This window comes from Chiloscyllium plagiosum, unplaced genomic scaffold (genome assembly GCF_037043375.1).
Source record: "Chiloscyllium plagiosum isolate Xiang-an unplaced genomic scaffold, Cpla_swu_hap1 HiC_scaffold_4, whole genome shotgun sequence".
Taxonomy (NCBI): Eukaryota; Metazoa; Chordata; class Chondrichthyes; order Orectolobiformes; family Hemiscylliidae; genus Chiloscyllium; species Chiloscyllium plagiosum.
In genome coordinates, this window is record NW_028270142.1 from 108,937,688 (window position 1) to 109,081,866 (window position 144,179).

The following is a 144,179-nucleotide window of genomic DNA, read 5'->3' on the forward strand; positions in this document are numbered from 1 at the left end:
CAAATTTTCAGTGGGGAAGCATTTTGGGAACAGTAACCTTAATGTTGTAATTTTTGAGTTACTTTTTGTTATGAAGTTTAAGGCATGTATTGTATCTTTAAGAAAGTGTGAATGCTGTCCTGAACTGAAAGCTTACAAACACTGGTAGATATGACTAGTTAGCAATCCCAGAGTGTACTGGAAAATTGAAAATATGTAATAATTGGCTGCAAAATGGATACCTGAGTTTTGGTTACTGTTTTGACAACAATTCAAATTTATCCAATCAGTTTAAATTATGACCAAGGATACTAAAACCCAATTGAGTTGGAATTTATTGTTTTGCCAGCATCAAACCAATGAGACGATCCGATGTTGGGTACATAAAAATGCGGACATTTTGAAAATTAGAGAGAGAGCAACTGCCATTGAGATAGATCCAAGAAATTAGGAAATACTCTCTATCAAAGATACCTTTTCATATGAAACATACTCGCAGTAAAAAGAATGAAGACGACCCAAGGAATTCAGCAGCCAGAAGAGTGAAGTCAAAGAAGAGGACAGCGGCTGTGTGGTTTTGAAATTAAGTTGATGAAATTTTAATAAGAGTCTTATTGGAACAGCATATGAATAGTTGCTGTTTAATGTTCACTTTTAGAGTTAAAAAATAAATTGATGTTATTTTCTTTAAATAGTGGAATTTGGAAGTTCTCTGTCACTCACACTTTAGATTAGATTAGATTACAATGTGGAAACAGGCCCTTCGGGCCAACAAGTCCACACCGACTGGCCGAGGTGAAACCCACCCCTTACCTAACACTACAGGCAATTTAGCATGGCCCATTCACCTGACCCTGCACATCTTTTTGGATGGTGGGAGGAAACCGGAGCACCCGGAGGAAACCCACGCAGACACGGGGCGAACGTGCAAACTCCACACAGTCAGTCGCCTGAGGCGGGAATTGAACCCGGGTCTCTGGCTCTGTGAGGCAGCAGTGCTAACCACTGTGCCACCATGCCGCCCACGGTGGCACAGATTACAAGACGAGATGAGCTTTTCTGGGTGTTTAGTTTGATTCGCAGAGGGGTTCACTGCTCTGTCATAACACTTATGGATACGGAGAAGAGTAGTCCTCAGTTGAAAGTATTTAATTAGAGGAAGGGTAACAATCACCGTATAAGGCAGGAACTGAGGAATGTAGACTGCAGGCTGCTGTTTGAAGGTAAATCTACATCTCGCATAAAGGGATCTTTTAAAGGCCAGTTGATTAGAGTCAGGATCAGCTTGTTCCTGTGAGAATGAAGGATAAAGATGGCAAGATAGGGGAGCCTTGGATGATGGAAAATTCAGAGCTGAGTCAAAAAGAGAAAGGAAGCCAATGTAAGGTTTAGTAAACTGAAGACAAGACTTGAAGAATACAAAGATATCATGAAAGAATTCAAACAAGGAATTAGGAGGGATAAAGGGAGCCATTAAATGTCTTTGGCAAAAATGTTGAAGGAAAATCCCAAGGTGTTTTACACATATATAAGGAGCAAGTTAGTGGTCAGAGAAAAACTAGGACCACTCAAGGACAAAAGAGGGAATTTCTGCATGGAGCTGGAGGAAGTGGGTGAGGCCGTTAACAAATACTTTGTATTGGTATTCACAAAGGAGAATGATATGGTGGATGATGATTCTCAGGAAGGTATGTTGATATTCTGCGGCATGTCAACATAAAAAGGTGTTGAATGTTTTAAAAAGCATTAAGGTATACAAATCCCCAGGATCTGATGGGATTTATCTAGAATGCTGAGGGAGGCAGGCGAGGAACTTGCTAGGGTCTTGTATGAAATCTTTGTATTGTCTTTAGTCACAGGAAAGATCCCAGAAGACTGAAGAATAGCCAAAATTAATCTTTTGTTTAAGAAGGGCAATAGGAATAATCTGGAAATTACAGGCCAAATCTTTGGAGAAAATTCTTAAGGATAAGATTTACCTGCATTTAGAAAATTGTGGACTAATTAGTGATAGGCAAACTGGCTTTATGCAGGAAAGGTTATGTCTCACAAAGTTAATGGCGTTTTTAAGGAAGTAACAAAAATGATTGATGAAGGCAGGGACGTAGATGTTGTCCATCTAGAGTTTAGCAAGGCTTTTGACAAGGCAGGCTGATACAAAAGGTGAAGGTACATAGGATCCACAGTGAGCTGGTAAGATAGATACAGAACTGGCTTAGCCACAGAAGACAGAAAGTAGCAATGGAATGGTGTTTTTCAGATTGGAGATCTGTGACCAGAACACTTATGTTCTGCAAGAATGTTCTGCAGTGGGTGTTGGGCCACTGCTGTTTATAATAAACAGTATATAACTGATTTGAAAGAGATTGTAGCTGCAGATAGTGAGGAGGATTGCTAGAGAATATAGATAGTCTAGATACTTGGACAGAAAAATGGCAGATGGAGTTTAATCTGGGCAATGTGAGGTGATGCATTATGGAAAAACCTAATGTGGGAGGGATGTATGCAATAAATGGCAGAACCCTGAACAGCATCAACATACTGAGGTATCTAGGTGGAAAGGCCCAAAGATCCGTGAAAATTGCAACACAAGTGGATAAGGTGTTCAAGAAAGCATACGCATGCTTAACTTCATTGGTCAGGGCATAGACTTTAAAAATTGGCAGATCATGATGCGATTCTATAGAACTTCATAGTCAATGAGTCAAAAAGCATGGAAACAGGTATGTATCCAAAGATGTGCGGGTTAGGTGATTTGCCCATGCTAAGTTGCCTGTAGTGTTCAGGGATGTGTAGGTTAGGTACATTAGTTTGGGGTAAGTGTAGAGTAATAGGGTAGGGGAATGGGCTTAGGTGACCTAGTCTTCAGAGGGTCCATGTGGACTTTTTGGGTCAAATGGCCTATTTCCACACTGTAGGGATTCTATAATTTTCCAAAATAAGCCAGTCCATTTGCTTCATTTGGCCCAGATCCCTTTAAACCTTTCCTATTCATGTAACTGTCCAAATGCCTTTTAAATGGTGGAACTATATCTGCATCTACAAATTCCTCTGGCAATTCATTCCACATGTGAACCACCATCTGTGTGAAAAAGTTGCCCCTCAGGTCCCTTTTAAATCCTTCTGCTCTCACCTTAAGTTTATGCCCGGTAGGTCAGGATTCCCTATACAGTAGTGGGAAAAAGACATTTGCTATCACCTTATTTATTCCTCTCATGATAATATAAACCTCTATGAGGTCACCTCTCAATCTGTTAGGTCAGATTTGGAATATTGTGTACAGTTCTGATGATCACATGACCACAAGGTGGAAGCTTCGGAGAGGGTATCAAAACAATTTACCAAGATGTTGCCTAGTTTGAAGGACAGTTGCTATGAGGAGAGATTGGACAAACATGTTTTCACTTGAACATCAAAGAATGAGCTGCGACCTGATGGAAAATTATGTGAGGCATGGAGTCATTGGATAGTCAGTCTTTTTCCAAGGGTAGGAATGTCAATTAGTAGGGAACATAGATTTAAGGTAATGGGATAAGTTTAAAGGAAATGAAAGAAGCAGGGTTTTTTGCACAGAGGGTGATAAGTACCTGGAATGCACTGCTTGAGAAGGTGGTAGAGGCAGATACAATAGCAATGTTTAAGAGGTAATAGGTCAGAGAGGAGGGTGGGGGAAGGTCGCAAAGTGTACAATGGGTGAATGAGGGTGGGGATGAAGGTGATAGGTCAGAGAGGAGGGTGGAGTGGATAGGTGGAAAGGAAGATAGGCAGGTAGGACAGGTCATGGGGACAGTGCTGAGCTGGAAGGTTGGAACTGGGGTGAGGTGGGAGAAGGGGAAATAAGGAACATGGATGACGTCACCGTTTTCTGCTCGGATCTGTTGTCCGTGCGCAGACACATGTGTATATGTGAGCAGTTTGAACGGTCCTCAGGGGCCAAGGTCAACCGAAGCAAGAGTGAAGCCATGGTCTTCGGGAACTGGGCTGACCAATCCTCCATCCCCTTCACTGACAACCTGAAGGTTCTGGGTATTTGGTTCGGAGGGGCTGGGGCGTGCGCCAAGTTTTGGGAGGAGCGTATCAGCAAAGTGAGGCAGAAACTGGGCAGATGGAAGCTATGATTGCTCTCCATCACGGGAAAAAACCTGGTCATCAGGTGTGAGGCACTGTCAGTGTTGTTATATGTGGCACAGGTCTGGCCTATTCCCAGAACCTGTGCTGTCGCAGTCACCCGGGCCATCTTCCATTTTATATGGAGATCAAAGGTGTACCGGGTCCGAAGGGACAGCATGTATAAAGATCTGGGCAATGGGGGAAAAAACACACCCAATGCCACCCTCACCCTGATGGCCACCTTTGTGTGTGGCTGCATCAAGCTGTGCGTGGATCCCCGGTACGCAAACACCAAGTGTCACTACGTACTGAGGTTCTACCTGTCCCCGGTGTTGTGAAGGATGGGCCTTGCCTTGCTACCGCGGAACGCTCCGAGTAGTTGGACTGTTCCGTATCACCTGTCCGTTGTGGAGAAATTTATGTAGAAAAATACCTTTAACCACAAGTCCATCAGGAAGTGGTCAGCACGTAGTGTCCTTGAGATCCTTCGGGAAAAGGAGAGAGCGGATCCTGTCGAGCAGTTCCCTGGGCAGATTGTCAAAGCCATTTGGCAGAATGCCTCATCGCCAGAACTTTCCAACAAGCACCAAGACATGGCTTGGCTGGTGGTGAGAAGGGCTCTGCCTTTGAGATCCTTTATGCACGCCCGGACTCTCTCGCGCACCGCACACTGCCCTTGAAGCAGCTGTGGGTGGGACGAGACTGTCACACACCTCCTTCTGGAATGTGCCTATAAAAAGGAAGTCTGGAGAAGAATGCAGTGGTGTTTGTTGAGATTCGTCCCAAGCTGCTCCGTGACGCGAGACTCCGTGTTCTATGGTCTGTTCCCGGGATGCATAGAGACGAACATCAACTGTGCCTGGAGGATCATCAACTCGGAGAAAGACGCTCTTTGGTCTGTCTGAAACCTGTTGATCTTCCAGCTGAAGGAGCTGACCCCGACTGAGTGCTGCAGACTGGCACATTCCAAGGTCCAGGACTATGTTTTGAGGGACGTGCTGAAGCTTGGGGCAGCTGCCGCCAAGGCACGGTGGGGAAAGACCACCGTGTAAGGCTCTGCTGACGCCTCAGCTAAATATGTGGATGGTAAATGTATAGACCTGTATATACGAATGATTAATTTTGATCTCTGTATGTAAAGAAATGGAATGTATATGTATGTATGATATCACCAATTGTATAGATACCAAAATAATTTTATGAATAAAGTATATTTTTGAAATTAAAAAAATGTCGATTTTCCTGCTCCTTGGATGCTGCCTGACCTGCTGTGGTTTTCCAGCACCACTCTAATCGAGACATTGAATATGTACAGCAAAGAGGCAAAAGATGTTTAGAAAAACATCAAGTTTTTGTAGGGTTGGTGGGCCGAAGGGCCTGTTCTTGTGCCGTACTGTTGTGTTTTTGTTATAAAAATGGAATTTAACATGGAGCAATGGGCAGGAGTACAGGGAGAAGGCAAGGTGATTGCATTACGTGAGGGCCTGACAGACACAGTGGACTGAGGAGTTTCCTTCTGTGTTCGAACAATTCTATGAAATTATTTTTATGCCTTTAAATGATGGAAAGATTCAGACACCGAGTGACACTCCTTCAATTCTCAGAACCACTTTAATGGCAACAAATAGGATGTATAACACCCTATCAATAGCAGTAGAATTTACAAGGGCTCTCACATTCCTGCCACATTAACCACAGGTTAGTACTTGATTCTGCCGCCAGGGCCTACGCTGTGCTCAATGTCGGAGTTCTTAGTTTGTTTTCATTGGTCCATCTTGCCCAATGTCCGTTGTCTCTCTCCGCGAAGTTCTGGAGCCGGCGTGAGGAGCAGCATTCGTTTTCAAGATGGCGGCGTCTGCAGGTGGGAGGTCGCGAGCGCTGTGCTTCTTAATGAGCAGGCTGTGCCCGCCAAGGCAGCCCAGTACTGGAGCCTGGGGACCGTCTGCACCTTTAACCTGGCACTCGGAGTGGGACTGCGGCCACACAGCAGTAATGAGGCGGTTCAGGCACACAACGAGTCGGCAGCAGCAGGTCAACCTCGGGGGAGAGGAGGAAGCACCGGATCGGCCGCTGGCAACAGGAACGGGCAGTCAGCAAGGTGCGAGATACCGATCGGGGGCACACCTCAGCGTTTCATGTATTTATTATGCATATAAGCACAAGCATATTACAAAATACATCGTAATGCTGTAATAAAAGATCAACGACAACATAAAAATACTGAAAGCTACTCGTCTTACCTATTAAGATATAGAAACAAAATGCAATTAAATTAAATAGTGTACTGAATCAGAGATTGAAGTGATTCATTTTGGTGGAAAGAAATGAGGAGAGTGCATACCGCTGGCAAGTTTTAATTGGAGTGGTGAGGAATAGAGATCGATTGTGGTTGTGCACACAACTGTGAAGGTGGCAGAACCAGTTCAGTTTAACACTTACGCCAATAAGTTGAGGCATTGAAAATAAAACTTGGGAATGCATGTAAAACGTTCATAAATCGCTACTTTGGCTGAAGTTGAAGTGTATCTTGTGTACAGTATTGCACTTTGACCTTAAAAAGCACAGAAGCTGACAATATCTGAACTTGGAATGAGCTATCCCCAAAAATAATTTTGGCAGCTACTGACTTGCTCAGTCACATCCTTGCTTTCACCTTTCCTACTGTCATCCCTGATAAAAGTATTGGTTTGTCTAACCCTGGATGTTTCCCTGGCAACATGGCCCATCTGTACTGAGTCCAAGGAACGCAGACTTGAAAGACTGTAGTGGCTTTGTATTTAGCTATTCTCTATCAGATCTGGCTAAACCACCTCTAACTTCAAAGAGTCTTGCTCATATAGTCCTAGAGATGTACAACACTGAAACAAACCGTTTGGTCCAACTTGTCCATGCCAACAGATATCTTAACCTCATCTAGTCCCATTTGCCAGCACTTGGCCCATATCCCTCTAAACTCTTCTTATTCAGATGCCTTTTAAATGCTGTAATTGTACCAACCTCAACCATTTTCTCTTGCAGCTCATCCCATATGCACACCACCCTCTGTGTGGAAAATGTTGCCCCTTAGGTCCCTTTTATATCTTTCCCCTCTCATCCTAAACCTATGCCCTCTAGTTCTGGACTCCCAACACCAGGGAAAACACCTTGTTTACTTATCCTATTCATGTCCCTCATGATGATATAAACCTCTGTAAGGTCACCCCTCAACCTCCGACGCTCAGGGAAAACAGCTCCATCCTCTTCAACCTCTCCCTAAACCTCAAATCCCCTAACCCTGGCAACATCCTTGTAAGTCTTTTCTGAACCCTTTCAAGTTTCACAACATTCTTCCAATAGGAAGGAGACCAGAATTGCATGTAATATTCCAAAAGTGGCCTAACCAATGTCCTGTACAGCCTCAACATCACCTCCCAACTCCTAAACTCAATACTCTGACCAATAAAGGAAAGCATACTAAATGCATTCTTCACTATCCTATCTACCTGCAACTCTACTTTCATGGAATTATGAACCTGCACTCCAAGGTCTCTTTGTCCAGCAAAATGCCCCAGGACCTTACCGTTAGGCTTGTAATTACCTGAATTACTCCTTAATGAAGGACAACATTGGCTGTTTTCTGGAACCTCGCCAGAGGCCAAAGAGGATGCAAGGACTTGTTTAATTCCCCAGCTATTTCATGCCTTGCCTCCCACGGCATCCTGGGATGGCTCCCATCTGGCCCTGGGACTTGTCTACCTTCCATGTATCTCAAGGCACCCAACACTTCCTCCTGTGTGTTACCTGCCCTAGAGTATTTATCTGTCAAAATTTGCTTGCTTTGCTGGATCATCTTAGAATGGAAAGATAACACTTAGCTTCTCTACTGGAAATTGTCTTGCACTCCTCAGTTATTTTCACCACTGTCAGGTGGAGGAGTTCGTGGTCTCCTTTGTTACAACCACTGATGATTGCAACTTTAGTCACATCAGATCTAAGATCTGGAATTCCCTTCTTGAACCTGTTCCACGTTTCTTACTCACATTTTTGCTTAAGGAAGCTATTTACGATCTCCCTCTTTACCAATGTTACAGTGTGCCTCAGTGTCTAATTTTGCTTTGTGGTGTTCCTGTGAAGTGCTCTGGTATGTTTTAAATGTTAAAGCTGCTCATGTAACCATAAGTTGATTCTGTAATCATTAAGATTTGATACTGTTAAATTAATTGAAATTATTTTTTCAGGATGTTAAAAGATATCAGTAAAGGGACCCCTGAAGCTGATGAACTTCCTCAATAGTTAATTAGTTCACTAATGTCTTTAAGAGAAGAGCATGTTTTGTCTTTACCCAGTCTTTTATGTCAACTTAGTTGACCCTTCATTGTTCCCTGAAGTGGCCGAACAGGCTACTCAGTTCAATGAAGAAGGCAGACCAGGGAATTGGGCTGGATTTGTGAAAGCTGGCTGAGTAAGTGATGCTCACATTCTGAGAATTAACGTATTTAAAAATTAAGTTTATGGTAACAGTGGACGAGCTGAATTAATAACTTGCTTAGACAAGTTGGACCAAAGGGTCTGATTTCCTGCTACATGATTCTTTGACTGTTTAAAAAAAGTTAATGGATCAATAACGAATGAATTATTGCATAATTTCTGCAATGTTACTAAGAGCTGTCAATGCCAGAAAGTGCTAGAGTGTGTAAATGCAAGAATTGGAAATGTATTGTGAACTTGTATTTGATTTCCCATGTTCTGCATTCTTTGCTGAACCAACCAATCTCGACTGTGATCATTCAGATTGTAGTTGGCTGACTTGTGGTTGGAGTGGAATCTTGAGGAGGGGAGAAAGTCTACAATTGCTCTGCAACCGCTTGGAATCTGTGATCACAACTTGTATAATAGTCCTTGAATGATGGTATCTGATGATTTCTAACACCGCAATCTGCTATCTTGTAGAAAAGAAGCAAAGAATTGATTTTCCAATTTTTTTGGACTTTGATGATGGCTGGCATACTGAATTCAACTAAAGATTTTGTTTAGATTTACAGGCCCTTCTTCAAGAGTTTCCACAGCCTAAGAACCTGCTGGTTCAAGTCATGCAACGAGCTCTGAAGGTTTCTAATGTAAATGATTGCATCGTCTACAAATCATTTGATGGGCGCATCAAAGTAAGTGGTTATCAATGTTTATTTTCAATATAATTTGATGAAATTACTTGTGGCCAGTTTGGTCTTTATGTGGAGAGGACAATTAGGCTCCTTGATTCCACACTCCCAGTTGTGCAACCATATCACCTGCAAAAAAGTATTGGATTAGTGACCTTCAAATCTTCAGTAATCCAGAGAAAGTGAGTTCAAATCCCACTATGGCAGGTTTAGAATTTGCATTCAGTCAAAACAAAATCTGGAATTGAAAAGCTAATGTCAACAAAAAGTGACCATGGAGCTAATAGAGTGCCATAAAAGTGCAACTGGTTCATCTTAATATTCTTTTACAAAGGAAACCTGCTACCTTACCTGTTTTAGTGTTTGTGTGATTGCAGTTCAACACTAGCAGGCCTGCCTTTTAACTTTGATGTGGCCAAGCAAAGTAGCCAGTTCTATTTCTTGGGATGGCCAATGAGTGTTGCCTCGACAGTGGGCTGCCCACATCCTGATACTGAATAATTTAAAGACAAAAGGACCAAAGTGATTCTTTCATGTGACTATCTATAAAGAATCTGACTGTATCCTTAAAGGAGGCTATTCAGTCTAGGGTGCCCCAGCCAACTGTTTGACAGAACTCTAATTAATCCCACTTTCTTGCTCTTTTTCCCAGAGCCCTGCAAAGTATATTTCCAGTATGTATTCAACTTTCTTTTGAAAACTAATGAATCTAATTTCTTTATCCTCCCAAGAGAACTCTTTCATCAATTCTCAGGTGGCAGGACTCAATCTGAAGATTGAGTGATGTGTATTGTATTGATTTCTTTAGTGTGCTGTACTATTGGATACATCGCTGCTTTTGACCCCTTTCCTCAAATTGCTGGTTGAATGAACAATGTTCTACTAGAAGCCTCTAACCAATGCTGACAATTGTTTATGATATTGAAATGAGGTTAGGGACAAGTTAACCTGTTCTATGTGTCAGTTCTACAAAAATGCAAATTATAACTGTTTCTGACTTGCTAATGTCTGCAATTTGACATGAATTGTTGAGTGGGTTCTAATCACCTTGGTTGACCTCGCCTAATTTTGTTTTGGTATGTTTCAACCTCTCTTGAAGCTTGACCTTTTCTAGAAACAGTTCATAGATATACGGCACACTTGGTTGTCTAGACCAAGTGATTGGTCCGCCTATGTGAACCAAAATGTTGGCATTATGTGTCTCATTGTTTCTGTGCTACAAATACAGTCTCAGCAGATCCACAGCAGTGTTTATGCTCTGTATAAAATTTTCCCATCCTGCTTTCTATAACCTCGTTGAAGTTAATCACACATTAAATTCTGCAAATTTCATTAACTTGCGTTATTTTGCTGCAGCCCCATTTTCTAAATTAACTGCATCTCTGATGTTGGCTATAAAGTTTGAAGTTGTACTTAAAATTCCTGAGTCTAAATCTTTAAACGGTGAACAGCTGTAGCCATGGCTGTGATCCGTGTGATCTCTGAAACCAGTTTTGGTCACGTTTTCACCCCTAATGATTTGGAACTGTTCCTGGGAGCAGGAGATGATTTTTCCCTTGAGCTGGACTTGCCTTGTCAACAGGGTCTAGGCTTGCTCTGAGCAGTTATAACCTTCTGGCCTGTTTTATTCTTAATATATTTCAGTACATGTCTGATTTTACAGTATGCAATGCCAACTGTTATTTCTAGCTGTACCTTATGGCTTGTTGGCAATTTGTAACAGTCTTCTTTCTTTTACAAAGAAAACAGTTCTGTACATTGGCTGGCCAAGAAAACTAAAAGTGGAAGGTTTTGGCAATAAGAAAGTCGTTGCAGAGAAACATGCTGCTGCAGCTGCCTGCAAGATATTCAAGGTATGATAACGCGACATTGGTTGCTGAGAATGTTTGCACTTGCGATCATGTGGCACAGAGATTCCATTTGTTTTCTGTGTGTCCCCATATGTACTTTACACAGGGCCTTTTGCAAGTTTCCCGATGGACTGAGGGTATTGATGAGGCTCATGGTTAGACTTGTTAGATGAGAACATAAGAACGAGGAGCAGGAGTAGGTAATTCGGCCCCTCAAACCTGCTTTAGCATATAATGTGATTATCGCTGATCTCATCTTAGCTTCAACTCCGCTTATCTGCCTATTCTCCATAACCTTTCAATCCATTAATAATTAAAAATCTGTCTATCTTAAACTTATTCAATGTCTTGGTAACCATCTCATTCTGGGGTAGCAAATTCCACAGATTCACAACCCTTTGAGAGAAGTAATTTCTGTTTGTGTCTGATTTAAGTCTGCTCCCCCTTAACATAAAACTATGACATCTCATTCTAGATTGCTCCACATGAAGAAATGTCCTGTAACTACCTTATCAGTCCCCTTTGGTATCTTGTATGCATTAATTTGATCTCTTCTTTGGTTAGCCAATCCTATATCATTCTTCTAAATTCAAGAGAATGTAGTCTAAGACTGGTCAATCTCTCTTCATAAAACAAACCTCTCCTCTCTGGAATCAATCTAGTGAACTTTCGGTGAACTACCTCCAATTCTGGTATGGGCATGGATCATTTCAGTATCTGAACTACATCCCTCATCAAGTAAAGGGATCAAAACTGTGTGCATTATTCCAGGTGACAGTTGCAACAACACTTCCCTACTTTTATACTCCGTTCCTTTAGCAATAAATACCAAATTTCCATTTGATTTCTTTGTTATCTGTTGTACCTGCTTAGTAGTTTTCTGTGATTTATGCATGAGGAAACCCAGATGTCTCTGAATCAAAGCACTCTGATGCTTTTTCACTTAGATAATAAGCTTCCGACAAAAATAAGTAACCTCGCACTTATCCATGTTAAACTTCACCTGCCAAATTTTGGCCCATTCATTGAACCTATCCTGATACATTTATAAATTTCTTACACCTTCTTTGCATTTACTTTCCCACTTATTTTAGTGTCTCCTGCAAATGTGGCCAATGTACTTTCTATCCCTGCTCCCAGGTCATTAATAGAGATTGTAAATACTTTAGCCAGGCAACCGAACCTTGTGGTACCCCACTATTTCCAACGAGAAAAACACTCATTTATCCCAATTCTCTACTTTTCTTTGGTTAGCCAATCCTATATCCAACCTGGTAACTGACCCCGACCCCATGCTGCTCTTCAGAAATTAAGGATCTGGTGCAGTGTAGTGTGTGATTACGTGCTAATAAAACTGGGGTTTTGCAGGCATATTACAACTTATTTATTAGTACCAAAACCAGGAGAGGAGTCAACCACAATAATTAGTTGGGCTCAGTTGTGATATCAATGGTTTTCAAATATCCTTGCCATCTTTTCTAGTGGGTAATTAATACCTGTGAGGGTCATCAGTTCTCATTCAATGATTAACAAAGAGGCAGTAAAGATGAAGTTCTCGCCTTTGATATGCCCTGATGCTTCTGATCTTATGTTGGAAGGAAAGTCATTTTTGGAGCATCTGAAGATGGTTTAGCCCAGGCGGAGCTTAAGGGCTTTTGTGGTAGTGCTCCTACCTCTGGGCTAGGATCCCCAGGTTCACGTTCGCCTGCTCCTGGGATGTGTCATAACATCTGTGAACAATTTGATTAAAAATATATACCCTGAGCAGCTTAAGGACTTTTGTGGTTCAGTAGTAGTATCTCTACCTCTGGCACAGGAAACCTGGGTTGTAACCCCACCTACTCCAGAGGTGTAATGATATCTCTGAACAGGTAGATTAGAAAACATACGCATGCTCCGACTGTGATGTTCTGGAACTAAAACAAATGTCTTTTCACACCTGTAACTATTTACCTACCATAAAGGAAGATGGTGGGGGTCAACCATCTCACCCATAGGACGTCAGTGCAGGAGCACCTTAAGATAGTTTTCTCGGTCCACCCATCTCCAACTGCTTCAGCAGTGGCCCTCACTCCATCATATGATTAAAAAGTGAGAATGTTGCTGCTGACAGTACTATTCACTGCTATTTGTGACTCTTCAGATACTGAAATGATCCATGCCTACATCAATAAGACCTAGATGGCAGACAGATTTGGGCAGACAAGTGGCAAGTAGCATTTGCATCATAGAAGTACCAGACAATGCCCACCAACAGAGAACCCAATCATTGCCCTTGTAATTTCAGTTGCATGAGCATCATTGAATCCCCATTGTCAGCATCTTGGGGTTACCATTGACCAAAAGCAGACCTGGCCATGTAAATACTGTATCTAGTAGCTGCATAAATACCATGGTCGCAAGTGTAGGCTATAGGCTGGGAATTCTGAGACGAGTGACTCCTTTCCTGAGGCCACTAAGCTTGTCCACCATCTACAAGGCACAGTTCAGGAGTTTGATGGAATGTTCACCACTTTGTTGCTGAGTAGGACTTCACTAACATTCATGAGGCTCAACATCATTAAGGACAATGTAGCCTCTTTGCTCAGCACTCCATCTATTACCTCTGAAATTCATTCCATCCACTACTGACACAATTGAAGCCATGTGTTCCATCTACAAGATGCACTGCAGCAACTCAAAAGCTAGCAGCATCTTTCACATGGTGGTCCCAATCCTTCCCCACCCCGCCAAAAGTTTTCACTGTCACCGGGTCATCGTTCTGGAACTCCCCAGTCGTACTATGCGAACATGTATCTCTTATGGACTTCAACTGGTCAAGAAGGTAGTTTACTGCCAATTTCTCAAGGACAGTTAGGGATGGGCATTATATGCTGGCCTAACTGGCAATAGCCACAATTTGTGGGTAAAATAGGAAAAAATATTTCTAATCTGGTACTGTATAAGTGGTCACCTTGCTTTAAAGACAAATGCATAAAGTCCAAAGTTGATGGAATTTATCTTGTAACAATATGCCACAGATTGAAATAGACTTTGCTGATGGTGTTCATTTTTAAGACTGTATCCTGTTGATTTTGTTTGGCAGCAATGGGGTCTGCTGGGACCAAAGAATCAGCTGTTCCAAGCTCAAGACTACCAGGATTTGGCTGCAAAATTTGCTGCTTTACCTCCGACTGAAGTGGACTCGGTGATGAACAACTCAACCAACAATGCTCATAAGATAGCCTTCAGGCAGAAGAATATTGAGAAAGAAGCATCTGAACCAACTGAAATGGGTCTGCTGGAGGAAAATGAGGTGGACGAGGAGGTAGTGGAAGGGACAATGGACTGCACAGAGTTTCTCTCTATCACAGACAAAACACCTCAGCATAAACTGATGTCAAGGTAATCGCAATAGTTATTTAATCATCTTTTGTCTTAAATGTTGGCTGGATGCAACAAATCCAACAACTAAGAGAGAAGCTGTAACATTGATACCTGTGATTGCTTCAAACATTCAAACAGGTAGTTCAGCCATGAGGCTATAAAGGTGGCTATCAGGCTTAACAATGCATTAAAAACAAACGCTGGAAATACTTAGCAAGCCAAACAGCATCTACAGAAGGAAGAAACAAAATTAATATTTTGGGTGAAAGACAAATGCTGTCTGACATGCTATTTCTATTATCTAGCATCTGCAGTAATTTGACTACTTAGGATTGCAATGCCTGACCAAACCAGCACCATTGTTAAAAGCAGAGTATAAGATATATAAGAAACATCATGTGTGTCAGACTTGCATCAGTAGAACCACTTTTGCCTCTGGAGTTGTGCAAGTTAGGTGAATTGACCATGGGAAATTGCCCATAGTGTTCAGGGATGTGTAGGTTAGGTGCATTAGTCAGGGGTAAATACAGGATAATAGGGTAGAGGAATAGGTGTGGTTCGGTTACTCTTCGGTGGGTCACTGTGGACCTGTTGGGCTGAAGGGCCTGTTTCCACACTGTAGGGATTCTGTGATTTATTGGTTCATGTCCCAGTACAGCATCTTGAGCAAACAATCTAGGTCTAGACTGGCATCGAGCATAAGTCCTTAATCTGAAATACACATACTTGAATTGATAAAGGAAAGAAATGTGTAATGAGAAAGGAATAATTGACAATCTAGCTGTGCAAGGTCCCTTGGAGAAAAGCATTTAAGATTGAGGGTAACATAGTTGATTCTGAGATTAGGGTCCTGAATCTAAATAAAGAAAACTGCTTTAAGGGATAATGGTGAATAGGCAATGACAAATAATTAAAGAGCTCAAGGAAGAACTGTAAAATTGTTCATTTCTGTCAGGCACAAAATAAAAGGGAAAGGTGGTCTGACCATGGCTAACAAGGAAAATTGGGGATAATATTAGATCCAAGGGAGGAGCGTACAAATTGGCTGAAAAAAAACAAATGATCTGAGGACTTGGAGCAGGTTACATTTCAATAAATGTTGTCAAGGGAATTGGATAAGAGGAGGAAAATAGAGTATGAGAGTAAGCTTGACTGGAAGCTTTCTGATTGATTGTAAAAGCTTCTTTAGGTATTTAAAGAGAAAAAAAGGGTCAGTGAAGACACCTCTAAGTTCCTTACAGTCAGAAACAAGGGAAATTGCAGTGGGGACAAAGAAATAGCAAACCAATTAAAACTGTATTTTGGTTCATTAAGGAGGTCTACTCACTCCTTAGTTACTCCTTTGTCCTTAATATATTAGTAGAATCTCTTTGGATTCTGCTTAATTCTTATTTGCTAAAGCTTTCTCTTTTTGCCCTCCTGATTTCCCTCTTAAGTATACTTTGAATCCAGGCATTCACTCAATCCCAGCAATCTATACCTGACATATACTTCCTTCTTTTTCTTGGCCAGACCCCCAATTTTTCTAGTCATCCAGTGTTCCCTACACCTATCAACTTTGCCCTTCACACTAACAGGAACATGCTGTCTCTGATCTCTCGTTACCTCATTTTTGAAGGTCTCCCACTTTCCAATCGACCCTTTACCTGCAAACAGCCTCACCCAGTCAACTTTTGAAAGTTCCTACCTAAAACAATCAAAATTGGCCTTACTCCAATTTAGAACTCTAACTTTTAGATTAAATCTATCCTTTTCAATAATCATTTTAAAACTAACACTGTAGTCACTTTGCCTGCCTTATTTCCCAAGAGAAGGTCAGGCTTTGCTCCTTTTCTCGTAGGTGCATCCATGTATTGAATAAAATTCTTTTCTCGTGCACACTTAATAAAATCCTCTCCATCCAAGCCCTTAATACTGTGGCAGTCCCAGTCTATGTTCGGTAAGTTAAAATCCCCTACCATTACAATTCTATTATTCTTGCAGATATCTGAAATCTCATGATGTATTTGCTTCTTAATTTCCTACTGACTCTCTGGGGGCCTATACTACAATCCCAATAAAGTGATCAGCCCCTCCTGATTTCTCAGTTCCATCCATAGAATTTCTCAGACCTTCACTGAACATTCTCCCAGGAATATCCTCCCTAAGTACAACCAAATATTATTCTTAACTAAAAATGCTGCTACTCTTCCTCTCAGGTCCAATTTCTGTCCTCCTTATAGCATCTATACCCTGGAACATTAAGTTGCACGATCTCTTTGGCACCCTCTCCCTCCTGGTTTAAAGTCTCCCGAGTAGCACTAGCAAATCTCCCTGCTTGGATCTAATACATGCCTCTAGGCACCAAGTGTCTCTGAAGAAAAGGCTTGCATTTCATGAAAATAAGGGATGGCAGGGAAGGGTGGGAGAGAAATTATTTAAGTAACTATCACTGTTGTTCATAAAAATTGTGCTGTTTTTCCAATTGTTAAGACTTTTTTCTGAACTCTTGCATCTAGTCCACTTCCAGATTTGAAGTTGCATGTTTGAAAGCAAAAAGAAATATGGGAAGTATTGAACCTGAACTGTTGGTGATGATTAAAGACCTGCCTAAGAGTCAATCTATATATATTACTGAGTCTTCTGCAGATAATTATCTGCAGATATGTTTCTGCCCTGAATTTTCCTTCCCTTTTAAGCTTACTGTGTGATGTCATAAACTGTTGTGATATCAGTGATGCTACCATGAGCTCATAAAGTAACAGTTTGCTATTGTCCTATAGTATCACTCTAGAACAAGATTTACTTTTGAATGCATTCAGTATGTAATCTCTTTGTGGCATTGTATAATCAACATACTGCAATTTTCTTTTCTTTCCTGTCCCCACTGTTTATCTGGGTCAGTGTTAACACTGATTTTTCACTCTGTTTGGACAGGGCAGTTCAGAATATCATGACAGATAACACCAGTGCAATGAAGGCCCTCACACAGTTTCCTGAGCCGAAGAACCTCCTATCAAAAGTCATACAAATTGCAACCACCTCTTCTACAGTCACGGTATGTAAAAGCGAATGATGAGGAAACACCTTGGTTGCTGTCCCTCTCAAAGGCCTGACGGGGCCTGATTTGGGGCCGAGAGAAAGTGGAAAGAAGGGAATGTTGGCTGGGGATGCCAGCGGGTAGAGTTGAGCAGGCCAGGTTAATGATCTGGAGTTTTGCTTAATATTTTATTCTTGGGGACCAAGCAATTAAGTCTGTAAGTTGAATCTAACATAGAAAGTTTCTCCGTGGTGAAGATGAATAAATGGTGCATAGTGTCCTTGAAAGCATCAAATGTACAAAGCTATACTTGTTGCCTGCCCACCAAAAGTTTCTTTGTCCTATTCAAACCCCTCTATATTTTCTGTTTCCCATTCCACCAGTGGTTTCAAAGTTTTCAGATCTTTTGGCCTTCCTCCTATGAACTGATTCATGAAAACACATCACACCAGTATCTGTAACTACTTTAGTAATTTTCTTAAATTAATTATTAGGCAGTACTATGGACAGTATAGATGATAGCATAAAATTGCAAAATAGACTAATAATGGGGAAGCTCTGGCAGATGGAGTTTAAGATCAGCAACTGTGATGTTATCCGTTTTGGGACTGATAAAGGATAGATCAGGCTACTTTCTAAATGTTATGCAGTTAAATACAATGGGCGTCCAAAGAGAATTAGGTTTTCAGGTGCATAGGTCCTTAAAATGTCACGAACAGAAAAAAAAAATCACGAAAGCTAATGGAATGTTTGGCCTTTATATCTAGAGGACTGAAGTACAAGAATACAGAAATTATGCTGCATTATACTTAACTCTGGTTAGATCCTACTTGGAATATTGTGGACAGATGTGGGCACCATGTCTTGGGAAGGATCTATTGATATATAGCATTGAACATTATAGCGCAGTACAGGCCCTTCGGCCCTCGATGTTGCGCCGACCTGTGAATCCAATCTGAAGCCCATCTAACCTTCACATTTTCATCCATATGTTTATCCAATCACTATTTAAATGCCCTTAAAGTTGGCGAGTCTACTACTGTTCCATCAGGCAGTTCCACACCCCTACTACTCTCTGGGTAAAGAAACTACCCCTGACATCTGTACTATACTTATCACCTCTCAATTTAAAGCTATGTCCCCTTGTGCTAGCTATCACCATCTGAGGGAAAATGCTCTCACTGTCCACCCGATCTCACCCTCTGATTATGTGTCTCAATTCTTCTCTCTAATGAAGGCAGCCTCAAGTCCCTCAGCCTTTCCTCGTAAGATCTTCCCTCCATATCAGGCAACATCCTAGTAAATCATCTTTGCACCCTTTCCAAAGCTTCCACATCCTTCCAATAATTTGGTGACCAGAACTGAATGGAATACTCCAAGTGCGGCCACACCAGAGTTTTGTACAGTTGCAGCATGACCTCATGGCTCCGAAACTCAATCCATCTACTAATAAAAGCTAACACACCATATGCCTTCTTAACAATCCTATCAACCTAGATGGCAACTTTCAGGGATCTATGTACATCAACACCGAGATCTCTCTGCTCATTCTTGGTAGTAGAAAGAATCTTACCATCAGCCCAGTACTGTGCATTCCTGTTGCTTCTTCCAAAGAGAATCACCTCATGCTTTTCCACATTAAACTCCATTTGCCATCTCTCAGCCCAGCTCTGCAGCTTATGTATGTCCCTCTGTAACCCGCAAAATCCTTGGACACTATCCACAACTTTACTGACCTTAGTATCATCCGCAAATTTACTCACCCATCCTTCTACACCCTCATCCAGGTCATTTATAAAAATGACAAACAACAGTGGCCCCAAAACAGATCCTTGTGGTACACCACTAGTAACTGAATTCCAGGATGAACCTTTGCTATCAACCACCACCCTCTGTCTTCTTTCAGCTAGCCAAATTCTGACCAAAACCGCTAAATCACCCTCAATCCCATGCCTCTGTATTTTGTGCAATAGACTACCATGGAAACCTTATAAAACACCTTTCAACACAACAGCTTTACCCTCATCCACCTGTTTGGTCACCTTCTCAAAGAGCCCAATAAGGTTTGTGAGGCACAACCTACTCTTCTCAAAACCGTGTTGACTAATCAACTTATTCCTCTCTAGATGATTATAAATCCTACCTCTTATAGTCTTTTCCAATACTTTAGCCACAAATGAAGGAATGCTCACTGGCCTATAATTACCAGGGTTTTCTCTACTCCCATACTTGAACAAGGGAACAGCATTTGCTATCCTCCTATCTTCTGGCACTATTCCTGTAGACAATGATGACATCAAGATCAAAGCCAAAGGCTCTGCAGTCTCCTCCCTGGCTTCCCATAGAATCCTAGGATAAATCCCATCCAGTCCAGGGGACATATCTATTTTCACATGTTCCAGAATTGCTAACATCTCCTCCTTGTGCACTTCAATCCCATCTATTCTGTATCTCAGTATTCTCCTCGCCAACATCATCTTTTTCCAGTGTGAATACTGATGAAAAATATTCATTTAGTGCTTCCCCTATCTCCTCTGTTTCCATGCACAACTTCCCACTACTATCCTTGATTGGCTGTAATCTTCCTCTAGTCATTCTTTTATTCCTGATATACCTATAGAAAGCCTTAGGGTTTTCCTTGATCCTATCTGCCAACGACTTCTAATGTCCCCTCCTGGCTCTTCCTAACTCTGTCTTTCCTGGCTAACTTGTAACTCTCAAGCACCCTAACTGAGCCTTCATGTGTCATCCTTACACAAACCTTCTTTTCATGCTTGACAAGAGCTTCAACTTCTTTAGTAAACCTCAACTCCCTCATTCGATAACTTCCTCCTTGCCTGTTAGATACATACTTATCAAGGATACGCAGCAGCTGTTCCTTGAATAAGCTCCACATTTCTATTGTGTCCATCCCCTGCAGTTTCCTTTCCATCCTATGCATTCTAAATCTTACCTAATCACACCATAATTGCCTTTCCCCCAGCTATAATTCTTGCCCTGTGGTATATACCTATCCCTTTCCATTGCTAAGGTAAACATAACCAAATTGTGGTCACTATCACCAAAGTGCTCACCTACCTCTAAATCTAACACCTGGCTGGGTTCATTACCCAGTACAAAATCCAATATGGCCTCGCCCCTTGTTGGCCTGTCTACATACTGTGTCAGGAAACCCTCCTGCACACATTGGACAAAAACTAACCCATCTCAAGTACTCGAACTATAGTATTCTCAGTCAATATTTGGAAAGTCAAAGGCCCCCCATAACTACCCTGTCACTCTCGCTCCTATCGAGAATCATTTTTGCTATTCTTTTATCTACATCTCTGGAACTATTCAGAGGCTGAGAGAAAACTCCCATCAGGGTGACCTCTCCTTTCCTGTTTCTAACCTCAGTCCATACTACCTCAATGGATGAGTCCTCAAATGTTCTTTCTGCCACTGTAATACTGTCCTTGATTAATAATGCCATCCCTGCCCCTTATCATTTTTTTATTAGATTAGTTTACTTAGTGTGGAAACAGGCCCTTTGGCCCAACAAGTCCACACCGACCCTCCAAAGAGCAACCAACCCAGACCCATTCCCCTACATTTACCCCTTCACCTAACGTACGGGCAATTTAGCACGGCCAGATCACCTAACCTGCACATCTTTAGACTGTGGGAGGAAACCGGAGCACCCGGAGGAAACCCGTGCAGACACGGGGAGAATGTGCAAACTCCACACAGACAGTTGCCCGAGGCGGGATTTGAACCCGGGTCTCTTATCATCTTCTCTGTTCATTGTGAAACAGCTAAATCCTGGAACCTGCAACAACCATTCCTGTCCCTCTCTATCTATGTCTCCAAAATGACCTTGGAGAGAATACAGTATAGTTTACAAGAATAATGCCTAGACTTCAGGGGTTAAATTATGAGAATAGATTATGCAAATTAGGTCTGATTTCTCTTGAGTTTAGAAGATTAAGGGGTGATCTGATCAAAGTCTTCAAAATGTTAATAAAAAACGATAGGGTAGATAAAGAAAAACTATTTTCACTGATTGGGGATTCTAAAACAAGGGGGATTGTTTCAGAATTAGGGCCAAACTGTTCAGGAGAGATGTTAGGAAGCACAGATACACAACGGGTGATAGGGGTTTGGATCTCTTTTCTACAAATGTTAGTGGATCCTAGATCAGTTGTTAACTGTCAGTCTGAGTTAGATGCATTTTTGTTAAGCAGAAGTATTAAGGGAAATGGGCCAAAAGACAGGCACATGGAGTTAGGCAACAGATCAGCCATGATCTGATTGAATGCTGAAACAGGCTCAAGGGGCTGAATGTCTTGGTCTTATGTGTTTCTTGGATTAAAGCTTGTTATGTTATGGAACACTCTCACCTTGGCACAAAGTCTATTGATTTTCTATTTCCAGGAGTTATTGCTTCACATTTGGAATCAGCATCTGGGATATTGCCATTGATTTTAGTGCTTCTGGGCCAGGAAGAGAGTGAATAAATGGTTTTTCTGCTGTGGTGTAACTCGGATAGCTTAACTCATTATGGTTTGATTGAACTATCTTCTCAACAAGATTTTATGAAGGAATTAGCTCAAATGATGGAGTGCTTGCTTAGCACATGAGAGAGGTCAATGCCCATATTTTCTGTTTGCGTTTTGACATAATGGGTGTGATAGGCCGAATGGCCTTTTTCTGCTTTTGGGCCTTATGGTCACCTTTGGTTATTAAAAGCAGAGAGTTACCACTTTACTCTTGAAATTTTACTCTAAATAGTAATATTTTGCAGAGTTAAAAATTATGAAAGAGGATAAAAGCAGTCTTGAATTTCTCAAATACCTCATCCTAAAGTTACCTCATCACCTGACATGAGCATTCAATGCCCATCCAGTATTTTTGCTGTATTATATAGATTGCAGGACTATCTTTTTTTATTCAGGTGCCCTCCCATATCCATACGTTCCAAGATCTACAGCCGATACCCAAAACCGCGGATAGTAGTGAACCCTATCATTTCAGTGGGAAACTTGCCTCCCAGCAGCTCTGGAATTATTTCTGGAATGTTCCAGATAACTGAAACAGCAGAAGCCAAATCTGCACATACGAGGGTTCTATGTATTTCAAATTTGCAGCACATTTTTTGTAATAGTTTAAGTAAAAGTGGCTAATTGTAATATTCATAAATATTCTTTAAGAAAAGAAAATGACAGAACCACGCTTTTCTTCAATTTCTTCATTGATTTTGCCATTAGTAAATTGAGGTTTCTTCTATTCAGCCTGAATATTCATGTTTTGGATTTGTTCAGTTTTTATTTCGCTTAATTTAGCTCATAGCCTTAAAAAAGGACTTTAGTCTCAGATTAATCTAGCATATCCACATGGTATAATTCCAATATTGTTACTTTACATGACTGCTAAATTGTGCTGGCTAAGTTACATTGGTCTATTTCTTTTTGGTTCATTGATTCCTATATTTCTGCTCATATAAATGGCAGTGACACCATTTAATCTTTATGTGCTGCTCCATTAGGACTATCTGAAATACTCCACAGAAGATGGTCCTGTCAAGGTATGCCGGCTTGAGGTACAGTGGCCAACCCCGATGACCTTTGTTGCAAGTGGTCGGCGGAAAACTGAAGCAGAAAGAAGAGCAGCAGCTTTAGTCTGTAAGAAGTTGAAGGTGATTGCAACTTGCTGCAAGCCATACTTGTGCTCAGCATTGAGCTGGTTTATTGCAGTATTCAATGTCTTTCTTTTCCCATGTGAAGTACCAACTGAGTGATTACATAGTGTTGGTTAGCTAGGATTGCATTCCAGCTCGGTGTTGGAATTTTAAATTTGTCACCTGGGGTATCAGGAGAGCTGAGTTGGATTAGCAATCTTAAAGCCTGTTTGAGTATTCTATATGCCTCAATAGCAAGTACAGCACTGAGTGGTACTGAACCGTATAGTGGTAGTTTAACCCCTAATTTGAGAATTTAAGAGTTATCTGGTGGGGCATTGCTTATGACTACTGCAGTTGTGATGGCACTGTCAGCACGTGGAGTGTTCAAGATGGCCCACTTTCCTGGCAATTAGTTAGGGACAGTAAATACAACCTTATCACATGGTGCCGACATGGGCCCTTAGTACTGGTGCATGGAAGAACTAATTGTAATTCTCTTGCTTGATAGAGTGATATGGGTTCTCTACATGCCTCATTAAATACTCCTAGGGCATTTACAGACCAAATTAGTTCCAGAATAATGAATTCCAAACTATTGAGACAAACATTTCAAGGCAGACACAACACTGATTAGAAACAGTAGTGTTCCCTGCTCACAACTCCTCTGTATTGCCTTATCCTCAATCTCAGTTCTCTCTTCACCAGAGCAGCACCTTCCCAATTCTCTCATCCAGTCAATCTATATCCTTGTGCGAGATTTTCAGACACAGCTAAATTATACAGTGCATTTCGTTACTGTATATGCATATCCATCAGTGGTGATCGTTATTCCTACAGTTGAACTGGATCTGTTGCAATCCTGAAGATGAAATCACAGCACCATGCCATCTGCATTATTAAGATTTTGTGATCCACTTGTCTAATATGGTCCTTTTTGCTATATTATGCTTACTGGACAATATATTTCAAAAAAGTAGAGAAAAACTTCTGTGTGGTTATGTTTGCTTGGCAGGAGCTTGGTTTGCTTAACCAGAAAAATCATCCACTGACCCATGCCATGTACAACTTGGCCGCAATAAAAGAGTTGAATGAAAAGGAGCGGAGGCCGACCAGGATAGAAATCCCAAAGAGCCTCCAGCAACGAATCCAGCAATATTTGGACCAGGTCAGTGATAGCCTAGCATCTCTTGGAGTAAAGTCTGCCTGCCACTTACTTAGGATTGCTGATGTTTCGACTGTCTTGTTTCATTATGATCTTATCATCATACCTTATTAAATCTGTGATTTGTATCATTCTTTACAAGTTTAAATAATCTTTTAAAACAGTGGAGAGACTAAAGAGGCTGGGATTGTTCTTCTTATAACTGAGAATGTTTAAGTTGAAAATTGAATGATTCGAAAGAATGGATAAAGAGAAACTGTTTCCAGTGCAGCAGTGTGGGTAATTGGAGGTTACAGATCTAAGGTAACTGGTGAAAGACCAGAGAGCAGGCGAGAAGAAATGTTTTTATGCAGGAGTGCTGATGATTTTGAATGCACAACCTAAGACAGATGGTGGAAGTCAGTTCAAAAGCAGCCATCAAACGTGCTTGAACAGTAAAGAACAGTGCGGTAGGCCTAATTAAACAGCTCTTTTAAAGAGACAGTACAAAATTAATGGACCAAATGGTGACATCTGCAGTAAGATGCTAATTTTATGAGCAGTTCTCCTATGGTTATAGGTGAACTATACAGGCTTTAAAAATTCTACGGCCATTCTTTGAGTGCATGCCTGTGTGAAGTATTTGCAGAATTTCTGATTTTTGAGATGTTGGTTTGGAGGGAGTGTATCAGCACAAAGCTGGATCTGAATTCCATTTGACTTCTCCAGCCATGTATTCCAACAGAGTTGGCTGTATCCTGAAGCAGAATTCCTGATGGCTATTCCCCTTCCTCCCTCTCTTGTAGCCAAGTAATACCAGAATGAGCTGCACAAAGTAACTCACATGACAGCAACATGGTAAATGATCCGATGAGCTATTTCTTAAAGTTGACTGGATAAATACTTTCCAGGCCAATAGGAATAATTCCTCTACCATGAAATCTTTTCTGTTCACCTGAGGCGCCAGATGGGACCTCAATTTAACATTTTAACTATAACATTTAAAATATGTCATAGTTCGAAATTTCCCTCATCACTGTACTGGATGTCAACTTTGCTGTTGTGCTTTAGTCTCCAGAGTGGGATGTGAACTCAAATCCTTCTGACCCATGCTTCCAACTGGTCTATAGCTGATGTTACATCACTGAACAGCATCCTCCTGAACACAATGTTATCTCTTGTCCACTTGATACGCAGATGTGAGCTGTGAAGGAATTTTAAAAAGCCTATGTGTTATATTTATGACCAATCTGAATGTTAGGCATCAGGAGTTGGTTGAAATAGCTTTTCAAATTGATGTTACAAAACTCGAATTTGTTGATTTTGTATCAGAGAACTGCCATAGAGATGTAACACATATCCAGTTAAGTTTGAACAAATGAAGATAGCTTATTTATCTGCTGTTGAAGCTGTAAAATGAAAGTTCTTTGCTGCTTTTATTAATTCCCATGATCTGAACTGAAACACTTTTAAAATACACGTTTATCCAAATGAAAACTGACCTATTTAATTTTTTTATACTTTAACAGCAACTAATTTAACAAGGAAAGTCCATAGGTTGTTGCAGTTTTCTTTTCCTTATCTGATGAACTCACCTCCCTTCCCTCCATGCACGCATGCAGATAACAAATAAAAATCTCTGATACAGAGAATGATGGGGAAGAGGATGGGAGTGGAATTAATTGGATTGTTACTCCAAAAAGTCAGTGATTTAATGTCCTCCTGTGGTGTGTTTTTAAAAACCATTCTCTGAACTCATGTATGACTCATACTCAGATCCTGTGCAGACCAGCTGGTGGGAGTATTTGCGGGCATCTCTAACCTTTTCTTTCTGTGATCTGAAGTCCCTATCGACTTCAAAAAGACCGCCATCACCCCGGTGTCCAAGAAAAATCACGCCTTGAGGCTCTGACCTCCATAATTATTGAAGTGTTTTGAGAGGTTAGTCATGGCTCACATAAACTCCACCCTGCCAAATTGCCTTGATCCTTTGCAATTTGCTGACCGACACAACCAACCCACAACAGATGCTGTCTCTGGCCCTACACTCATCCCTGGAGCACCTGAATAACAGGATACCTACATCAGGCTCCTACTTAATGATTACAGTTCTGCCTTCAATACTATAATTCCAAACAAATTCCTCTCTAAACTCTGAGACTTAGGTCTAGTCTTCTCTCTCTGTAACTGGATTCTCGACTTCCTGACCCATAGATGGAAATCAGTGAGAATAGGTGACAACACTTCCTCCACCATAATCCTCAACACCAGTGCCCTGCAAGGCTACGTACTCAGCTCCCTACTGTATTCCTCATGCACTCATGCCTGTGTGGCCAAATACTACCCCAACTCCATTTACAAGTTTGCTGCTGACACCACCCTAGTTGCTCAGATCTCAAACGACAAGACAGTAGAGTACAGAAAGGAGATCGAGTGCTTAGTGGCATGATGGAAAGACAACAATCTCTCCATCAATGTCAAAAAACAAAGGAGCTGGTCTTTGACTTCAGGATGTGGAGTAAAGGGAATGCCCCAGTCTGCATCAATAGTGCTGAGGTGAAAAAGGTCGACAGCATCAAGTTCCTGGGAGTGAACATCAACAATCTGTAATGGTCCACCAGGTTGACGCAATGGTCAAGAAACAGAACAACATCTTTACTTCATCGGGAGGCTAAGGAAATTCAACATCCGCAAGACTCGTACCAAACTTTATACATGCAGGATAGAAACCATCCTACCTGGACTCATCACAGTGTGGTATGGCAACTGCTCTTCCCAAAACTGCAAGGAACTACAGACAGTCATGAACATAGCCCAGTCCATCCCTTCCAACCATTGACTCCATCTATACTTCCTGCTGCCTTGGGAAGGCAACTAAAGACCACTCCCACCTCGGTTATACTCACTTCCATCCTCTCCCATCATGGAGAAGATATAAAAGTTTGAATACGTATATGAATACATTTAAGAACAGCTTCTTCCCTGCTGTTAAGACTTTTGAACAGACTTACAGTCATAGAGATTCATAGCACAGAAACAGACCCTTCGGTCCAACTTGTCCATGCTGACCAGATATCCTAAGATAATCTAGTCCCATTTGTCAGCACTTGGCCCACATTCCTCTAAACCCTGCCTATTCATATACCTATCCAGATGCCTTTTAAATGTTGTAATTGTACCAGCCTCCACCATTTCCTCATGCAGCTTCTTCCATAGATGTGTGAAGAAGTTGACCCCGGGTCCCTTTTAAATTTTTCCTCTCTCACCCTAAGCCCTCTCGTTCTGGACTCCCCATCCCAGGGAAATGACCTTGCCTATTTACCTATCCATGCCCCTCATGATTTTATAAACCTCTATAGGAATGCTTCAGCCTCTGGCGCTCCAGGGAGAACAGCCCGAGCCTATTCAGCCTCTCCCTGTAGCTCAAACCCTCCAACTCTGGCAACATCCTTGTTAATCTTTTCTGAACCCTTTTAAGTTTCACAACATCCTTACGCTAGGAAGGATACTAGAATTGCGCACACTATTCCAAAAGAGGCCTAACAATTACCCTGTATAGCTGCAATACATTTGTCAAATGTTAATTCTGATCTCTGTCTTGCTCTCTCTGCACCTTCTCTGCAGTTGTTACACTGTATTCTGCTACCCGATGCACTTTGTATCATACAATCTGCCTATATATCGCACAAAACAATACTTTTCACTGTATCTCGATGCATATGACAACAGTAAATCAATACTTCAATCAATACATTAATATCTGAAGAATGTTTAATTGACTGAGATGCTAGAGAAGAAAGACCATTCTGAAGAAGAGTTGTAATGGACTCAATATTGCAATCCTATTTCTGTCTCCACAGATGCTGCTGGATCTGCTGAGTTTATTCTTATTTCAGAAAGCAATGTCTGTGTTTTATAAGAAATGTAATACTGACTTCCTGTGAAAACTGTGAACAAAGCTGTGGCCTAGAGTTAACACCTTCAGTAGAGGAGGGGAGAATATTGTATTAATTTTTGAGCATTCACTGTTTTATTTAATGTTTTCAGTATTTTTTCATTAAACTGAGAGATGCACAATCACCTTTAATTATTTCTTCATCTATCCTCTGCAAGTGACCAATTTTTTTTTCTCTCTCATTCTCTTGCAGAATTCAGTAGAAACAGCCTCTAAAGATGATGACCGTGAGTACCAGTCCATTAGCCCCAGCCCAGAGATTGCGGATTCGGTGTCTGGCAGTGGTTTGATTAGCGATGCTATTACAGGAGAAATGTATGTCCCACTGTCACAAGAAGAGGCAGAGCAAATCAATCAGAAACTGCTCTGGCTGTGGCAGCGATACAAGCCTGGGAAAGTTAAGCCATTGCCAGTAGACTTGCACAAGAAAGCAATAATTTCTGCCATTGAAGAAAATCAGGTTATAGTCATAGCTGGAGCGACTGGATGTGGTAAAACCACCAGGATCCCTCAGTTTATACTGGAGAAGTTCATAACTGACAACAGAGGAGCACACTGTAACATTTTAATAACACAGCCCCGACGGATCAGTGCAGTATCAGTGGGGCAACGAGTAGGCTATGAGCTGGGACCAAGCCTGAAGAAAAATGTGGGTTACCAGGTGAGGCTGGAGAGCATGTTGCCCCCTAGAGGTGGAGCCTTACTCTTCTGCACTGTTGGCATCCTGCTGAAGAAACTACAAGGTAATGCCTCACTAGAAGGCATCAGTCATGTCATTGTGGATGAAGTCCACGAACGTGATGTCAACACGGACTTCCTGCTTATCTTATTGAAGAAGGTAATGGAATCCAACCCGAATCTGAAGATCATCTTAATGAGTGCCACCAGTGACACTGAGCGTATATCGGAATATTATGGGAATTGCCCCATAGTAACTGTGCCAGGATTCATGTTTCCGGTGAAGGACTTTTACCTGGATGACCTCCTACCAATGCTGGGACGAAGGAAGATGACTGGACTCAATCAAGTGAGTAGCTTGATAAAGGAGGAAGTGGTTTGTCTTGCTGTTTGTTTTTTGTTTCTGAATGTCTTAAAGTATTTCACACTAAATCAACAATTTTTGCCCAGAAGTGATTTGTTATTAAGCAAGTAATAGCTAATTTATCGAAGTCAGATGATTGAACAAATAATCCATTATTGGGTAATTTTGATTGAAAGATAAATATTGGCTAGGATATTAGGTGTCTGTCCTTTTCAATTCATGTAGATGTTTCAAGATTCTCTAAATTACTTGCTCGTGCCTGGACTGAAGTTTAGGCTGAAAGTTCACTGACTCAGTGCCAAACAGGAGACTGCCTGCAAGTTGATGACAGTAAACCACTATAGTACTAAGATGTGATTGGGGAAGTAATGGGGCATATCTTTGATACAACAGACAACAATATATTTAGCTCATTAAACAAATCCGGAATTGAAATCTAGTATAAGCAGTGATGCTCTAAAACCCATCTGATTGTTCACAAATCCTGACTGGTTGTTCTGGAAAGAAATCTGTTATTCTTACATATTCTGCCCCATAAGTGACTCCAGATCCTCATATCTGGTTGACTCTTACTGTGCTCTGAAGTAGCCTGACAAACTGTAGTATAAATCCATTACAATGAAAGTATATTACAGAGGAGCCTCCATTATCCAAAGGAGACAGGGGGGAGTATTTTGTTCGGTTAATCGAATGCCGGATTACATAGCTGAGCAAAGAGACCTTGCGATCTTGTCGGATGATCCAATATTCAGATAATTGAATGCTGGATAACCAAGGTTCCTCAGCAATAATAAAACTGCCCAGATTATGCAACACCAATATAGTTTTTGGATTTGAGCAAGCAATGGTACACTGAGTCCAGTGGGAACTGAAAAGGCCTCCTTGCTAACATGTGAGGGTTATGAATTACAGTAATAAACAATTCAAAATGATCAGTCAGGCTAACATTATGACTTTGTCGGAAGCAACAAAATATTCATTTGTGCAAACAAAAAGAACATGTCCCACCATTGCACCTCTCTGTGAAATAAAATCACAGTGGCGCTAGAGGCAGGTGGCAAGGAATAGTAGTTAGGCCTCAATCATTTACAGTCCACATCAGTTACTTGGATGATGGAACTGAGTGATCACATATTTAGATTTGCTGATGATACAAAGTTATATGGGAAAATAAGTGGTGAGGAGGATGCAAGTGGGTTACAAAAGAGTGTATCAGATTGTGTGAACAGGCAAGAACATGACAGATGGAATACGTTGTGGCAAAGCAAGAAATTTTCCATTCTGATAGGAAAAGTATAAAAGCAAAGTATTTGTTGACTGGCAATAAACTAGGACATGTTTGCATTCAGAGGGAGGTAGATATCCTTTACCTGAACCAAAGAAGGTTAGCATGCAGATAACAGCGAGTAATTCGGAAAGCTGAAAATGTATTAACTTGTGTTAAGGTATTGGAGTTTAGCAATAAAGATACTTTATAATGTTTATATGAGCTTTTATTTAGGCTACACCTAGAGTATGTCTGCAGTTTTTGTTAATGGGTGCATTCTCTATGCTAGCACCTCTACTGATCACAGTTCACTTGACAACCAATCTGCCAATACCTCTCGTGCAATATAAATGCTTATTTTTCTCTTGTAATAGTATTCTTGCAAATTGTCCTGATTTATGCAAGATGAAAAGGTTCCACTTTTTTCTTGAAATATTATTTGTCTTCTACAGTGAAGACAAACATAAATTTCTGTTCCATGCTAATACCATTTTCTTATTTTTCCAACATTAATTCTCCAGACTCCCTTTTTAAGGGGTCAATCCTCATTTTAGTTTGCCATTTTTTAACCTGCTTGAAACTCTTGGTATCCATTTTAATATTTTTAGCTAGCTTTCTCTTAAACTTTAATCTCTCCTTCCTTTTATTCATCATTCTTTGCAAAATTATAAAATCTGACTAATCTTCTGATTTACCACTCAGCTTCACAATATTGTACGCTCTTTAATTTAATGTGATACTATCCTTCTTTAATTAACCACAGATGTCACTCAAAGTAATATGTCACCCTGAGATATGAAATATCTCCTTACATGTCTGTTACTTCTGCTCTAAAGTTTATTGAACCTGCTTTCCAGTTGACTTTAGCTATCTTTTTACTCATACCCTTGTAATTTGTTTAAATTTAAGGGAGGAGACTTAGACCTACACTTCTCACCCTTAAACTGAATGTGAAATTCTATCGTGTCACGATCACAGTTGATCTGAGGCTGCTTTAGAATAAGGATATTAATTAATTAAACCCTGTCTCATTGCACATTATCAGGTCTAAATTGTCCAGCTCCTGGTTTGGCACTCAAGCATATTGTATCCAAGATAATTTCTGAGTACAGTATGAACTAATCTTCCAGGCCACCTTTGCCAATCTGATTTGTTTAATTTATATGGAGACTCATTGCAGTGCCTTTCCTACAAACGTCTATTATCTTTTCCTCTAACCTCTTCAGCAGTATAGCTTTAAAAGGGGCTTATAAATTCTGCCACAGTGACCTTTGCTATCCATCATTGAATTTCCATATTGGCTGTGGTTACCATAAAGGTCCTGAAGGAATGGTGACCCTCAGGTTAAACTCATCACTAGTTGTCCCTCTCTCTAATAACTAGTACAACTTGGCTGTGTTTGCCAACATGGGCGCATGAACTGTGTGCGCTGCTTTAAGTTGCACACTTGTAGATTTTGGGGGTGTGGAAGCTGAGAGAAGAGATTGGGAAGGGCTGAGGTGGGCTGAGTTGAAGAGAGATCGGGACATGGAAGACGGGAAGGTATGTGGGATTGGGATTGGGGAAGTGAGATTGAAGCACTCTTGGGGTCTCTTTGTTACCCTCTGCTATGGACACTGTTTATTCTGCCCACACCCCAGCTTCTGAGCCCTCTTCCTTTCTCCGGGGTTTCTGCCCATCTGGCGTCCCTCACTCCACTACTGAAACCAAGTTCAGAATGTTCCGAGTGGCAATGCATTTGTGCATAGTATCACACGTAACGTCTATGTGATGACATCAGTGATTGGAATTGTGTGTTCCCTAATGAGCGTGCATGTATAGTTGCCAGCAGTTGCCGCTATCAGCAAATACTGCATTAATATTTCCACTGTACCTTTTCTATTACTTATCTTTATCAAACTCCTTCTGTGTCTTGATTGTGGTTCCTTAGTTAAAATCGGGCTTGATTGGGCTGAAAATCAAATCTGATGTATCCCTTATCTGTAATGCACAACACATTTCAATTCAGCTTTTAGCCTTCAGTGATCTCTGAATCTATCACTGTTTCTGAGTGCACGCAGGAACCTGTAGATGTGATCTGGGACTTGCAGCATTAATCCAGCTTTCAATTGGTGCGTAATTTTCCTTCCACAAAATAATTGGTCCTTAAGATCACAAGGATTTATAATATATTAGTGCAAAACAGTACATTACTTGATCAAGCTGTTCTGAGTTTTCGGTAGTATTAATCAACTCTGGTTTTATGATGTCAACAGGATGAGGAGGATCCTGTCCCTGATCTTGATCTGGTCACCGACACAATTTTACACATTGATGCTCACAGTGAATCTGGTAAGGGAAGTTTGTTTGAGCTCCTATTGTTTGCTGCTGACAACAGAAGAGGGATATTTCTAGTTCTTACTTACTGGCTGACTTTACAAGCTGACTTAGTCCTCAAATATGTAGACAAGGAAGGTCCAACGTTTGATTTCTAATCCACTCTGAGTTATTGATCTCAACTAAAGTAACAAACACTGAACAGAAACATTTTCAACCAAGATCACAAGTTACATAATGTTCCATTGGGACAAAGATAAATTGTTTACCTTTGTCTTTCTACACCCATCCAGAATCTTTGACATCCTAATACACCTCTCCTTCATTGTTAAGTTGGATAGAATTTCCCTCGTTTGTCTTAATTGCTGAATGATAGCTGGAGAATCACCTACCATTGCCTCTCTTCCCATTCCTGCATTGTATTTTTCCAGAATATACCTGTGGCAGATTTTTGTTTTTATTTGCATCCTGCCCTACGCCAGCATCACACAAGAAAATTACCAAAGGTCCTCAGACTGCACCGTATAGATCTACTTAGAAGAAAAGGGCAGCAAATATATGGGAACAATCCCAGCCACAAGTTCCGTGCAAGCCATTCACCATCCAGTTTTGGATAGATACCATCATTCCTTCACTGTCACTCTATCAAACTTTTGGGAGTGTGTCTCTAATGATGATTTGGAGATAGCACTGTTGGACTGGGGTGTAAAAAGTTAAAAATCACATAACACCAGATTATAGTCCAACAGGTTTAATTGGAAGCACTAGCTTTCGGTGCGGTGCTCCTTCATCAGGTGATTGATGAAGGAGCAGCACTCCAAAAGCTAGTGCTTCTAATTAAACCTGTTGGACTATAACCTAGTGTTGTGTGATTTTTAACTCTCTAATGGTATTATTGGTGTACCTACAAGAAAGCTATTTACCACCACCTTCTCAAGTCTTCTAGGGATGAGCAATAGTTGTTGGCCTAGCTGGTGATGCCAACATTCCATGAATGAATAAGTAAGAAAGCACAGCAATTTTTAAATGCAAAGTCACAACACCCTGCTTTTCCTCGCTATCGACTTTCTCGGCTCCTCTGTTGTCACTGTGTTATCTGTTAACAAGGATGAGCAGAAATTTCCTCTATGTAACATTCGGAAAAATGAAACCATTCTTTCTGATCTCCACTCTAAACTCAAGTCTCAAACCATTGACTGTCCAATAAGAGACAATCTAATCACTGCTCCTTTACATTCCTTTTGCTGACTGTCTGAGGCCAAATGCGACTTTTACAGAAAATATAGGAACAAATTACTGCAGATGCTAGAATCTGTACTGAAAACAACAAATGTTGACAATCGCATTGTCAGGCAGCATCCATGGAGTGAGAGCAAACTAATGTTTTGAGTTTAGATGACTCTTCATCAGACTTTTACACAAACTTGTTATCATACTTGACCCAAGGTGAGCTTCCAGTTGGACATTACAGAACTACATACATTGCCTATTTCCACTTCTATAATATTGCCTAAGTCTGCCTCTGCCGCCTTAATCTGATGCTGAACGTCTCATCATATTACCTTTAGACTTGGTTATTCTAATGCACTCCTCGCAGTTCTCCAACTTTCTGCCCTTTGTAACTCAAGGATATCTAAAACTCTCACAAAGTCCTCCCATGTGCTCACTGAATTACCCTGGACTTGATTTGACAGTTCTCATCCTTGTTTTCAAATTGCCCTGTGATCCAGGTCCTCCATCCCTATCCCTGACCTCCTCTATGCCCAGAAACCAATGGAATATCTACAACCTCATTCTGGCCCTTTGAACATCCTTAATATTAATTGTCCAATTGTTGCTGGGTCAGCTTTCAGCCATGAAGTTCTTAAGTTCAGTAATTCTCTCCTGAAATCTCTGTATCTGTCTCATTATCTTCCTTTTAAGGTGCAACTGAAAGCCTGTTTCCTCAATTATGCTTTTGGTTAACTTGACCGGATATGACCTCAAGTAGTTCAGTGTTGAAAAAAGTGCCTTTGAAGTAGCTTTATTCTGTTAAAGGCCCTACATAGATGCCAGAAGCAGAATTTAAAGTGGAGACAGCTGAAAATCTGTGAACCAGGGGTGGGGCTTTAAAATGAGCAAGAGATCAAGAATCTTCTCCACCTCATGCACCTTCACACCACTACAACCACCACCACATAAAAAGACAAAATAAATCATTGACACTGAAGCAAGACTTGAAATGTGTAGAAAAAATGGAATTTGCTCCTGAGAATCAGTGAGGCCAGGAGGAGGGCTTAAAACATTGAAGAATGGAACTTCCCACCAAGGATCAGCGAGCTCAAGATCAAGGTTTAATGCATGGAGAGAAAACTAGACCATGCAAAACTATCCCCACCCCATTACACACACCACCTCCCCCCACACAAACCAGCACATGAACTCCACCCTGTGCACACCATTCCCCTGATACCCCGTCCACACACACACACACACACACACACACACACACACACACACACACACACCTTCCCCCAGAGATCAATCTTCCTCTGATGCACACCCTCCCCCTCGGTCTCCTGCACCCAACACTCTCACTGCCTGCACGCTCCCAACCGCCTCCCTAATGCCCTGTTGTCCCTGCACTTTGCTCCACTCTTCCCACGTATTCACCCCCTCCACCACAGGCCCCATTCCTTCACCCCCAAGCCTCTTTCCCACCTCATTGTTCACTTCAACCCCAAACTTCAGCTACAATGCCCAAACCTCTGCCCTACCATACGTAGCTCCTTCATCTTTTGCTCACCCATGCATATGAAATATAGAAACAGAAAATAGGCACACAAGTGGATGATTTGGCGTCTAGACCCCATTCAGTGTGATGATGACTGATTCTCTGGAATGGGGAAAGAAAAATCAGCTACTACTCAACCCAAGTCAAGTGGCTTTGCCGTGGTGGAAGTTTGGGCTCGGTGTGACTAGATGACTGAATAGCCAACCAGCAATAACTCTGGAATCAGCATTTATTAATACAGAACATCTCTCTGAATCCAGGGAAGAAAAGGTAGTGAAGGGAAATGTTAAAGAAATTAGACTGTTTTGCACTTGGCCTTTAACTAACTCCTGTTATGTTTGTGTTGCAGGTGGAATCTTGTGCTTCTTACCAGGTTGGCAGGAAATCCGAGGAGTTCAACAGAGACTTGAGGAACGCCTTTCTACTCCGAACAAAAATTACATAATTTTACCCGGTGAGTGCAAAATCAATGAGCTTCCTGTTTTATGGTGAGTGTCTGTAAAGTCACTGCAATTAGGGAAGAAATACATTTCCATGGGTTTGCTGCCAGATAATCAGAGAAGCATGTCAGCAGCTTGGAATTCTCCAGCAAGTAACTCATTTACTCTCATGAATGTGATGGAATACCCTTCATTTATCTGGAAGAATGCAGCTTCAGCAACACAAGAAACTCCAAACCAGTCAAGACAAAACAGTTCGCTAAATTAGCACCCATCCACCACCTTAGACACCTAGGTCAGTTTGCCAGACAACTAATTTGTGATCCGAAAATGTGTTGCTGGAAAAGCGCAGCAGGTCAGCGGATGCAATAAATGATGTGTGTGGAGGTGCAGGTGAATTTGTGGCGGATATGGAAGTATCCCTTGGGGCCTTGGAGGGAAGTAAGGGGGGAGGTGTGGGCGCAAGTTTTGCATTTCTTGCGGTTGCAGGGGAAGGTGCCAGGAGTGGAGGTTGGGTTGTTGGGGGGTGTGGACCTGACGAGGGAGTCACGGAGGGAGTGGTCTTTTCGGAATGCTGATAGGGGAGGGGAGGGAAATATATCCATGGTGGTGGGGTCCGTTTGGAGGTGGCGGAAATGACGGCGGATGATATGGAGGTTGGTGGGGTGGTAAATGAGGACCAGTGGGGTTCTGTCCTGGTGGCAGTTGGAGGGGCAGGGCTCAAGGGTGGAGGAGCAGGAAATGGAGGAGATGCGGTGAAGGGCATCGTCGATCACGTCTGGGGGGAAATTGCGGTCTTTAAAGAAGGAGGCCATCTGGGTTGTATGGTATTGGAACTGGTCCTCTTGGGAGCAGATGCGGAGATGAAGGAATTGGGAATATGGGATGGCGTTTTTACAGGGGGCAGGGTGGGAGGAGGTGTAGTCTAGGTAGCTGTGGGAGTCGGTCGGTTTATAGTAAATGTCCGTGTTGATTCGGTCGCCCGAGATAGAAATGGAAAGGTCTAGGAAGGGGAGGGAGGAGTCTGAGATGGTCCAGGTGAATTTGAGGTCGGGGTGGAAGGTGTTGGTAAAGTGGATGAACTGTTCAACCTCCTCGTGGGAGCGCGAAGCAGCACCGATACAATCATCGATGTAGCGGAGGAAAAGGTGGGGGGTGGTGCCAGTGTAGCTGCGGAAGATGGACTGTTCCACATATCCTACGAAGAGGCAGGCATAGCTTGGGCCCATGCGGGTGCCCATGGCTACTCCTTTGGTTTGGAGGAAGTGGGAGGATTGGAAAGAGAAGTTGTTCAGAGTGAGTACCGTTCAGTCAGTCGAAGGAGGGTGTCAGTGGAAGGGTACTGGTTGGTATGGCGGGAAAGGAAGTAGCGGAGGGCTTTGAGTCCTTCGTGATGGGGGATGGAGGTGTACAGGGACTGGATGTCCATGGTGAAGATAAGGCATTGGGGACCGGGGAAGCGAAAATCATGGTGGAGAGCGTGGGTGGTGTCCCGAACGGAGGTGGAGAGTTCCTGGACTAAGGGGGACAGGACGGTGTCGAGGTATGCAGAGATGAGTTCGGTGGGGCAGGAGCAGGCTGAGACAATGGGTCAGCCGGGGCAGTCAGGTTTGTGGATTTTGGGCAGGAAGTAGAAACGGGCGGTCCGGGGTTGTGGGACTGAGGTTGGAGGCGGTGGATGGGAGATCCCCTGAGGAGATGAGATTATGGATGGTCTGGGAGACGATGGTTTGGTGGTGGGAGTAGGGGTCATGGTCAAGGGGGCAGTAGGAGGAGGTGTAATTTGTGATGCAGACTGATGCCAGCAGTTTCAGTTAAGTTCCAATCCCAGCTGAAGTCTTAATGAAGACCTACCTTTTTCGCTTAACTGTTTGCCTGAGGCACAGTGACCTTTGGGTTAAACTCATCACTGATGTTGCTTCTAATTTTCTTTCTGCCTGCACTGGACTCCCATGTCTGTGCACTGCAGTGATGTTTAGAACTTAAGCGCCGCTTAAAAAGAACATTGTTCGCCACCAGTTGTGTCTCTTTAATGAGAAAGCATCCTATGATACCCAGAGGTTTTGGTGACCTTCACTTTTTCCCTCAATCATCATTGCACTATAGTAGCTGTAGGCACCATTCACAAGATAATTGGGCCAATGGGCTGAGAAATAGCAGATGGTGTTCAATTTGGATAAATGTAACATACTGCATTTTAGTTAAAATGAACAAAGACTTGAACAGTTAATGATAGGGCTCTCAGTGGTGTTGTCAAACAGAGTGATCTAGGGATTCAGCTACGTAGTTCTTTGAAAGTTGTATCCCAAGTAAATGGGATGGTTAAGAAGGCATGTTTGCTTTTATTGCAGACCATTGAGTTTAAGAGTTGGGACATGATGCTGAGGTTGTACAGGGACATTGGTGAGGCAACGTTTGGAGTACTTCATACAGTTTTAGTAGTCCTGCTATAGGAAGGATATCATTACGTTGAGAGGGTTCAGAAAAGATTTTCAAGGATGTTGCTGGGACTGGAGGGGTTGAATGAGAGGAGAGGCTGGATAGACTGGGACTTTTTTCACTGGAGCGTAGGAGGTTAAGAGGTGACTTTATAGAGGTTTATTGAATCATGATGGGCATAGATCAAGTCAAGTCACCACAGTCTTACCAGATCATAAGGCTACTCTCTCATTAGAGACAACTAGTGGTGAGGGCCACCATACCTCATGGAAAGGGAGAAGTTGAGAAGGAGAATCCTTCATGGTAACCTCAGCCAGTGATGGGAATTGAACTCATACTGTTGACATCACACTGCTTTGCAAACTAACTGTCCAGCCAACTGAATTAAACCCAGGCAGTTAGTTTAGTTTGGGAAACTTGGTCAGCATGGGCGAGTTGGACCAAAAGTTTTGCTTCTGTGTTGTATGACTCTGGAAACCAGAATCTGGATTAGTGGTGCTGGAAAAGCACAGCAGTTCAGGCAGCATCCGAGGAGCAGTATAATCAACGTTTCGGGCAAAAGCTCTTCATCAGGAATACAGGCAGAGTTCCTGAAGGGTGGAGAGATAAATGAGGGGAGGGTGGGGGTGGGGAGAAAGTAGCATAGAGTACAATAGGTGAGTCGGGATGGGGATGAAGGTGATAGGTCAGGGAGGAGGGTGGGGGAAGGTAGCAAAGAGTACAATGGGTGGTTGGGGGTGGGATGAAGGTGATAGGTCAGAGAGGAGGGTAGAGTGGATAGGTGGAAAAGAAGATAGGCAGGTAGGACAAGTCATGGGGACAGTGCTGAGCAGGAAGTTTGGAACTGGGGTGAGGTGAGGGAAGAGGAAATGAGGAAACTGTTGAAGTCCACATTGATGCCCTGGGGTTGAAGTGTTCCGAGGTGGAAGATGAGGCGTTCTTCCTCCAGGCGTCGGATGGTGAGGGAGTGGCGGTGAAGGAGGCCCAGGACCTCCATGTCCTCGGCAGAGTGGGAGGGGGAGTTGAAATGTTGGGCCACAGGGCGGTGTGGTTGATTGGTGTGGGTGTCCCAGAGATGTTCCAATTTGCCATTGATCCTTTGACACGATTTCTACTATATAGAAGAACAAGGGCAGTAGAGACATAGGAATGTCACATTCATGTAAATTCTCCTCTATCATTCAGACTGTCATACCTTCACTGTGACTGGGTCAGAAACCTGGAACTCCCTAAAAGTACTGGTGTACCTTCACCACATGCAAAGTTTTAAGAAGTTTCCCACCACTTTCTCAAGGGCAGTTAGGTTGGGGCAATAATTCCATGCCCATATTCCATGAGTGAATTTTAATAAAAGGCTTCTGAAGAGGCATTGGATTTGAATTGGTAACTCTCTCAACAGATATTGTCAGACCAATTGAGTTTCTCCAGCACTGTTTCTGTTTCTAAAAAAAAAACTTGGCAAAACTGTTGATAAATATGGATGACTGATGCCACAATATCACTAGCAGTGGGAACACTGAAAAAAGTGTTTGCAAATAACCTCTTGTGCTTTAACCCTACCATCAGTGAAAGTGTTTATTTGGATCCAATTTGTCAAAATCTTTCTTAATGTTAAACAGGATTCCCATGGTCATTTGTCAAGAGTGAAGAAGACACATTGTCAGTCTTTCACTGTTGTTTACTGGAGAATGAATGTGTACAGTCTTTAGCTGGCTTTGCCTATACAACAGCTGTCAGTTGAGAGGACGTTGTTATACTTGAAACCTTATGAAATATTTATGTAATAAGATCAACCATTATCTAAGTATAAATGATATCTTCTCACAGTTCATTCCAATATCCCTGTTGCGGATCAACAAGAGATTTTCCGTCAACCAGCTCCTTGGATGAGGAAAATTGTCCTGGCAACAAACATTGCAGAGACCTCAATAACTATCGATGATATCACGCACGTAGTTGACACAGGGTGTCACAAGGAGCAGCGCTATGATCTGAGAACAAAGGTAACTTGGGTTATGAAAATTATATTGCAAGTTTGGCGAACAGGTGTTTGTATTCGTAGAAGACAAACTTAAAGCTGACTGAAATAGCATCTTCACACAAACTGACCAAATTTGATGGGAAATGAATCAGAACTAATAAAAAAAGTAAAGTAGGAAAATATCCAGGCAGCTGTGACCATAATTTAACATGATTTGAGATGATAGAGAAAACAAGAGTATAATGGAAACCAAGTTAAAATATTGGACAAAAACTGGTTTTGAAGGGCTGGCATTAAAACTGTGGAAAATAAAATAGGGAAAGAATTGTAGAAAGGATGGGAAACCACCTTCCAATCCTGCAACCTCATCCATTGAGAAGGACAAGGGAAGCAGATGCATGCGAATGCCACTACCTGCAATTTTTCCTCTTTGCTTGGTCTGTCTTCTGTGCGACCCGAGAACAACAGTAATTTCTGTACTGTTGAATTCCCTTTGATATGGTCCGGCAAGTGACCCAATTGTATCAAAACTGCTACAAAGTCAAAAGAAGTAATGAAACTAAACAGCAATGATTGAAAAACTGGAATCCCATTGACCTTGTGAAGTCTTGCTTAGTAACATCTGGGGGCTTGTGCCATACTTGGCAAACTGTCCCATAGACTAACTGAGTAGCACTTTGTCATTGTCATACACCCTGATTCATAGTGTACATACAATGACCCAGCACAAACATCACAATCCCAGGTGTTTCCTGTCCCACTGACTGGCAGACCCATTTGCATTGAAAGCACAATAGTATACAGTGAGGCAGGAGTTGCTCTGGAAGTCTTCAATATTGACTCTGGACTCCATGAAGTCTCATGGCATCAGATCAAATATGGGTAAGGAACCTTTCTCTTCCCAATAACACCTCCCTCAGCTGATGAATCAATATTCCTCCATGTTGAGCACACTGAATGTGGCAAGGATAAGGTATGTATTCTCGGTGGACAACTTCAAGATCTGTTGCCTAGGGTAACTTGTAGCACCATTAACTGAGCTGCCTGAATCCTCAAGAACATATCTGCTACAGACCTACTTTAGTAGTCGTTTAGGGAGCCGTCAGGACAAGAAATCTTACTTCACTGACCTATCTGTCGCTGCTGCATCTGTGTCTGCTCTTGCCTGGATGAGTGCAGCTCCACCAACAGTGAAGAATATAGTTCAGAACAGGTCTTTCGGCCCTCGATGTTGCACCGACCTGTGAACTAATGTAAGCCCATCCTCCTATGCGATTCCATCATCATCCATGTGCTTATCTAAGGATTGCTTAAATCTCCCTAATGTGGCTGAGTTAACTACCTTGGCAGGCAGGGCATTCCACACCCTTAAAGAACCTGTCTCTGACCTCTGTCTTAAATTTATCACCCTGCAATTTCTAGCTATGCCCCCTCGTACATGCTGATGTCATCAATCTAGGGAAAAGACTTTCACTGTCTAACCTATCTAATCCTCTGATCATCTTGTATGTCTCCATCAAATCCCCTCCTCGCCGTCGTCTTTCCAATGAGAACAGACCCAAGTCTCTCAGCCTTTCTTCATAAGGCCTTCCTTCCGGACCAGGCAACATCCTGGTAAATCTCCTCTGCATCTTTTCCAATGCTTCCACATCCTTCCTGTAATGGGGCGACCAGAACTGTACACAATATTCCAAGTGCGGCCACACTAGTGTTTTGTATAGTTGCAGCATGATGTTACGGCTCCAGAACGCAATCCCTCTTCCAATAAAACCGACTTAACAGCACTATCATCAAGGACAAAGCAGCTTGTTCAATTGGCACCTAATGCACCACATTCAATGCTCTGTCTTCCACTACAGGTACACAGTGTCAGCATTGAATAACATTTGCAAGATGCACTGTAGCAACTCACCAAAACTCCTTCAGCAGCACCTCTCAAATCTACAACCTATATTCAAAGTTTGTGCGAAGATTTGTAGCTCGGGTGCTCGTTGTTGTGGTTCTATTCGCCGAGCTGGAAGTTTTTGTTGCAAACGTTTTGTCCCCTGGCTAGGCGACATCATCAGTGCTTGGGAGCCTCCTGCGAAGCGCTTCTTTGATGTTTCCTCCGGTGTTTATAGTGGTCTGTCCCTGCCGCTTCCGGTTGTCAGTTTCAGCTGTCGCTGTAGTGGTTGGTATATTGGGTATATGTCGATGTGTTTGTTGATGGAGTTTGTGGATGAATGCCATGCCTCGAGGAATTCCCTGGCTGTTCTCTGTCTGGCTTGTCCCAGTCGAATTCATGTTGCTTGTTGTCTGCGTGTGTGGCTACTAAGGATAGCTGGTCGTGTTGTTTCGTGGCTAGTTGATGTTCATGTATGCGGATTGTTAGCTGTCTTCCTGTTTGTCCTATATAGTGTTTTGTGCAGTCCTTGCATGGTATTTTGTACACTACATTAGTTTTGCTCATGTTGGGTATCGGGTCCTTCGTTCTGGTGAGTTGTTGTCAGAGCGTGGCTGTTGGTTTGTGTGCCGTTATGAGTCCTAGGGGTCGCAGTAGTCTGGCTGTCAGTTCTGAGATGCTCCTGATGTATTGTAGTGTGGCTAGTCCTTTTGCTTGTGGTATGTCCTCGTTCCATGGTCTTTCTCTTAGGCATCTGTTGATGAAGTTGCGCGGGTATCCGTTTTTGGCGAATATCTTGTATAGGTGTTCCTCTTCTTCTTTTTGCAGTTCTGGTGTTCTGCAGTGTGTTGTGGCCCTTTTGAATAGTGTCTCCCACAGACAGCTCACAGACATGGAAAGAACAATACTGGCCAAGGGACTCAACTACAACCACAGGGACGCCAAGACAGCAGACTTCCTAGCAGCACTAGAATGCACACTCAGGAACAATGGACTGACAGAAGAGACACAACAAACAGTGAGACAAACTGTCGTACCTATGATAATAAGGAAAAGACAAACACATAACCTCAACACCAAGGAGAGGGAAGCACTGAAATCACTAAGAAACGATAAGAACATAATCATACTACCAGCAGGTAAAGGCAGAATGACGGTCATCCTAGATAAATCTGATTACATCCAAAAAGCACAACAACTACTTGCAGATATCAACACCTACCAAATGAAGGAATTTGACCCCACACCACAACTCACCAATAGGATAAATAACACACTAAGGAATCTACAAAAAAACGGACAGATAACCAGAGCTGACCTACAAAGAATGAAACCAGAAAGCAACAACACCCCCAGATTCTATGGATTACCTAAAGTACACAAACCAGACATCCCACTCAGACTCATAGTATCACTACCAGGGACACCATCATACAAACTGGCCAAAGAACTACAACAGAAACTGAAACACCTGGTCAGCGGATCCAAACACTGTATACAATCAACACAGGAATTCTTGGACATCATCAGAAATATACACATAGACAAAGAAGAAACCATGATATCATTCGACGTGACGGCACTGTTCACTTCGATTGACAAAACCCTAGCCAGAGGAACAATAGCCAACCTACTGGACACACAGAACAGAAAACAGGACGCTGAACCTATCAACAAAGACGACATACTTAAACTACTGGACTTGTGCCTCACAACACACTTCACATTCAACAACCAGATATACGAACAAATCAACGGAACACCCATGGGATCACCAATCTCGGGACTCATAGCAGAGGCAGTTATGCAAAGGTTAGAACAAACAGTCCTACCACAAATTCAACCCAAACTCTGGGTCAGATATGTCGATGACACGTTTGTAATCATTAAAAACACGAAAATAGAAAAAACACACCGGATCATCAATGCCACACTCACAGGAATCCGATTCACGAGAGAAGAAGAAAAGGATAGCCAACTCCCATTCCCAGACGTGATGGTACAGAGAACACCGAACGGAGAATTCACTACAAGGGTATACAGGAAAGCCACACACACAGACCAAGTCCTAAACTATGAAAGTAACCACTCCAACACACACAAACGAAGCTGCATCAGGACACTATTCAAAAGGGCCACAACACACTGCAGTAGACCAGAACTGCAAAAAGAAGAAGAGGAACACCTATACAAGGTATTCGCCAAAAACGGATACCCGCGCAACTTCATCAACAGATGCCTAAGAGAAAGACCATGGAACGAGGACATACCACAAGCAAAAGGACTAGCCACACTACAATACATCAGGAGCATCTCAGAACTGACAGCCAGACTACTGCGACCCCTAGGACTCATAACGGCACACAAACCAACAGCCACGCTCTGACAACAACTCACCAGAACGAAGGACCCGATACCCAACATGAGCAAAACTAATGTAGTGTACAAAATACCATGCAAGGACTGCACAAAACACTATATAGGACAAACAGGAAGACAGCTAACAATCCGCATACATGAACATCAACTAGCCACGAAACAACACGACCAGCTATCCTTAGTAGCCACACACGCAGACAACAAGCAACATGAATTCGACTGGGACAAGCCAGACAGAGAACAGCCAGGGAATTCCTCGAGGCATGGCATTCATCCACAAACTCCATCAACAAACACATCGACATGGACCCAATATACCAACCACTATCGCGACAGCTGAAACTGACAACCGGAAGCGGCAGGGACAGACCACTATAAACACCGGAGGAAACATCAAAGAAGCGCTTCGCAGGAGGCTCCCAAGCACTGATGATGTCGCCTAGCCAGGGGACGAAACGTTTGCAACAAAAACTTCCAGCTCGGCGAACAGAACCACAACAACAACCTATGTCACTGAGGCAGGCATGACTGTAACAGGCTGCACCTTTTTGAGGTATTTAAGGTGTTGGAGGTGATTTCCTAGAATTCCAGGAGCAGCAATTACTGTTTTATATGCTGTTGCATTGTTTTGGAACTTTGGGGAAAAAAAATGAGAACAACAGCACTTTAAAATGGAGAGGGTCAGACAAAAGCAACACATGGTCAGTCAGTGCACGAGAGAGAGAGAGAGAGAGAGAGAAAGAAACACACACTGCTAACTGACACAGCAGTGAACCTGTGTTAGTTAATGCCTTTGCTATTGAATTCATGTATTGCTGGACATCGGAGTGCGTCTAGGAAAATTAACAAACAGTGAAATTCACAACTGATCTTGGAGGAACCTGTTTGGGAGAGGTCATAGCACAGAAACAAATAAGTGAATAGTTTTAAGTATAGCCTTGCTGTAAATCTACAATAGTAAGTAGAGTGGGTTCTGTCTTAATTATGTTTTATTTGAGATTTGTCTCTTGATTAAACTTAAAGATATAAGCTCTAAGTACGAAATTAGCGTGGAGCAGGGTTTTGTAGAGGAATAAGATGGTGCTATTTTCTGGGTTTGTAGATTGAAAGAAGCAAAAATGGCCCTAAGTAGAGTGATTTGTTGTTCTTGTCGGATGTGGGAGTTTAGGGAAAGTTTAGGTGTTACTGAGGATTATATCTACAATAAATGCCGTGGGTTGCGAATCCGACCAGATTGGATGGATCAGTTTGGGCGACAGTTAAAGGCAATGAGGAATTTACAAGAGCAACAGGGTGTGATGGATGGCAGTTATAGGAATGGAGAAAAGTCACAGATACAGTCACATAGATGGGTTAACTCCAGGAAAGGTGAGGGAGGTAGGCAGGTAGCGCAGTAGTCTTCGTGGCTATCCCCATTTCAAACAAATATGCTTTTTTGGAAAATGTAGGGACTGATGGATTCTCACGGGAATGTAGCAGGAACAGCCAAGTTCGAATGCAACGAGGGGGTATGTAGGCTTCTAAGAGATCGATTGTGTTAGGGGACTGTCTAGTCCGAGGCACAGACAGACTTTTCTCTGGCCAGCAGTGAAAAATCAGAATAGTGTGTTGCCTCCCTGGTGCTAGGATCAAGAATGTCTCAGAGAGGGTGCAGAATATTCTTAAGGGGGAGAGGGGCCAGCAAGAGGTCACTGTGCACATTGGAACCAACAACATAAGAAGGGAAAAGGATGAAATTCTAAAGAGAGATTACAGAGAGTTAAACAGGAATTTAAAAAGGAGGTCCTTGAGTGTAGTAATATCTGGATTACTCCCGGTGTGCTACGAACTAGTGAAGGTAGGAATAGGAGGATAGAGCAGATGAATGCATGGCTGAGGAGCTGGTGTTTGGGAGAAGATTTCACATTTTTGAATCATTGGAAACTCCTCTGGGTTCGAAGTGACTGTACAAGAAGGACGGATTGCACCTAAATTGGAAGGGGACTAATATACTGGCAGGGAGATTTGCTGGAGTTGCTCAGGAGGATTTAAACTAGTAAGGAGGTTGGTGGGGGGGTAGGGGCAGGGAAGGGGGGGCTGGGCTGAGGGCTGAGGTGGGACTCAGGAAGATAGTAAGGAAATAGATCAATCTGAGACTGGTACAGTTGAGAACAGAAGATAGTCAAACAGTCAAGGCAGGCAGGGACAAAGCAGAGAACAATGTATGACTGATAAATTAAACTGCATTTATTTTAACGCCAAGTGCCTAACAGGGAAGGCAGATGAACTCGGGCATGGTTAGGAACATGGGACTGCGATATCATAGCAATTACAGAAACGTGGCTCAGGGATGGACAGGACTGGCAGCTTAATGATCCAGGATACAAATGCTACAGGAAGGACAAAAAGGGAGACAACAGAGGAGGGGGAGTGGCGATTTTGATAAGGGACAGCATTGCGGCTGTACTGAGGGAGGGTATTCCCAGAAATACATCCAGGGAATTTATTTGGAACTGAGAAATAGGAAAGGGATGATCACCTTAGTGAGATTGTATTATAGATCCCCTGAGGGATATTGAGAAACAAATTTGTAAGGAGATCTCAGCTATCTGTAAGAATAATAGGATGGTTATGGTAGGGGATTTTAACTTTCCAAACATAGACAGACTGCCATAGTGTTAAGGGTTTAGATGGAGAGGAATTTGTGTGTACAAGAAAATTTTCTGATTCAGTATGTCGATGTACCTACTAGAGAAGGTGCAAAACTTGACCTATTTTTGGGAAATAAGGCAGGGCAGGTGACTGAAGTGTCATGGGGAAGCACTTTTTGGCCAGCAACCATAATTCTATTAGTTTTAAAATAGTGATGGAAAAGAATAGACCAGATCTAAAAGTTGAAGTTCTAAATTGGAGGAAGGCAAAATTTTGACAGTAATAGGCAAGAACTTTCAAAAGCTGATGGGGGCAAATTTTCGCAGGTAACGGGACGGTTGGAAAATGGGAAACCTTCAGAAATGAGATAACGCGAGTCCAGAGACAGTACATTCCTGTTAGGGTGAAAGGAAAGGCCGGTAGGTGTAGGGAATGCTGGATGACTCGAGAAGTTGAGGGTTTGATTAAGAAAAAGAAGGAAGCATATGTCAGGTATAGACAGGATAGATCGAGTGAATCCTCCAAAGAGTATAAAAGCAGTAGGAGTATATTTAAGAGGGAAATCAGGAGGGAAAAAAGAGGACATGAGATAGCTTTGGCAAATAGAGTTAAGAAGAATCCAAGGGGTTTTTACAAATACATGAAGGACAAAAGGGTGACTTGGGAGAGAATGGGGCCCCTCAGAGATCAGAGCTGAAAATGTGTTGCTGGAAAAGCGCAGCAGGTCAGGCAGCATCCAAGGAGCAGGAGAATCGACGTTTCGGGCATGAGCCCTTCTTCATGAATCAAATTTGAAGAAGGGCTCATGCCCAAAACGTCAATTCTCCTGCTCCTTGGATGCTGCCTGACCTGCGCTTTTCCAGCAACACATTTTCAGCTCTGATCTCCAGCATCTGCTGTCCTCACTTTCCCCTCAGAGTTCAGCAAGGTGGCCTTTGTGTGGAACTGCAGGAGGGATGGGGGAGATACTAAACAAGTACTTTGCATCAGTGTTTACTGTGGAGAAGGATATGGAAGATATAGACTGTGGGGAAATAGATTGTGACACCTTGAAAAATGTCCATGTTACAGAGGAGGGGGTGCTGGATGTCTTGAAATGCATAAAAGTGGATAAACACCCAGGACCTGATCAGGTGTGCTCCAGACCTCTGTGGGAATCTAGGAAAGTGATGCTGGGCCCATTGCTGAGATATTTGTATCATCAATAGTCATAGGTGAGGTGCGAAAAGACTGGAGGTTGGCTAATGTGGTGCCACTATTTAAGAAAGGTGGAGAGGACAAGCCAGGGAGCTATAGACTGGTGGACCTGACGTTGGTGGTGGGCAAGTTGTTGGAGAGAATCCTGAGGGACAGGATGTACATGTATTTGGAAAGGCAAGGACTAATTAGGGATAGTCAACATGGCTTTGTGCATGGGAAATCATGTCTTATGAGCTTGATTGAGTTTTCTGAAGAATTAACAAAGAGGATTGATGAGGACAGAGCAGTAGACGTGATCTATATGGATTTCAGTAAGGTGTTTGACAAGGTTCTCCATGGGAGACTGATTAGCAAGGTTAGATTTCATGGAATACAGGGAGAACTAGCCATTTAGATACAGAACTGGCTCGAAGGTAGAAGGCAGAGGGTGGTGGTGGAGGGTTGTTTTTCAGACTGGAGGCCTGAGACCAGTGGAGTGTCACAAGGATCTGTGCTGGATCCACTACTTTTCGTCATTTGTATAAATGATTTACTTGTGAGCCTAAGAGCTATAGTTAGTAAGTTTGCAGATGACACCAAAATTGGAGGTGTAGTGGACAGCGAGGAAGATTACCTCTGATTACAACGGAATCTTGATCAGATGGGCCTACGGACTGAGGAGTGGCAGATGGAGTTTAATTCAGATAAATGTGAGGGAAAGCATTTTGGGAAAGCAAATCTTAGCAGGACTTATACACTTAATGGTAAGATCCTAGAGAGTGTTGCTGAACAAAGAGACCTTGGAGTGCTGTTTCTTAACTCCTTGAAAGTAGAATCGCATGTAGATAGAATAGTGAAGGAGGCGTTTGGTATGCTTTTCCTTTATTGGTCAGGAGTTTAGTAGTTGAGAGGTCATGTTGGGCTGTACAGGACATTGGTTAGGCCACTTTTGGAATATTATGTGCAATTCTGATCTCCTTCCTATCGGAAGAATGTTCTGAAACTTGAAAGGGTTCAGAAAAGATTTACAAGGATGTTGCCAGAGTTGGAGGATTTGAGCTATTGGGAGGGGATGAATAGGCTAGGGCTATTTTCCCTGGAGCGTCGGAGGCTGAGAGGTGCCCTTGTAGAGGTTTATGAAATCTTGAGGAGCATGGATAGGATAAATAGACAAAAGTCTTTTCCTTGGGGTGTGAGAGTCCAGAACTAGAGGGCAAAGATTTAGGGTGAGAGGGGAAAAATATACAAGGGACCTAAGGGGCTATCTTTTCACGCAGAGGGTGTTACATGTATGGAATGGGCTGCCAGAGGAAGTGGTGAAGGCTAGTACAATTGCAACATTTAAAAGGCATCTGGATGGGTATATGAATAGGAAGGATTTGGAGGGATATCGCCTGGGTGCTTGCAAGTAGGACTAGGTTAGGTTGGGATATCTGGTCAGCATGGACGAGTTGGACCGAAGGGTCTGTTTCCATGCTGTACACCTCTATGACTCTATGTGCAACAGATACATGGGAACACCAACACCTGCAAGTTCCTTCTGTTCATAAATTTCAGGATTACTCTCTGTGCCATGTGCAAGTGAGGCCAGAAATCGGAAGATAATACAGCTGAATACGTGGCTATAGAGCTGGTGCAAGATTGAGGGATTCAGATATCTGGATTATTGGGATCTCTTTCAGGGCAGGTGGGACCCATACGAAAATAGCAGGTTACACCTAAATTGGAGGAGCACCAATATTCTAATGGGAAGCTTTGTTGGTGCCACGTAAGAGATTTAAATTAGTATGGCAGGTGAACAAGAGCAGATCAACAGTTGAAGAGAAGTCAAAAGATAATCGGATAAACAAACAGGGCCAGTTTAATGAACAAAGCAAAGCTATAAAAAGTGTATTGAGTGAAACCAGAGGGAGAATTAATAAAAAGATGCTGAACAACAGGATAAATTGTACAGCCAAAATTGGAGTTCAAATGCACGGGGAACAAGTTAAATGGAGCTGCAGGCAAACTTCAAATTTGAAACAATCTAGTCGTAGCCATTTATATTGCAGAATGGTCAGGACTGGTAACTAAACATGCCAGGTTCTTAAGTTTTAAGGGGGAATAGAGAAAATGGCAGAAAGGTGTGGAGTAGCATTCCTGATTAGAACCAGAATCCCTCTCTGGTGAGGGAGATGCAGTGAGGGGAAGGCACCCAGTTGACACCGTTTGGTTGAAACTGTGGAACTAAAACCACAATAGGTGTCATATATAGACAACTGGTAGCAGCTCAAATTTGCTAGATTGTATAAATACTGAAATTAGATAACTATGTATTCAAGGCAAAGTGGTCTTAATGGGAAATTTTACTCTTTAACATCGACTGGGAGAGGCAGACAAGCCATAAAATTTGGTTTCTAGAGTGTTTCCCAGAGAGTTTTAGATTGTCATAAGGTTCTTCCTCAGAAGAAGGCTCGAATTGTCTTAATTCTACACTGCAACCCTCCTCTGCCTGGCCAAACGCGTCTTACTTTGAATAATTTCTCATATAACTCCTCTCGCTTACTTCAGGTCAAAGAGTTGTCTATCTCTGCATGGGCCCCAATTATACTTGTTTTATTGTGGGGTACATGTTCCAGTCCTACTTCAGTCCCTCCCCACAACTCTGTCATGTATATATTTATCAGTACATTGATGACATCATTGGTGCTGCTTCCCCCTCTTATCTCGGATTGGAAATATTTATCAGTGTGCTTTCAATTTCCATCCTGCTGTCACCTTCACCTGAGGCCATCCCTGACTTCTCAATTCCCTTCCGTAATCTTTCTGTTTCTGTTTCTGGAGATAGGCTCACCACTGAAATCCATTACAAACCCACCAACACCCACAGTTCCCTTGATTATATATCTTCTTAGAGAAGAAAGTGAGGACTGCAGATGCTGGAGATCAGAGCTGAAAATGTTTTGCTGGAAAACGCAGCAGGTCAGGCAGCATCCAAGGAACAGGAGAATCGTCGTTTCAGGCATAAGCCCTTCTTCAGGAAGAAGGGCTGAAGAAGGGCTTATGCCCGAAATGTCAATTCTCCTGTTCCTTGGATGCTGCCTGACCTGCTGCGCTTTTCCAGCAACACATTTTCAGTATATATCTTCTTACCCTGCTTCCTGTAAGTACTCTATTCCATTCTCCCAGTTTCTCTGTCACATCTGTTCTGATGATGCCATCTTCCTCGGGGGCCTTGAGCTTCCAGTTGGCTGCCACTTCAATACATCACCATGCTCCCATGCCAGTATTTCTGTCTCAGGCCTGCTGAAATGCGTCAGTGATGCTCAATTCAAGAAGCAACAACTATCTTCCACTTAAGGACCTTACAGCACTCAGGACTCAACATTGATTTTAATAATTTCAGAGTATGAATACCCCATCCTTGTCTGTTACCTACCACCACTAGCCTAGGTGCTACTATGAAATTTGTCACAGCCAACCCATTTGCAACTAGTCATAGTCCCCATTATCATCTATCTAGCTTTTCTTTCCTGTTCTACCATCACCCATCAACTTGTTTGCTTACCCTATTTTTCTGTCTCTGGGCTCCTGCTCCACCAATTTACTTGTTCCTTTTTCAACTTCTCCCCCACCATGTTCCACCACCTCCCTGGTCATTAGCATTGATAACACCTTTTCCTAGCTGCTTCTAGCTTTGAAGAAATATCACAGGACTCGAAGCATAAACTCTGTTTTCTCTCCACAGACGTTGCTATACTTCCCATTTCTCAAGCAGTCCAGCAAGTTATGGTTTTGTTTGTTTCAGCTTTCCAGTATCCATAGTTCTTTGTTTTACATTACCCTGCAATATGTCTCTCTCTTTGGCAATATTTAAGACTGTGTTTATCAAAATGCTGGGAAAATATATTCTGCTAACAGGATTGAAAAAACTAGGCATGTGGGAGTTCATGCATGAATAATGACACATGGGAATGATTGAGGGTTACGAAAGGAGCATACATTCCATGCACAGAGAAGTGCAGGATAAAAGTGAATGCAATGAGAGGAGGAGAGAAGTCAGAAAAAGCAGTGTGGAAGGCAGCAAGGAACTATGAATCAAATTACTGAGGAACATAATTTGAGGAAATGGTGGTTCTATCACTGAATAAATAATCCAGAGGCCCAGGTTAAAACATAGTTTCACCTCCCACCAAAATAGCTGATGGGATTTAAATTTGAGTTACAACTCTGGAAGATGAAGCTAACCCCAACTAATTCACTAACTTCCTTTAGGGGAGTAAATCTTCCATCTCTATCTGGTCTAGCTGGTTCACCACGCCTGATCTAGAGCAATATGATTGGCTTTTAACTGCCTTCAGAAATGGCCAAGCCAAGCCTTCAGCTCAAGGGCCATTAAGGATGAGCAACAGCTATTGTTCTTTCTAGCAACATCTCTATCTCATGAATATGTGAAAAAAAGTAAAATATTTTATGGATATATTAATAAATATATAAAAGATAGTTGTGATGGGAAATAGGACGAATAAAGGACAGACAGGTTAATATTCATATCACTGGAGAGTTGTAAATAAAAGCAGAAAGTGCAGGAGAAATTCAGGTCTGGGAACATTTGCGGACAGAGAAACAGAGTTAACATTTCCAAAGAAAACTCATTAACTATTTCTCTCTCCACAGATGTTCCCAGACCTGCTGAGTTTCTCCAGCACTTTTCCCCTTTATTTACAATCTCAATTTGCAGTATTTTGCTTTAACTGAATAGATATTGTATTGCAGAATCCCTACAGTGCGGAAAGAGGCCATTCATCCCGTTGAGTCCACACCGACCCTCCGAAAAGCACCCTACCCTATCCCTGTAACCCTCATTTATCTTATCTAAATCTCCTAGCCTACACATTCCTGGACACTTTCGGCAATTTAGCATGGCCAATCCATCTGCACATCTTTGGATTGTGGGAGGAAAACGAGGCACCCGGAGGAAATCCATGCAGGCATGGGGAGAATGTGCAAACTCTACACAAACAGTTGCCTAAGGCTGAATCAAATCCAAGACTAATGATTGGTGTCAGAGGACCAATGGCAGAATAAGTTTTTTGGGATGTAGTTATCACTGGCAGGATCAGCATTTGCTCCCTGTCTCTAATTCCCCTCGAAGTTATGGGCGATCTAGACCATTTCAGAGGGCAATTCAGTGTCATGTACGTTGCTCTGGTTCTAGATTCACATATAGATCAGATTACATAAGGACAGCAGATTTATGTCCCTAAAGAACGTTAGTGAACCAGACAAGTTGTTTTAGTGACAATCAACAGTGGTTGCTATTAGAACACCTTTTAATTCTGGATTTTACTGAATTCAAGTTTCACCATCTGCCACGGTTACAAAATAGGTTTCTAGCTCTTTTCAAAACAGAAAAGAGAATAGGAATTATGGATAGCTATTAAGGTTGGCAGAATATGGCAAGTGGTTTTTCCACAAGAATCAGTTGCGAGGCCATTGCTGTTTACAGTTTATATTAACAATTTGGATTTAGAATCAGAATCAGGGAGTTAATTTATTACTGTACATGATAGGTGTAAGTTTGGAAGGGGTAGAGAAACAAAACGAGCTAGTCACTGTAAAATCGCCATAGCATTTTAAAAAAAATGCCAAGCACCTGGTTTCTATTTCTAGCCTGTTAGTATTGTTAAGGGAAATTAAACTAAATCAATATTAAACCTTAGTAAGACAACACTTAGGCATGTGTTTTTCTGGTTGTCATATTATGCAAAATCATAGAATCCCTGCAGTGTGAAAACAGGTCCTTCGGCCCAACGAGTCCACACCGACCCGCTGAAGAGTAACCCATCCAGAGCCATTCCCCTACCCTATGATCCCCCCTGACTAATGCACCTAGCCTACACATCCATGAATACTATGGGCAATTTAGCATGGCCAATTCACCTCACCTGTTCGTCTTTGGATTGATGTGGTTGGCATGGACGGGTTAGACCGAAGGGTCTGTTTCCGTGCTTTTTGAGTCTGTTTCTTCTGAAATAAAGGAAGACTGAGGAATGACTGGATGAAGGACTTTACAGTTCTGGTAGATTTTAATGGTGTGGTTAGAGAGAGAATGTTTCCCAATATGAGGAGAATGGCCCTTAACTAAAGATAGGCTCTGGGTTTCAGAGGAATGGCAATCTCCACTCCATCATCTTTTATTACGAAAGAAGAAAGATCTGCATTTCTGAGAGAATGTTCCACTCAGGGCTCCCTCAAAAATGTGGAGCTATAACTTTCATTCTGAAAGTTCTTTTGTAGTGCGGAACTATCAGAGGAAGGCAAATCACACTCCTTTTTTGTAACAGTTGACTGCCATATTCTGAAATTTAAAGGTCCAGACATCTTCTTTAACAGCTGCTGTCAAAGGGTAAGTATATAGAAAACGTATATGATGTTAGGGTTCCAGAAAGGTGAAGTATCAGGATGGTAGGGTGCTGGGAGGCCAGGGGGGTAGGGTACCAGGTTGTAGGCTGCCAAATGGGAAGAAGATTTGCCAGAGTACAAATTGGCAATGGATCCAGGATCTTAATAGGTTTGCAGGCATAGGAGAATTGCACAGCAGAAATTTCAGTTTCCCAAACAATTCTTTTAGAGTTTGGGCATTGTCTAACCAGTGGAAAATCCAGGCCATTATATCCATTAGGGGATTCAGATGACACGTTTCAGCATCGGAATGATAAGTATGGAAATTAGTACCAATTGGTTGGAGCAAGAAGAGAAACAAAATTGAAGACAAAGTTCATAATGCATTTGAGATGGGATGGGGAGAACATAGTTATGATGTAAATAATATAAAGACTACTTTTTATTTTGTGTACTTTTAACTGTGGACTGAAATGGTAAGAAGACTGTTTTAAGAACCAAGGATTGTAGAATGTATTATTACACTTTTACAAAAAAATTATTGTTACTTTTGTAAGTGTTGTTTCTACTGCTGTTTTCTTTTTTCAAGCAATCGAGAAGGTCAGTTGTAGATGAGCTAGATCAAAAATAAGATTCAGTTGGCAATAAGTAGCTGATTGGTCTATGGAATGTTGGCCAGTTGTCGAAGGCAAAAAGCCTTTCTCAATCAATAGCTATGTGTTTGGCTGTTAAGACTGAAACAACTTGTGGATATGAATCTTCCATCAGAAGCCATGGGATTTCTGAATAGGCAAGAGTAGCTCTTTATCCTGCAAGCCTCAAGAAACCCAGTTTATTTCCCTATATCAGTTGCTGTGAGCCGTGGCTTTTAACCAACATGGCAGTGACTTTATAAATGTGAACCAGCTGTTTTGTGTGTCCTAAAATGCCTTTTTTTCATCAGTCTATGTCAGTGTGTATGTAGATGTTTTATATAGGATAACTTTTAATTAGAAGAGTTATGTTTTTACAGTTCATACTTGGGTAGCTATAGCTAGAATCTATTTACATGTAATAAATAGTAGTTCTTAAGTTCAGAAACCTGGTCCATGTTTTCTGTCAACCTGGGTCTAAAAGATTGGTAAATTTGAGAATTTTGCGTACATTGGTGAAATTTTTACCTTTTTAGGATGGCTTTCAGAATGGTGGGGATTGGTTCCCAGTGTGCTGTCCCATCGAAGTGTAACAATATAGAAAAAGAACTATAGAGAAAAGGTGATGGAGGTTCAAGTGGAGCATAAATACTGACATTGTGGCCTAATGGCCTGTTACTATGCTGTTTATCATATCCTATTGCAAATAGTTGGAACAGAAACCCTGTGTGCAAATTCTGATGCATTTGTAGCCATAGGCACAATCATGGAATACTGCAGCATAATAGGTAGTCATTTAGCCCAATATGTCTGAAATAGCTCTTTGAAAGCAATATCTGACTAGATCCATTTCCATTTTCTCCATTGCCCTGTAAACCTTTCCAATTTAAGTATGTGGTGAATTTAACAAGTAATTGGTGATTGATAGTTAACTGCAAGGCTTTGCTTAATGTTTAAACCAGGGAGGTAGATCTTGATTGGTCAGGGCCCTGAGAAATTAACCAGTGAATGACTATCACCTATTTTATTGAGTTGAAAAATATACAATATGCATTCTTATTCATTCTATCCACAAAGAATAGGTTCGTGTTTTTTAAATATCTACCAGTGTCGGGTGTCAAAACTACTCTGATTAAACCTTAATTTGAAATTTCAGGGCTGATTGAAGAAAGGGGTTTGAAATGATTAAAATATTCAGTAGTTATTTCAGATGGGAAACCAGAGCAAGACAGTATAAAGCATTTGAGGTAGGCCATTTATGAGTGAAATTAAATTGTACAGATCAACCATAATCAAATTTCTGACAAGCAAGTTTCAAAAGTTTTGAAAAATACAAAGATCCAGCTTGAAAGCACATCATTAAACTTCTGTACTAAAAGAACAGTAGATTGTACAAAAGTCTGAACAACAATCTACTGTTCTTTTAGTACAGAGGTTTAATGATATGCTTTGAAGCTGGATCTATGTATTTTTAAGACTGATGTGGAGCCCCAGTCTCAATGTTGTCGTACACTCACTCAATGTAATTCTGGCAACCTTGCATCTTGAGGCGATTCACTCATCAATTCTGTTGTCTGGTGTTGCTCAGGAGCCCCGCTTTGGCATGGCAGTTTCTAAAACGTTTACTGCAGTTGAAGGCTGAAGAAGTATAGGATCATGGCTTGTTTTCTTTGGTCATTTTAGCCAGCTCTGCTTTCTTTCCTTAACTCTTCTGATGTCCTTCTAAATAATCAGAACTGGCCATTGGTGACTGTCTCCCAGTTGTCTGTGTTAAACTCTGCAACTTTTGTGTTTCCCTGGAATGTATCCTTATATTATGGTCCAGTGGCCATTTCACTGTAAAGAGGTAATTGAGATATGAGTGAAATCCATCCATTGAACTTGGCTGAGCTGTCACTGTCATTATTTTTCTTACTAATTAGCACATACAGGCTTATCAGTATTGCAGTATTCTTCCATGGTCTAGTAACAAAGTAAACTATCCTTTTGAAATCCATCTTCGAGAATTCCTTAGCCACACAACAGTGGGCGCTTGATGACCAGGTCAAAACCATAGCAAAATGAATGACAATTTGGTGCATTTGTGCAAGTATGCTGTTTAAGGGAGCACTTTTCAAACTCAATCAATACAATGGAGGGTTTTCATGCTTTGAAGGCAGGTGGTCTTCTCAATGACTGTGGAATGGTGATTCCTTCTGACACTGTTATGGGCAGATGCAGTTGACAAGTAGATTGGCGGGCCTGAGGTCAAGTAAGTTTTTCCCTTTTAGTTGAGGGTCATGTCCTGTGTTACCATACAACTGTGGAGAAGGATGCAACTGACTCCTGCAAACTCTCCTATATGTTGCAACGTTTTCACATGCTCAAAAGTTGTTACGTTTCTCTCTTACCCTTGTTCTGATGAAAGATCTAAAATGGTAATGGTGTTTCTGCAGAGAGTCTGCCTGATATGTTGAGTATTCCCAAATATTTTGATTTTTATTTAAGATTTTCAGTACCCATGTTATCTTGCTTATGTTGTTTGTGATCCAGTCAGATCTAACAGTGGGTAGTTAAATAATTTTTCTGCACGATCTGCTGCAGGTTGCAGTCCCTTATGGGAGTCGAGATGAGGGTTGTACTGGGGGAACAGACAGCATGAGAGAGAGAGAGAGCGCGCATTGATTTTAATGAGAACTGGCATAAAAGGTGGCAGTGAGGACAATGTAAGAATTTTAAAGCTTTGTAAATCTCAGAACAAGTTAATGCTGGGTAGTAGAGCTTATTTCTCTGTGTTGCAGGTTTCATGTCTCAATACTGTTTGGATTTCCAAATCGAATGTGAAGCAGCGGCGTGGGCGAGCGGGCCGCTGCCAGCCAGGTACAGCCTACCATCTGTTCAGCAAAGAGAGGTTGGAGAAAATGGATGACTTTCCAATCCCAGAAATCATGCGCACTCCTCTGGAGAACATCGTGGTGCAGTCCAAAGTCCACGTTCCTGACATTACGGTTTGTGGTGGTTCACTACTTTTTGGGATTCCTTTCATCTTCCTTCTATAGGATTACAGCTGTGAAAGAAGGCCATTAACCTACAGTTGATTCAGCTATAATGTAGTATTTCCACTCCTGTGCAACGCCGCATTATAAGAAAATCGCGTAATAGCAGCACCATTTATACTATTGGAATCCCGTTATAACCGATACGATCTTTAAAAGTTTATGATATAGAAACAGTATCCCCAATTCATCAATCGTGTTATAGCAAATTCACATTAACAAAGCATGCATTATAATAGAATGGCCTGTATTTGTCCATGTTGATTCAATTAAACTAAGTGCTAGAGAAACTGAGCAAGTCCAGCTGCATCGGCTGACTCTCAGTTCCCTCGCTTAATCTAACCTGTTTTCTTCCCATCCCCATCCACTTCACTATGTTTTTCTTTTTTCTTTAACAAATATTTATCAATTTTCTAAGTTATTTTTGGTTTTTCTTCCTGGCTGGGCCTTTTCATGTCTTGACCTTCTCTGTGACCAAAAAAAAAGCATAAACCTTTCTTTGTACATGCAACTGAACTGTTTCTTTCTGGTTTGATCTCTGTAAATCTCCGTAGGCTGTTTCAAATCAATTGTGCTCTTGAAAGGCATTGGCCGAGTTTTTCCTCCTTGTGTTTATTCTATTAATTCAGGGTCTAGTTTTTGACTCACCTGTTACAAAATATTTTGGGACATTTTTCTGCAGTAACATTTACAATGGACAGGAAAAGTCTGGCTCCTGCAATGAACCTATCTCTTGTTATGGTGTTACATCCTAAAATTTAGACAGTTGAGGGATAAGTTTTTGAGGTCTTTAAATTGAGGATGTTGGTGAAGTAGATGCAACAGAACTATTTCCTCTTGTTCATTGTTTAAGTAAGTACTGAACCCCATTCATGAGTAAAATTAGGAAGCACCTTTTCACCTGAAGACTCATGGAAATCTGAACACTATTCCAAAAGGCTGTTAGTGCTTGGACATCTGAGATTTTTAGAATTAAAATCAAAGGAATTTTGTTAAGTAAGTGGACATTGAGCAATTGGTGGTAAATGGATCTGTGTCCCAGATCAGGTATGATTTAATTAAATAAAAGATATGTTATAATGCTGTGAAGGGCTCATTCCTGTTCTTGTGTCTGTAAATTATGACCCACCCACACTACTTGGCACACCTTTTCCTTCGAGGAGCTTAAACCCCAAGCTTAAAAAAAGTTAGGCCAATTTGGGACATTTGCATTCATCAGACCTTAAAAGGTATCCAAATAACTGGAGACATACCCAGGTTTCATTTATCGCATATAAAATGAATTTCTCTTGGTCACATTCAATTTCTCATCCCATCTCCTTTGAATACCTATTGTGAATTTGCTGACACTGTTTGTATTGCCAATTCATTACAGAAGTTGACAGTTGTGCGATATAGTACCTTGCACTTAGTTCAATAGTTGATTAAGTTATATCTGTCTCTCTGGAACTCTCTAATCTATCTAGCATGACTACTCGTGAAAACATTTTATTACCTAAGAAAATTCAACAGAATATCACAAATGTCACTGCTTTTCCACAGTAAAAAGTCCCAACTTGTTCGGGCTATTCAGAAAACTGAATGCCAATGGCTCTTGATTACGTATTTTCTAGGGCCTCTGCATAATTCACCATTGGAGGGGGCCATATCTCCCCTATGCAAAGCAAAAATGAGAAGGTTTTTTTTAATTACAGAAAGTTCTTTAAGACATTAAAATACTCACCTAGAAACAGTGGTAGCAAAATCAATAATAACTTAGGAAATAGGTAAATATTGGTAAAAGGAAAATTAAAACATGGGGAAGAGGTTGACAGTTAGAAGAGAATAAGGAGATTAGACAAGAGATGAAACCCAAAAAGAATCTGCAAAGTACTTTCCCACCCCTCTTCTGTTCCGAAGACTGACCTTGGACTGACAATGTTAACCCTGTTTGTCTCTCTCAACCAAGAACATCTGCAGGAACCAACACTTGAATTTATGTTTCTCATTTAAATCCGATGATGATCTTGGAAGATATCATGGTGATTTTTCAGTCCATAGCATAGAGTGCTAAACTTGAGTTTTGCTGCCGCAGTGCTCCCATTCTCATCTAGGTTGGTTGTTTCAGTGTGGTCCACTAATCCTGTGTATAGCTGTATGGTGAAATAATTTTTACCAGTATCTCCCACCTCTGAATCAGAAGGTTCCAACTTCACATCCTGGTGTAGCACTTGAGCAAAACAGCCATGTCTGACACTGCAGTGCTGCGCTGTCATGAGATGTTAAACCGAGCCTTGTCTGCAGGCTCAAGTGGACATCTCGGAATCCATGACACTATTTCAGAAAAGGTGTATGGGCGTTACCTCTATAATGTCACAAAAAGTAATTGTCTAGCCATTAACACATTAGTGTTTGTGGAAATTGACTTCTGTATTTCCTGCATTGTAACAGTGACTAAACTTCAAAAAATGCTTCATTGGCTGTAAGGTACTTTGGGAATGTCTGGTGTTTTGAAAAGTACTGAATAAATGCAAGTATTTTTATCTACGTGAGGAAATGTAAATGGAGTCTTAATTTTTTTTTCCAATTTGGTCTCTTTCCCACGCACCCGCTTTAATTTTTCAGGCTTCAGATTTTCTGTCAAAAGCAATGACTAGTCCAAATCCTAAAGCTGTCAATGAGGCTGTGCGGGTACTACAGGAGATAGGTGAGTGCAAGAAGTCTGGAAATTTGCCACTGAGGAAGGGTGCTGCAAAACATGTTCAAACATGTCTGGGAAAGAACTTGCATAATTAGGCCTCTACATTAATCCTTAATAGCACAGAAGACTTAATGAAATGTTAAGTCATACTGACCAGGAGCTTTGCAGATTTACTTTCCATCCTGCGCTGAGTTGGTTTTATTAATGTTGATCAGGGTTCCCACTAAAAATGTGACCCCTGTGCAGTTTTGTGCAGTACTGGATAGGATATAGCCATGCTTTCTCAACCCATTTCAGGGATCATTGAGCCTTTTACCATGAAGAATGAGAGATTCTGCTTGTCTTGGCTGTGCTAATGGAAGTTGAGGATTGTACTAGAATTGGTCTCAGTATCAAGAGGAATCCCATCTGTAAAATAAAATCAGTTGAGCTCATTCATGACTTTTTAAAATAAAATTCTCCTCGCAGTGTATTAGTTAAAACATTGCCACTGCCAAGTCAGTGTGTTGCCCCTAAAATACAGGTCTTTCTCCTTCAGTATCACAACATGCTTGGAGTGGATTTTGTGATTGTTGTTTTCAACTACAAATTAATTCAAAAGGAATATTTTTATTAAGTGAGTGAGTAAGTGCAGTTTCATTTCTAAGCTATGCTGAACTAAAGGACCAAATTTTGATCTCTGGTCTATCCTGAGTCTGGATCTTTGCCAGAGTTGAGGTACTGAAATTGACATCAATGAAGTGACAATGAGGCTTTCAAGAGGATTTGAATGTCGGGGGAGTACAAGTTTGTTTGGAAATTTCTCTCACATTGTAAGGTCTAGTAAGGCAAAGTTACATGTATGAGTGAAACTTGAGGCAATTAAGCTTTGTTTCAGTCAGTATGTTTCACAATAGAGAGCAGAGAAATTCTTGATTCTAATGCTGCAGATGTAAGAAGCATTAATTATTATCATCAGATCCAACACACTTCAGTAATATATGATGTTAGTAGTATTACTAAAAGAAATGCATGAGGTAAATTCAACAGTATATCTCCCTTCCTGTCTTACTGCAGGGGTACTTGATGAATATGAATCTCTCACTTCCCTCGGACAGCGCCTGGCCCACATCTCCACAGACCCCAGGCTGGCAAAGGCGATCGTCATGGCCTCCATTTTCCGCTGTCTGTCCCCCGTGTTAACAGTTGTTGCATGTCTGACTCGAGATCCATTTGTGAACAGTTTGCTGAACAGGTCTGAAGTTATGAAGGTAGGAAAAGAGATCAAATGATGATGCAAATGTATCTGAGCGTATCTTTTATTATTTTCTTGTTATTGTGATGTGGAATGTAGCATATCATTGTATTTCCTTGATTGTGATGGTGTATAGGTATGAGCTAATGTTAGAGGTACTGGGGGAGCTGATGAAGGAATAATGTTTTTTTCACTGTTTTTGATCTCCATTGTTTTATATGCCCCACCTTTCATTTATCATGGCTAATTCAGCTAGCCTATCATCCCTGGACACTGCAGACAATTTAGCAAGGCCAGTCCATCTAACCTGCTCATCTTTGGATCATGGGAGGAAACTAGAGGATCCAGCAGAAACATGCTAAGACACGGGGAGAATGTGCAAACTCCACACAGACAGTGGCCCAAGCTAGTATTGAATCTGGGTCCTTGGCACTGTGAAGCAGCGGTGCTAACCACTGAGCCATTATGCCACCCACTCCTCACCTCTTTTATGGCCCTCTTTAATTAAAAAAAACTTTCTCTATGCCCAAGCTCCGCCATTCAATGAAATCATTGCTGATCTGATAATCCTCACCTCCACTTTCCTGCCTTTTCCTCCATGGTTATTGATTCTGTTGCTGATTAAAAATTTATCTGTGTTAACAATGATCCAGCCACTACAGCCCTCTCTAATAAAGAATTCCACATATTCACTACCTCCAAGAGAAGAAATTCCTCATCTTTTTCTTAAATGGATAATGCCTTATTCTAAGATTATGCCCTCTGTACCTAGATTCTTCCACAAGAGGAAACGATATTTCCGCAACTACTCTCTCATACCACCATCTAAGAATTTTTTCAATAAGGTTGGCTCTCATTATTTTAAACTCCAATGAGTACAGCCTCAACCTGTACTAATAAGAAAATCCCTCCATCCCTGGGGTCAACATAGTGAAACTTCTCTGGACTGCCTCGAATGTCAGTACATCTTGTCTTAGGTAAGGAGACTAAAACTGTGCAGAGTAGTCTTGGTGTGGTTTAATTAATTCTCTGTATAGTTTTGGCAAGGTTTTCCTATTTTTATACTTCATTCACTTTGAACTAAACACCAACATTCCATCTGCCTTTCCTGTTATCTCTTGAATTTAGATGTAAGCTTTTGCGATTTACATATGACTTCTCCAAATCCCCCTGTGCAGTATCTTTCTTCAGTCTCTCTCCATTTAAATATATTTAACTTTTCTAATCTTGCTCACATTTACTCACATATGTTCCATCTGCCTGGTTTATGACCACTCACTTAATTTGTCTATACCCGCCTTTGTCAACCTTACCACTTGCATCCCACCAATTTTTGTGTCATTGCAAACTTGGCTACAGGATATTCACTTCCTTCACCCAGTCAAGTATTTATTCTAACACTGTTGTAAACCAAAGTGGAAATAAACCCAGTTTTTTCAACCTTTCCTCATAAGATAGCCCACTTATTGTAGGTATTAATCAAGTAATCTTGTGTTAACCTCATGCTAATCTCCTTTCTGTCTTAGGCCTGCAGTGGTCCAGTGGAGCTCAATGCAAGCTGGAAAAATAGCATCTAATTTTCTCCTTAGGCACTTTATAGTTTCAGGACTCAACATTAAGCTCAGGAACTTCTGAGTTTGACTGCACTCCATTATTTGGTTCCTGTTCTCCCCCCACCCCACTGATTTTACATGGGGTTACTTTCAGCAAAACCAATTTATTTTCAATTATTCAAACCTTCAGCATCAACTTTTGTAATAGTATCTATTCTCCACTAACATTAGCACTCCTTATGTCTTTTGCTCTGGATGTGTTTACTATTTGTTTTGTTTGTTCCTCCTCCCCATTCATCAATAGTATAAAAACCATTATTTTCTAGCCCTGTTCCATTTTGACAAAGTTATATCAGACTTCATGTTAACTTTGTTCTTCTCCCCTCTGTTACTGCCAGACTTGCTCAATTTCTTCAGTAGTTTGTTTTTATTTCAGATTTCAAGCATCCACAGTACTTGAATATAAAAACAATCAAGTAAACCTCCTTTAAACAGCCTTCAGTGCACACAACACACACAATATTGGTGTATGTTTATGTGTGAGGTGTACACATATGTTTATGCTTATGGTATATGTGTGTATTTGTGCATTTGGTTTCTGTGTGTAAGTCTGAGGGTATTCCCACTAACTCATCAGACTCAATTTTTCATGTCATAGCACTGCAGAACTCCTTCAACCTGAGATTCACTGAGTTGTCATTCCAGGAGTAGTCAACTCTATCCAGAAATTCATAACATCTGGACCTGTGGTAGTAGTTAAGAAATTAAGTCGGACTCCAATTTCAGTTTGTACAATGAAACCAGGATACGCTCTCCGCTAACTCTGTTTACTAATACTTTATCTTTCATTGAACTCTCTGGAAAGAAATTAAATCTTCCTTCAGCAAAAGAGTTTGAGTGACTCCTGTATACTTTAATATAGTTAGGGGTTTAGCTGCATTGTTTTAAAACAAATTGAGAGATGTTCCTTGTAGTATTTGCCTCTGATTTCCCAGATGTGGTTAAAGCTTTAATTTGATCAATTATATTTTCCTGTTGAGGTCCCTTTTCAGACTCTGTTATGAACCACAATAAGTCCCATTGACTTCCCTTGAAACTTAAAGCATTCGAAACAAAGATGCCTTACTTTATTACAGTGGAAAAACTTAGACCTTTGATTTTCACTTTCCTTTCTCTGCTCTGGCTACTGCCTTTCAATCTCCCATACTGCATCCTTTTTTTGGGTGTGATGGGATAAAGGTTTAATTTTATGGATCAGCTTATAATTGTCAGCCTTTACTATTGTGTGTCTGGCAGTTGCAACCCTCTGATCTTCAACAAGGCTTTTTATTTCAAAATATAAGTTTTTAAATTCTCCTAAGTGAATGATCGGCTTGAGAAGAGGGTGTTGGGTTGGGCTATCATTAGCATGGAAATGCACCAAGAACAGTTAATTGTCAATTTTAATTCTCATAAAAGGCTAATAGATTCTGATTGATCATGGTGTTGTAATGGGGATGCAACAGAGGTTGGCAATTTCAGTGATCCTTTTTTAATTGAAAAGAGTTAATTTATGGATGAATTCATTTTGTCTACGTAAAATAGAGTCCTGTGTGTCGAGATATGTGGTTTCTAGCCTATGCAAATTTATCACACTGCAAACCCAAGTGAGAGTTTATGAAACTGCTTTCTGACAACCAACCAGTTATTACCCCATATAACAGCGATCCTACTTTGCATAATTGCTTAATATGCGGAACCTTGACGAATATCTTCTGCAAATGTAAGTTCAGAATGTCAACATGCTTCCACAGTGCATGTTACTCATAGAAACCAGGAGCAAGAGTAGGCCATTCAGCTCTGTGAGCCTGTTCCGCCATTCAGTATGATCGTAGCTGATTCTGTATCTCAGTATCATATTGTGTTTCCTTCCCATACTCCTTGAATACCTTTAAAATCTAAAAAAAATTTGTCTATCTCTTGAATATATTCAGTAACCTATCCTCCACAACCATCTGTGGTTAAGAATTCCACAGGTTCACTACTCTTTGAATAAATAGGTTTTTCTTCATCGCTGTGTCCCACGGTTCTCGACTCCCCAACCAGAGAAAATGTCCCTGTATCAGTTCTGAAGAAGGGTTACTGGACTTATAGAGTCATAGAGATGTACAGCATGGAAACAGATCCTTCAGTCCAACCTGTCCATGCCGACCAGATATCCCAACCCAATCTAGTCCCACCTGCCAGCACCCGGCCCATATCCCTCCAAACCCTTCCTATTCATATACCCATCCAAATGCCTCTTAAATGTTGCAATTGTTCCAGCCTCCACCACATCGTCTGGCAGCTCATTCCATACACGTACCACCCTCTGCGTGAAAATATTGCCCCTTAGGTCTCTTTTATATCTTTCCCCACACACCCTAAACCTCTGCCCTCTAGTTCTGGACTCCCCGACCCCAGGGAAAAGACTTTGTCTATTTATCCTATCCATGCCCCTCATAATTTTGTAAACCTCTATAAGGTCATCCCTCAGCCTCCGATGCTCCAGGGAAAACAGCCCCAGCCTATTCAGCCTCTCCCTGTAGCTCAGATCCTCCAACCCTGGCAACATCCTTGTAAATCTTTTCTGAACCCTTTCAAGTTTCACAACATCTTTCCGATAGGAAGGAGACCAGAATTGCACGCAGTATTCCAACAGTGGCCTAACCAATGTCCTGTACAGCCGCAACATGACCTCCCAACTCCTGTACTCAATACTCTGACCAATAAAGGAAAAGCATACCAAACGTCGCCTTCACTATCCTATCTACCTGCGACTCTACTTTCAAGGAGCTATGAACCTGCACTCCAAGGTCTCTTTGTTCAGCAACACTCCCTAGGACCTTACCATTAAGTGTATAAGTCCTGCTAAGATTTGTTTTCCCAAAATGCAGCACCTCACATTTATTTGAATTAAACTCCATCTGCTACTTCTCAGCCCATTGGCCCATCTGGTCCAGATCCTGTTGTAATCTGAGGTAACCCTCTTCGCTGTCCACTACACCTCCAATTTTGGTGTCATCTGCAAACTTATTAACTTGAAATGCTAACTCTGCTTTCTGTCCACAGATGCTGCCAGATCTGCTGACTTTCTCCAGCAATTTCTGTTTTTAGCTCCCTGCATCTAGTCGGCCCAGTCGTTAGAATTTTATGTTTCAACCAGATCTCCTCCCATCCTTCTGAACTCTCATGAATACAAACCCCCAGTCAAACCAAATTGTTATTCATAGGATAGCCCTGCATCCTAGTATCAGCCTAGTGAACCTCTGCTGTGCTCCATTGATAAGTATATCCTTTCTCGGGTAGGGAGAACAAAACTGCACACAATACACAGGTAAAGTCTCATCAGAGCCCTTTATAATTGCAGTGAGGTATCTCTACTTCTGGGCTCAAATCCTCTTGCAACAAAGTGCAGTAACTCTTGGTTGTTTGCTGCACCTACCTGTTGATTTTCATTGACTGTTGCACAAGGGCATACAGATCTTTTTTTACATTCATATTATCCGATATAGCACCAGTTACATAATACTCTTACTTTCAGTTTTTTACACCAAAATGTATAACTTTGGGTTGAATGCTTCAAAGAATTCCAGTAAATTAATTAAGCAGAATTTCCTCGTGACCTGAGTTCCTCCAGTGCTCAGTTATAAACTCCTCAGCTCTTCCACGGCCAACATCATGCTCACTCGCCTATAGTTTCCTGCTTTCTGCTTTCTTCCTTTCTCAAATGGAGGGGTTGTATTTGCTATTTACCAGTCTAATGAAACTTATCCTAAATCTAATGATTTTTCAAAGATTAATACCAACACATTTACCATCTCATTAGCCACCTCTTTTTAAGACCCTAGGATGAAATCCATCTGGATCTAGAGACTTGGCTTAACCTGCAGGTCCATCGGACTACTCAGTGTTACTTCCCTAGTGATTATAATTTCACTAAGTTCCACTCTACATTCAACCTCCAAATTTACATTTTTATTGGGATATTTTTGCATCCTCTGTCATGAAGAAAGAAGAAAACTACTTATTGATTACGCCCGTCATTTCTTTATCATTAACTATTAACTCCCATTCTCACTTTACTTCCCCTTTTCCTTTTTAGGAAAACTTTGGCTATCTGTTTTTTCATTTCTAGCCAGCTTTCCAACATACTCTAAGTTATTAGTCCTGATTAACCTTTGAGTTATTCTCTGCCTTTTCTTGTATTATGACCTGTCATTTGTCCTGCCTGTTACCTTTGCGCAATTGTATGCTTTTTCCTCAACTTTGATCTTCTCATTAACTACTTTAGTTAACTACGGATGGAGAGTCCACCCCTTGGAGCTTTTATTTATAGTAGGAATGTGCTTATTCTCAGTATTTGGAAATAGCCCAGTCTGTCACTGCTTGTCCACTGATCTACCTGTTAGTTTAACATCCCAGTTCATTTCAGCTGGTTCAGCTTTTATAGCCACACAGTTTCCCTTTTCTAAATTTTAAATGCTAGCCTTTATCTCTCTCTTCTCCCCTTCAAACCAGATATAAAATGCAATCATACTGTAATCTCTGCTACCTTTCCTCTGAATCGTTAATCCTGTTGTTTTCTACAATACAGGTCACTCTACTATAACATGCGTTTCATTAACTGAAACTGTATCACGATTGATGAATTGCGGACACTGTTTCTAGAGCACAAACTTTAAAAATGTATTTTAGCTGTAATGCGATTACATTGCCAACACTATACAGAAAAATTATGCTTTAGAAACAGTGCTTAATGTGGGGTTGCACAAGAATGCTACTATTACATTGTAGAAGAACTACCTGTACCAATATTTTTGATTCACTCGGTCATTCACCAAGGTAAAGTCAATTCTTGCTATGGAAATGGGGATAATGGTTGGATACTAAATTTCAAAGGGTCTATGTCCTATTGCAAGGACAGGCAGAGGGCAGGGTGGAGTGGGGGGTGTGGGTGGAGGATGTTGCCTTGTTGGTAAGAAATGAAAAGAAATCAATAGTGAGAAATGTTATTGAGTTAGAAGGTGTAGAATCTGTGTGAATAGAGTTGAGGAACCTCATAAGAAAAAGCGACCCCAATGGAAGTTGTGTGCAGACCTCCGAGGATTCAGGATGTGGGGAAGAAAGGCACTACTACCATAATTATGGAGCACTTCAATATGCAGGTGGACTGGAAAAATTAGATTAGTAGCGGACCTCAACAAAAAGAATTCATAGAATTCTGGTATGGTGGCCCAGTGATTAGCACTGCTGTCTCACAGCACCAGCGACCTGGGTTTGATCCCAGCTTCGGGCAACTGTCTGTGTGGAATTTGCTAATTCTGCCTGTGTCTGCATGTGATTCCTACCACAGTCCAAAGATGTGCAGGTTAGGTGAATTGGCATATTAAATTCACCAAAATGTTCAGGGACGTGTTGGTTATTTGTATTAGTCAGGGAAAATGTCAAGTTCTAGGGTAGGGGAATGGGTCTAGGTGAGATGTTCTTCAGAGAGTTGGTGTGGACTTGTTGGGCCAAATGACCTGTTTCCACACTGTAGGGATTCTGTGAATTTGTGGAATGTATCAGATTGTGGTAGGTTGTGGTAGAATCCACTAGGAACAGGCAATTCTGGATTTGTGATTTGTAATGGGGCAGAAGTGATTAGGGAGATTAAGGTGAAGAACTCCACCAGGCAGTGACCATAATTTTATAGAACCACAACTATTCATGTTATACGTTGGTGATCTAGACAAAGGAATTGAGGGCACTGTTGCTAAATTTGTAAATTACATAGATAAGTGGAGGAGCAAGTAGTGTTGAGGAAGCAGAGGCTGCAGAAGGACTTGGACAGGCTGAGAGTGGAAAACGAAGTGGTAGACGGACTACAATGTGGGGCAATGCGTAAGGTTATGCACTTGGATAGTAAAAATAGAGGCATAGACTATTTTCTAAATGTGGAAAGGTTTCAGAAATCTAAAGTACAAGGCGATTTGGGAGTCCTAATTCAGGATTCTATTAATGTTAACATTTAGGTTCACTTGGCAGTTTGAAAGGCAAATACAGTGTTGGCATTCCTTTCAAGAAGACTGGAATACAAGAGCAAGGATTTATTGCTGAGGCTCTATATAAGGCTCTGGTCAGACTACATTTGGATTATTGTGAATAGTTTTGGGCCTTGTATCTAAGGAAGGGTATGCTTGCATTGGAGTGTCCAGAGGAGTCATCTCAGGAATGAAGGGCATGTCATATGAGGAGTGATTTTGGATTGAATTTGGGTTGATTGAAACGTAAAGAATACTGAGAGGCCTGCATCGAGTGGATATGGAGAAGATGTATCTACTAGTAGGAGACTTGGACCTAAGGACACAACCTCAGAATGAAGGGACGACCCTTCAGAACTGCGATGAGGAAGAGTTTCTTCAGCCTGAGGGTAGTTAATTTGTGGAATTCATTACAGAGGACTGTGGAGGTCAAGTCATTGAGTATGTTTAAGGTAGAGCTATGTTCTTGATTGATAAGGTGGTCATCCCAGAATTATCCCAACTTCTCTAATCTTTGCAAGTCCCTGTACAAATCCAGATTCTGCCTTGTTCTTTAGGCAAAAGCATGTCTGAGTGGGGACAGCCGAAGTGATCATGTGGCTTTTATTAAAGCTGTTGAAGGCTGGAAGAAAGTCCTGCAGGAGAGAGATGCGGACTGCAAGAAAGAGTACCTAGAAGAGAACATGCTATATGGCCCAAGCCTCCGCTTCATTCACGGTAGGTTGGACAGCCACAAGTATACATGTTAGAGGTGACCAATTAGTTTCCTATGAGCAGAAGAGCTGGAGTAGATCATTTGTGCCTTTTCTCATTCAATAAGCTCATCTGCTACCTCAGCTCAAGCTTTTACACCATCTGCTTATCCCTTAATTCGTTTAGCGCCGAAAAATCTATTTAACGTCTATCTTGATTTTACCCAATGATTGAAGAACTGTGGCTTTCTGAGTTAGGGAAGTCACAAGATTTGTAATGCTTTAAGTGATTATATTTGCCTCATCTCCAACCTAAAGGATTGACCCCCTTTTTCTAAACTGTGACTTCTGCTCTAGATTTCCCAGTCAGAGAACATTTTCTGAGCTTCCAACCTGACAAAAACCTTAAGACTTGTATAAGATTCATTTAAGTTATCTGTCTTTCTTTCTAAACTACAAGAAATATGGAACTAGTCAACCCATTTCTGCTCAGGCCACAATCTCCTCATCACACAATTAGTCTCATGAATCTATTGCATTACTTCTGGGGCAAGTATATCCTTCCTTGCATGAGGACACCAAAATTGCATGCATTACTCCAGGTGTAGTCTGAATAATAACTGGTGAGCATTTTTAATCAACCTGTTCAAATATGCCATGACACACCTTGGAACATGTGGGATCCGAACTACAGTCTTCTAGTTTAGAGGTCGAGACACTGCCACTATGCAGCAAGAATCCTTTCATCGAAACTTAAATAATTGCAATTAGCCTCTTTACCTTCAAGCTCCAACACTGACAACAGAACCTCATATACTGTTTCACTTCCTAATTGTTTGATATACCTGTATATGAATTTTCTGAGATTGGTGTGCAAGAACACCTAGGTCTCGTCTCATTGGAAACGTTTCCTTGTTTCTTGTCATTCAAATACTAAGTGGGTAATTGTATTCCATCTGCTATATTCTTGCGTATTCACTGAACCTGTCCAAATCTCATTGTCACCTCTTGGTATCAATGCCACCAATTACTTGCCCATCTAACTTGATATTATCAGCAAACTTGAATATTTACACTCAGCCCCCTCATTCAAATCTTCAGTATAATTTGTAACTATCTGAGGCCTAACTACTGATCTTTCCAGTCCCTAGAATATTGCAAATATTGCAGCCTGACAACTCCTGAAAATGGCTCATTTAATCCTACCTGAAAATTCCTGATGAAGGGCGTATGCTTGAAACGTCGATTCTCCTGCTCCTTGGATGCTGCCTGACCTGCTGCGCTTTTCCAGCACCACACTTTTGACTCTGATCTCCAACATCTGCAGTCCTCACTTTCTCCAAACTGAAAATGGCTCATTCATTCCTAGTGTTTTATATCCATTAACCTCAATGCATACTAATTTATTATATTCAATCCTTAATTTTATACAATAATCTTTGAAACTTTATCAATTTACAAGGATGTTGTCAGGGTTGGAGGATTTGAGCTATAGGGAGAGGCTGAATTGGCTGGGGCTGTTTTCCCTGGAGTGTCGCAAATTGAGGGGTGACCTTCTAGAGGTTTGTAAAATCATGAGGGGCATGGATAGGATAAATAGGCAAAGTCTTTTCACTGGGTTGGGGGGAGTCTAGAGCTGTGTTAGTAGCAGTGTTCCACAGGGATCAGTGCTGGGTCTAGTTTTGTTTGTCATTAAATAAATGCTTTAGATGGGAATATAGAAGGCATGGTTAATAAGTTTGCTGATGACACCAAAATTGGTAGTATGGTGGACAATAAAGAAGGTTATCTAAGATTACAAAGAGATCTTGATTGGGTTAATGGGCTAAGGAGTGGCAGATGGAGTTTAATTTGGATGAATGCGAGGTATTGCATTTTGGTAAAACAAACCAGGGCAGGGCTTAGACAACTAAAAGTAAAGCCTTGAGTAGTATTGCAGAGCAGAGCGATTTAGGTACATAATTCTTTGAAGTTTGCGTCACATGTAGGCAGGTTATTTAAGAAGGCATTTAGCACGCTTGCCTTCATTGCTCAGATTGATGAGTATAAGAATTGGGATGTTATGTTGAGGTTGTATAAGACCTTGGTGAGGCCTCTTCTGGAGTACTGTATCCAGTTCTGGTCGTCATACGAAGGATACTGTCAAGCTAGAGTCGGTTCATGAAAGATTTACCAGGATATTGCTGGGAATGAAAGGTTTGGGTTATAGGGAGAAGCTGGATAGTCTGGGATTTTATTCATTGGAATGTAGGAAGTTGAGGGGTGACTTTATGGAGTTTTTAAAAGTCATGAGAGGTGTAGATAAGGTGAATAGCAGGTGTCTTTTCAGGACTAGGGGGCATATTTTTAAGGTGAGATGAGAAAGATTTAAAAAACACATTAGAGGTAACTTTTTTTTAATAGTGATTTGTGGTTGGAATGAACTTCCAGAGGAAGTGGTGGATGTTCGTACTGTTACGACATTTAAAAGACAGTTGGATAAGTACATGAAGAAGAAGGGTTTGGAGGGATATGGGCAAAGAGCAGGCAAGCGGACTGTTTAGTTTGGGATTATGATTGGTGTGGACTGGTTGAACTGAAGGGTCTGTTTCCATGCTGTGTGACTCCATAGCTCTAGGATACTAAAATTAGGAGTTTAGGAATAAAAGGTCTTTCTTGGTACAAAGAAGAGGAAAATTTATTTCTCCTAGAGGTCTGTGGATTGCTCTTATTGTGGAGACTGGGTCATTTTATTTATTCAAGGCTGTTAAGTTTTAAATTTGCTAGACAAGGTAGTAAAGGACTATGGGGACAGACAAGAAAGTGCAGTGGAGACCATAATCAGATGAATTAAGATCTTACTGAATGGTGGAGTAGTGCTAATGCCCAAGTTGCATTCCTATGAATGTATCTACTGTCTCTGCAGCTGCTTCTTTTCAAATTCTGGGTTGGAGCTCATCAAATCCGGGTGAATTATCACCAATTAGTCCTATTCATTTCTGGAGTACTTTTTAAAAGTTGCCCTCATGTCTTTAAGCTCCTCATTCTTGCTATACCCTAGGTTTTTCATTTTTTTTCTGATTTTTCTTTTGTACTCTCTACCATGAAAGTATATACAAATTATTTAATTTCTGTCATTTCCTCATTCCCCATTATAATTTTAACTGTGTGCTCCTTAAGGATCCATGTATGGTTTTACCAATCTCTACTGATTTGCATATCGAGAGAAACATTTCAGGTCTCCTTTTACATTTCTTGCTAACAACACTCTAGAGAAAATAGTCCTAGTCTATTCAGATTCTCCCTATAAGTACAAACCATTCAACTCTGACAACATCCTTGTAAATATTTTCTGAACCCTTTCAAGTTTCAAACATCCTTGCATATAATATTCCAAAAATGGCCTAACTAATGTCCTGTCTAGCTACAACATGGCCTTCCAACTCTATACTCAATGCTCTGACCAATAAGGGAGAAAATGAGGACTGCAGATGCTGGAGATAGAGTCAAAAAGTGTGGTACTAGAAAAGTACAGCTGGTCAGGTAGCATCTGAGGAGCAGGAGAGTCGACATTTCGAGCATAAGCTCTTAAAGGCAAGCATACCAAATTCCTCCTTGTTATGACATGGAGGTGAACCCCTCTGTTAATTAAACCAAGCACCCAGAACCTCTTTAGCAATGTTAAGAGCTATTTCACTCACTTTTAATTTAACCAATCGCAAGTAACCTAACTTTTATTTAAAAATCTAAATCACTAATTGGCAAGTGTTCAAATCTGTTGGGATCTCTCGTATCCCAAATCTGTCCGATCTGTCCAAATCTGGGACGATGAGCCCCCAAATCTGTTACGACACAGGCGAACTAATCTGTAATTAACCCAAGCACCCAGAAAAGCTCACCTTGCCTCGCCTCGTAATCTGTTTAAATATGAGTCACAGAGAACTCCTAATTTTCACTATTTAATTAAGTCTATTTATCATAGATTTATGAAAAATAAATCATGCTTGACAAATCTACAGGAAGTTTTTGAGGGTATAGCTCTAAAAGTGAATATTAAACAACAGCTATTCACAACTCCAAGCCCCCCTTTTTCGTAACTGCTTACTATCTGCCTCTAACTCCATAACAATATGCTGTTCCTATTATACACTTATTAAAATTACGTCAACTTAATTTCAAAACCACACAGTTGCTATCTTCTTCTGTGTCTTCACTCTGGATCTTTCTGGGTTGTTGTCTTTCTTTTTATTGTGAGTATGTTTCATATGAAAAGGTACCTTTTGATAGAGAGTGTTTCCCAATTTCTTGGGGAGCAAGATGTTGTATTGGCAGTTAGCTCTCTCTCTCTATGGCAGTTGCTCTCTCCAATTTTCAAAATGTCTATATTCTTATACCCCCAACATCGGATTGTCTCATTGGTTCGATGTTGGCAAAAGAATAAATTCAAACTCAATTGGGGTTTAGTAATTTAAACTGGTTAAATTCAAATTGTTGTCAGAACAGCAACCAAAACTCAGGTATCTATTTCACAGTGAAATGTTATATATTTTCAATTTTCCAGTCCACACCGCCCCGCCGAAGCGCAACCCACCCATACCCCTACATTTACCCGTTACCTAAGACTACAGGCAATTTAGCATGGCCAATTCACCTGACCCTGCACATCTTTGGACTGTGGGAGGAAACCCACGCAGACACTGGGAGAACATGCAAACTCCACACAGTCAGTTGCCTGAGGCGGGAATTGAACCCGGGTCTCTGGCGCTGCGAGGCAGCAGTGCTAACCACTGTGCCACCGTGCCGCCCATGAACTATGAACCTGCACTTTAAGGTCTCTTTGTTCAGCAACACTCCCAAGGACTTACCGTTAAGTGTATAAGTCCTGACCTGATTTGTCCCTCCAAAATGCAGTACCTCACACTTATCTAAATTAAACTCCATCTCCAGCCCTCGGCCCATTGGCTCTCTGGTTAAGATCCCGTTTACTTTGAGATAACCTTCCTCAATGTCCACCTCCAATTGGAAGGTAGCTAACATAACTCTACTATTTGAAAAGGTCGAGAGAAAACAGAATTATAGATTGGTTAACCTGACATCATTAGTAGTGAAAATGCTAGAATCCATCACAAAAGATTTACTATCAGGGAATTTGGAAACCTGTGACAGAATTGACAGAGTCCACATGGATTTTTGAAAAAGAAATCATGCTTGACAAATCTACAGGAAAGTTTTGAGGGTATAACTAATGGAGTTGACAAGGGGGATCCAGCAGATGTGGTTTGCTTGGATTTTCAGAAGACTTTTGATAAGATCCCATAAAGGAGAGTGTATAAATTGAAGTGCATGATATTTTGGAATAGTGTATGACATGGATAGAGAACCGGCTGGGACAGGAAACAGCGTAGGAATAAATGGGTCATTTTCCAAGTGGCAGCTAGTGGGGTACCAGGGACAAGGGATCGGACTCCCAGCTATTCACAATAGTTACCTCATAGAAACCTAGAATTCTAACAGAATTTGACAGAGTAAACACAGGAAGGATGTTCCTGATAAGTAGGGAGTACAAATCAGGAGTCATAGTCCAAGGACATAGAGGAGGCCATTTAGGATTGAGATGAGAAATTTCCTATCCAGAGTGTCGTGAGCCTGGGGAATTCTCTGCCACAGAAAATAGTTGAGGGCAAAACTTACTTAAATATTTTAAAGATATATCATAGAACCCCTGCAATGTGAAAGCAAGGCATTTGGCCCAACAAGTCCACACTGACCCTCCAAACGGCACCACATCCAGTCCACTTTCCTACCCTTTCTCTGTAACCCTGCATTTCCAAGGCTAACGCACCTAACCTACACATGTCTGAACACCAGGGGCAATTTAGCATGGTGAATTCACGTAGCCTGCACATCTTTGGACTGTGGGATGAAACCAGAGCACCGGGCAGAAACCCACACAGACACAGGGAAAATGTACAAACTCCACACAGACAATCGTGGAATTGAAGCTGGCCCATGGTGCAGTGAGGCTGAGATGTTGTTAGATGTAGTTCTTAGGACTAAAATGATCACATGGTATTGGGGCAAAAAGCAGGTACAGGGTACTGAGTTGATGATCAGCCATGTATGGAAGCGCTGGCTTAAAGGGCTGAATAGCTTACTCCCTTTCCTATTTTTGATGTTTATATTGAAATGTATTAAACAAAATTCATTTGTGATCCTAGACACAGCTTGTAGGAAACGTTGCACACTTTCTGCAATTATAAACTGCATCTTGCATTACTATTGGGGATTTGTTCATCAGTTTGTGTCTAAAATTTTCCCCAAGAGATCTAGTCTTCACAGCTGTTTGGAACTCATTTGGAGAGCTTTGTTAGGTTATATGTATCCCAACTTTGAGTGAGGGTGCTCGTCTTGGAGATGTTTTACCTAGGGACTAATAGCCAAGTGCTGGAAAGTGGGACTAGTGTGTATTTAGAATAGTGCTTTGTCAGTGCAGACTTGGTGGCCCCAAGGGCTTCTTCTGTGCTGAATGATTCTATGGCTGAGCTCCAAATACTGAATGGCGCAATTGACAAAAGCAATAAAGCTGGTGTTTAAATTTAAACAATAAAGAAGTGGGAATCCAAAATGATGAAGACACCAGATTTCAGTTGAATTAACTAAAATGAGTGTTGTGCAAATACAGAATAAAATGTAAATAAAGTGAGTAAAGGTGAGTATTGAAGGGTGTTGAATGAAGTGATGGAAGTATGGGGTTAAAAAGGTAGGCTATCAGGCTGACTGCATGGACCAATGACTGCTTCCTCTATCTAAGTTTGGAATATTTGTAATACATTAGTTTTCACTTTTCATTAGGTCCCTTAGGTTTAGTCATTTTAACAAGTTTAATTTGTACTTTAATTTTGCAATATAAATATAAGAATTATTATTCATTATTTTCATACACTAATTTGAGACTGCTTGTGCTGTGTTGATCCAGGATTAATTCAGCAGTTCTCTGAAAACGTTTACAATGCATTCCTGGTGTCGAATCCTTCAGATTGCACAAGTTCCTACTCCTTGTGTAACCAGTGCAGTGGGGAGGAAGAATTGATTAAAGGTGTGCTATTGGCTGGCCTGTACCCAAACTTCATCCAGGTGAGAAAGAGAAGCCCCAAGTTCAGGCATGGCATGGCTTGATCAGAGTATAGTAATTACTTATGTTTGTGTAATATCATTTAATGTAAAAAAAGTCACAAATTTTTATAAGGAAAGTCAGGAGAGATATAGAGAGTAGTAGCTGTGTAGAGGGAAGAGAGTGGAGTTTCTGGTGTCCTCAGGAGAACTTTCCTGATTAGCATGTTTCTGAACCGTTAAGGAAGGAAGTGTTGGCAGAGCTGGGGCATGGGTTTGTTTAGTACAAGTGAGAACCAGGTTAACTGTAGAACATTCACAGAGGGAAATAAAAAAGTTCATGAGAAGCTGGGTGAGAGTGTGAGAAGAAGCTTGCAGCTAACAAGCAGAGTCTAATAGCCATCTTCACACATACAAGTGTGAAATGTGGACTGGTGCTCAATAGGAACCAAAAAGGAATTAATGCATGGAGGTAGAAAACTAAAATATTAAGTTTGTAAGAGAGAACATAGAACAGTATGGCACAGGAACAAGCCCTGCCCTTCGGCCCACCATTTGGCACCTGTCTTTATCAAGAAACATCTAAACATTAGAATTAGAAGCAGGCTGAGGACATTCAGCCTCTCCACCATTCGATAAGATTGTGGCTGATCTGATTGTGGCCTCAACTCCATATTCCACCTACTCAGATTTCTTCTCACTCCCTTCTTAGTCAAGAATCTATCTGCCTCTGCCTTAAAAGTATTCAGTGACCCACCAGTACTGCTCTTTGGAAGAGACAATACCAAAGACACTTAACTCTGAGTGGGGAAGAAAAAAAATCCTCCTCATTGTAAAAAGTAATTGCCAAGTTATAGCTAAAGAGGAGAGAGTTGAGATATAGAATGGACTGAAAATTGACAGAGGAGCTATTATAAAAGTTGTCTGTATTTAAAGTTCAGTCACTAGCGTCAGACTAGATACATCCAAAGATATTGAGAGAAATTGAAAGGAATTAGCTGAAGTTGTAAATTTTTCTTAGGTGCTGGTAGTGTGGACTGGAATATTGCAGATGTAATACTTTTATTCAGAAAGACTTTAAGATAACACAGCAACTAGAGACTAGTCAATTTCACTTCAGTGATGGGAAAGCATTTAGAAATGATAATTGGATAAAATTAACATTCACATACTTAAATGTGGATTCATTAAGAAGAGCATGTATAGATTTATTGAATGGAAGTGGTGTTAAATTGATTTTTTTTGTTGAGAAAGGGTTATTGTTCTACACATGGACTTCCAAAAGATGTATGATAAAGTTCCATGTAACAGGCTTGTCAGCAAAGATAAAGGCCTTGGAATAAAACAAGGCCTTGGGGCAGCACGGTGGCACAGTGGTTAGCACTGTTTCCTCACAGTGCCGGAGACCCGGGTTCAATTCCTGCCTCAGGCGACTGACTGTGTGGAGTTTGCACGTTCTCCCCGTGTCTGCGTGGGTTTCCTCCGGGTGCTCCGGTTTCCTCCCACGGTCCAAAGATGTGCAGGTTAGGTGAATTGGCCATGCTAAATTGCCCGTAGTGTTAGGTAAGGGGTAAATGTAGGGGTATGGGTGGGTTGCGCTTCGGCGGGTCGGTGTGGACTTGTTGGGCCGAAGGGCCTGTTTCCATACTGTAATGTAATCTAATCTAATCTAATGGCATCATGGATATGATTGAGTGACAGGTAATAGTAATAATAAACAATTTTTTTGGCTTGAATTAAGGTATACAGATAGGTTAGGACAGTGGGCCAAAACACGGCAAATGGAATTTAACGTGCATAAGTGCACGGTCATGCATTTGGGTTGAAAAAAATGGAAAGGCGATCTATTATCTTAATGAGGAGAGACTGTAGGTGCTCCGATGCAGAGGGATGTAGGTGTACTCGTTCATGAGTCACAGAAAACTAGCATACAGGTACAGCAGATAATAAAGAGAGCGAATGGAATTTTGGTTTTTATAGCTAAAGGAATAGAATATAAAGGTATTGTTGCAACTATACAAGGCATTGGTGAGACTGTACCTGGAGTATTGTGCATAGTTTTGGTCCCTTATTTGAGGAAAGATGTAATGGCATTGGAGGCAGTTCAGAGGAAGTTCACTTGCTTGATCCCAGTGATGAGGGGTTTGTTGTATGAAGGGACATTGTTGAACAGTTTAGGCCTGTACTCTCTGGAATTTAGAAGAATGAGGTAGGTCAAATTGAGGTATTCAAGATGATAAAAGGTATGGATAAAATTGATGTAGAGTGGATGCTTCCTCTAGGATGGGAGGTCACAGTCTTAAGTTAAAGGGTAGCATATTTAAAACAGAGTCAAGGAGAAACTGCTTCTGCCAAAGGGTTGTGAATCCATCAAATTTGCTAGCCCAAAGTGCAGTGGCTGCTGGGACAGTGAGTAAATGTAAGGAAGAATTAGACAGACTTCTAATTAGTAAAAGGTTGAAGGGTTCTGGAGAGAATGCAGGAAAATGGCATTGAGGAGCATATCAGCCATGATCAAATAGCGGAGCAGACTTGATGGGCCAAATGGCCTAATTCTGTTCCTGCATCTGATGAATGTAGGAACAGTGAGGTTCCTCAGGATTAAGTTAAAAATCTCACAACACCAGGTTATAGTTCAACAGGTTTAATTGGAAGTACACTAGCTTTCGGAAGCGACGCTCCTTCATGAGGTGATAGTGGAGGGCTCAATCCTCAGGATGGCTGATTTGATACATTTTTATGATCTGGACTTGGGTGTACAGGACATAATTTTAAAATTTGCAGAAGACTCAAAACCTGGAAATATTGTGAACTTGGAGGAGCATAGTAAAAATTTCAAGAGAACTGAGAATGGTTGTGGACAATTGTTGGACATATGACAGATAAAACTTAATGCAGAGAAATGCGCAATAGTACAGTCTGAAAGGAAGAAGGCATATTGTACAGCATGAAAATTGGCAAGTCATGTTGCAGCTGTATAAAGCTTTAGTTTAGACCATACTTGGAATGTTATGTATACTTCTAGTCACCACACTGCCATAAGGATGTGGAGGGTGCAGAAAATGTTTACCAGAATGTTACCTGGTTTGAAGACTATTAGCTATGAGGAGAGATTGAACAAACTGGGTTTGTTTTCATTTGAGTGTCGGAGGATGAGGGGCTGACCTGATAGAATTTTGCCAAATTATGAGAAGCATGGATAAAATGGATAGTTAGAATATTTCTCCCAAGGGTAGGAATGTCAATCGTTAGGGGGCACAGATTTAGGATAAGAGGAGTTAGGTAAAGGTGTGAGAAGCAGGTTTATATTCAGAGGGTGATAAGCGTCTGCAATGTGTTGTCAGAGGAGGTGGTGGAGGCAGATACAATTGCAACATTTTAAGAGGCATTTTGGCAGAGAGTAGAGGGATACAAACCATGTAGAAGCTAAAGGTTTTTAGTTTAGAAAGGCATCATGTGTCGGCTCAGTCTTGGTGGGGCGAATGGCCTGTTCTTGTGCTGTTCTATGTTCTTTGGTACAGCAGTGGAGGGACAATATAAAGGAAGGTCAAGTGATCAGTCGATGATAGAAAAGATGCTGGGTTTTAAACTGTGTTGAAGATTGTGAATGATTTGATTCACTGTGATGCTGAGGAGTAGGATGATTCCTTTTGTGGGAATACCTAGAGCTAGAGGTCACCATTTAAAAATAAATGGCGATCCGTTTAAACAGAGGTAAACTTTTTTCACTGCAGGACACAAGTCTTTGGGGCTGTCTTCCTTAAAATATGATGGAAGCAGGGTCTTTGAATATTTTTAAAGCGGAGGTGCATAGATTCTTGCTAAGCAAGGGGTGAAAAGATTATTAGTGATCTTAGTACACGGTGCACGAGCTCAACTTCTGTTAGTGAATGCCAACATGTATGTATGTATGTATAAATGAATGAATCATTGACAAGGGAGTAGAATGTATAGGTGGAATTGAAAATGGCAATGCCTTTTATCTTCCTAATATTGAGCTAAAAAAAAGCAGAAAACTGATGACGATTGTGTGGATTAACAAACGAAACAGTGAAAAATGATACAAGGAAGATAGGTTGCATAAACTTGACTTATTTACTTGTGTTTGGGAGATTGAAGGATAATCAAATTGAGGTATTTTAGATGCTAAAGGTATTTGATGGGATAGATGGAGGTAAGCTGTTTCCTTTTGTGAAAGAAGGAAGAATACGCAGACGCAACGGTGGGCGGCACGGTGGCACAGTGGTTAGCACTGCTGCCTCACAGCGCCTGAGACCCAGGTTCAATTCCCGCCTCAGGCGACTGACTGTGTGGAGTTTGCACGTTCTCCCCGTGTCTGCGTGGGTTTCCTCCGGGTGCTCCGGTTTCCTCCCACAGTCCAAAGGATGTGCAGGGTCAGGTGAATTGGCCATGCTAAATTGCCCATAGTGTTAGGTAAGGGGTAAATGTAGGGGTATGGGTGGGTTTCGCTTCGGCGGGTCGGTGTGGACTTGTTGGGCCGAAGGGCCTGTTTCCACACTGTAATGTAATGTATGCAACTTTGAAATTAGAGCAACAATATTTGAGAATGAAATGAGGCATCTTTTTAACACTGAGAAAATCTGGAAGTCTCCCCAAAGACAGTGTGTTACTACTGTTACTAATCGATCGAGGTCTAATAGGATTATGGAACAGGCTTAAAGAGCTGACTGGTTAGCACCTATTCCTACATTTTGAACTGGACTGACTAACCTATTTAACAAGCTTTTTTTTTGTTCTCCTTTTTGTTTGTAGCTGAGACATGGAAAAGTTACCAAAGAGGGAAAATTCAAACCTAACAGCCTGGTCTACCGTACTAAAGGTGGGCAGGTATTGCTGCACAGATCTACAGTGAACAGGCAAGCCTTGATGTGTGTGTGTGCATACATGCGCGAAAAGAGGTGTTAGAGGATATATTTCATGTTAGAAGATCGTTAGTGCTGCTACTTAAATGCAAAGCTTTAGGAAGCATGGATGTTGTCATTTAGGGCAAATTATTGCAAAACTAATTGCTTCTTATTCAACAAAATATTTGATAATAAATATGCTGAGCAGTGGGTCTTTTCTCCACTTCCTACTAATCCTTGGACTGGTATGGGAAGGGGAAAATGGGTGAATGCAATTATTACAACTAAAAGAAATAGCTCTCATTTTATTGATAAGGCCCCTGAGTCAGAAAATCAAATGAGATGTGTACAGTTGAGTAAAAGTTATGTTACTAAACTGGGAGATCCAGAGAATGGGAGTTTATATCCCACCATGCCAATTTGAGAATTTGAATTCAATTTAAAAGTCTGGAAATGAAAAGCTAGAATGAGGAAGAGTGGTCATTAAGCTGTCAAATTAATTCACTAATATACTTAAGAAAATTAAGAAATCTTTATTCTTTTACGTTCTGACCTTTTAGTGATTCGAGTCCCCAGCCTCACATCAAAGGCCTCTGAAATAGTCTCGCAAACTACTCAGTGGTAAAAACTGGTGGTAAAAGTATCCCTACTTGCTACAGGAAATTGCTGTTATTCTGAAGTTACTAAACTAAATCTCCACAATCTGCTCAGAATGTCACCAAAGATTGAATATTGCTGAAATCAGACTCATGTTTCTGAAGTTTTTTGTTTTGCATGTATCAGATCAAACTTAATACCAAATTTCAAACAATCCTAACACCCTTTTTGTAAAGGAAAAGGATGCTGATTTTTGGTAAATTGATTTTGATTGGGGAGGTGTTGCTATGGGAAAAAAAGAACAATAGACAAAACTGACTGTTCAAGCTATCAGGTAATTCAAATAAAATGCAAGCTTTGAACATATTGCTTCTGTTTGCTGAGGACACGTCCCTATACAAGGTTCAATTTGCTTCTAGCATGGATACATCAATTATGTTATGAACTTGACTGATCACTTTAAATCGTACATTGGCATAGCTATTGATGCACTCAGGATTGTTCAGCAAATGCTGCTCAATTGCAAATTCATGTTTCTCAGTAAATGGTTTGGAATTTGCAACTATGGGCTGTTTAAGTGGTCTTTACTCTACATAATACAAACAACCAAAGCAACATGTCCTTTGATTCAATTAGCCATTTGTGGAAATGTATAGCCTTTGTACGCTGCATTCAGTGCTGGCACCAAGATTCATACACAACATTGTGTAATTCTGTGGTAGGTAGAAGACCTTTTTGGACTGACTTAGCATCCTCCACTCCTATCTACAGCAAGCTTACTTCACTGGTCAATGTGGAATTCATTCAGCTCCACACATTATAATACTGATTTGAGTACTTCTGTCAGGAGAGCTCTGGCCATTTGCTGAGCTTGCAAGCGTAACACAGGAATAGCTTAAATCTATTTTGTGGGAAAGTGGTTATCCTGATCAAATCATTATGTTCTGAGTTTTGCATAAACTTGCAGATAGACTAAATACTGCCACATTTGGACCTGAAGTTCCCAGTCAATCTCAAATTTACCTGGAAAGGCACAACATGTGGAAGCTAAACAGGCTGTTTCATATTGCTGCTGAGCTGTGGCTACAGAAATAGTATTTCCATGACAAGATGTTGCCATAATTTCATAAAGACGTTCAGCCCAGCAGATAATTGAGCGACATTGTGTATGAAATGTATTGCTAGAACATTCCCAGGTATATAGGTGGATGTCCCAGTGAATTGCTGATTGAGTCAAACAGTGTTACCTTTGCTTGTTTGTAATGTGTCGAGTACAGACTGTATTAAACCAGCCAATGCATTCAAAATTTGAAACAAAATTACTCCCTTAGTGCTGCACTAAGAAACAATAATCGGTTGAGCTTGGAATGTGGTTCATATATAGTTACTATAAACTGCATAACATCAGATACAGCATTATATTTTTTGCAAACAAATGAAAATGTTCAGGCTCTGCACTTTTTTTGTTAATTATCTGGTAGTTACATGTCTCCTGTTGTTTTCTCCATGGCAGTGTTTTGGAGAATCAGAGTCAGCTTGTCAACCAACCAGCAGCCTTTTCTCCTGTAGTATAATTTGTTGTAATCGCTTGAAATTTGGCATTCCTGTTCTTGCCCTAATGACTGCAAGGTGCACAGCTTCAACAACTTGTATCTCTGTTCAGCAATATTCAGCTTTGAATATACTGATTCAGACCAGAGCATGGAGTTCTCTCTTGCCTCTTCATCCCATGTCATTGTCAGGAACGATTGTAAGCAGTGCTTCCCCTACTGTGTTAATACAATTTTTGTCATTCATTGCCAGGAATGAGGAATATTTTAAAAGTCGTTGGCTGACCTATTTCACGGCTGTGAAATCCAATGGGAACGTTTTTGTTCGTGACTCCTCCATGGTCCATCCATTGACTCTGTTAATGCTTCCAGATTGTGACATTGACGTCAAAGGTAAGTGTTGTGGCAGTGGTGGGGAGGGGAGGGGTGCTGCATTATACTTTCAATAAAATAGCACATGATTCAGCAACAGACTCTGAAGAGATCCCAACAAATTTTACCAATGGATGATTAAGTGAAAACCCACTATAGCTTTTAAAACACAAAACTTTCATGCGTCTGGAATCTGTGTTATAATTATAAGCTATTCCTGCAAAGCAAACATGCTGTTAGATTCCATGAAGGCAAATAGAAGGAAATATTTGTGCCAGAAGTCTCTGCCAAAGTTGCTGAACTCTGCCATGTTGACTGATTTGAGCTTTGGACAGAGGGAATCTGTCGTTGGCCTGTGTGTCCCTAAACTAGAGGAGAATAGCATAATTTAGTCTATCATTGCCATCAAGCCAAGAGATCAATCTTGATTCAATGAGGAAAGTGGGAGAGCATACCAGAAATCGCAGTGGCTATACCTAAAGATGAGATAACAACCTGCTGAAATTATAATGCAAGGCTGTAAATGCGTGCGAAACTGTGGAAGCAACATACAATAAAACAAAACAATCCCATGATAAATAGATCAGATTAAAGGTCTGCAATCCTACCACATCCAGTTATAAATGATGATGCACAATTAAACAATTAACCCAAGAAGGGGAACATTTTCAGTGCTGAGTGAATGATCTAACTTGTTCTTTTCATGATGTCCACAAAGGTATAGATATCAGTTTTTAGATAATTCAGTTCAGTCCATTTAATATCAAGAAACAGCTGAAAGCACTGGATACAATGATGCTACATGCCTTGACAGCACGCTGACAGTAATATTGAAAACTTTTGTTTCAGAACTAGTCCTGAGCTAAACTGTTCTGTTATAGCTACAAAACTGGCAATGATCCCCAATTTGGAAAATTGTCCACAAAAAGCAAGGCAAATTCTAACAAACTCAATCAGTTACACTTGATTATCATCAGAATAGTGGAAAATACAGTCAGGTGGAATGTAAACAACAAGACCCTTCTCAGTGTTCAGTTTAGATTCTTCCTCGGGCCATTCTATTCCAGCTCATGTTATAATCTGAGCTCTGGGACTCTTGCTGAGATATTTGTATCATCGATAGTCACAGGTGAGGTGCCGGAAGACTGCAGGTTGGCAAACGTGGTGCCACTGTTTAAGAAGAGCAGTAAGGACAAGCCAGGGAACTATAGACCAGTGAGCCTGGCCTCGGTAGTGGGCAAGTTGTTGGAGAGAATCCTGAGGGACAGATGTACATGTATTTGGAAAGGCAAGGACTGATTAGGGATAGTCAACATGGCTTTGTGCGTGGGAAATTAAGTCTCTCAAACTTGATTGAGTTTTTTGAAGAAGTAACACAGAGAATTTTTGACAGCAGAGCAGTAGATGTGATCTATATGGACTTAAGTAAGGTGTTTGACAAGGTTCCCCATGGGAGACTGATTAACAAGGTTAGATCTCATGGAATACAGGGAGAACTAGCCATTTGGATACAGAACTGGCTCCAAGGTAGAAGACAGATGGTGGTGGTGGAGGGTTGTTTTTCAGACTGGAGGTCTGTGACCAGTGGAGTGCCACAAGGATAGGTGCTGGGTCCTCTACTTTTTGTCATTTACATAAATGATTTGGAACCGAACATAAGAGGTACAGTTAGAAAGTTTGCAAATGACCCCAAAATTGGAGGTGTAGTGGACAGCGAAGAAGATTACCTCAGAAGATTGATCAGATGGGCTAATGGACTGAAAAGTGACAGATGGAGTTTAATTCAGATAAATGTGAGGTGCTGCATTTTGGGAAAGCAAATCTTAGCAGGACTTATACACTTAATGGTAAGGTCCGAGGGAGTGTTGCTAAATAAAGAGACCTTGGAGTGCAGGTTCATAACTCCTTGAAAGTAGAGTCGCAGGTAGATTGGATAGTGAAGAAGGCGTTTGGTATGCTTTCCTTTATTGGTCAGAGTATTGAGTACAGACGTTAGGAGATCATGTTGTGGCTGTACAGGATATTGGTTAGGCCACTGTTGGAATATTGCGTGCAATTCTGGTCTCCTTCCTATCGGAAAGATGTTGTGAAACTTGAAAGGGTTCAGAAAAGATTTACAAGGATATTGCCAGGGTTTGAGCTATAGGGAGAAGCTGAACAACTGGGGCTGTTTTCCCTGGAGCGTCGGAGGCTGAGGGGTGACCTTATAGAGGTTTACAAAATTGAGGGGCATGGATAAGGTAAATAGGCAGTCTTTTCCATGGGGTCAGGGAGTCCAGAACTAGAGGGCATAGCTTTAGGGTGAGAGGGGAAAGATATAAAAGAGACCTAAGGGGCAACTTTTTCCACGCAGAGGGTGGTACGTGTATGGAATGAGCTGCCAGAGGATGTGGTAGAATTGCAACATTTAAGAGGCATTTGGATGGGTATATGAATAGGAAGGGTTTGGAGGGATATGGGCCAAGTGCTGGAAGGTGGGACTAGATTGAGTTGGGATATCTGGTCGGCATGGATGGGTTGGACCGAAGGGTCTGTTTCCATGCTGTACATCTCTATGACTCTAATTGAGAGTCACAGTCCTTGAAATCAAGTGTAAAGTGTGTCATCATGTAGAGTTGAAGAATGAGGGAATCGGGAAAACTGGCTAAAGTCATACTTGATACAAAGGAAGACAGTTGTGTTCTTCAAAAGCCAGTCATCTCTGCCTCAGGACATTTGCTGCAGGAATGCCTCAGTATTCCTCCTAGTAATGTCATCATCCAAACCATCTACAGCTGCTTGAACAATTACCTTGCCTCTCTCATAAAGTTGGAAGTGGGGCTGTTTGCTGTTGGATTGCAATGTCCAGAATCATTTGCAACTCCTCAGGTACTGAACTAGTCTGGTCTCGCATGCCGTGTTCTTTACTGTAGAGGACTGTCTTGGCTGGGTCGTTAGGTGTATTCAGGCTGAGATACAGATTTTTAATCAGTAACTGAATCATAGGTTATGGGGAAAAGACAAGAAAATGGAGTTGAAGGTTATCAGCCATGATCTCATCGAATGGCAAAAGCAGACTTGTGGGCTGAATAGCCTTCATCTGCTCCCATGTCCTATGGTCTTACAGAACTAGTTAACAGTCAGGCTTGGGATAATAAAGTGGTATCGATGTAATGACCATCTCCAAGATAGAATCTCACCATCTCCCCTTGGTATTAACATTGCTGAATTCTCCACTATTAATAATCTGGAGGTTACTATGCCCAGAATAAGAAAGTAAAATTTGAAGGAACATAAAAATAGATTCTGTGGTTCTATAGTTATGTAAAGTGAGAAGATTAACAAAGACAAGTGTGGGTCCATAATAGGCAGAATCAGAATTTATAATGGAAAGTAGAGAAATTACCGTCTCTCACATCTGCTTTAGAACATGTTAGAACAAGATCACTGTCCATTCATTTTTAAAAAAGAATTCATTCCTGGACACGGGCATCACAGGCAGGCTGACACTTATTGCCGTCTCCAGTTGCGATATCGCATTCTCAACGCCCCTCCCCCAATTCCCTCCTCCCTACCTTTTATCTTAGCCTGCTTGGCACACCCTCCTCATTCCTGAAGAAGGGCTTATGCCCGAAACGTCGATTCTCCTGCTCCTTGGATGCTGCCTGACCTGCTGAGCTTTTCCAGCAACACATTTTTCAGCTCTGATCTCCAGCATCTGCAGTCCTCACTTTCTCCTTGTGGAGAATTCAGTTGAGCTTCTAGTCAATGGTAACCCCAAGGATATTGATAGTGGGAGATTCAGTGATGGTGACATCATCAATGTTATTGCTTGACATTTGGGTCTCGCGAATGTGACTTGCCACTCATTAGCCCAAGCCTTGATATTGTCTAGATCTTGTTGCTTTTGAATATGGACTGAGGAATCATGAATGATGCTGAATATTGTGCAATCATTGGCGAACATCCCCACTTCTAACCTTATGGAGGGAAATTCATTGTTGAAGCAGCTGAAGATAATTGGACCTAGATCACAACTACCCTGAGGAACTCTTGTAGAGATGTCTTGGAGCTAAGATGACTGACGTCCCAACAATCACAGCCATCCTCTTACATGCCAGGTTTGGTCCCTGATTCCTATTGATTCCAGTTTTGCTCGGGCTCCTGGATGCCACACTCAGTAAAATTTGCCCTTGATGTTAAGGGCAGTCACTCTCCCCTCCCCTCTGGAATTCAGCTCATTTATCCATGTTTGAACCAAGGCTGTAATGAAGTCAGGAGCTGAGTGACCCTGGTGGAACCGAAATTATGTGTCACTGAACAGGTTATTGCTGAGCAGGTGCTGCCTTATCACAGTGTTGCTGACCCCTTCCATCATATTATTGATAATTGAAAGTCAACTGATGGGGTAGTAATTGGCTGGGTTGGATTTGCTCTCTTTTTTTGTGGGCAATATTTCATATTGTCTGGTAGGTGCCAGAGTTGTAACTGTACTGGAAGAACTTGGCTAGGGGAACTGCAAGTTCTGGAGCACAAGTCTTCAGTGCTATTGCCAGAATGTTGTCAATGTCCGTAGCCTTTGTGGTTCCTCCAACTGATTCTTGATATGTGCAGTGAATCAGAGGGCTTCAGTTGCTGAAGACAAGTATCTGTGATGATGGGATGCCGAAATGAGCATTCACTCGGCATTTCTGGCTAGGATTGCTGCAAATGCTTCAGCTTCCAATTCTGCACTGATGTACTGGGCTCTTCCATCATTAAGGATTGGGATGTTTGTGGAGTCTCATCCTCCAGTGAGTTGTTTAATTGTCCATCACCATTCATGTCTGAATGCGGCAGGACTGCAGAACTTAGATCTGATCTGTTGGTTGTGGGATCACTAAACCCTGCGAATCACTTACAGCTTATGATGTTTGGTATTCAAATAGTCCTGTATGGTAGCTTCACCAGGTTGACATCTCGTTTTGAGGCATGCCCTCCTGCACTTCCATTGAACCAGGGTTGATTGTCTGTCTTGATGGCAATGGCTGAGTGGGAGATATGGTGGGGCATGAGATTGCAGATTATGCTTGAATGCAATTCTGCTGCTGTTGGTGATCCATAGTGCTTCATGGACGCCCAGTCATGAGTTGCTAGTTCTGTTTGCAATCTGTCATATTTAATACAGTGATAGAGTCATAGAGATGTACAGCACGGAAACAGACCCTTTAGTCCAACCCATCCATGCCGACCAGATATCCCAACACAATCTAGTCCCACTTGCCAGCACCAGGCACATATATCCTACCAAACCCTTTCCATTCATATACCCATCCAGATGCCTTTTAAATGTTGCTATTGTACCAGCCTCTACCACTTCCTCTGGCAGCTCATTCCATACAAGTACCATCCTCTGCATGAAAAAGATCCCCTTAGGTCTCTTTTATAACTTTCCCCTCTCGCCCTAAACCCACCCCAGGGAATAGACTTTGCCTATTTATCCTATCCATGCTCTTCATAATTTTGTAAACCTCTATAAGGTCACCCCTCAGCCTCTGACGCTCCAGGGAAAACAGCCTCAGCCTATTCAGCCTCTTCCTATAGCTCAAATCCTCCAACCCTGGCAATACCCTTGTAAATCTTTTCTGAACCCTTTCAAGTTTCACAACATCTTTCCGATAGGAAGGAGACCAGAATTGTGTGCAATATCCCAACAATGGCCTAACCAATATCCTGTATAGTCTCAACATGACCTCCCAACTCCTGTACTCAATACTCTGACCAGTAAAGGAAAGCATACCAAACACCACCTTCACTATCCTATCTACTTGCAACTCCACTTTCAAGGAGCTATGAACCTGCAGTCCAAGGTCTCTTTGTTCAGCAACAATCCCTTGGACCTTACCATTAAGTGTATAAGTCCTGCTAAGATTTGCTTTTCCAAAATGCAGCACCTCGTATTTATCTGAATTAAACTCCATCTGTCACTTCTCAGCCCATTGGCCCATCTGATCAAGATCCCGTTGTAATCTGAGGTAATCCTCTTCGCTGTCCACTACACCTCCAATTTTGTTGTCATCTGCAAACTTACTAACTGTACCTCTTATGCTCACATCCAAATCATTTATATAAATGATGAAAAGTAGTGGACCCAGCACCAATCCTTGTGGTACTCCACTGGTCACAGGTCTCCAGTCTCCACCACCACCTTCTGTCTTCTACCTTGAAGCCAGTTCTGTATCCAAATAGCTAGTTCTCCCTGTATTCCATGAGATCTAACCTTGTCTCCCATGGGGAACCTTGTCGAATGCCTTACTTGGGTCCATATAGATCACCTCTACTGCTCTGCCCTTATCAATCCTCTTTGTTACTTCTCCAAAAATCTCAATTAAGTTTGTGAGACATGATTTCCCACGCACAAAGCCATGTTGACTATCCCTAATCAGTCCTTGCCTTTCGAAATGCATGTACATCCTGTCCCTCAGGATTCTCTCCAACAATTTGCCCACCACTGACATCACACTCACCGGTCTATAGTTCCCTGGCTTGTCCTTACCACCCTTCTTAAACAGTGGCACCACGTTAGCCAACCTCCAGTCTTCCGGCATCTCACCTGTGACTATCTCTGATACAAATATCTCAGTAAGAGTCCCAGCAATCACATCCCTAGCCTCCCACAGAGTTCTGGGTTACACCTGATCAGGACCTGGGGATTTATCTACTTCAAGACATCCAGTATTCCTCCTCTGTAATATGGGCATTTTTCAAGATGTCACCATCTATTTCCCTACATTCTGTATCTTCCATATCCTTTTCCATAGTAAATACTGATGCAAAATACTCGTTAAAATCTCCCCCATTTTCTGCAGCTCCACACAAAGGCTGCCTTGCTGATCTTTGAGGGGCCCTATTCTCTTCCTAGTTACCCTTTTGTCCTTAATGTATTTGTAAAAACTCTTTGGATTCTCCTTAACTCTATCTGCCAAAGCTATCTCATGTCCCCGTTTTGCCCTCCTGACCTCCCTCTTCAGTATACTCCTATTTGCCTTTATACTCTTTTAAAGATTCACTCGATCTATCCTGTCTATACCTGACATATGCTTCCTTTTTCTTAACCAAACCCTTAATTTCTTTAGTCGTCCAGCATTCCCTTTCACTACCAGCCTTCCCTTTCACCCTAACAGAAATACTTTCTCTGGACTCTCGTATTCTCATTTCTGAAGGCTTTCCATTTTCCAGCTGTCCCTTTACCTGATAGTACCCCACAAGACAGTGGACGATATTCTCAGTGGGACTTTGACTCCACAAGAATAATGCAGTGATCATTCTTTATCAGTACTGTCATGGGCAGATGCATCTGCAGCTCGCAGATTAGTTAGGATGAAGTGAAGTATATTTTTCCCTCTTGCTGGTTTTCTCACCACCTGCCGCAGTCCAGCAGCCATTTCCTTTAGGACCCGACCAGCTTGATCATTAGAGCTGCAACTGTTGAGCCACTCTTGGCAGTGGACTTTGAAATCCCCTACCCAGAATACATTTTGCACCTTTGCTAACCTCCGCGTTTCCTCCAAATATTGATCAGCAAGAGGTTTTCTTGCCCATGTCTAACCTGAAACAATAAGCGTTGGGAGTCAATGTTGAGGACTCCCAGGGCAAATCCCTCCAGACTATATGCCATTGTGCTGCTGGGTCTGTGCTGGTGTTGTTTGGGACATTGCCTATAAGGTATGATTCAGTGAGTGTGGGTTGTCATTGGATTAAAATCCTGGAACCATTTTCCTAACAGCAGTGAGAATGGATCTGCCCAGCTTAGACCGAAGCGACTGGAGAAGGTGATTCACCACCACCACCTTGTTGAGGGAACGCTCACTCCTTGTGAATAAAAAAAATCTCAGGCTCTGTTTGAAGACTGCAGTTTGTCCTATACAAGTTATTTGCAACAAGGAGCCCTTCACAATGAAAAATCAACTCATGAATGGACTCTAAGATGGAGTAGTGGAGATAAAAATTTTCAGACTTCTAAGAACCAATTGGAAGCTGCAGTGTAAGATTTACAGATCATTCTGGAGACAAGTATGGAATGACCTCCCTAATGTGCAAGCGTTTTGAGGATAAAATATTGTTAGGTGTGGATTAACTGATGAGGGAACTGATGAATTTACCTCAATCATACTGTAGCAAATGTGTTTCAGGCTTCATTCCCTCAGTTTGAGCGATTCACATCGAAGAAAAACAAACTATTGCAGGCTGGAGGATAAATTGGTTAAATAATTTACAACTTTATAAAAGGGCCTCAGGTTTTGCAGCCTTCATGTTTCATTTCTGTTTCAGATGATGATGACTCTGTGCTGCTAACTCTGACTGACTCTAGCCTCCTGCAACTCGAGCTGGACTCTAAGACTGCCTATTTACTGTGCAGCTTCCGCAAAGCTGTACACAAGATGATAAAGAACTGCCTGCGATATGAACTCCCAGAAATATCTTCTGATCTTCGGAAAGAAAATGGGGAAGTGCTATCATTGCTTGTGGAGCTCTTGAACTGTTGGCCAGCAGAGTGAAAGGTTCACTAGGAGGAGAGGGGAGATGTCCAACGTTTATATTGTATTCTGTATCAGAATTGCTTAACCCAGTGTACAAAAAAAAAATTGTATCTGCTTTATTTAATGCAACGAGAGGCTAAAACTGCTCAACTTTCTGCAAAATTACATGAAACTGATGGGCAGACAGGTCTATCATCTCAGATAATTTATAACTGTTTATAATGGATTGTGCGTAAAACTAATCAGAATAATTTTATTAAGCAAGAGCCTAACTAAAGGGATGAATGTGTTTCTGCATGGAAAGTGTTGTCTGATTTCCATGATTGAAAAATTTATTTAAATACAAGTTTGTTAATATGTTTTTGTATTTTTTAAACAATTGTTTTGTCAGTTTACATTGGTTGAACTTGGCCTCAGACTCAGAGCTTCAAGGGTTTAAGCCACACTCCAGGATTTCAGCACAATTGAAATTTTGGCTAATCTTCCTCCCTTAGCACCATCAACAATTGCTAATTCATCCCATTGCTTTTTGTGCAGACCACTATGGTTAGTTTGTAAGCCCATAGTGGCAGCCAAATTAAGTGACTGTACTTTGAGATAATTGGCTAGAGAACCCAGAGGTCATGAAATTGTGCTCTAATTATTTCATTTACTTTAGTGCATGTAATCAAAGTTCCTCTGAATCTTTGCATCTTTTAGCTCATTGATAATAGGTGTTCTTGGGCAAACAGCAGTAGAAATATATTTTAACATTTTAGTCAGGGCATTACTAATACTGGCTCCGAATCGTTAAACTTGCAGTCCTAAGACTTGTCTTTAAATCTCTCCACAATCTCACACCCGGCTTTGAATTTACACTTCTTTCTTCCCTACCCTTACAGCTCTCTCTTCGCAATGTTTTTAAGTTCTTGACAAGGGCCATACACAAACCTTCATTGCTTTTGAGATGAGTTTTTTTTTATAAAGCAATCTTTTGAGACTGAAAGATTCCTACTCGACATTAAGCATCAAGCTTGAACATAGCACAACAGCTAATAAATTTGCTTAGATTCCAGCCTGAGCTAATCCACGACTATTAAGAGGTAAGGATTGAAATTTAGGTCATGACTACTTGGGAAGTTCTATTGAAATGTTCAAATTAAATGGCCCTTTTTAAGATTGGAAGGAGGGTAATCTGTTGTTTGGCTTTGTGTAGGATTTTGCCTTGATGGCTAATACCCTTTTATGCTATTAAGAAAGTGGCAAATCCAGGAGTGTACTCTGGTTCATAACTCAACAAACAGGAAAAGCTTCAACCATACACCAACAGCTATTCTTTTCAGGATGGAAACCAATGACTCGCAGAATTCTGCAGGGGTCAGGGGGTCAGTGTTTGGACCTCAATTATTCACATTATATATTAACAATCTGGATGAAGGAACTGAGGCTACTGTTGCTAGGTTTGCAGATGACACAAAGATAGTGAAGGGGCAGGTAGTGTTGAGAAAGCTGGGTGGCTGCTAAAGGACTTGGACACAATAGTTAAGTGGGCAAAGAAGTGAAGACTGAATACAATGTGGGAAATGGACTTTGGTAGGAAGAGTAGAGACGTAAAGTATTTTCTAAGTGGGGAAAGGCTTTGGAAATCTTTGGGAAAAATTTGGGAGACCTAGTTCAGGATTCTCTTATGGTTAATATTAGGTGGTTAGGAAGGTGAAATGAATGTATTAGCTTACAAGAGCAGAGATGTACTGCTGAGGTTGTTTAAGGCTCTGGTCAGACCACATTTAGAATGTTGAGTAGTTTTAGGCAGCACACCAAAGAATGGATGTGTTGGTAAAGTTTACAAGAATGATCTTGGGGATGAGGGGCTTGTCATGAGAAGCAGTTAAGGACTCATCCTTCCTAACTCCATTGAATACAGACGGATGGGGATGTCGGGGGGAATTCTAATTAAAATTTACAGAAAACCAAGATGTAGAGATGTTTCCACTAATATGGTGTTTTGGCTTTCATTAACAGGGGGATTGAGTGTAAGAGCCATGAGATCTTGTTGCAGCTCTATAAAACTTTGGTTAGACCGCACTTGGAATACTGTGTCCAGTTCTGGTCGCCCTATTATAGGAAAGATGTGGATGCTTTGGAGAGAGTTCAGAGGAGGTTTACCAGGATGCTGCCTGGACTGGAGGGCTTATCTTACAAAGAGAGATTGAATGAGCTCGGACATTTTTCATTGGAAAAAAGAAGGAAGAGAGGGGACCTAATTGAGGTGTACAAGATAATGAGAGGCAATGATACAGTTGATAGCCAGAGACTTTTTCCCAGGGCAGAAATTGTTAACATGAGGGGTCATCGTTTTAAGCTGTTTGGCGGAAAGTATAGAGGGGATGTTAGAGGAGGGTTCTTTATGCAGAGAGCTTGAGAGCGTGGAATGCGTTGCCAGCAGCAGTTGTGGAAGCAAGGTCATTGGGGATATTTAAGAGACTGCTGGACATGCATATGGTCACAGAAATTTGTGGTTTCGTACATTAGGTTTACCTTGCATGAGGATCAACGGTCGTCACAACATCATGGGCTGAAGGGCCTGTTCTGTGCTGTACTGTTCTATGTTCTAATAGGAGAGATCAGGACCTGAGGGCTTAGCCTCAGAATGAAGGTTAAAAATCACAACACTGAACTCGGCAAGATGGCAGTGATTCTGTAGACCTGCTGTGGACAGCTCTGCCTAACAGCCAAGACATACTGGTGGTTTTTGCCATCCCTAGCCAACTTATGTGGAGGAATTATTAGTTTAAAAACTTAAAGAACATATTTGTTGATAATTTGGAGTGCGAAGGATGCCAAAAGGAAAAGGAGCAAGGAAACAGCAGCAGGGAGGGCACTCCTCTGCAGCAGCGGCCTTTCCCGAATCCCCGGGGGTCCTGGACACAGGAATTGGCATCAGCGATGGCGAGACTTACCTTGAAGGTTGAGGCTGCGATTGAGGAGATCTGTGCCCATGTTCAACCCATCGTGTCCATGCTGCAGAAGCATGAACTGGAGCTATGGGGCCTCAGGGTGCAGTTGGAGAAGGTGAACCACAGCCTCGGAAGCACTGATCAAGTCCTCATCTAGTCAGATCCAGGTACTGGAGCGAGAGGTGTGGGCCTTATGAGACCAGGTCAACGACCTCGAAAATTGAGGTTGGAGGATGAATCTTCAGATTGCCGGGCTTCCGGAGGGTGAAGAAGGTGGGCAGTCAGTCAGCTTCTTTGAAAGCTAGCTGCCGCAGTTCCTGGGCCTTCAAATCAAGTCCAGCCGGCTGCAGATTGAAAGGGCCTATTGGATTGCAGTGCACAGGTCTGGGCCAGTACAGCGCCCCTGCCCAATCTTCGTGCACTTCCACACGTACATTAGACAATAGGTGCAGGAGTAGGCCATTCCGCCCTTTGAGCTTGCACCACCATTCAATATGATCATGGCTGATCATTTCTAATCAGTATCCTGTACCCGCCTTATCTCCATAACCCTTGATTCCACTATCCTTGAGAGCTCTATCCAACTCTTTCTTAAATGAATCCAGAGACTGGGCCTCCATTGCCCTCTGGGGCAGAGCATTCCACACAGCCACCACTCTCTGGCTGAAGAAGTTTCTCCTCATCTCTGTCCTAAATGGTCTTTAAGCCGTGTCCTCTGGTTTGGCACTCACCCATCAACGGAAACATGTTTTCTGCTGCCAGAGTGTCCAATCCTTTCATAATCTTATATGTCTCAATCAGATCCCCTCTCAGTCTTCTAAACTTAAGGGAATACAAGCCCAGTCGCTTCAGTCTTTCAGTGTAAGGTAATCCTGCCATTCCAGGAATTGACCTCGTGAACCTATGCTGCATTCCCTCAATAGCCAGAATGTCTTCCCTCAAATGGGGAGACCAGAACTGCACACAATACTCCAGGTGTGGTCTCACCAGGGCCCTGTACAGCTGCACAAGAACCTCTTTGCTTCTTTACTCAATCCCTCTTGTTATGAAGGCCAGCATGCTATTAGCCTTCTTCACTACCTGCTGTACCTGCATGCTTACCTTCATTGACTGGTGTACAAGAACACCCAGATCTCTCTGTACTGCTCCTTTCCCTAAATTGATTCCATTTAGGTAATAATCTGCCTTCCTGTTCTTGCCACCAAAGTGGATAACCATACATTTATCCACATTAAACTGCATCTGCCATGCATCTGACCACTCACCTAACCTGTCCAGGTCACCCTGTAATCTCCTAACATCCTCCTCACATTTCACCCTGCCACCCAGCTTAGTATCATCAGCAAATTTGCTAATGTTATTACTAATACCATCTTCTACATCATTAATATATATTGTAAAAAAGCTGCGGTCCCAGCATTAATCCCTGCGGTACCCCACTGGTCACTGCCTGCCATTCTGAAATGGAGCCGTTTATCAGTACTCTTTGTTTCCTGTCAGCCAACCAACTTTCAATTCAAGTTAGTACTTTGCCCCCAATACTGTGCGTCCTAATTTTGCTCACTAACCTCCTATGTGGGAGTCTATCAAAAGCTTTCTGAAAGTCCAGGTACACTATATCTACTGGATCTCCCTCGTCCATCTTCAGATTTACATCCTCAAAAAATTCCAGAAGATTAGTCAAGCATGATTTCCCCTTCATAAATCCATGCTGACTCTGACCTATCCTGTTACTACTATTCCAGATGTGTCATAATTTCATCCTTTATAATAGACTCCAGCATCTTTTCCACCACTGAAGTCAGACTAACTGGTCTATAATTTCCTGCTTTCTTAAAAAGTGGTACATTAGCCACCCTCCAATCCGCAGGAACTGATCCCGAATCTATCGAACTCTGGAAAATAATCACCAACGCATCCACAATTTCTCGAGCCACCTCCTTCAGTACGCTGGGATGCAGACCATCAGGCCCCGGGGACTTATCAACCTTCAGACCTAACGGTCTCTCCAACACCAATTCCTGGCAAATATAAATTCCCTTAAGTTCAGGTCCTTCAGCCACTGTTACCTCAGGGAGATTGCTTGTGTCTTCCCCAGTGAACACACATCTGAAGTACCAATTCAATTCTTCTGCCATTTCTTTGTTCCCCGTAATATATTCCCCTGTTTCTGTCTTCAAGGGCCCAATTTTAGTCTTAACCATTTTTTTGCCTTTCACATACCTAAAAAAGCTTTTACTATCCTCCTTTATATTTTTGGCCAGTTTACCTTTGTACCTCATTTTTTCTCTGTGTATTTCCTTCTTAGTAATCCTCTGTTGTTCTTTAAAAGCTTCCCACTTATCTTTGCTATGTTATACTTTTTCTCTTTCTTTTAACTTTATATGTTTCTTAACTTCCTCGTCAGCTACGGCCACCCATGCCTCCTCCTAGGATCTTTCTTCCTTTTTGGAATGAACTGATCCTGCATCTTCTGCATTATACACAGAAATATCTGCCATTGTTCCTCCCTGCTAAGGTATTGCACCATTGTACTTTGGCCAGCTCCTCCCTCATAGCTCCATAGTTCCCTTTATTCAACAGAAATATTGTCACTTCCGATTGTACCCTCAATCTGCAATTTGAGAGGGAGAGGCTTATTGTATTATGGTCACTACTTCCCAATGGCTTCTTCACCTCGAGGTCCCTGATCAATTCTGGTTCATTGCACAATACCAGATCCAGAATTGCCTTCTTCCTGGTAGGCCCCAGCACCAGCTGTTCTAAGAATCCATCTCGGAAGCACGCCACAAAGTCTCTTTCTTGAGGTCCAATACCATCCTGATTCTCCCAGTCTACCTGCATGTTGAAATCCCCCATAACAACTGTAGTAACATCTTTGCTACAGGCCAATTTCAGCTCCTGATTCAACTTACATCTGACATCCAGACTACTGTTTGGGGGCCTGTAGATAACTCCCAAGAGGGTCTTTTTACTCTTAGAATTTCTCAACTCTATTCATACTGACTCTACATCTCCTGATTCTAGGTCCCCCCGCGCAAGGGACTGAATATCCTCCCTTACCAACAAGGCCACCCCACCCCCTCTGCCCGTCAGTCTGTCCTTACGATAGCACGTGTAGCCTTGAATATTCATTTCCCAGGCCCTGTCCACTTGAAGCCACGTCTCAGTTATCCCCACAATATCGTAACTGCCAATTTCCAAAAGAGCCTCAAGCTCATCCATCTTATTTCTAATGCTTCGTGCATTCATATATAGTATTTTTAATTTGTTACTGCCCTCACCCTTCCCATCAACTCCTATTTCACTCAACCTTACAGCATGATCCCTTTTTGAGTTTTCTGCTTCATTGATACCATTGTCTTTCTTGACTTCCCTTGTTCTAACTTTCCCTTCAATTTCCTTCTTAAACATCCAGTTTGTCCCCTTCCCCCCGCTACTTAGTTTAAACGTAGCTGTGTTGCAGTAGCAAACCTGCCTGCCAGAATGCTGGTCCCTAACCTATTAAGATGCAAACCGTCTCTCTTGTATAATTTATGCTTACCACAAAACATACCCCAGTGATCCAAGAATTTAAATCCTTGCTTCCTGCACTAGTTCCCCAGCCACACGTTCAAGTCCATTATCTCCCTGTTTCTGGCCTCACCAGCCTGAGGAACTGGAAGCAAACCGGAGATAACCACCCTGGACGTCCTGCTTTACAGCCTTCTTCCTAGTTCTCCGAAGTCCCGCTGTAGTATGTTCCTCCTCTTCTTCCCGACATCATTTGTGCCGACATGTACCACCACCTCTGGCTCTTCACCTTCGTCCTTGAGGATTTCCTGCACTCTGTCTGTGATGTCTTTAACCCTGGCACCAGGAAGGCAACACACCATCCTCAAGTCCCGCCTGCTGCCACAAAAACCCCGGTCAGTTCCTCTCACTATGGAGTCCCGTATTAGCATGGCTCTGTGCGATGTTTGACTCTTCTGCTCTGCCTCCATGCCAACTTTTGATTGACAGACCTGGCCGCTTTGCGGACTGGCAGTGTCATCTATCTCTACTGTTTCCAAAAGATTCAATTTGTTCCTGACAAGTACTTCCCCTGGGGTCTCTTGCACCTGTCTCCTCTCTGCCTTCCTCATCGTCTGCTCTCTTCTGGTATGGTCGGTGTAATAACCTCGCTGAAGGTCTTGTCCAGAAAGATCTCGTTCTCTCGGATGAGCCTAAGGTCCTCGAGTTCTTTCATCAGTGCTGCAATATGCTCTGTCAGTAGCTGAACATGCACACGCTTTCCACACTTATACGAGCCCGACACACCAGAGTCATTGACCTCCCACATCAAGCACGTAGTGCACTGAACCAGCTGGGCAGTTATGTCTTCACCCTCTTCAACTGTGGTGTAATCACTTCACTCAACCTCCTTGTCAAAGACTCCTGAGCTAAAGCCTCACTCTTCAATCCACAGGAACTTCCTTAGACCCTCTTTTTGTGGCAAGTCTGTGGACTTTTAATTTAGGTTAGAGGAGGAGGGTGGGAGGGAGGACCTACTTTGTAGGACCTGGGATCTAGAACACACCCCTCAATAACAATCACTTACTTTCCCGACCGTCTTTGCGCTCTGACTTCACTTCCGCCCAGCTCCCGCCGCTCTCTGCTGCAAAAAGCAGGCACAAGCAAAAAGTGATAGGAGCCTCGAGATCACTGAGAAAAGACTCCAGGCACTGCTGCACAAGGGGTCAAAAATCACATTTTTCCAGGATCTCCCAGCAGCTGTAATTCGAAAGAGAAAGTCCTTCAATGAAGTTAAACAGAGCCTGAGGAATCTGGGCATCCAGTACTCCATGAAGTACCCTGCAGTGCTCCGTTTCAGCCACGAAGACTGTTTATACTCAGCGGATAAAACTAAGAACTTTGTAGAAACTTTAAAACAGATGGACTGGTCTGAAGTACATAGTTAATGTTCATCCTCTTTTCCTTTCCTGTTCTCCTCCCCACCTTTTTTCTTCTTTCTCTTTCCCTAATAATTTTAAAAAAAATCTTGTTCCTCCTATTATATTTTTATAACTGCATTTAATCATGGAAAATGTGGGTGTACTTTGTTGTCCCCCATTTTTCTTTTTCTCTTTTAGTCACAAATGGGGGGGGGGAACGTGGAGCTGGGGATGGGCGGAGTGCTTATCCTAACTTTGCCTTTTTTTGTTGACTTAAGGACCATCTCCATGTTTATTTTTTTTGCCTAAGGCTGGGGTACAGCCTGGGCCTGAAGGAGCTGTGAATGAGGGGATGGTTGGGTGAGTATCCTCTATGGGCAGGGTGGAGAGTCTCCTATTCAAGGTTTTTTTTTGGTAGCAATAGTTGTTTGGAGTTATGATAGAGTAGTTTTTATATAAACAATTTTGTGACTGAGGTTTTATTTACATGTGCTCAGAGCATTGCAAGCAGGGGTCTCCCTCCCAGGGGTTCAAGAGTCTCTGAAAGGGGATATGGCAAAGTGTCTTGTTAAATGGTGCACCTGGAACATCAAGGGAAGTCATTCACCTTTTAAAAAGATAAAGATGCTTTCTAGCCTTAAGAGGGAAAGGATTGATATCCCTGTTGCAGGAAACCCATCTTGATGATGGAGAACACCTGAAGCTACAACAGAGAGGTTATTCTTTTCATCCTTTACTACTAAAAGTAGGGGAGTGGCAGTACTTGTCCAGAAAAATCTTCCATTCACATTATTAGAGCAGGTGAAAGATGAACAAGGGCAGTTTGTGATACTTAAGGCCCTAATACATAGGAGGAATATGGATTTTAAATGTCTACCATTCTCCGGCATAGCCCTGCAAATTTTTGATTAGTGCCTTTTTTATGTTGAGAGCCTTTGGAACAATATTATTACAGGGGGAATATAATTGCCTTTTGGATCAGACAGTGGACAGGATGCCTAGAGGGCCCCCAACTATTTCTTCGCAGGCCCAGCAGGCAGCTGACTTATGCTAAAAGTTGGGGCTGGTAGATGTTTGGAGATGTCTTCACCCTACCAGCAGGTACTTCACCTTTTTTTCAAACCCACATAAATGCCACATGAGAATTGATCTTTTTCTGGCTGCCTCAATTTTTCTGGCTCCCTCAATCCTTCTGGATTCGATTATGGGTTGTAAAATTGGGAACATAGCTATCTCTGATCACGCGGCGGTATATGTGGAGGTTAAGACCAAGAGTGAGGGACTGAGTTTCCGACACTGGTGTCTGAATTCTTCTTAACGATTCCAAATTTGTGGAATACGTTTTGAGGGAGTTTCTGGAGTTCTTGACTATCAATGCAGGCGTGGCTAGTAGTCCATCTATGCTATGGGAGACCGCTAAGGCCTTTGCTAGGAAATTAGCTATTTCTTATTCGGCTAGCCAGAAACGACAGAAGGGGGAATAACAGCATCTATTTAAGACGCGGTTGAAAGTCGTTGAGATGGCACATTTTGCATGGCCTTCGGTGACTAAGCTACAGCGGACCATGGCCCTCTGGCTGTCTTGAATTCAATACTTACACAAACCACAAGGTTTGCAGAACATGTTTTTGCTGTTTGAGTATGGGGATAGGCCAGGGAAGTATTTAGCTTATCTGACTAGGAAAAAGCATGCTTCCCCAATCCATTACTACAATTAGAGACAGCACCGGGGTCCTTACATAAAATGCCAAAAGGATTAATGAGACTTTTTGGAATTTTTACTCTGAAGGTTGCGACGATAGGAGGGCCAAGATGGAAGCCTTTTTTAAGAACCTGGACCTCCCAGCGGTAACCTTGGATCAGACCTCTCTCCTTTTTTTTTATATAGATTTTTATTGAAAATTTAACATTTTTACAAGTTTACAAAATAAAAAAAAACAAATATAAATATTGATATACAATTAAATCTTAAATAAATAATAACCAAAATTTAACAAAAGAAAAATACCAAGAAAAAAAACAAAACTCAACTAACTACTGATCTAACCAACAACTAACCAGAGTGTATAATTAAGTCTCTTACATTATTCAAATAAGAGAAAAAGAAAATGATGGATAACACAGAAATTGGGTAGTGAGATACCTGCTCAGAATGTATTAACATCAAATGTAACAAAACCCGTATTTGTGCGGGATTCCTATCCCAAGGGGCCCCGGACCAGCCAGGTTCGCCATCTCAATTAAATAAAAGCCCTGGTTAGAATGGCCGAAATATCTATTTATATAATTCAAGAAGGGCTGCCATATTTTATGGAATAATTTGGTCTTTGGGTGCACCATATTTGTAACAAAGTCAAGGGGAATACATTCCATAATTAATCTGTGCCAATTTGAAAGTCCAGGGGGGCCCTCAGCCACCCAGTTTACCAAAATATATTATAGAAAATAATCTCTTCCCGTGCATATCCAGGGAGGGCAAGTTCGAAAAGCCCAAAAGGAGAAATACAGCGTCCACTCTAATTTCCGTTCCTAAGATTTCTGTCAGAGCACTTGCTACTTTAGTCCAATATCTACGGATCTTATGACAGGTCCATAGGCAATGTACAAGAGTGCCCACCTCTATTTTACATTTGGGACACATTGGAGATGCTCCTGCCTTAAATTTTGCCAATTGATCCGGTGCTATATGGGCCCTATGAAGTATCTTCAGCTGAATAGCCTGAGTTCTGTTGCAGTTGGTGATTCTTCTGGCATTTTCCCAAATGTCATTCCACGTTTCTATAGAGATTTCCAGTCCCAAATCTTGATCCAATGTTTTAAACAGATTGCCCATATCTCCTGATACTTCATCATGTAGTAAATGATAAATAGTACTGACGGAAGATACCCCAATTGGCCATAGCAATCTACATTCTCTGTCTGATCTATAAAGACTATCTAATAGCGTAGTCTTCTTCTGTATGTAATCTCGAATTTGGAAGTATCGAAAGAGGTCTCCATTAGGTAATCCGAATTTCTGATGCAGCTGTTCAAAAGACATCAGGATCCCTTCTTTAAACAGATCCCCTAAACATGAGATACCCCTGGATCTCCAGAGTTTGAAAGTGGAATCTGTAAACCCCGGTTTAAATCCCCATGCTCCCACTATCGGAGCATAGGGGGATGTTTTATGTGAGTTGCCCTCATTTTGCCGCATTATATTCCAAGCTTTAATTGTGTTTAGTATTATAGGGTTTTTGCAGTGGTCCGTAATGATTTTCCTCTTGTCTGAAAATAAAAGGTTAATAAATGGGCATTTTACTTGAGAAGCCTCGATGTCCAGCCAGATTGATTGCAGGTCAGACAAGACCCAATCAGCTGTGTAACTTAATAGGGAACTTAACTGATATTTCCTAAAATCTGGGAAATCCAATCCTCCCCTTGCCTGTGGAAGCTGTAGCTTCTTCAGCTTAATGAGGGGCCGTCTATGATTCCAGATAAAGGAACCCAGCCAGCCATATAATTTACGTAGTGCCAGCCTCGGCAGCAACACCGGAAGCATTCTCATAGGGTATAGGAGATGGGGCAGGACATTCATTTTAATTACTGCTATTCTACCCAGCCAGGAAATTGGAAGGTCTCTCCATCGTTGGAGGTCCAACCTGATCCTCTCCAGTAAATGCACAAAGTTAGCCTTGTATAACTGACCAAATACTGGGGTAATAAAAATGCCTAAATATAAGAAACCCTCCAGGGACCACCGAAAAGGAAAGTGGGATCCGTCCAATAAGTGGGATATAATGGCAAGGCCACCCATTGGCATAGCCTCAGATTTTGAGAAATTAATTTTATAGCCTGAGAATGCACTAAATGTATTAATAACTTGGATTAAGCGAGGTACGGACATCAGGGGATTACTGAGAAATAGAAGAACATCATCTGCATAAAGGGTAATTTTATGTTTACCTGTACCAATCCTCGGGGCCGTTATATTAGAATCAGCCCGTATACCTTCTGCTAGTGGCTCAATTATTAGCGTAAATAACAATGGCGAGAGGGGACATCCCTGACGGCAGCCCCTATCCACACTGAAGCTATCCGAGCCTAACCCATTGGTAATGACAACTGCCTTGGGATTACTATATAATGTTGAGAACCATTTAGTAAACACCTTTCCAATGCCAAACCTTTCCAATGTGTAAAACAAATATGACCATCAACCCTATTGAATGCCTTTTCCGTGTCTAATGAGACTACTACTCCTGGTATCTTTCCCTGATGACAGACCTGAATCACATTCAAAACCCTTCTAACATTATTGGATGATCTACGGCCCTTAATAAACCCAGTCTGATCCTCCTTTATAATATGTGACAATACCCTTTCTAGCCTCAATACTAATGTTTTAGAGAGGATTTTAAAATCTACATTTAGCAAGGATATTGGTCTGTATGGTACGCAATCTTCTGGGTCCTTTCCTTTTTTAAGGATAAGAGAGATATTTGCCTCTTTCAGCAAAGGCGGGAGACAGCCCTGACTGTATGAATAGTTATACATGTCCATAAGTGGACCAGCGCAGCAGGTCAGGCAGCATCCAAGGAACAGGAGAATCGACATTTCGGGCATAAGCCCTTCTTCAGGAATGAAGAAGGGCTTATGCCCGAAACGTCGATTCTCCTGTTCCTTGGATGCTGCCTGACCTGCTGCGCTTTTCCAGCAACACATTTTCGGCTCTGATCTCCAGCATCTGCAGCCCTCACTTTCTCCATAAGTGGACCAGCCAATATTCCTGTAAATTCTTTATAGAATTCAGCTTGAAAGCCATGTGGGCCAGGTGCCTTACCGCTCTGAAGTTGCCTGATTGCGTCAAGTATTTCTTGGATTGTTAGGGGAACATTCAAGACCGATACCTGTTCTGGAGTTAGGTCCAGAAAGGTCAAGTTTTTAAAAAATGATTGCATCCTCCTAGTCTTGTCTTCACAATCCTGCGATTTATATAAATCAGAATAAAATTTTCTAAAGATTGCGTTAATCCTTTTATGATCATGAGTCAGAATACCCGTACTTTCCTTGATAGACGTGATAGTTTGAGGGGCCTTCTTTTTCTTTGCAAGAAATGCTAAGTATCTACCAGGTTTATCGCCAAATTCATATAACCTTTGTTTTGCAAATAATATTTCCCTCTTAGCTGTTTGGGTAAGCGTGGTGTTTAGAGCTGTACTAAGGGCTGTAATCCTTTGCAATTTGATAATAGAAGGTCTGTCAGCGTATGCTGTTTCAGCCGCTTTTAAGTGAGCTTCAAGCAGACGCTGTTGTTCTCCCTTTAATTTTTTCTGGGTCACTGAGTATGAGATGATCAAACCTCACGCGTAAGCTTTGATGGTCTCCCACATCATTGATGGGTTGCTAGCCGTACCTAAATTAATTTCTAAAACAGTTTTAAATTCTTGAGAGAAGTACTTTACAAATTTACTATCTTTCATCAGGAAGGGACCCATATGCCAATGCCGGGGGGATGTCTCATTGTTCCTCGCCTTGATTTCCATATATACAGCAGAAATTGTTATACTACCTATTTTACAGGGTGATATGGAATTTTAACAAAATATATCAATTCTGGTATGGCATTTATGTGGATTGGAGTAAAAAGAAAAATCTCTGCCCTGTGGGTGAAGACATCTCCATACATCTACTAGTCCTAATTCTTTGTTCAAATCCACCAATTGTCTGGATCTGGGAGATACTCCCGCAGTACTCTTGGGAATCCTATCTATTTCCGGATCCATAATACAATTAAAGTCTCCCCCTATAATTGTATGATGGGCACCGAGAGCCATCAATTTTGAGAAGGCTACTGTTATAAATTTAAAATGATGTGCCAGGGGGGCAATACAAATTTAAAATCCCATATTCCTCTCCATTTATAAGGGCTCTAATCAGAATATATCGTCCAGATTCGTCTTTTATCTGATTTAGGATTTTGAAAGGGAAATTCTTCCGAATAAGAATAATAACTCCCCTGCTTTTTGAGCTAAAAGAAGAAAAAAAGGCCTGATCAAATCCACCCTGTGGTAATTTCAAGTGTTCTTTATCCGACAGGTGTGTCTCCTGCAGGAGAGCTATATCAACCCTTTCTTTCTTGAGGTTTGATAATATTTTCTTCCTTTTGGTGGTGAATTACTCCCCTTGACATTCCAGGTGCACGACTTAACCGACTGATCAACCATAATCGTACAGGCAAATCCGAGACCCCTCGGGAGGGGAAACCCTATCCAGAACATCCCGAGCATAGAGCATATAAAATTCACAAAAATAAAGGCTCTCTAATACACTCACAACAATATAATAAAAAACTATTTCTAAATTAAAAAAAATAAAACTTAACTAAATGGAGATGTTCCCCCTTGTTCCCAGGGGGCATCACTTCCTTGCCAAAAGTCCAGTGTATCTTCTCCCAACTAGTGCCCCACCCTTGACCCAGGCACTCCTCAATAAATTGAAGAAAATTCAAATATACTACAGAGCTACAGTTAACAGTGAGCACCCTACCACCCCCCCATCACCCCACCACCAACACCTGGATATATTTGGTAATGTTAATACCATGTATAAACATATAAAACTATAAAATTAGAGCCTCAACAAGTAATAATTAAATAAAATAATACAAAATAACAAGGGAAAACAACCCCGCTCCTAGAGACAGAGATAAAATAGGATAAGGTAACCACCTCCCCCCCCCACCAACATTAACTAGACCCCATATATAATTTTAAACAAAGGGGGTGGGAGAAAATCATTAAGTAAAGAACAATAAATAAATCCCTCTCCCCACTCCCCAAGATAATATTAAACAGTAAGGTAAAAATAAAGGGATTAATATATTTAAAAAAAGGGGGACCCCTACATTGTAGGGGTCATATTTATCTAAGAGAGTCCAAAATTTCCTTGGCCTTTTCCGGCAATCCGAAATTATACACGGACCCTTCATAGTTAAAACGTAGCATCGCTGGGTAGCGCAAGGAGTACTGAATATTTCAGTCCCTTAAACACTTCTTCGCCTCATCAAACGCCTTCCTCTTTCGGACCAGAGCTGGGGAAAAGTCCTGGAATAACATGATCTTGGATCCTTTATAGATCATGGCTTGGGGATCTTTTCCAAGATTTCTGGAGGCTTCTAAGAGCATCTGCCTCTCCTTATAGCTCTGCAGCCGGAACAGGACCGGGCGGGGACGCTGTTTCGAGCCGGGCCCGCGTATTGCAACCCGGTAGGCCCATTCCACCCTGATCCAGCCTCCAGATTTAAAAGCTGTGGAAGCCACTGTTCAAGGAACACTGTAAGCTGGCCTTCCTCTTCGGGAAAGCCCAGCAAACGAATATTTTTTTGACGACCTCGATTCTCGAGGTCGTTAATGTGATTCTCTAAGGTCCAGACTCGTTCGAGAGTCTGGGCCCGACCCACGGCTGATTCTGCTATAGTCTTGGAGGTCGCGGCCTTTAGCTCTGCCCCCCGACTTGGCGCTCAATTTCCTTGATGTCTTAGTCGTGCTTTTGCAGCGCGGCCGAGAGTGAGTCCCATCAGCTTCTGGACTCTTCAACGAAAGCATCGATCTTCGCATCGAGTTTGGAGATTATTTCCATGAGGCTCGCCACCATAGGGAAGTCCCCCGGGGCTGCTGCGGATGCCTCTGCTGCAGCTGGAGAGGGTGGGGGAGGGATTCCTGCTTGTTGAGAGCTGCGGGCTCCCTTCCCTTGTTATTTTTACTGGAGATTAAATTGTTTAAATTCAATACCAAGCAACTAATTACATTACACTTTGCCCAAGTCTTGGGAGGAGCACTGTAGACTCAGACTTGCTGGGTCGCCGCCATCTTGAATCCCCCAGGCCTCTCTCCTTTATGCCCTCTCAACAGTTCAGGAAATATAGGAAGCCGCTAGGCAACTTCAGAATGGGAAAGCGCCTGGCCCAGATGGCCTCGCAGGTGAGTTTTATAAGGAGTTTATAGGGATTCTGTCAGGGCTGATGTTGGAAATATACATTCCTATATGCATGAATGTCTACCCCAATCTTTGAGAGAAGCTAATATTTCCCTTATTTTTATAAAGGAGAAGGTTCCTGAGAATTGTGCCTCATCCCCAAGCCATCTGTTAAACTCAGATTTCAAGATTCTAAGATCTTGGTGCTGAGATTGGAAAAGGTGTTGCCCCATATTGTTAAAGAGGGCCAGACAGGCTTTATAAGGGGCCATAAGAATGTCAGAAGGTTGCTGAATATTGTCCAAGTTTGTCAGCAACGATCGATTCAGAAGTTGGTGATTTCCTTAGATGCAGAGAAAGCATTTGACTGGGTGGAGTGCCGTATCTCTTTTATGTCTTAGAGTGGTTTGGGTTGGGGGGTTTCTTTACTAGGTGGGTGGAGGTTTTAGATCGCCACCCTCTGGCTGCAGTCATCACCAGCAGGGTGAAATCTGGGAACTTTAGGATTGGTAGGGGTAGTTGGCGAGGCTGCCTTATTTCACCATTGTTGGTTATGTTGGTGATAGACGGCTGGCAGAGACCTTTCGTCAGAATGTCCACAAACGCTCCGGAAGTGGGACCAAGACTACACAAGATTACACTTTTTATTGGACCAGATGGCCTCTGCAAAGTTGATCTTATATCCTGAAATAGCCCCAAGTGAATTAATACATTGTATCAGGTGGATTACAAAGTCGGAGCCTATGCCTCTGGTGGACTTTAAGGAAGTGCCAGAGATTGAAGATGGTCCGAGGTTCCCTTTTAAGTGGTCACGGGCAGGTTTCCAATACCTCGGTATTTTTATTACCCTCATGTTTGGTTATTTTGGATTAACTTTGTTCACCTATTTGACAATATTAAGTGGGATTTCCAGAGATAGGAGGCTCTTCCAATTCCATGGTTGGGCTGATTAGACCTCATTAAGATGAATATCCTTCCATGTTTGTTTTATCCCATCCATATGCACCCCCTATAATGTTTCCCAGGTCAATGTTGTGGAAACTTACGGGTTGGTTTAGTTCCTTTGTCTGACATCATGGGCAGTCCCTCATCAAACTTCCTAAATTGCAGTTGCCTCAAGAAGTGGGAAAGTTTGATTTCTCAATCATCAGGAGGTATCAATTGAGTTCCCTGCTTCCCTTTGTGCGAAATTGAGCAGGTAATGATCCAGGCTCAATATGGCTGGATATCAAGGCCTCCCAGGCAAAGTGCCCTCTTATTAACCTGTTGTTTATGGATGAGGACAGTTATGGACCACTACCGGAACCCCATTGTTATTAGTACAGTCAAGGCATGGAGGGCAATGCGTCAGAGTGAGGGCTGCTTATCCAAGACTTCACTACTTACACCTATAGTTGGTATGCTGGGGTTCTGGTCAGGGATGATGGAGTCAGAGTTCAAACTATGGGCAGCGAGAGGAGTTTCTAGTTTGGGAGACTTGTTTGAGGGGGAGGTTATGATGTCTTTCAAGCAATTGAGCTGCAAATACAGGTTGCCCAGCAGAGATCTTTTCAGTTTTTTTCAGGTTAGGAATTTCATCCAGAAGACGACTATGCTTCTCACTAAGCCCTATAAGCCTGATACAGAGAGGTTGTTGCTACGTTCCACAAGCACCCTCTATCGCCTGCTGGTTATGTGTGATCTGGGAGCAAGATCTAGGAGTGGAGATCTCTTCTGAAATGTGGGAGAACATGTGGGAGAATGTGTGAAAGATCTCAATCTATAATAGGATATGCGCTATGCAGTTGAAAGTTCTGCACAGTGTTCATTTGGTACTGGACTGTCTGGCAAAATTTTAAAAAGGGGCATCCTCAATGTGCCCCAAATGTAAAATAAGTGTAGGTACTCTTACACATTGCTTCTGGACATGACACAGGCTCCATGGGAAACAAATATTTCTCATCGGTTTTCACTCAGGAAAAGGAGAACATTGTCGAGAGAAGAATGAGATACAAGATATTAGACCAGAAAGGATTGAAGTTAGTTAAGAACCGGTGTTATCAATTCTAGAAGGAGTGAAAGTAGACAACTCCCCTAGGCCAAATGGGATTTATCCGAGGATTCTCTGTGAAGCTAGGAAGGAGATAGAGCCTTTGGCTTTGATATCCGAGTCATCATTGGCTACAGGTTTAGTACCAGAGGACTGGAGGATTGCAAACGTAGAGATGACCCAGGTAATTATAGACCAGTGAGCCTTACTTTTGTAGGAAAGGTTTTGGAAAGGATAAGAGATAAGATTTATAATCATCAGCAAGCAACAATTTAATTTCAGATAGTCAACATGGTTTTGTCAAGGGCAGATTGTGTCTCACAAACCTCTAACTTTTTTGAGAAGGTGACCAAGAGTAGGGCAGTTAACGTGGTATACATGGACTTCAGTAAAGCCTTTGATAAGGTTCCACATGTTAGGCTGTTGGAAAAAATGCAGAGGCATGGAATGGAGGGTGATTTAGCAGTTTGGATTAGAAACTGGCTTTCTGAAAGAAGGTAGCAAGTGGTGGTTGATGGAAAATATTCAGCCTGGAGTCTGGCTATTAGTGGTGTGCCACAAGGATCTGTTTTGGGACCACTGCTGTTTGTCATTTTCATAAATGACTAGACGCAGGCATAGGTGGGTGGATTAGTAAATTTGCAGATGACATGAAAGTCGGTGGAGTACTGGACAGTTTGGAAGAATGTCACAGGTTGCAGGGGGACTTGGATAAACTGCAGAATTGGGCTGAGAGGTGGCAAATGGAGCTAAATGTGAGGTGATGCATTTTGGGAAGAATAACAGCAAGGCAGAGTACTGGGTCAATGGAAAGATTCTTGGTAGTGTGGATGTGTAGAGGGATCTTGGAGTCCATGTACATAGATCCCTGGAAATTGCCACCCAGATTGATAGTGCTGTTAAGAAGGCATACCGTGTGTTAGGTTTCAAGTTGGAGGGAGCCACAACATCATGCTATAACTATACAAAACATTAGTGCAGTCACACTTGGAATATTGTATACAGTTCTGGTCGCCATATTTCAGGAAGAATATGGAAGCATTGGAAAAGGTGTAGAGGAGATTTACCAGGATGTTGCTTGGTCTGGAGGGAAGGTCTTATGAGGAAAGGCGGAGACACTTGGGTCTGTTCTTATCGGAAAGAAGGCGGCAAAGAGGGGATTTGATAGAGACATACAAGATGATCAGAGGATTAGATAGGGTAGACCGTGAAAGTCTTTTTCCTAGGATGATGACATCAGCTTGTACGAGGGAGCATAACTACAAATTGAGGGGTGATAGATTTAAGACAGATGTCAGAGGCAGGTTCTTTACTCAGAGTGGTAAGGGCGTGGAATACCCTACCTGCCAATGTAGTTAACTCAGCCACATTATAGAGATTTAAACAATTCTTGAATAAGCGCATGGATGATGATGGGATAGTGTAGGGGGACGAGCTGAGAATAGTTCACAGGTCAGCGCAACATCGAGGGCCAAAGGGTCTGTTCTGCACTGTATTGTTCTATGTTTTTTTGGAGCACTGTGGTGGGAGAGATAGGGAGGGTATTGAGGACTGAAGTTAAAGTAGACCCGATATCTCTCCTCCTAGGTCTATCGAATTTATCATCTTTAGACGGACATGGGAAGAAATTATTTAATAATCTTATTTACTGTGCACAGAAAAATATTCTGATGAGTTGGTTGTCTGAGAACCCACCAGGCTTGTTGGGATGGCGGAAATTAATTATGGAGTCCATTCCATTGGATTTTTGTACAAACAAACATAATGCACACAGGAGATTTTTTTAATATAAGGCATAACAGGCCTTTGTGGAGTTTTTGAATACAGATTTGTTTATTACCTTAACTAGGGCATTTGTTTAACCAGGATGGTTAGGTTAGTTGAGCCCTGGAGGGGGACATTCCTGAGTTAATACAGGTAAATATACAATGTTCCCGTTTTTTTTGTTTGGGAGCTTTGCACCAATCATTGTTATTTTGTGTTCTTGTGTGTTCTTTTGTTTGATTAGTCACTTAGTTATTTAATGGTGTTGTTTTGCATTAATGGGTAGGTTAGCAGTTAGTAGACAGTTGTATTGTAATTTAAATTTTCTTTATTATACTGGTATTTGTTTTTGTTATATTTTAAGTAACTATTTCTGTAAAGTCAAAAAAGTTTTCTTTTGCTAATAAATATATTTACAAAAGAAAATCACAACACCAGTTTATAGTCCAAAAGATTTATTTGAAAGTATAAGTTTTTGAAGCACTGCTCCTTTATCAGGTTGCTAGTGGAGCAGCATCACAGGTCACAGAATTTATAGTAAAAGATCAAAGTGACATACAACTGATGCATTGCTGTTAAGTCTTTAATCGCTTAGAATGGATCGAATGCAAGTTTTGATTCATTAAGCGATGTTACTATAAATTCTGTGTTCTATGATCCTGTCCCACTAGCTACCTGACAATACAGCAGCGCTCTGAAAGCTTGTACTTTTAAATAAACCTGTTGGACCACAACCTGGTGTCAAGAGATTTTTAACTTTGTCCACCCCAGTCCAACACCGGCACATCAGAATGAATTGACAACCCTTTAGAAGTGAGACAAGAAGGTATTTCTTCAACCAGAGGGTGGTTACTCTGTGGAACTCGTTGCCTTAGAAGGCCTTTAGAGGTCAGTTTATTTAACGTATTTAAGACAGATATAGATAAGGTCTTAATTAGTGAGGGCATCAAGGATTACAGGGAGAAGCCAGGAGAATGCAGCCAAGAAAACTCAGCCATGATGAGCAGACTTGGTGGGCTCGATGGCCTAATTCTGCTCTGGCATCTCAAGAAGAGATTGTAACCGTGCTATCTTGTTTCATCTGGGAGTTAGGATTGCTTTCAAACTAAAATATTCCAAACTTATTTAACCAACAATGCATTATTCATCAGGAGTAATTAAAGTCAAAATAGACAACAAAGAAATTTTAATCAAGGACCCAAGAGGTTGTTGTTAATTAATGATATAAGCATTTCAGAAGAGATGATTTGACCTGACCTCCTTTATTTGTTAGTTGCATAAATAAATTCTTCTGCAACTAGTTGCAAGAAAGAAATGACTTGCATTTATACAAATGCCTGTATTATTTCAGAACATCCATAGCATTTCACAGCTTTTTGAAGTGGATTTACTGCTATTCGGGAAACAGCTGAACAGAAATGCCTTGTGTGATAGCTTAGATCACTTAGGTGCTGTCTCCATGCAGATGAAAAGCAAAATTCAGTTCAGCCAAAACCTAAATTGTGTAATCATGCTGGGTTCTCAAACTCTGCAATGCTGCACACGTTAACTTAGTTTGTTAATAGGCTTTGAAGTTACACAAGGTCAGCCACTATAATTTCTTCTGGCACAATTGAAGAATTTCTTCTTAAATGTCAAGACCCACTCAAACGCCAGGTGGGAAATTGGGGGAAAAAAGGATATTTCATTTAAAAAGTAAATGGATACTACAAGTATGGTATGTTTTTCACAGCCTGCCTTTCTTTAATTTGAAAGTGCCCACGAAGAAAGCTATAAAGACTGGGGAGGAGGTTGGATTGGGCTTGAGTGTATTTGACAGAATTTGTTCCTACCTGCAGGCATTTTGACATTTCCAAATCTGTTCTTTCTGAAATGTCACTTCCTCTTTCGCGTGCAGTGTTTGTTAAATATGATGTAAGGGATGCTTTGCATAATTCAAACTATGTCCCATCGACATAATGCACTTCAGTTTGTTTGAAATTTCATTTTTAAAAGTAGCAAAAGGTATTTTATAAGTGGAATAACAAACTGCTTTTATGGAATGCTTTTAATAAAGTCCCAAGACACTTCACAAGAATATTAAAGGGAATCTGACACAACCCCATAACATGATAATGGGATGACCAAAAAACCTGCTCAAAGAGCATCTGAAGTAAGAAAGATAAATACAGTAGGGAGATTTTCCAGACTTAGGCAGCTTCAGGGCACAACTGTCAATGAACTAATAAAATTTACTAATAGCAAAGTGAGACGCCAAGGAAGAGACTAAAACATGATTAAAATTTTGGGTCTCTGATGTTAGGTCACTGACATTACAAGTTAACTTGGTTTCTTTCTCTCTCCCCCTCGCTCCACAGATGCTACTAGTGCTGCCTAGTATTTCCAGCAGGTGCATCATTTTACTGGCAAATGGTAGAACAGTGGCACTGCAGACTAACAGGCCAAGAGGTTTTGAATTGTTATTTTGTTATATAAATTAATTTTTCAATATGTGCTTCTAGTCAGAGGTCTAGGGAAACTTCTACCTTGTTTTTAAAGATGGATACGAAAGGCCAGTGTGCAACCAACACTAGTGTCTCCATAGCAAGGAACAAATCCCTAGCCACAACAGTGGTTCAGAGTCATTTAGTGTAGGTTACATCTTTCCTGGTACCTTCAATGAAACTGCAGTCAGCCCTTTACTTCAGGCTAATCTCACCACTCCAGAAAGCACCTAGAGTATCAGGTCAGCTGGACAGAATTGTTTTCAATTCAGTGTGGGGTAAATAGTGGCCCAGACTCCCAGTCTCCAGATAGTCAGACATCTCTTTGATGTATGACCAAAAGAAGTGTTCCAGGACCCCCAGGAAATCCCAATTCATTGGCTACATAAGAGTTTTCTGGAAATGGAGGACTGACAGCAGGTCAGAAGTGAAAACCAGGATACCAGCAATATCTGGAAATAAACAGAACTCCAAAGAATTATAATTAAGACTTTAAAACACAAAAACAGAAGCACGCCAGGTGACCAATTTGTTCGAAAAATTAGCGTCCCTGAACTACATGAAGGTTGGAAGCTAAACATTGAAATATACTCCAACAATTTGCAGAGCCATTGCACACAAACATTTTGGATAGGAGGGCATGGCATTACCGCAGAGAATGTAACAAAACATACACAGCTAACATCAACATATAAGCTTTATTTCAAACTTTTACTTTTACAATAAGGACTGAACAATGGGAATTGAGTTCTGTCACAAAGATGTTGGTTATCAGCAGCCAAACAGCAAAAGCGAGAAGAAAATTCTGGAACATTAAATGTGTTGACAACAGCAGCAGCAGAAATACTGTACAACCTCACCCAGGTAGTCACTGCTGGAGCCATTTTACTCTTTTTAAAATCCATTTATAGGTTTCAAAAAAAACACACAAAACAGAAGTGTCAACCCATGTTCCTTGGTCTTCAGTAACAAATTTTTTTTTTAAAAAAACATCTCGCTTCTCTCATTTCAAATTGTCAAAACAAAAGTCCTTCACTGTAAAGAATTCATGCCTTGATGTTGTGCTCTGTGACCTTAGTGGACTGATGCTTAAAGCTTCAAGTTTCTTTGTTGGGAAATGGCAGCTCGGTTAAAATAGCTACAAGAAATTTGGAAGGGCACAACTGAGATTACAAGATGGTTAAGAGTCTCATCAAAAAGCAAAAAAAAGTTGAAAGAAAAAGATTTAAAACAAACCTCTTAAAATATGTAATGATCAGGAAAAAAAAAAGACCAAATTACCTACAGACTTATACAGTCCAAAATGCAGATAGCGTGAAGGAAAGAGAGTAGTAAAGTCAAAGAAAAGGGGAAGGAGATGGAGGAGGAGGGGGCAAAAAGGAAAGTAAGTAAAAGAGAAGAAAGGTAGAATAGACTGGTGGGGAATCGATGTTTTTGTCACAACAATGGGCTTTTCTCATCCTCACATTTTCACACTAAATATCATCAGTATTTTTCTTGCCACTCTTTTCTTTTGAATTTGGTTTTTTAGTATGGATTGTCTTGGTGGCTGGGTGATGGTAGGATCACCAGTTGAAGGAACTACTGACCTAAAGTCTGTGAGGTGAATCATGAACAAGGAGACACTTAACAATGCAGCATGAACTGAGTACAAAATGACTGATGAAGGTGGCCCAATACTTTAAACTTGGTGCCAAGGCGGAGTCCAAGTCACTTTGAATTGAAATAGTTCGAGATCAAAAATGTATACTTGGACGATGAAACCTATTTTAAAAGGACAGTCAACATTTGATGTATTTATTTTCAATGGCAGCTGTCAGTCACTGGTTCTTCACAATTGCAATCTAGCCACAAGTCATCCAGTCTCACAATGGTCACAAGCAATTATTTTTAAGGGCATGTGAAGGGATATATTGGCCTTGTCGTGGACTGCAGTGTTTGTTTTAAAATTTATATAGAACAGAATATACATTATTAAATATTAATCACAATGTCTCTCACTTCACATTCCTGCTCTAGAATCTGATGCAGGTCACACTGGGTTCCACACTCCGTGGCAACCAGTCTGGAGCGCAAACTACTAGTGAACTGAATATTTGACTGCTTTCCCCCTCCCCACCAAATAAAGCTGTTTGCTACAAATCCATAAAGGAACTTTTAAAACGAAATCTAAGTAGCACATGCAGATTCAAAAAATATTTTGCTTGTTAATTTCACAAGCAAATATGTTCATTCTGGAGATGACCTGGTGTGGCCAAGAATCACAGTGGTCAGTTACAGGGGTAATTTTTTTGGGTTGGTGGGGAGTAGGAGAGGGGAGGGTGATGTCAAGATGGAGAAGGACATTACAAGTCAAATTGAACATTACCTCTGGAATCAAGTCACACTGATTATTGAAATACCATTTACACATTCCCTAAAGTGGCTCTCAATAAAGACCACATTTTAATGGCCTACCAGGTTATTCCCCACCTCCCTTTGTACCAAAGAGTTCGATCTTTGCTTTTGTAAGCATCTTGCCCGTGACTAATCATTGCATGCAAGTCTGGGTGGGCTATTTGTCTACAGAAGCAGTCTAAACCAACTTTTTCTTCTTCTCTGGACATCAATTAGGTACATTAGTACCAGAGTCAGATTCGGGATAGCCATTAGAAATGACAGCCCAGGCTGATTTCCAGCTTACACCCTCCTGGATCCCCCTCTCAGCTTAGAAGGTACTGTTGGCTGTTGTGGAGGTACTACAGTTTCCTCAGTTTGTCTTGACTACCCATAATCCGACTACAATAATATCTTTCTACTCCAGGTGATACCGGGAAGTGGTATGGTGGTTTTAAAAACACACATGGCATTCAGATGAGGTCTAAGAATCACTTGCTCCTGGTACAGACCAATTCACATTAAGCCACACAAAGGCAAAGTCAACGCAAAAGGAAATAATCACAATCACGGCAGCACGAACATCACATTAAAATTGATCCTGGTAACAAATACACATGCACATAACATCTGAAATACTCGCACTGAGCGGATTGTACAATTCTTACAAACGGTTGGATGCAAAACGTTTTTGATAGCATTTTTCAACACAATTGTAAACCTGACCAATCTGTCATGGGATTCTCATGCCCACAGCAATCCCACTTTTGTCCTAAAATCAATTCTGTTCAAATGTATGTTCTTATACTGAAATGAATCTAATCTAATTCCACCAGTAAATGTAACAAAGGTGATAAGCAATGGCTTTTAGCAATAGATTTTTAGCAAGTTATTGCAAACAGAGAATGGCCCACCAAACACTTGCCCTAATGTTTTTTTTCCCCTATTACGAAGTTGGAAGGAAAGGACAAAGCAGACTGATTCACAACAAAGGTGCTTCTAAAAGCCAATACAAAACCCCAATAAATGCCATTAATACCTCTCCATTTCTTTAACATCTCTTGCTAATTTCTACTCTTTCATCTCCTGAAGGGCACAAACTTTTGCTGGGGCTCCTTAATTCTCCCCAGACATTGTGTACAGAATATCAGCCTGCTATAACATGTGAAACTGCAATAGAAGATGCACTGGGAACAAAGTGATCTGAAAGATAACCAATAATCTGGGGGATCCATTACAGCCAATGACACTAAACGACTTGATGAATCTACTGAGATAAGCTAACAGCAGGAAAAGCTTCCAAAACTAGGAACTCCCCCTCCTGTTCCTGGTGTAAATTCTGAAGACTTGCTACAGTATTCTCAAGGAACACAATTTTAAACGGGTGGTCTGACCAGCTAGAGAGGTGTTCTTGTTTGCTATACAATGGGTTCTGTTAGAGACACATGCATTGGGGTACTTAGTTTATTGGGAGTGGCCACATTGATGAGTAAATCAGAATTACCTTACCAACAAAATAGTACAGCCCCAAAGCGAGTCCTCCTTCAAAAAGCGAGGAGGATTGTAACGAGTGAGAAAGGAAAAATAAACCTGACAATACATGAATGAAAAGTGTATCCACATAAGACAAGGATGAACAATGCTAAACTTCCAGTAACTCCAGGACAGTAATTCACTGGAGTCTTGGTTTTCCTAGAGCGCTCTTATATCCACCCTCATTCACAAAAATAAAACTGCGTTTGGGCACAAACTGTACTATCATAATGCTGAAGTTATTGATCTAAGGACCAGTTAAAGTGAGGTTGCTATCTTTCCACTGGTGAAGCTCTGAAAACACACACATACAAAACAAACTTTAGTCTTTAAAAAAGATAACTCAAAATGCCACACAGTCCTTTCAATCTCTCAACACACACCTGAACATTAGTGCAGAGAATAAAACTGTTGTTATAAACAGCCATCTTCTAGAGCTATTTTGAGTTAAGTGTAAACAATAACAGAAAATATATTTCTATATTAAACACGAGCTATTTTGAATAGTGTTTAAAATGCTAAGTGCAGCTACGATTGCAAATACATTGCAAGGCTGGAGAGAAGCAGTGATGGTATTGGGACAGATAAGAGTAGAGGCAGTAAATTCACGACAAACGGCATTGGGATGAAGATAGCAAGTGTTGAACATTGTATATCCTTTTCAGCAACACCAGAGTTAATATTGTCTACCAAATCTTGATAAAGCAAACATTAATTCTACACTAAAATAATCAACTTTACATGAAAAGTAAAGTCCTATTGTAAAATCCAGATTCACGGATGATCTTCCACTGTTAACCCTACCTTCATCTGCATTTATCAGTTTGGCCCTGCCTTCCAAAATTAGGCAGGGATTAACTCACCAACAGAAACATCTCTCAATTGTATCCCAAATAAGGAAGCCAAACTTTATTTGTTCACCTCCCACTACAGATAGCACACTATTGAGGAGAGGTGGTGAACTCAGTGCCTATGGTGACATCCAGGTCTCACTTGTTGACTTTGTACTGGCCTTTCACAAACTGAAGGAGACATCTGTAGCTCAGGACTTCCTTCTCACCTCATGCAAATTTTAAAATTCTGTGCAAGGGGAACAACGTGGCACACATTTCTGTAGTTGCTCTGCAGAATTTCATCTCTGTGCTGTTCAGACAGATACTTTGCACTGGTGAAGACAATCTCAGTAGTTTATGGTCTAAGCTTCATCTTTGGAGGGCAGTTACTGAACACAATATCTCTCACCAATCATGAATCCTGCAAATGCATGTTTTTCAAAATTAAATACACACAAAAGGCACAAAGGCCCAGATCTCCACTCATTGGTCATGGTAACTACCACTGTGTGACTAACTTTAATGTCATAGTCCATTAAAATTGGGCTCATTACTTCATATTGCTTTATGACCAAGATATGTTTTAAAAGTCTCTTTCCTTGCTTTTCATTTCATATAACTCTGCACAAACATCACGTCCATGTACACCTGCCTGCTTTCTATACCAAACAAACTTTCCTGGATGACACTAACCCAGTCTATTATCCTGCCCGAAACCACACTTCCTCATAAATTGGTGCTTGACTGGACACAGATTATATTGCTTAGAAAACAAAGTTAATTGTATTTTTAAATCACCACTCATTTTACAATAGTCAGTACTTCATCACCAAAGATTAACTTTTGAAGAAATCTACAAGTTAAAACAATTTACAGTTTTTTTTTTAAAACAGATTTAAACACCAATGCGGAAATCGAGAAGCTGCAAAGAGTGAGGGGAAAGAGGCCTCTGTTTTATTCACTAACAGGACTTGTTCTTAATGCAGGAAAAGCAGGTAATGGCTTTGAATCACTATACTGAAAAATCCAGTTGTGACCGCATTCCTCCCCCTAACCAAATTTCCCTTCCACCAGGATTCTCTGGCTGGTTAGATCACCCCTGAGGCTTATTTTAATTGGATTGAAGGGTGGTATTGAGATATTTCAACTTTACTGCAAGTACACATTTTGAAAGGTGCCTCTAACACAATCGTACATGTAGTCCAAAGATGCTAAAAATAAAGCAATACAATCCCTTTACAACCTAGTATCATTTGGGGATGTGCTTTAAATTAAACAATCTTAAAAGTGGCTAAGAGGTGCTTAAAAATAAAATCAGACCACACTGGAGGATTGAACATTTTAACTATACTTTTTTTTTTATGATGGAGAAGGTTTCTGAGGATGTGACATTCAACTGAAAGGAGGAGAAGAGTAAAAACACAGCACCTCACCTCTGCAGGAAGGAAGGCAGAATTAATATTTCAGCTTAACTACCTCTGCATGCGCAAAGGTCCTGACAGACCTGTGTGTATTTCCAGCATCTGGGATATAATGACTTCTGTTTCTTCATTTTTTCCTTGCCATACTCTGTTCACCAAAAGCAGAATGCTAAATGGGAGGGACAAGTCCATGGCTTGAGGTTCTAAGAATTAGGAAACTGCAGAAATTGGGTTTGAGTGAATGGATTCAGCACCCACAGCTTCAATAGATCTCTATGCAGTGCACACACTGGACTGAAAAAGTATCCATAACCATTCTCTACAGGTTCATGATTTTACATTTCAATTATTTTTATCCCATCTGTCCTCAGTCAAGATCAGTTTGAACAATGTGACTTAAGAGTGCTGATTTTAAAGTGCATCCACTTGTTATTGTACTGAGCATCAAACCAGCTTGCTCTGAATACTTGCAACTCAGTGGAACCTCCAAACAATTTCAAGTGGTTCAGGTACAGGTTGACCTTTATCCCACTCAGTTCTCATTATGGCTGAAATATCCATTTCACCAGGTGTAGATGATGTCCGACTGACAATAAAATCATTTTGCACTTAAACACCAGACTCAGTAATGAGTGTGTAATGAATGTATTTCACAAGCCAGAGGTGGAAATGTTGACCCACTAAGAAATTGAAAATAAACAAGTAGTAAAGGGTTTTGGGGAAAGAGAGAGAGTAATAGGGGTAAAGCTCTATAAGGAGTTGGCAGAGCTGTGATGGAAGATTCTATGATTCCATTAAAATGCCTAAAAGGGAAGTGAGCAATGAACAATTGCTCAAACCACAGTTCTCATGGTATAGGAATCTAGCAAGTAGCACAGAGAGAAACATGGCCAAGAGATTACAGAATTTCACAAGGGGAAAATAATCAATAGCCACTTTCTATGGTGCATCATTCTATACAATAATAAAATTGGTGCTTTGTTTTAAGAAAGTTCTTAAACAAACCTTTAAGGTTTGAAAATTCCTTGCCAGTATTCATCCCAAACACTTTCTTTAAAATCAAACTGATCTTTGTACTCCTCCAGCCCTCCTCTTTCCTTTCTCAATGTGCAAGCAAACTCAACTTATTCTTAATATTTACTCTAATGATATTCATTATTTATTTGAAGGAAAAGGAAGAATTTGGAAAGCAGTGACTTTTAAAAGAACGTGGAATTAGAATTTTCATAAGTTGTTAGCAATTCAAGCAGAAGGGCAAAATTATTTTTTTAAATATTAATTTAGAATTGCTTTTAGAATTTACTGGATGGGGGTACTAAACAAAAGTACAGTTTGGAAAAGATAAAAACCACAGATGAATCTTTTAATGTAGTTAAATGGTTGTTGGGAAGGCAAGTTTTATATTTGGGTTGGATTAGGGTTTTGAATTAACTAGAAGTTAACTTGAATTAACTTGAACTTTATTAATTAATTAACAGATGATCCAGCAGACTCCACTACTCAGTCTCCAAATTGTTGTGGCAGACATTGGTTTCTCTATTCAAAGCAATGAGCTAGGCTATCACCCCAAAAAAACACAAACATGTAAGTTATTGCTCACAATGTCCCGTAGGGAGTGGTAATTCAGACCTGTGTTATGGATGTTTAAGATAAAAGGTTGCAGTAAAGCTACTCAGTCCCGAAATAACTCAATAGGAACAAATCCTTTTTAAAGCACAAATCCTGTTAATGAGGCTAAACTTCTTGTTTTGGTTAAATGTAGTTTGAAAAGAACAAGAAGGAAGGAAAGAAAAATTCACAAGCTCTGCTGTGCTAGAACGGCAGACAGGTCTTCAGTGAGAGTAGCAAGCTGCGGTGATCCAAGGGAACTGAGGCTTTCTGTCAGTGACATGCTGCAGAGAGGAGAGGTATTGTTTGAAATGCTGGGGGATTTGTACACAATGTCTGCTCCGTGGTCTGTCCTGGCTTTGGCATTCTCACGGAACGTCAACTTGCGAGATTCAATCTGTGGAAAAAGAAGAAAGTGGTTAGTAAATTTCATTAGGAACAAGAGTATCTGTGTTGCCCATACTTCAGAGATGAATCAGCTAGTGACCTTGGTTGAAAGTGAGAGAGTGGACATAAAAGGATAGGGGAAAAGTAATAGGATGTACAGGTCCTCAAGCCTGCTCCATCACTTAAAGGCTGATCCTTGACCTAGCTTCCATTTTTCCATTTGATCACCATATCCTCAAACCCATTACAATCCAAAACTCTTATGACATCCTTGAACATAGTCAATGACTGAACATCCACAATTCTCTGCAGAAGAGAGGAGAATTCCAAAAATTCTTAAACTTGAGTTAAGAACTTTCTCATCCTAGTATAAATAGCAAATTCCTTACCCTGTGTCTGTGCCTTCAGTTGCCTAGGCTTCGAGCTCTGGAACATTCTTACACCTCTACCTCCCTAACTCACTTTTCTTTTTAAGACAGATATTTCTTAAAGCCTACCTCACGTGATCAAGCTTTCGATCATATTTCTGTGGCTCAGTTCCTACTTTGTTGTATAATGCTGCTGTGGAGTGCTTTGGGTAATTTTATTCTGTTTAATGTTCCACTTAAACTGTTATGTTTTAATTAAAGAGCAAAGTTGACTGAAATAATTATGTTCCTTATCCACTATGGGTCCTGCCATTTAGACTGAGACCATCAGTTCAAAGTACTGTAAGGGACCACACCTGAAATTTGAAGCCAAATGAATTACAAAGAAAAAAAAAATCCCATTCTTGGTGCTAAGATGCCTTGTTGAACATCTGCACCGCATCTTGTCAATGCTGCATACTATGTTAGTGGGAGGCAGGAGTAGGGACTGAATGTTTAAGTTTGGGGTGCCAATCAAGCAGACTGCTTTGCCCTGAATGTCAACGGATGAATTTTTAACTGATAGGGTAAGTGACATATGCCTAGAAGACATCATGTACAGGTATTCTGGAGCTGAGATGACTAACCTCCAAAAACCACATCTATCTTCCTTTGTACCAGTGGAGAGTTTTCTCCTGATTCCAAATTACTCTAGTTTTGCTAGAATCCTTGCTGTCACACTCAGTCAAATGTGGGCCTTGTCAAAAAGGACAGTCATCTCACTTTACCTCTGGAATTCTGCACTTTTGTTCATTTTTGATTCAAGGCTGTAATGAGGTCAGGAGTTAAGGGGATATGGTGGAACCCATACAGAGTGCCAGCGAGCAGGTTATTTAATTAACAATTTTCACTCGATAGCCTGTTGCTCATTCCTTTCATAACTTTACTGATAATTGCAATTAGACTGACTTGTCGTAATTGGCCAGGTGGGATATGTCTTACTACATCTATATAGGCCATACCTGGGAAACTTTCCACATGGTTGGCTAAATGACAGTGATGTGGCTGTGGAACAGCTTGTCTATGGATGTGGCAAGCTTTAGAGCACACCTTCAGTACTATTTTGAAATATTATTGAGGCCCCACAGCCTTTGTAATTTCTAGTGCTTCCAGCTGTTTCTTGATATCATGTGAAGTGAGTCAAATTGGCTGAAGACTGACAGATCTGTGATGCAGGAGCTCTGGACAAACTCAAGAATTATTCACTCAGCACTTCTGGCTGAAGATTGTTGCAAATGCTTCAGATTTATTTTTTGTACTGGATGCACTGGGCTCCGTCATTATTGAGGATAGAGTTATTTATGATCCATTAGTTGTTGGATTGCTTAGTTTCGTTGATCACTTGCTGCTTATAGTGTTTGGCATGCAAGTACTTGTGCTTGGTAACTTCATTAGATTGACACCTACTGGCTTGATAGGAATGGTTAAATGGGTGATGTGCTGTGCCATGACGTTGCAGATTGTGTTGGAGCCCATAACCCTCTAAACCCTTCCTATTTATATACCCATCCAGATGCCTTTTAAATTTTGTAATTGTACCAGCCTCCACCAATTCCTCGGGCAGCTCACTCCATACATGCACCACCCTTTGCATGGAAAAGTTACCCCTTAAGATCTTTTTTTAAAATCTCTTCCCTCTCACCTTAACCATGTCCTCTAGTTTTGAACTCTCACACGCGAGGAAAAAGACCTTGGCTATTCACCTTTTCCATACCCCTCATGATTTTATAACCTCTGTAAGGTCACTCCTCAAACTCTGACACTTCAAGGAAAAAAAGCCCCAGCCCCTCTCTATAACTCAAACCCTCCAGTCCCAGTAACATCAATCTAAATGTTTTATGCATACTCTCAAATTTAACAACAATCTTCCTGTGGAAGGGCGACTAGAATTATATGCAATTTTCCAGAAGTGGCCTCACCAATGTCCTATACAGCTGCAACATGACATCACAACTCCTATACTCAATGTTCTGACCAATGAAGGCTATTTTACGGAATTCAAATACCACCATCTGCTGTGGCAGATTTTGAACTCGGTCCCCAACTATTAGCTGAGCTTTCTGATTAATAGGAGACTAGGAACAGGTGTTTTAGCTAAAAATAGCTAACATACATCAATCACACAATCTGACAAATAATCAAATTTATAAATTCATAGAAAGAGGAAGTGACTGTTGGGGCTTGAAATCCTGTGATTTTCTACATCTGGTCACACTTTGTATGATTTTAAATAAAATCATGGATACCATGAGAATGGAGGCATCCGATAAGGTAGAGTTTGCAACTGCCATTTATCCTGTTGTAGGGTGCAAGATAAAATGCACACTTTATTTAAATTTCCAAAATAAGTTCAAGTAAAATACCTTTTCTAAACCTTGCTTAAAGCCTGCCTTGCATGTACCAGCTCTTTATCACTGTCCATTTAAAAACTCCCGGGGACAGGTACAGCATGAATTAGAAACAGAGTAAAGCTGACTTTACACTGTACCTTCCCCAGGAGCATTTGTTAGATAGGAACTGGAGTATGCCATTCAGTACCTCGGGTCTGTACCATCATTCAATAAGATCACCAATGATCTGTGGCCTAATTCCATGGCTCACAGCCCTTAATATCTCTTCTTAACAAAAGTGTATCAACTGAAGATTTAAAAATAATCACTGATCGAGCATAGTGTCTTTGTGGAAGAATACTCCAAACTTCCACTAGCCTGTGTGTGCAGAAGTGCCTCCTAGAATTTGGCCCTAATTCTCACACTATGACCCCTCGTTCCAGAATCCCCAATCAAGAAAAAAAAGTTAATCTTATCTACCCTTTCTTTCAACTAAATTGCTGATTAAGTTTCCTTCACTCTGTCTCATCAAAAGCTCCATGAACAGAAACAGATGTTTAAGCAAAGGATGGCCGAAGTACAGAGTAACACACCCTTTATACTGTACCATGCGCAGTCAGGACAGCTAAATCTTCAATTTGATACAGAGTAAAGATCAATTTACATCACCTCATCAATCAATTCCATCACTGTCACATAAATTGCTCCCCCTACACAGGTCAATAATTTTCTGCAGCTGCAAACTAAGAAGAGCTGCTATTATAAGCTGCACACATTGTTTCAGATTGTCAGGCAATTTTGTGATTGAATGAGGGGAAATTTTCTTTTGTGTGCTTGAACCCTTTAGGAAGTGGCATGAGGCTGCCCAAAGAAAAGAGACAATATTGCAACTCACCAGTATGGCTTTGATTTGAAGCTGATTCTCAGAGTTAATGACCATCATCAAATCCACTTTTGCACCAAATTCCCAAATTCATTTTTCACAAAACTACACACCCCACGCAGGCCAAGCTTTCACTTACATGTCTCCTGTATTTGTAACTCTTGGCTGTGAGTTTCGGCAGACCTGGCAGTGGGGTCCTCCCCTACTCCATTTTGCTGTGTCACACTCTCAGCTTGTCCTGTCAGATCCCCATTTTCTGGAATCTGACTGATCGTTGCTGACTCTGATTCTTCTTCACCCTCATTCTAAAAATAAAATTGTGGGGTGGGTACAATGGTGCATTGTTATAGAAGGGCATGAAATGAAATGCAAAATATATACATGAGAAATTGAAAAGAAACAAAATGTTCAGGATTCAAACAATTAAATGCACTGATGGACTGAGAGTAATCTTCTGGTAACTAAAGAGACATCCTCCAAAGTAATGAGCTAGATTTTTCTAAGGATAGAAAGTAAAGGCACAGATCAAGACAACAATAATGCTTCTGTCCTTCCTCACCCCAGGATACCAATGACATTCTAATATATGTGGACTGGCTCTTCTTTAGATAGGCAGAGTTTGTAGGTGAACAGTGTGATCATGTGATGTATGAAAGCTGATCCCAATTCTGTTCTCACTTGGTTTATAAAAGTTCACTTTGCCGTGGGTTTTCTGCGCAGCAAGTGGTAATTGTGGCAATTTCCTTTTCAGTCTCTAACTGGAGGTTTTCAGTGGAACAAACACATTGTTTCCATTGAACTTTCAACCCATTTCCCTCTTGAGCTCCAAATACCAAGTGCTCCAGGGCAGCTAGGGACTGGCAATAAATGCTGGCCAACCAGTGACACCCACATCCCACAAATTAATAAAAAAAATTACCCTGTAGCAGCACACCTCTGCACTCTAAAGTTCACTACTCCTTTGCCTGTTTCCTTTTTATTTTTCACAATAAAACTTGTGTTTGCTATAATATATTTTTAATGCACTTTTTATGAAATACAATGTTCCAAACCACTTTTTTAGACCAGAGTCTAAACCCTTGGTCAAAGAGTTAGGTTTCATGGACCTTGTTAAAGGAGAAAAGATGTGGTCAGGAAGACAGGGGTGGAACCGGAGAGCTTAAGCCTTGCAGCTCAAGAAATCATGAAGCAATTAAAAGTCAGGGATGTACAGAGCTCAGAATAGGTTGTGTGGTGATCTGAAGCAGGGGTGGGGAATGAGAGTGATGGTGATCTTAGTACCAGAGATTACAGTTACAGAGAAGAGTCTTGCCATGAAGGGATTTGAAAAGAAGGTTGTAAACTTTGAAATGAGGATGCTGCTTAACAGTGAGCCAATTCAAATCAGTGAGTATAGTGACAATATGTCATTATGCAAGATAGAACATGGTCTACAATTTTCAATTGCTTCAAGTTTGCAGAAAGTAGAACTAGAGGGGGCACTCAATTCTACAAGCCAGTAGTCAAGTCATGAATTAGGGTTTTAGTATCAGGTGAGGTGAGGCTAGTGTGTAGATGGTGATGCACTAGATGGTCTAGTGATAGTGTGGATTGTGGATGGTATGATCTTGGGTCAAATATAGAAACCATGGCTTTAAAAAGATTTTCAGCTTCAGATAGCTGCAAAGCAAAAGGAGAGTGTTGATGTCAAGGGAATGAGTGTTTGGGATGGAGACCAAAGACCATTGTTTTTGCTTTCCTAATCTTTAGTTGCAGGAAATTCTTGTTCATCTAGTACTAGATGTTGGGATAGCAATCAGACAATACAGAGATAGTGAAAGGGTTGACAGAGGTAGAGGTGAGGTAGAGTTGGGTATCGTCAGCATACGTGTGGAAATTCATACTTTGTTTACTGATGATGTTGTGAAGACGTGGCAAGTAAATGAGAAGTAGGGAGAAAAGCCACAATTGATCCACAAGGACTCCCAAGGTAACAGCATAGCAGCATTCTGTTTTTGGCCACTTAAAAATAAAACCATAAGTGCAGACCCAACCTACCAGGCAATGGTGGTGAAGCACTGGAATAGAAATTTGTGGTCAGCTTCTTAACAGGTCAAGAATGATAAGCAGAGAAAGTTTACCATTGTCACAGTCAACTAGGATGTTGAGAGACATTTTGGTACCATAGCAGGGTAAAAAAGCCTTTCTATCTCTGTAATTTCCTTGGGCACCAGTATCCTGCAAACTATCAGTAATCCTCCAACAATGTTAACCACTCCATTATCGATGACTATGGGTAAGCTGCTATAAATCCTAAGCTTTTGAATTCCCATTCTAAAACTCTCCTCCTCTCCCCTCATTTTCCTTAATATTGCATTGTGTGTTTTGATGTCAAACACTATCTTGTAATGACTATGAAAAGGCCTGGGATAACTTATTATTTTAAAAAGTGCAATATGAGTACAAGTGATTTGGAGATGCTGGTGTTGGACTGGGGTGTACAAAGTTAAAAATCACACAACACCAGGTTATAGTCCAACAGGTTTAATTGGAAGCACACTTGCTTTCGGAGCAACGCTCCTTCATCAGGTGATAGTGGAGGGCTCAATTGTAACAGTATTTATAGCAAACATTTACAGTGTGATGTAACTGAAATTATACATTGAAAAAGTGATTGTCAATTAAGCCTTTCATCTGTTAGAATACAGTGATAGTTTCACTCTACATCAGTATCTCCCACAATGATGGCGTCGCGGTAACAGCCTCAGTACCCAACACCAACTGCCAATCTCCAATCACCATCCTACAACTCATCAGCTTTATCCTTGATCACAACGTCTTCACCTTTGACAACCAGTTCTTCATCCAGACACACGGAACAGCCACGGGGACCAAATTTGCACCCCAATATGCCAACATCTTTATGCACAGGTTCGAACAAGACTTCTTCTCTATTCAGGATCTCCAACCAACATTGTACACCAGGTACATTGACGACATTTTCTTCCTCTGGACCCATGGCGAGGAGTCACTGATAAAACTACACAGTGACATCAACAAGTTTCATCCCACCATCAAACTCACCATGGACTACTCTCGACTATCTGTCTCATTCTTGGACACATGCGTCTCCATCAAGGACGGACACCTCAGCACCACGCTCTACCGCAAACTCACAGACAACCTCACAATGCTACACTTGTCCAGCTTCCACCCAAAACATATTAAAACAGCCATCCCCTATGGACAAGCCCTACCCATACACCGGATTTGTTCAGAGGAGGAGGAACGTGACAGACACCTGGAAGTACTCAAGGATGCCCTCACAAGAACGGGGTACGATGCTGAACTCATTGACCGCCAGTTCAGACGTGCCACAGCAAGGAACCATAATGACCTTCTCAGGAGACAGACATGTGCTGCAATGACAAGGTACCCTTCGTTGTTCAGTACTTCCCAGGGGCTGAAAAATTACGCCATGTTCTTCGTGACCTGCAACACATTATTAATGAGGATGAGCACCTCACCAAGACCTTCCCCACACCTCCACTACTTTAAACAACTGTCAAACCTCAAACAGATTGTTGTTTGTAGCAAGCTGCCCAGCTCTCAGGACAACTCCATACAACCCTGTCACGGTAGACGCTGCAAGACATGTCAGAGTGTGGACATAGATACCACCATTACACGTGGGGACACCTCCCACCTTGAACATGGCAGGTACTCATGTGACTCAGCCAATGTTGTCTATCATATACGTTGCAGGCAAGGATGCCTGGAGGCATGGTACATTGGGGAAACCGAGCAAAGACTACGACAACGGATGAATGGGCACCGCACAACAATCAACAGACAGGAGGATTCCCTCCCAGTTGGGGAACACTTCAGTGGTCCAGGACATTCAGCCTCAGACCTTCGGGTGACCATCCTCCAAGGTGGACTTCGGGACAGGCAGCAGAGAAACGTGGCTGAGCAGAGGCTGATAGCTAAGTTCGGTACCCATAGGGAGGGCCTCAACTGGGACCTTGGGTTCACGTCACATTACAGGTGACCACCATTGCACTATACATACACACACAGACACCCACACACACACGCACACACACACAGACGCGCACACACACCCTCCCACACTCACAAATGCACCCCCTCACAGACTTAAGACACTCTGCACTCACTACACACACACACATATACACTTTCTCACACTCACAACCCCCAACCCAGACAGACACACGCACAGACAGACAAAGACCCACATGCACACATATATTTTGTGGGGTGAAATTGTACTTGCAGGGTTACATTGTACTTTGCTCAAAAACTGCATGCATTCATGTAGAACTCCGAGCTCAAAAACTGCATGAATTTATGTAAAACTCCGTTATCTCACTTTTTAGATTAGGATCAATCTAAGCATCATGGCATAGACAGAGAACACAGGTGGCCAACACCTTCAACATATTGTCGAGCTATCACCATTGTTAACAGCTAACCTGAGAATGCAAAAGGTTTTCTGATTTACACATGAAAGAAGTGAAACTATCACTGTACTCTAACAGATGAAAGGCTTAACAGACAATTTTTCAATGTATAATTTCATTTACATCACACTGTAAATTTTTGCTATAAATTCTGTGTTACGATTGAGCCCTCCACTATCACCTGATGAAGGAGCGTTGCTCCGAAAGCTAGTGTGCTTCCAATTAAACCTGTTGGACTATAACCTGGTGTTGTGTGATTTTTAACTATGAGTACAAGGTGTTGTTGATTGGAGAGGAAAAGGAGGTTGAACATAGGCCAGCAGCGGAAAGATAGAGGAGTTAAAGTTTTTCTCTTTACAGAGGGGTTTGAAGTCAGCATGGATAATGTTAGTAATAACAGGAGCCAGTAGGGGGAAACTGGGTGTTCAGCAGTATTGTACAGGCCTTTGACAAGGTCCATCATGGCAGGCTGATACAGAAGGTGATGTCACATGGCATCCGCAGTGAAATGGTTGGATAGATATTGCACTGTGTTGGTCATAGATGAGAGAATAGCCGTGGAAGGTCTGTGACCAGTGCTGTTCCACATGGAGAGCGTAGGTGATCAGGAAGTCTGCAGCAACACAAAGACTGTGGGAGCTGCGGATAGTGAGAAGGATTGCCAGAAAATTCAGACAGGCCATTATAGGCTGGAGTCTTGAGCGGAGAAATGGCAGATGGAGTTTAATCTGGACAAACATGAGGTGATACATTTTTGAAGAAGGAAATTATACAGTAAATGGCAGAACCCTTAGAAGCTTTAACATAGAGAGGGACTTAGACCTACAGGTCCATAGTTCCCTGAAAGTGGCAGCACAAGTGGATAATGTGGCCAAGATGGCATCAGTCATGGCAGAGAGTATGAAAATTAATAAGTTATGTTGCAGATGTATAAAACTTAGAACATAGAACATAGAATAATACAGCGCAGTACAGGCCCTTCGGCCCTCGATGTTGCGCCGATCCAAGCCCACCTAACCTACACTAGCCCACTATCCTCCATATGCCTATCCAATGCCCGCTTAAATGCCCATAATGAGGGAGAGTCCACCACTGCTACTGGCAGGGCATTCCACGAACTCACGACTCGCTGAGTAAAGAACCTACCCCTAACATCTGTCCTATACCTACCCCCCCTTAATTTAAAGCTATGCCCCCTTGTAATAGCTGACTCCATACATGGAAAAAGATTCTCACTGTCGACCCTATCTAAACCCCTAATCATCTTGTACACCTCTATCAAGTCACCCCTAAACCTTCTTTTCTCCAATGAAAACAACCCCAAGTGCCTCAGCCTTTCCTCATACGATCTTTCTACCATACCAGGCAACATCCTGTAAACCTCCTCTGCACCCGTTCCAGTGCCTCCACATCCTTCCTATAGTATGGCGACCAAAACTGCACACAATACTCCAGATGCGGCCGCACCAGAGTCTTATACAACTGCAACATGACCTCAGTACTCCGGAACTCAATTCCTCTACCAATAAAAGCCAGTACGCCATATGCCTTCTTCACCGCACTATTTACCTGGGTGGCAACTTTCAAAGATCTGTGTACATGGACACCAAGATCCCTCTGCTCATCCACACTACCAAGTATCCGACCATTAGCCCAGTACCCCGTCTTTTTGTTACTCTTACAAAGTGAATCACCTCACACTTAGCTACATTGAACTCCATTTGCCACCTTTCTGCCCAGTTCTGCAGCTTATCTATATCCCGCTGTAACCTGCCATGTTCTTCCTCACTGTCTACAACTCCTCCGACTTTCGTATCATCTGCAAACTTGCTCACCCAACCTTCTAACCCCTCCTCCAGGTCATTTATAAAAATGACAAACAGCAATGGTCCCAAAACAGATCTTTGCAGAACACCGCTAGTGACGGCACTCCAAGATGAACCTTTGCCATCAACTACTACCCTCTGTCTTCTTCCGGCCAGCCAACTCCTAATCCAAACCTCCAACTCACCCTCAATGCCATTCCTCCGTATTTTTTGCAGTAGTCTACTCTGAACCCATCTCACAATGAGAACGATCACTTACCATACGAATACAATTCCTACAAAGAACGGTACAGGTCAGAAACAGGGCCTTCAGCCCACTAAGCCTCCACTGGCCCCACTCGGAATGGTGTGTATAGTTCTGGTTGCCACACCTCTAGAAGGACATGGAGGCTTTGGAGAGGATACAGTAAAGGTTTACCAGGATGTTGCCTGGTTTGAAGGGTGATATGAACTTGGCTTGTTTTCACCTCAACTTTGAAGGCTGAGGGGTGACCTGATATAAGTTGTCAAAATTATGAGGCGCATGGATAGAATGGATAGATGGTTGCCCCTCAGGTCCCTTTCAAATCTTTCCCCTCTAACCAGAAACCTATGCCTTTTGTTTTGGACTCCCCTACCCTGAGGAAAAGACTTTAGTTATTCACCTTACCTATGCCTCTCAATGCTTTTATAAACTTTGCCTTTATGTTTTTACCTAAATCTTTCCTTTAGCTAAACTAAAGTATCTCTACCTTCCTGGATAATCTTTGAATAATAGGAAGTTATAGCAATATAAATCAGGAACCAATAATGCTTTAGCTTTTCCAGGCAGATACAGCAGTGATTTAAGTCATTGAGACAGAGACAAGAAATGTAATGGATAGAGGAAGTTTGAGGCCTATTCTTTCAGTAAAAAGGCCGAACTCTTTGGGACTACCAGAGCTGCAAGACTCTGTTTATGTCAGCTTGAAATGTGTGGGTCCGTGATGGTCTCCTATCACTCAAGTCCTCCAGTGCATTTCATTTCCTCAACTTCATTTCAGAGTACTGCAAAAACCAAAGGGGGGAAAAAAACAAGGAACACAACAGACAAGATCAAAATTCAAGCCATTCTCTTTCCTGTGTGTACATTAATTTCTCAAGTGAAATTAAGCAGACACAGATTTTTTGCAGAAACATAAAATGCTGTCACATTGACTGTAATTAAACAGACAACACTATGGCACATCAAGATGGTAACATTTCTATATTCATTAATATATCAGGAGTGCTCAACAAACAACTGGCAAAGGGGAAACCTAAATGTGGAGGATTGTAACATCATATTTCTTCCCCACCCAATTTTTTCAGCAACTTTTGAAATGTACTCATCCCTACTGAACGTGGGACTCGTGTTTGGGTTTGGAGCTATATACGTATCTATCATTCTCAAGGAACCTTACCCAAATTTTCAATATTTATGCGCATGTATCAGCAAGTTCTTCAGCTCCAGATTATATTCAGCTTTTAAACATTGATGTTTCCTTGATGAGAGGCAGAAGTGATTTAATCTCCTCCTCACCCAGGGGTACTGAAACTAGGTAGCTCCCTGGCTGTTGCATAACTTTCATCAGCAAAATTAGTAAGGAACAGCAATTGAGGTTGAATGTAATGTATTCACCCACAGAACCAACAGTGAAAAATAGGGTTGGGGCATAAAGGGAAGAAAATAACTTGTATCTACCTTGTGATACAGATCTTAGTAAGTCAAAAAACCAGATAATGAAATGATGGTAGACAGTACGACTGCTGAGAGGCTAACACCAAGTGATGGTTCATTGTTTGGCCATCTCCAGGATGTATCAATGACTTCAGACTTGAGGAGGGGAGTGAAACCCTTAATGACTGAATTATCAAATGGATAAATAATAATTCTATCGTTATCCCATGGCTCTACAACCTACAAAAATGATACACCTGCTGTACTAAACAAACAAACAAAAAAATGGTCTGATAATAAGTGTTCAATAATGATGTCACAGCAGGAAAGGAGGTGCCTTTGTACCGAACTCGTGGTAAAATTTTACAATTTGCTACATTCTACAAAATCAGCTAAGGTATGGCTTTGTGTTAGATGGGAAAAACATTAACAAGGCAAAGAAGTAAAGCAAGGGGCTGGTGACAAAAATAAAGGAAAACTGGTGGAGCACTTACACAACCAACACTGGGCAAAATTTAGTACCCCCGCCTCCAAAACAAAAATCTTCTCAATTTGTAGCTTTCTTCCCTGCTACCTTGAACAAACTGTTGTTGGATTGAAAGTGCACGAAAGCACACAAGTACTTCCATTGGGCCTAGCTTTGTTTGGGAGCAATAGCAGCCATTTCAACCATATTCAAAACCATCCCATGTTCATCTGATTTCTGTATTTCAGAAAAACATTTGGTGGGGAGGTGAATAAGTAGTGATAAACAGGACCAGAAAGAGCGATGTGGTCTTACTGAGAGAACTTAGAAAGCTATATAGGAAATTAGCAAGCAGGAGCTCAATCATGGTAACCTCAAATCATTTCAAGTACCATAGGCAAGTGAATATAGAAATAGGCGATAAAATAGCTTCATGTGTAGGTGGAAAGGTAGTTCAGCAGTGGGGGTGGGGGTGGCAGCTTTAGATTGCTGGAATATTGGGACAAACTGGGGGAAGATTGGACCTGGAGAAATTAGATGGGTTGCGTCTAACCTGAACAGAGCACAAGATCCTTCTGTGGCAATTTCCAAGTACAACTGAGAAGTGTTCAAACCATTTGGCAAGCTTTGAGAGAATCAGGAAGAAATACCAGAGAGGAATACGAAGAAAAACAGAATACTGGAAAAGAGGCAGCACACTGCAGTAGGAAACATCAAGTTGTTTTATGGATTCATAGTGAGGAAAGTTAAAATCCAAATTAGGGTTACTGTGCCTGTATGTAAATTCACAAAGTTTGGTAAATAAGATTGGTGAGTTACAGGTGCAGACTACCACATGGAAATACAAATATTCTAACTATAACAGAAACCTAATTTAAAGGAGGGTAGGACTGAACCTTGAATAAACTTAAAGACCTAACTTCCACTACTTTTCAAGTATGAAAGTTTCACATCTTAATGACTTCAGAGAAAACAAATTCTCCCCATCATTTTCTTAAAAGGGAGGTATCTTATCTTTAAAGAACATTTTAGTCTCCTCCATAAGAGCAACCATCCTCTGGGTATCCATCCAATATAGTGCCCTCAACATCTTCAATGTCCTTGATCCACACAATAAGATGGAGGATATTCTCGATGCGCAGGCAGAACTTTGTCTCCACAAGGACTGTGCTGCGGTCACTCCTACTAATATTGTCATGGGCAGATGCACCTACAACAGACACACTGGTGCGGATGATGTCAATGATATTTTTTCCTCGTTAGTTCCCTCACCACTGGTCATCAACCCAGTCGAGCAGCAATGTCGTTTAGGACCTAAGCAGCTCAAACTGTAATGCTACTCCTTGAGCTATTCTTGAAGATGGACATTGAGATCCCCCACGCAGAATACATTCTGCTACCTTCCAAACTTCAGTGCTTCCTCTAAATGTTGTTCAACATGGAGGAGTACTGATTTTGTCAGCTGAGGGAGGATGGCACACGGTAATCGGCAGGTGGTTCCCTGACCCATGTTTGACCTGGTATTTGATGGCGATTTCATGCAGTCTGGAGTCAATGTTGAGGACTCACATGACAAAACCCTCCTTAAATGTATACCATTGTGCCACCATCTTTTCTGGGCTTGTCCTACCAGGAATGGTCATGGTAGTCTCTGGGACATTGTCCAAATGTTAATGAGGAAGACTTTATATAATTGAATGCTTTTTTTGGTCATTATCATTTCCAGTGCCTAGTTTGATGCCAGGTGGTCCAACAGGTTTATTTTTGAGACTTTCTAGTGGTTGTCACAACCGGGCAGCTTGCTAGGCCAATGTATTCACCCAATAATTCAATTACATTCTTGACTAGAACACAGTCAACAGTTTTGGACCTGTTATTGCAGAAAAGATAAACAGCAGAGGGTGCAGTCCACAGAAGGTTCACTTGGCTGATCCCTGATGATATGGACAGTGTTATGAAGAAAGGTTGAGGAGGCTGGGCCTGTACTGCTCAGAGAATGAGTGGCAATCTTACTGAAACATGCAAGATTCTTTGGGTACTTGACAGGACAGAAGATTCTGAAAAGAGTTTTTCCTGAGAGCGCGTTTAGACCAGATTAAATGATCTCAGTCACCCAATTAACAGAGAGATAAGGAGGAATTTCTTCTCAGAGCGCAGGGAATCTGCAAAATTCTTTACTGTAGATGGCTGTAGAGTCTGGCTCATTAAGTATATTAAGATTCAGATTGACAAAATTTTTATCAGTAAGGGAACCAAGGGTTATGAGGGAAAGGCAGGAAAGTGGCATTGAGGAATATCATATCAGTCATGATCTCATTAACTGGTACAGCAGACTCAATAGGCTGAATGGTCTATTTTTGCTCCTATGTCTTATGGAATATTGCAGTTGGGGCAGACGGTCTGAAGTGTCATTGTATGAATGCAATTTAGCAGTTTCTATCGTTTAATTCCAGGATGCTGCCCATACCCTGCTGTAGATTGACACCAGCCATTGCATAATTGTTGGAACTATTACTGATGCAGAACACTCGGGTGATTAGCAAACTGATATATGATGGAGGAAGCTTAGTGATGATTGGCTGGAACCCTGTACCAGGGATACAGTGATTGGTTGCCAACGATCCAGTGCATGTTCACCACCTGAACTTTTCCTCTTAATCACTACTACCTTTATTTTACCTGAAGTTCCCAATTATAGGTAACACTTCAAGGTACTGTCAAGTAATAATAATGAGGAAAAATCAGACAGATAAAGAATCAGTAGTTGGTTGAGGGCAAAATGCTACTTTGAAAACTCTTTGATTAAAGGACAATTCAAAGAATTAATAAAAGAATAAATTGGAAGTAAAAAGGAGCATAGAAGCATGGTAACAAAGACAGACTTTGTGGCACAGAAGTAGGCCATTCAAGACCATCAAGTATGTGTCAGCTGAGATGATCAGTCTCTAATAACTGCAGTGTTCCTTTCTCATAAGGTGTGTAGAAAATACATACCATAGCCAGGGCAACCAATAGTTAAGAGCCAGATGGTTAAGCCATTACCAGGTGATAAACTCAGTGAGCAAATGATTCCAGAGTAGCATCGAGTTTCTTGATTGACAAAGGCCAAAAGTAACTTCTCTGTCTTATGCTTCCTTCTTGCTCATTGCAAGTGGTACACGCTCTTGGAAGCCTATTAGGCAGCTGGAGGCAGGGTGGTACAGAAATAATTATTTCTAAACTTATCAGTTGGTAAAGACATCATTAATGAGTTAAATTAGGTAACATCCGGTGGGCTAGTTGATTTCAGCTGGGTCATGATTGGGACATTACATTTAGTCTTAACATCTTTTAATTAAGAGGTTGGGGAAATGAAAGAACAAATTACCAGTGATCCTGATTACTTTCAATTGCTGGAAGTGCACCTGAGGGGATTTTAGTGGGGGGTGTTTTTGTGAGGTACCAAAGAGTCAGCAACATCATCTACAAAGCCACAAATCCAGCATGGACCATCAATAACCTTATGGGGAAGAGAAAGATAGGAAAAAAAAACATAGAAAGGTGGCAGAGCAAAGATTATGTGAATTTTGAAACTCAGGAGAACACGTTTCACAGTCCTTGCTCACAGCTTATGCGATCAATCGATTATTTTAAACCGCAGTTCAACTACCCTACCTCTCCCTCACCTTCACGTTACCTCCTCCCGGAATATGGTTGAGGTTATCCAAGGATCCAATTTTCGACTCTGCTTTGTTCTTAAAATCAGTCTTAGCAGTCTCTATCTTCACATCCCCACCACCTAAGTTTATAAGAATGAATGAATTTTGTAAACAATTGTTTTACTCTTCACCATAAGTCTAAGGTTCAGACAGATTGTGTTGTATAGGGGAGGTGGGAAAGAGAGGGGGAGCATTGGAAAGAGATAGTTTGGGAGATGGAGAGGTGAATTCAATTTACACTGGCTGCATCTGTATTACACCTTTTCAAATAAATTATATTTGAAGGGCATAAAAACCCTTTGCATTAGTCGGATTCCATAATCTCTAACAGAACAATGAACTTACAATAAAATGTGGAGCTGGAAAGACACACCACGTCAGACAGCAAAGGAACAGGAAAGTCGACATTTTGAGTTGGGACCCTTCACCAGTCCTCCGAAGCTGCCTTAACTGCTGTGCCTTTCCAGCTCCACATTTTATCAACTGCGACTTTCAGCATTTGCAAGTCTGCAAGTCGCTGAGAACAGTCAACCGTGTTTTGTTGATGCTGAGGAGTGAGGATGTTGGCTAGTACACTACAAAAATGTCCTGCATTCCTTCAAATTAACTGGTGAAACAGACAAATGGGATCTGAATTTTACTTCACATTCAAAGGAAAACATCTTAAATATTAGAAGAATCCTGAAAATGTTTTGACAAGGCAATTAGGCGCTCAAAATAAAAGTGATGCAAACTTATACCTGCTCCAACATGGCACACCATGTTACAGATCCTTATTGGTTAATTACATAAAGCCTTCATCCATTGTGGCTCTAAATTATACAGACTCAAGGGTCTAATTTTAAACCAAAATCTATGCAAATGAACTAACCTACAAGGTAGCAGGTAAGCAATATGAGTGTACTGAGAGAGTTGGGGACAATTTCAACGAGGAGACCAGTTGGGAAGTGCAAATGAGAGAAGTATTATCTGTGCTGCCTTCCACGCAGTCAAATGTCATCTTGACGTTAAATTCACATGATTAACTACTTTAGTGAAGGACAAACTACTTTACACAAAATCAACACCCTAGGGAGAAGTGAGAGTGATAGGAAAATAGAGCATCTACTGATGAAGAGATATATTTTGGTTTAGGAAAAATAAACAGTTGTTGCTAATGGATCCATTCTAGATTCAGTGAGTGATATTGTTCGCGTTGCTGGAGTGGAACTAAGACAAACAGGTCTTTTCTCAAACTCCATAACAAGGAACCTACTATTATTTTTTTAAAAAAAAAGAGATAAAACCAGGAAATTATAGGCTGCTCAGTCTAACCTCAGTAGTGGGGAGGTTATCTGAAAGAATTCTAAGGGACAGATTATATCTGCACTTGGAGAGAAAAGGATCAGAGATTAGCCAGACAAAGTTATATGTTGGATCCAAAATTAGCCATAAGGCAGGAAGCACAGGACATTGTTGTCGGAGTGCCTGGAAGTCTGTTTTCAGTCAGTTTCTGCAGGGTTCAGTGCTGGGGTTCTTATTGCTGGTGGTGTACACTAATGATTTGGACTTAAGCATAGATGGATATGATCAAGAAGTTCGCAGATGATTCAAAAATTGGTAGGATGGTTAATAATAAGAAGAATAGCAGTAAATTATGGAGCATATCAATAAATTGCTCAGCTTGGCTGGGCAATGGCAAGTGGAGTTCAACCTGGAAAAATGTAAGCTTGTGGGGAGAGCTAACAAAGCATGGAATTATGAATTGCCTGAAAAAGCACTGAAGTTCAGAGGGACTCTGGTGTGCATATCAGCTGGTCCCTGAAGCTAATAGGGCAAGTAGATATGGTGGTTAAGGCAGCATATGGAATACTTACCTCATCAGCCGAGGCACAGAAGAACAAGGAGATTATGGCGTAACTGCATAAAATGTTGGTTAGGCCAGAAATGAAGTACTGCATGCAAGTGCAGTGACCACATTATAGGAAGGATGTGATAACATTAGATAGTTCAGAAAAGATTTACCAGGTTGCTGCCTGAGCTGGAGGGTCTGAACTATGAGGGACATGACAGTGGTGAATAAGATTATGAGAGGCATAGGTAGTTAAACAGCAAAGCTCCTTTGCCATTAGTAGACAAGTCAATTGCCTGGGGGCATGGATTTAAGGTAAAAGGCTAAGTAGTGGAGAAATGTTTATACTCAGGGGATTGGTGAGAGTCTGAACTGATTGCCTGAAACAGTAGTTGACTCAAACTCTTGAAACATTTAAGCATTTAAATATTCATTTGGTTGCCATATTTTCCAAACTACAGACCAAGAGCTGGAAAATTGGATTTGTTGGAGCCATGTGGATATAATACATTGAATGGCCTCCTTTACACATTCTCCCAGTGCTTGCTTGGGTTTCCTCCAGGTGCTCCGGTTTCCTCCCAGAGTCCAAAGATGTGCAGGTCAGGTGAATTGGCCATGCTAAATTGCCCATAGTGTTAGGTGCATTAGTTAGAGAGAAATACAGGGTATGGGAATGGGTCTGGATGGGTTACTCTTCAGAGGGTCGGTATGGACTTGTTGGGCTGAAGGGCCTCTTTCCATCCTGTAGGGAATCTAATCTAATCTAATCTAATCTAATCTAATCTAATCTAATCTGTGATGTGAACATCCATGACTTTGATCAAAGCCTCCTAAGCATTAGGGGAGTGAGTTGCATAGTTAATTCTGTTTTGGATGAAATATTAAACAAAGGCCAAGTAAAACCCCACAGCTCTGGCCAAGAGAGCGCTATCCATGTCATTCCTTCCGTAAGTTTATCAGCTATGATACGTCAATGAACTCTGTGCTATGTTTTGAATTGTGTGGGAATATAGATAACCATATTTGTCTGCAGAATAGCAAATACATTTCCAATACATACAAACATCTAAATTAGAAGGACTAGGCCATTCAGACCAACCTTTCTCCTTTCACCTACTTGAAGAATCTATCCACCTCTGCCTTAAAAATATTCAAGGACTCTGTAACTCCCTCCTGAAATATTGGAAGCAAAGACTCATGACTCAAGGAAAGACTTTCAGCTGATCCCTATTTTAAATAGGTGATTCTTGATTATTAAATAGTGACCCTATTTCTAAATTCTCTCATCTGAGGAAACATTCTGTCCACGTCAATACTGTCAAGACCCCATAGGATCTTGAATGATTTAATTAAGTCACCTCTTACTCGTCAACAGATATAACTCCAAAATATCCAAATTTTCCTCAGAAAACAGCACACTCCCATTCCAGGTATTTGTCTAGTAAGCCTTCTCTGAACTGCCTCCAACACATTTACACCTTTCCTTAAATAAATTAACCAGTACTGTGTACAGGACTCTGGATGGGGTCTCACCAATGCCCTGTATAATATGAAGCACATCCTCCCTACTTATGCATCCAATTTCTCTTGCAATAAATCATAACTTTCTATTAGCTTTCCTGTTTACTTTCTGTACCTGCATAATAACATTTTGCAATTCATGTACAAGGATGCCCAGATTCCTATTCATTTCAGAGCTCTTCAATCTCTCACCATTTAGATAAGATGCTGCTTCTTTATTCTTCCTGCCAAAATGGATAATTGAACTTTCTCCAACTTTATACTTCATTTGCTATTATTTTTGTCCACTCACTTAACTGATGTGTATCTTTTCATAATCTCCTGGGTGTCCTTTTCTCATCTTTCTATCCTACTTAACATAGTGTCATATGATATATAGGAGAGATATGATCAGATATTGCTTAAATGCAAGGTTTAAAGATGAATATATTAATAGTACCTGCTTTGTGTTTCAGATTTGTCTTGGATCCACACTTGGACGATGCACGGCTCACATCCAGCTTAGTTTTTGGAATCTGCACCTAAAGATTAACAAGAGTTTAAAACATGTAATCATGTCAATGCTTCAACATCTCTAAGAAGAAGAGGAAATGAGAGTTGTGTCAGCAAATGATGCACTTCATCAAAGCGTATAAAATATTAAACTGCAGAATGTAAAACCAGAATGTTATCTTCCAATTAAAACAAGAAACTAGGCCCTGGGGATAAAGAATAAACCCGTCAGGAATTACAGTTTTATCCAAAGAGTGATAAGTTTGCATAATTTATCAAATGATGTAGCGTCATTAAAAAAAACTGCAGTCAAATTATGATGGAAAAAAGAGAGATTGGCTTTCACAAGTCCTTCCTGATTAAGTATCTATCCATATCGGTATTAAAAATATTCAAGAATTTTTTTGGATGAAAAGTCACTGGATTCAAAACATAAATTTGCCTCCTTCCCACATAGGCTGCCAGGTCAGCTGTAATTTGTTTTTTTTTTGTTTTGTCTTTCATAATCTGGGTACAGTTGAAGACAGAAGAGTAGTGTTGTTACTGGACCAGTAATGCAATATGACCAGATTCG

At 41.3% G+C, this 144,179-nt stretch overlaps 2 protein-coding genes and 1 pseudogene across 14 annotated transcripts in view; 2 read left to right on the forward strand and 1 right to left on the reverse strand.

Annotated features, from left to right (window-relative positions):
- Positions 1-3,824: 3,824 nt before the first annotated feature.
- LOC148150463 (uncharacterized) lies at positions 3,825-5,141 on the forward strand (annotated as a pseudogene).
- Positions 5,142-5,934: 793 nt separating this feature from the next.
- On the forward strand, positions 5,935-94,128 carry dhx30 (DEAH (Asp-Glu-Ala-His) box helicase 30). Its single transcript, XM_043687996.2, has 19 exons — positions 5,935-6,187; positions 9,103-9,230; positions 10,970-11,080; positions 14,163-14,461; positions 17,360-17,480; positions 22,987-23,136; positions 24,134-24,286; positions 28,411-29,244; positions 32,782-32,857; positions 35,965-36,069; positions 40,322-40,497; positions 58,343-58,549; positions 61,202-61,283; positions 62,334-62,527; positions 70,666-70,825; positions 77,756-77,913; positions 82,663-82,766; positions 85,155-85,294; positions 93,563-94,128. The coding sequence occupies exons 1-19, from the start codon at positions 5,935-5,937 to the stop codon at positions 93,787-93,789; spliced, it is 3,678 nt and encodes a 1,225-aa protein (XP_043543931.2). The 3' UTR covers positions 93,790-94,128.
- Positions 94,129-116,531: 22,403 nt separating this feature from the next.
- The window catches only part of LOC122548961 (uncharacterized), a 428,093-nt gene continuing 400,445 nt past the window's right edge, over positions 116,532-144,179 (reverse strand). For 12 of the 13 annotated variants that reach the window (XM_087986578.1, XM_087986574.1, XM_087986577.1 and 9 more), the window contains 3 exons: positions 143,553-143,634; positions 139,729-139,841; positions 116,532-124,020 (listed from right to left, as the gene is read on the reverse strand). In XM_087986578.1, the coding sequence (XP_087842704.1) occupies positions 123,811-124,020; positions 139,729-139,841; positions 143,553-143,634 (405 nt within the window). In that variant the 3' untranslated portion in view covers positions 116,532-123,810. Of the gene's footprint in view, positions 124,021-127,769; positions 127,936-139,728; positions 139,842-143,552; positions 143,635-144,179 lie in introns of all 13 variants that reach the window. The other variant, XM_043687985.2, reaches the window with a different exon arrangement.

Coding starts and splice junctions, on each gene's coding strand:
- dhx30 (XM_043687996.2), top strand. CDS start 5,935: ATGGCGGCGTCTGCAGGTGGGAGGTCGCGAGCGCTGTGCTTCTTAATG. Junction 32,858..35,964: donor TGATGCTCACAGTGAATCTG/GTAAGGGAAGTT, acceptor TTTGTGTTGCAG/GTGGAATCTTGTGCTTCTTA. Junction 40,498..58,342: donor GCTATGATCTGAGAACAAAG/GTAACTTGGGTT, acceptor TCTGTGTTGCAG/GTTTCATGTCTCAATACTGT.